General features: G+C 31.9%; 1 protein-coding gene across 5 annotated transcripts; it reads right to left on the bottom strand.

Moving 5' to 3' along the window:
• Positions 1-11,672: 11,672 nt before the first annotated feature.
• Positions 11,673-89,085, bottom strand: LOC120774195 (calcitonin gene-related peptide type 1 receptor). 5 transcript variants are annotated; one of them, XM_040103630.1, is made up of 12 exons: positions 60,920-61,085; positions 58,509-58,910; positions 20,534-20,744; positions 18,822-19,314; positions 17,270-17,360; positions 16,954-17,045; positions 16,615-16,741; positions 16,359-16,460; positions 13,310-13,428; positions 12,930-13,003; positions 12,750-12,856; positions 11,673-12,421 (listed from the first exon to the last, which is right to left on the bottom strand). In XM_040103630.1, the coding sequence occupies exons 3-12, from the start codon at positions 20,664-20,666 to the stop codon at positions 12,149-12,151; spliced, it is 1,611 nt and encodes a 536-aa protein (XP_039959564.1). In that variant the 5' UTR covers positions 20,667-20,744; positions 58,509-58,910; positions 60,920-61,085; the 3' UTR covers positions 11,673-12,148. The 5 variants fall into 5 exon arrangements, with proteins under 5 accessions (XP_039959564.1, XP_039959565.1, XP_039959566.1 ...); XM_040103631.1 differs by having other exon boundaries at positions 20,534-20,741; XM_040103632.1 differs by having other exon boundaries at positions 58,509-58,896.
• Between the last annotated feature and the right edge of the window lie 19,221 nt (positions 89,086-108,306).

Genomic DNA, 108,306 nt, shown 5'->3' with positions numbered 1-108,306 from the left:
ATAAGTTGTGCAAAATTAAATTTAGTTTTGTAGTATTTATTGAAATTCGAAAATTTGTTAGCAAAAAATGTAAGAGAAAAATACGAAAAACGGAGCAGAGAACGGCATATGGCAAAAGGGAGTAGGGAAAGCGTGAAATTGTTTGCACAACGCAATGCTTTCTAGCAATATTTTTTGTGTGTTCAAGCGAGCCGAAAGTAGTTGAGCGTGAGAGCGAGATAACAGCAGCAGTAAGTGCAAAAGCTTTGCCATGAATAGTAAACGGCCAAAAGGCTTAAAAGAGCGCAGAGAAATAAACCAGCGTGAGCGTTGAAAGAGCAAAGCGACGCTGCCAGATGTCACGCTGCTAATTGGTATGAAGCAAAAGCTTTGCATGGCAACACCCGATCAACACTGGCACAAATAGTTTAACACAAAAATCAACCCTGAAAATATTCAAAAGAAAAATGGAAATTCTCAAAACCTAAAGAAAGGGAAATAAAAATAATATGAAAATAAAAATAAAGCAACAAATAATTCTCAAACTCATCGTATAACTACTTATGCATATATATATATAAATATATATTTATTACTTATTATTAACTATTATAATTAAATAACTTAAAATTATTATGTGGAAAATATTTAAGCAAAATTTATTTAAACAAAATACTTAGTCACACTTGTAAACCCACTTTTTAAACTAATTACTTAATTGTACTTAATTAAATTGTATTTGTATTTGTATTTGTCTATCATATATATACATAAACACACACATATATATATATATATATATAAATTTATGAATTTTCGTAATTAATTAATTTATTAATTTCGTAGTTTCAAAACAAAAACAAAAAATGCCGAGAGAAAATACTTAAAAATCTAATTATTATAAATTCATATATTAATTATTGCATGAAACATAAATAATGAGAGGAAAAATAAAACAAAACAAAATAAACAGACATACACACACACAAAGTAAAGCAACCGATACGCATATTTTACAGCATAAAATATTTATAAAATAACAGTATCAAAACAAAAACAAAAACAAAAAACCAAACAAATAAAAATATACATACAATACATAAATAAAATAAAATACAAAAAAACAAGCTATTTGCTATTATTAAATTAATTATTATTATTATTATAAATTTATTAATTGATATTGCCATGAAATTAACTAAATAAATGTGTGAATTATTTGAAATTTTAAAACCGAGTGCAAATTACATCTAGATGGCAACCACGCGCCACGTGCGCAATACTGATTGGCTATAGCAATTGTGGAGTGTGAGCGATTAGCATAGCGGATAGAGGAGGGAAGCCAGTGTGTGGCGAGAGTGAGAGATAGAACGAAAGCGAGAGCAAGAGAAACAGAATGCTAGGAGGTAGAACGAAAAAGACAGAAAGAGAGAGAGAAGAAAAGAAGCAAAAGTTGAGTGAGAGTAAGAGATCGAGAGAATGAAAGAGAGCTCCAATATTGCAAAGGAGAGAAGGAGAAAGAAGTTGTACTGAGAGAAAAAGAGAGGAATATGAGAAGGTAGAGCGGAAATAAGGAGAAAGAGAAGCAGGTTGTTCGTTATAAAAAGCAGTGAGAGCAGAGCGTCGCGCAAATTAGTATAACAGCTGAACAATGTAGACCCCGAGAGTGCTAGCTCGGGAAGCTGGTGCAGTGGCTTGTAAATGCTAGTAATATTAAAGTCGTGATAGTGAACGCAATTGCACAAGAAGTGCACACAGCAATTTTTGTGGCTTGTATAAAATATTTTCGAGCGAGTGCGAGTGATTTGAGTGTGAAGTGTGTATTGAAACAGGTAAGAGCAAAACAATATTGGCGGGAGCCGGGAAGTAAAATCATGAAAGCCAGAGATATTTTGTGTAATGATTTAGTAAAGTTTCACACCCAGAAACTGAACAAAACTGTAGACACAACTTTACAAAAACGATCAAAAATTGCGGGCAGAAGTTTGCTGTTACTGAGAAAAGCTTTCGTGTTTTCTGCCATTTGTCGCTTTTTATTGAGATCTCTCTCGTTTTTTTGACTCTCTTTCGTTCTGCCTTTCAATGGCGCTTCTCTCGATTTCACTTTCTCTGTCTCTTTCCTTGAGTGAGGCTGCGTATTTTAGCTTAGAGATCATCCTTTGGGTTTAGTGCTGTTTGAGAGCATTCATAATTTACACACTTCACTTCTCTCACTCTACACTATGAATCACAACTATTTATAGTTAATCGAATGCGATTAATGTTTTAAAAAAATAACCAGCAAATTTTTATTAAAATAAAATATTAAATTAATATAAATAAATAGTCAAAGAAAAAGTAAAATATGTATGAATGTTTTCGTAAACTATAGATTCTTTTAGTTGTCACTTCACGCTTACTAATGAAAATTAAGTAGTAGAAATGTGTATGAAAAAGGTTAAAAAATGAGCATACAAAATTTTATATTAGAAATTATTATTAAACAAATCAATGTTATATCAAAATATGAGTGCGAAATGTGAAAGAACTTCTAAGAGCACCAAAGAAAAATTAAGAGCTAAAATTAATTTAAATTATTCGTTCCAATAAGTGAGTATAAATTATGAATTAGCATTATTAAGTGAAATAAGAAAATAAAAAAAAAATCATAACGGAGTATTAGGATGAAACCGTAAGGAAGTCAAAACTAAAACACCAACTTTGAATATTATAAAAAGTTTTTTTAAAAAGTACTTATATAGTGAAATTTAATAAAAAAAATATCAAGAAAATTCACAAAAAAATATGAGAAGAGCGCTGAAAGCTGTTATTGGAGTGAGAGTACGCTTATAAATGACGAGCAGAGAAAGAAAGAAAAATTTAAGAAGTAAAAGCGAGAAAGAAAAGTAGAAGTAAGAAGAGTACGCGGAGATCTTATAAAGAGCAAGCAAAGGAAAGTCGAAACTAGCGGTTAGTAAGAGTGACGAAGTAACAGCAAGGTTAAGAGAGTATACCGAATTGTAGGTAGCTAACCGCTGAGTATGGTGTGAAGCTGTGAAGCAAAGAACTGGATAGTTAAAACGTGCATTTCCAATCAAAAGAGGCGTGAAATGTGAAAGGCATTTAAAATAAAAACAGAAAATTGACAAAGGAGGTATTTAGAATATGACATTTTTTATAAACAAATAGCTAGAAGAGAGAATAGTAGGGAAAGAATGTTAGAGTATCGAGCGGGAAAGTGTGCGGAAGATAAGTAAGGAGAAGAAGCAGTACACTGAAAGTGAAGTGAGTTGTAAACATGCAGTTAAAAGCAGGCGGGCGATTGCAATAACAAAATATTAAGATAGCAAAAAATTAAAAACGAAAATCAACAACTAATGGCAATATTTTCGGAGGTTGAGGCATTAAGTAGCAAAAATCCATGCATAAGCAAAACGAAAAGTACTAGTACATGAAAACACAGTACATAATACGAGTGTTTAAATGCAAATGCATACAATAAGCCAAATTTTATAAGTGCAGGTGCGCTAATAGTGAAGCATGAGTGTGTAGCAGAAATGCCTGAAATGTTGCAACAGCACATTAAATAGTTTTAACAGAAAAATGACAACAGCGCATTACATAGTTTTAACTGAAAAGTGGCAGCAGCGCATTACATAGTTTTATCTGAAAAATGGCAATGGCGCGGCAACATACAAACCATCAAAAATGTGTTTAAAAGTAAAAAAAAAAACAAACGTTCAACAAAGGTGAGCTGGTATAGAGTGTGCTGCAGCTGTTGTGGGTGAGCAGGCAAAGCGCGCAAGTGAGAGGAGAAAATGTCAGGCAGGGTATTTTTATATTGAAGTTCAGAAAGTGGTTAGAAACTGTAGAGGGGAGTTCTTATATTGAAGAAAGAGAGCAAGTTGATATGAATAGGTGAGCGTATACCTAGAGAGAGTGCGAGTGACAGAGAGACATTTTATAAGAAAAAATATAGTGTGTTACCAGAGTAGCGATGAAAAGAAGCACGTCTTGGCCAGTCTGTTGCACAACTGCCTGTCGGCGCATTCCACTCAACCGTTCACCTCAATTCTGCCGAACAATCGATAGCCACAAATATATAATCAAGTACACGCATACTTTGCTCTATATCAAACTTGTGTAATGTGTAGGCAATGCGCTCATGTAGGTGCTAATCGAAAATGTGTTATTAAAAAGCTCACTAATCATACATTCATCTACATAGTATATTATATCGAAAATTATCACACATTTCAATGCATGTATTTTATGTAATCAATGTTGAGACAGTAACGAATCGAGCTCGATAATATCTTTGCGTGTAAATCAACAATAAAAACAACAGTACATACTATATATAACAATCGATATGATTGGAATTTAATTGTTTACAAATAAAAATAAGCGAAAGCGAGTAAAAATAATAACAAAAATCACCCTCATGCACATACGCAACTAAAAAATGTTAATCATAGCATCGGATTTGGATCGCATACCGATTAAAAATTATTCAAAACTTATTACACACATTCGTATAAATGTCATAAACATTTGATGTGCTCATTATTGCATATGTAGACTAGCCGAGAACCGCTATATGCCTGAGTGTATTGGGAGTCAGCTTATAGAAAATGTTTTTCCCATGTCAGATACATAAATATAACGTGTGTTTAACCAATTAGTAGCATCAAAAAATATAAATAACTGTTATGCATAACTGTAAACAAAGGCACACGCAAAAATAACCAATAAAATAAGGTGTGTGTCCAGGATAGCGAATAAATGGGAGCGGGTAGGTGTATTGGCTAAGAGAGTTGAGAGAGCGAGAGAGAGTAAGGTAGATAAAGAGGAAAGGACGGGTGTAAAGTGCAAAGGTAGGGAAAAAAGAAAAAAATAGCGTAGAAGGTGAAAGATTAGAGAAAGAAAAGATTAAGCGAAAAATCGGTTGTAAAATAGAAAAAAGTAAGGATATGTAAAGAGAAAAGTTAAAGGTTAGAGGGTTGACGAAAGGAGAAAAAGGAGATAGAGTTTTTGTAAGGTTGCAGAAATTTCAATTTAAAGGTGTTTGATATATGATCGTGAGGGTTGAAGAAATGGCAGAAATGAAACTGGCAGGACAGAGATTGTTGGCGAAACAAATGTATAAAAATAAAATGCAGAGAATGTTGACAAAATAATGGCATTAAGCTTTAGTTTCCTACAAATTTGTGGAGAAGGCAAAAACAGGAACGGAAACGGTAAGATGAAGTTTGTGAAATATAAACTAAAAAAGCTGAGCGTTGGAAAATTTGAAAGGGATGGTGGCGATTGAACATATAAAGATGGCATATACTATATGAAATTGATGAAAGAGTAAGAGCATGGCAAACAATAGTTAAAGTAGAGAGTAGAAAAGTGGTGAGATAGAATATAAGAACATGCATGTGAGTTTAAAGAGAAGAAAAGTGAAGAGAAGAGATAAGAAGAGAAGGGAAGAAAAGAAAACAGAAGAGAGGGGAGGGGAAGGGGAAAAAAGAAGATAAGGGTAGAGAATAGAGTTAGAAGAAAAGAGTTGCATAAAAGCGTAAGAACTTCTCAAGTGAAGTCAAGTGGTAAGTAGGGATACCGTGTAGAAATGGGAGGTAAAATAGTGTCAGTGCGAAGATTATAGAAAATAAATGCTTAAAATAGGTGGCATTCCCTTCCCTTACCAAATTGAAAAGTATTAGTCATCGCGAAAGGTTTCAGTGTGGTTTTCCAACTAGTAAAAAACGTTTGAGCTGCTTCAGAAAACAGTTGGCTAACTTAGTATATATAGTATAAAACAGCGCATTTACTTAAAAATAAATACAAGCAAACAACGAAATCAAAGGAGCTTCTGGCCAACTGCGTGAAAAGCACGAAAATTTAAACAAAAAAAAAAAAAAAAAAAACAGGGTATTAGCAGAAAAGCTGTGTAGAAGAGTAAAGTATAAACCGTAAAGGTGGAAGACATTGATAGTTGTGAATGAGTTGCGCGCGCACTCTCTCGCTCTCTCTCTTTTTTTTCTCATAAGTGGTTAGTCGAGTTGCAAACCCTTAGGAGAGCGCAAATGTGCTATTTTGCAATAGAGTTTCAATTGATATAATTTTTTGTGGACTTAACAAGCAGTAAGGTGATGTTTGCTGAAATCTGCTTGCTTTTGTATTGCATATTAAAATTTTCTAGCTTAGCCAAGGCACACACCACACATTCAGCGCAAGCGTCCTAGACACAAACCACCTTCTACTACACCCAATGTGCAACCACTAACATAGAAAACACAAGCGACAGGCGATCTGAAGCAGTTAGCGCAAATTTTTTAAAATCAGTATAGAAAAACTTTATTAAAAATAAAAGATTTTAAGTAAAAATTCATATTTTAACATGCAAAAACACGTAACAATAAGCAAAATGTAAAAGTTATTGATATTAAACTGGAAGCTAGCAGGCGGAAAGGGGCGCCAGGCCACGAAAATTGCATTTATACAAAACACAGTGGCGCCAATATTTACGTGTACACAGTGTGCGGCCAAAGCGTGTGCCAGTCAAGCGCCAGCAACCCAAGCACATACATGTTTGTATATGAAAACTAAGTACTAAAGCATTTCAAAATCCCGTAAAATATACCGTACCATATAAAATAACAGTACTGAAAACGACACCAAAAATCCCACTTAGCAAAAATTCACACTCGTACTGACACTGTCAAAGCAAAAAGCCGAAAAAATAGTTTAAAAATAAATGCGAAAAATGACATAAAATACTACTATAACTACTACTATTTTACGAACAGTACATAGCAACCCATAAAGCGTAGCAGAATTTCAGAATTTATATAGTGGAACAAAAAAGTAAAAAGTAAAGCGAAAAAGCAGCAAAGAAACTAGTGAAAATCGAAAAATTTTGAAATGTTGTAGAATGAATGAAAATACACGAAATTGTCGTCGTAAATCCAAAAATAAAATCAGCTTCCAAAATTTTTAAGATACTAGTCAAGTAAGTGTTTAATATTAGCAAAAGCAAAGTTTATAAGAAAAATCAGCAAATTGAAAAATTAAGCATATAGCATTATATAACAGTAAATGTGGTAGTGATGCGGTAAGAAAGCATTCAAAAACTATACCGTTAGCTTGGTTAGATACCAGCAATTTTTTGAAAAATTAAAAGAAATTAAAAAATATACATACATACATCTATATATATATATATAAACGTGTAAGCAACCATTTTCCGAATAAAAATCACTGATTTTTCATATATATAGTAAATTTTACGCATAAATATATATATACATATACATATATAACGTATTAAATGTAAAAAACACCACAGCAAAAATTTGAGATCATTAGAGATAAGAGCGAATCGAGTTTATGATTTGAGTTTATGTACGTGTAAGAGCTAAGCGCTGAGAGCGCAAAATTGGAAGAGCCGTAAAGTGTGCGCTGCGCTACAGTGGCGTGCATATTTATGAAACCAGCAATTTTGCGCGCAGAAATAAAATATATGAGAAAATTTACATTAAAAATAAGAGAGAAAATTACCGTAAAAGAAAACAAAAAAATATTTATAAAAACAATTTGAACAAATTTGTAGTAGAAAACTTATATTACAAAAGCAACGCATGCGATTTAACAAAACATTTACTATCAACTATGATTTACTCGCATAAACATACTTACAAACTAGTTTCATGTTTCTCTTAAATGTTCAAAACAAAACGCAAAACGCAAAACGTAATAAGCGAAAAACAAATACAAAAGCAAATTGCAAAAACAATAATTAAAATATAGCGTGTGTTAGACAAGCTGGCAACACTATGCATGATTATAACAATTACCTACGTGTCACATAAATACATAGACGCTTACAAACATATAGAGATAAACACACATATATATATATATATATATAAATACATATATACATGTTTAATGTATTTATAACGGTACTTGTACTAGTATTTGTGTTCCCCGCCCAAGCACACAAAGCAACAATGCAAAAAATGCGAAAAATGCAAGAAACGAAGAAATTGACAAACAAATGGGTGCTTAGAATGTATTTAATTACCTACATGATTACTTAGCGAAACTCTCTTAACTGACTGCTGAGAGCGTAGCGTGCGCAAAATGAGTGCGCAACACATGGATGTGCTGCTTAAGCTGCGTGGCTGTTACAAATACAAAAAGAAAAAACAACAAATCGCCAATAACGGCGCGACAGGCAAGGCAAACATTGTTTTTCACACGAGTGTACTGGCCAGCGCATAAAAATGTAAAGCGTAAAACGCTGTCAAGCCTCACCAACAGTCGTTTTTCGATACTTGTCAGCGGCTTGCCATTAAAAAAATGCAGGCGATTACTTTTCAATTACTTTATGATTACTTCACTTTCATTATACCCGACAACATATTGTCTCACTAAAGGTGGTTGTATGCGTGCGTAATACAAGCATACAACAATTACGCTAAATTATCAAGTAGTTGACTTTAATTACCACTTATTTCTTAAAAGTAATTACCTAAACAAAACTTATTTATACCAAGTAATTATATATCGAGTGCATGCATTAGTGTTTAATTATTTGTGTTTAGCTTTTATGTGCGTATATACATATATAATAACTGAAAATACATAAATAGTATTTATGAATTATAACTTGTCGCCATTGTAATGCATTACAAAACCAAATACATATACTTTAAATACTTGTATTGTAATTAATTGAAATTTTCTCTAACCGTATGCATATAATTGTTAGTACTAATAATTTAAGTAATATATTATTAACAAGCAGAAAATGTAGCATTACCAGCTGTCATTACATATGCATTACTTTGCATTACATTAGATAACCTTAGATTACATTTAATTTTGTAGCGCGTAAATCATGTGCGCATATACTGTGCATATTTTAAATGCAATTACGTGCATTATAGTAGTGGTAATGCTTTTTGCATTACACCTTACAATTACTTTGTAATGCTTTTATTTATTATAAACACACGAGCACATATTACTTTCGATGTATTCAAATATTTGTGTATTTATATGAATTGCATATTAATTAACGCATTAACGCATTACCCATTACAATTATAATTACAAACCGGCGTCAAAGCAAATGCCAGCAAAAAAATATATAAAATGCCATACGTAGCAATTAAATGCAACAGTGAGTCACAGATGTGATTAAAACCAAGCAAGCAATTAAACTAAAGTAATTCAAGTAATGGAAAGTAATTAGATGGGTATTTGTTAAAGGCATAATAAATGTAAACTCAAAGTAAACGCAAAATAGCAAATAAAAGCTCTAAAGAGGCGAATCATGGCAACTCCGAGGAAGCTAAAGTGAAGCGGAAGCAAAGTTGAAAAGAGAGCGAGAATTACAGCGAGTTGTGGTGCGGCGAGCGGAGAACATCCTTAGAGCAAAGAGCGGAAGAGCAAGGTGTGAGTAATGCAGCGAAAATCATGTAAGCAAAGCTAAGAAATAGCTAAGCAAAGGAAGTAAGCGTACTGTAAGCTCATGTGGGAGTATACTATATAGATAAACTCTTTCTCTTCTTCTGGATCACTCTCTCAAGCCAAACCTACGTGCTCTTCAAGTGACTAGTTAATAGCCGAAGATCACTTATCCGAACAAAAACAAAGTTGTGAGCAACATAAATCCATATATATATATACATACATACAGACAACACGCATACACACACATATATAAGCATACATTGAAAATATACAAATACATACACACATATAGTAGCACACTGCAACACTTACCTATATACAAATGCAGAAGAGTCAAGAAAACCGAAAAATAAATATTGAAATCAGCAAGCCACTTCACTCGAATGCCGAAGCAGAAACAGAAACAAAAACAGAAATATATATATATACATATATGCTTCAAAAATATATATGTATGTGTATATATGTTTACATATTAATTATTAACAATTTTACTATATATATATATATATGAATTATATGAATGTATAATTATTATGTATTTGTATTTTATGTATTAGTTTTGTTCTACAATCTTTTGCTCTTTCATAAATTATACAAAACAAAAAAAAAACAAAAACAAAAAATAATAAAAAAAATCAAAAAATATGTGTGCTTATTTGGAATATTTCGGCTCTTTCGCCACCAAGATTAAGGTAAAACCAGCAAGACAAAATACAAAGATACAAGGCGCTTCTTATACAGACATGTCCACCAGTCTATTTTTACTTACTGCGAACGAAAAAAGGGTGCAATTCACTGGTAAGTTGGCACTTAAAGCGCCTGCTAGAAACTTATAATTTATGGACAAAATGTGCGAAATTTAATTGTTTTGGACTCGCAATAAATAGAGAAATGCTCGGAGATCTCTCACACCTCATTTCAACACCCTCAATTAGCAGAAAAAATTATTTTTGATGATTTTCTCCTCAAAAACCAGCGATTTGGTACACATTTTTAATTCTCTAAATTGCTGGGTGAATCCAAATTGAAATTTTCTTTAATACAATTATGCGCCATGCGATTCTGCAAATTTCTGCATTTTTAGATTTTCTCTACGACCAATAGTTTAGAAGTTATAAGCATTTTTCTATTTTCATTTTTCGGCGGTTGCTTGCTGCATGCTCCTGGTCGCCTAGTAGAAATCCAGGATTTTGGCACCAAATTGAAATCAATTTTTCTGTGGCGTCGGCAGCGGCGGCGGCAGCGGCCCTAGAAAATTCGCAGGGTGCGTTGCATACGCAAAGGGGCCAAATTAAAAAGCGGATGCGGGACGGGTCGGAAACAGGAACAGGTCGCGGACCGGAAGCCGGAAAATGTCACCGACCGGAAACGGAAGTGGATATCACTTCCGCTTCCGGTTGGCGACTTCCGGTTCAGCCTCCAACCGGAAGTGAGTTCCACTTCCGCTTCCGGTGGGTGGCTTCCGGTTCAGCCTCCAACCGGAAGTATGATTTGTTATTTCCGTTTCCGGTCGGCCCCATTTTCCTGTTTCCGACCCGTCCCGCATCCGCTTTTTAATTTGGCCCCTTTGCGTATGCAACGCACCCTGCGAATTTTCTTGGGCCGCTGCCGCCGCCGCTGTCGACGCCACAGAAAAATTGCTTTCAATTTGGTGCCAAAATCCTGGATTTCTACTAGGCGACCAGGAGCATGCAGCAAGCAACCGCCGAAAAATGAAAATAGAAAAATGCTTATAACTTCTAAACTATTGGTCGTAGAGAAAATCTAAAAATGCAGAAATTTGCAGAATCGCATGGCGCATAATTGTATTAAAGAAAATTTCAATTTGGACTCACCCAGCAATTTAGAGAATTAAAAATGTGTACCAAATCGCTGGTTTTTGAAGAAATTATGCGAAAAATCCATAATTTTTCTTAAATTAGTTTCAACAAATGGTGTTAGTATTTGCTCCGACCAATGAAGCTTCAATTGGGTGCCAAAATTTTTTCATAAAACAATTTTTTTAATGAAATTTCAGTGTTTATTATTTGCGTGTTTCAGTTGAATATTCTCGTGTACCATCCATTGTTTGGAGTGGGTTTCGAGCACAGAGAGTTCCAGGAGGGCTTAGCAGGTACTGAGTATACGTTATTTTCGATAAACGGTAGTTTTGTAAAAGATTTGGAGCACTGCAAGGATAGAAGCGATCTGCTGCGTTTTAATAGAAAGAAGATTTTGGTTTTTTTGTTTCATATCTTTATTTGTATGTGCTTTCAAATAAATTACAGCGTGGCTTATTACTACTGTGTAAATATATTATATATGTATGTAGTACATACATATGTATATGCAATCTCAATTGATATTTTGTAATAATACATTTGTTCGGTTACATTGGCCTCTAAATACTTCTTTACTTTCCCTTCAGTATTAATTTTCAGTTTTTATATGTTTCTAGTGTTTACTTTTGTTGTTGTGGCTTGAATATGACTTTTTCCTGCACAATTTCGTACTCTTAGAGATTAAATTTTATGAATTTGAGGGATACAGTGCTTAAATCGAAATTTCACTTTAAAATAAATTATTTGTGTTCCTCCATCCATCCATCCATAGTTTGGTGGTCCTAACCCCTTTGTGGCTTCGCCCTGATGCACCTCCACTAGCTAAAGCTACGCTCTTTGCTACAAGTACGCTTCTCGTCATTCTCCGAGTTCCTTCCTTCCGCAGCTACCTGCGCTTACACGCCCAGCTCGCGACTTGGTGTTGTTGTTGCCATTTGTCCGGTGTGTGTGCCTGGCGGGGGTGGTGAGACCAAACCGGGCATGAGCCGATTCAAGAGCGTGCGTATGGCGAACGTGACATCGTGATTGGCAAAGCAAAAGAGGAAGGAGACCACAAAGCCCTGCAGACTCACCAATATCACCGAGAGTATTTGGTAGAAGCGTTCCAGTGGTGTGCCAGTGTCGGGGCGGTAGGGGAGCAGTGAGTGTTGCAAGCCAAATAGCGGTATCTGCGAATGAGAAGACAATCAGAAAAAGAAAAAAAGTTAGTTGAAAATAAGAAAAGCCTAAGCACAAAAGCTTCTTGTAAAGTATGGAACAAGCTGAAGAGTGCAAATCTTGTTCCATACTTTAAATTGGAAAGAGATAAGTGAGCGGGTAAATGGTGTTGAAAGCTCGCTATAATATCAAAAATATAAGATAATTAACTAATTTTTCCATTCTTCAGGTTCTGCGCTAATTCTAACATTTTCTTCTACTTCTACTTCCACTTGCACTTTTCCCTTCTCCTCTCTTTTCTGCACAACTTCTGTATGTTCTGTATGTAAGTACTCTTACCAATATGATTGTAGCGCGCACTGCTTTCCTTATGGCCAGCGGTGCCGGCTGCGCCGACTGCGGATGCAACTTGCGCACAATCACGCGCAAAACATTGATGAGAAAAACTGAAGAACAGATTTGGGAAAGATAAATACGATTTTGTTGTTGTATGAAATAGATAAGGAGGATGATATGTACCGAAACTAGCCAAGAGCGATGCACAAATGGGCACAGACAGGATCCAGAGCAGCAGACTGTCGTCCATCCAGCAGCTGGAAAAGAAGAGCGTTAGTGAAGCGGATGAAGAAAGTGAAAAATGACTGCAACCACACAAAGTACAGAAAGTACAGAATGATTGAAGCATAATAATATACATATAAGAAAAATTAAAAAAAAAATCGGAATTTCACTTCAAGTTTGAAGTTTGTTCTCAGTTTCGGATCTGTCTTATATAGACAAAAAATGGTTTGGTTTTCTCTTTACAGCCTGCTTTGAAGCGGCCTAATGTAGGAATGAAGGAAATACGTGCCTCTAAAGGCTCTAAAGGTAAGAGGAATCAATTAACGGTAATTGCTTACTGTGTATTATCGTCGGTGTGCAAAAATCTTGCCGCGCCATAAGCCATCAACACAAGTATGGGTGACATCCAGGCGAAGAGCTTGAACCAACGCATCACAATGGTGTCCTTAACAAAGACCTGAGAAAAGAAGACACAAGATAATTCATAAAATAATATAATATAAATATAAAATATGTATATATAACATAATAATAATAAAAAGAATTTCGAAATGAAAAATGAGATTTTTAAAATAAAAAATTATATTAATTGTTTGCAGTGCGCTAAAAAGAAAAATAATAATAATAATAAAGTAAAATTTTAGTAAGGTTTCCAATTAAATAATTTTAATTAAATAATTGAAATGAATTTCAAACCAAATATTCTAGGAAAGCGTTTTGTCAAGCGCTTAGTCAAATAAAAGGCGAGACTTTTCCGCTTTTTTAGCACAATTTAAAGTAGTTTCTTTTCTGTTTTCAATATTTTTTTTATATTTTTGCAAAAGTTTTATCGTCATAATTAGCGCATCTGCCGGGCAGGCTCATTAAAATGCACATTTACACAATTTCCATTTTTTTCTTTCGCTCCGCGCGCTAACTTTGCTTAGCAGTAATCGCATCTGCTTTTTTCACATTCATCTCGCAGCATTTTTGCATTTTTTATTGCTACATTTTTGTTGTTTTGATGCTGTTTGTGTTATTTTCATTCGCTTGGCAACTTTCCGGTGTTGGCAGGCACTCAGTGCTAATCAAACTTTTCCACTTTCAACGCTGCATACACACAGGCGCGTGCCAACTATGCAGCGAGTGGCACAGACCCATCATGTGTGTATGTGTGTGCGTGTGTGTTATTGTTTGTAAGCGCGCTTCCTGCTTAATAAACAAGCGTAAACTTTGCATTTTCCTGCGGAATAAAAATGTGTGCGAATAAGTGCGCGAACGGTGCATTACATTTATTGGTAATTTAGAATGCACGCCAGTGCTTTTCGGAGAGCATGAGCGAGCGAGTTCTGGCAAGTTTTATTAAACACAAACGTAGTTTAATGAATTGTGGAAGCTTTACTAAAAGTGCGGAAATTAAAAAAATTTCTTATCGATAAAATTGTATTACAGAAATCGAGAATATTTTTCGATACATTTTTAGAAAAATTTTTCGATAAAGTTATACATAAAACTCAGTTAATTTTACGATAAAGATTTTTAAAAGACTATCGATAAAAATCAGTTAATTTTGCGATAAAGATTTTTAAAAATTTATCAATAAAAATCGATAGTACGTATTACAAAAATCGATATTTTTCACCGATACAACGGAATGCGTTTCCATGAAAATTATTTTCGTAAAAATTTAAATTTATGTATATACATACATAAATATAATTTACATCGTTATGTACTTTATGCAGTTTTTTATCGATAAATTTCGATAAACTTAAAATTGTTAAATTGAATAGGTTAGCGCTTCCCTTCGTAGTATATGAACAAGCTAATAATAATTAATGTTAACTAATATAATTTAAAAAAAAGTTGCGATGAATATTTAAAAAAATTATCGATAAAAATCGATAGTTTGTATTATAAAATCGATATTTTTTTATCGATACAGCGGAATATATTTGCACGAATATTATTTTCGTAAAAATTTAAATCTTTTAAAATATAATCCATATCGATAATAAACTATATACAATTTTTTATCGATAATTTTCGATAAACTTAAAATGGAACTTCGCGTTGAATAGTTTAACGCTTCCCATATTAGTACATATACGAACAAACTAATAAAATTGTTGATTAATATTATCGATATGTTTAATTTATTTCATATCGATAAAAACGATTTTTGTACATATTCACGTATTTTTTTGAAAAAATTAGTGATTAGTTAAGTTGTGCTGCAGATAATAGAGAAAATTTAGTCTATGTATGTTATCTATATTTCGATTAATTATTTACGGATCAACTTTAACCGATTAAAGTTTAATAAGTAATAAATAAATAATAGATAAAAAAAAGACTTTTCATTTTACACGTAAAAAACGCAATTGGTTATCAAAAAATCGATATCATTTAGTATAAATTTATCGATTAATGCAATTTAAAATTCTACTAAATTTTTTTTTTGATTTTTTTTTTATGTAAAATCGCTCTTCTACTAAAACAAAGTTGGCAGCCTTATACAGCCACTATACATACATATATGTATCTACATATACATATATGTAAATTGATATATTTTGTTATCGATAGAATTTGAAAATAACTAATAGGGTTTTATACCAGATTTTTATAGCAACTGTGTTATCATAACATGAATTTGGGAAACTTGCGCCATTGTTCATTTATCGATATCATTATATTATCTTTAAACGATGGCTTCGATTTCTTATAAAAAATCAATAGTATTTTTTTCACACGAACAATACAAAACTAAAAGGTTTTTTAATTTTTCAGATCTAAATATAAAGCTTCAAGCGATCACAATTTTTAGATTTTAAATACAAAAAAAAATTACAATTTATCGATAAATTCTTGATAGCGCTAACAACTTTTAATAGGTCTGGTTATGAAATCATAATAATTTAAAACTGTTTTGTATTACATTTATCGATAAATTATGTTATCGATAACCAATGATTTGTTGAGTTTTAATGCATGACACATACTGAAATTATAATCATTTCTTATTATTCTGTATTAAGTTTATCGATAAATTATGTTATAGATAACCAATGATTTATTCAGTTTTAATGCGCGATGCATTTCAAATCATAAAAATTTCAAAATGTTCTGTTCTACATTTAACGAGAAATTGTGTTATCGATAACCAGTGATATTGTATATTCAGTTTCCATCCAACGCATACTGTATTAACATTTAACATTATTACCATTTAGTGTATTAATTTTAACATTTTCAATTTATTTCAGTACTAGTTTTATCGATAAATTTTTTTATCGATATATTGAGTTATCGATTTTTAATAGTTTAAGTTACGTTTATACATATTGTAAGCAAATACTTGGGGTAAATGCATATAAATATTAATTTCTCTTTATTTTTACTTACCACCACTAATACCAAATGCAAATGCAACCCTTCACAAAACATCCAAAAGTAATTGACCAGCATAAAATAGTGCACGACCAGGTGTAGAATTATGCACCAGGGCTACAAGCAAGATTAAATTGAAATAAATTTAAATGATTATTATAATAGTATTAAATTGATATATGCAAACGTACACACACACAATTACAAACCAGTTGAGATTATTATACATATAAGCAAATAAAGCGAAAACAAATGTTATTTATTTACTCACCGGATTATTGCCTATTAGATCCGGTTGCTCGACCACAAATTTATACCAGAGTATCCAGGCGATGCAAGTGAACGCCAGCGAGGCGAACAAGTGCACGTGTATGCGTATGCGTGTGCAGCGCAAGGATCTAACGGTTTGTGCATAATAAAAGAGTAGCAAATAAGAGGAAAAAAGTAGATGAGATAACTTAAAGTTATTAGAATTGTAAACGGCAGTGAGGTATGAATTGTCGTATGCTCTTAAAACATTCACACACACATACATAAAATTACGTATGTATATATGTGTGCTTGTAAGTGCTTGAGGCATATAAATATTTAATACCTGTTGCATACTTACTTGAAGCCGAGGAATATGACAAGAGAGAGCAGTAATGCGATTAAGGAAACGATGTAGCCTTTCACGTACAGCTCATTGACAAAACTGCGGAACTATTGACAGCCAGGATAGAAGAGCGCAAGCAAGGGGACAAAAATACAATAAAATTTATGTTTGGCATAAACTTGTGCAAACTTATTTTAGAAAGTGGTTGATATTTTTTTCTAAAATATTTATGATTTGGCACTTAAAATAATTGGAATTCCATAAACTGAGTTCAAATTAAAGTTTTTACAGCGCTACTCTTTATCGTGCTCTTTAATATGCACTCTCTTACCTGCAAGTCATCGTAATCAATGCAATTGGTGTAGTTGGACCATTCACGACCGCTCACAGGATGATGATACCAGGTGCCATTCTCCAGACAACTATAAAGTGAATAAAAAATAGTGATGTCACAAAGTTATCGATTTTTAGAACTGTTTATATGATAAAAATGATGATTGATTCTGAAGGAGGGCTGGAAAAAAAGCACTGCGCATTAACTCTTGGCAAATTTGGTAAAATGTAAAAATTTTAAGAAATTTACAAATATGTACACATACAAATTTTTAAAAAGTATTAAAAAATATATACATACATACATATGTATGTATATGTATATGTATGTACATAAAAAATAAAAAAAAAAATATATACAAAATTATATCAAAAATATTAAAAAAAAAGTTTACAAAAAACTGGAAAAAATCATATACACATAATATATAAAAAAAATAAAATCGGCACCAAAAGATCTTATATCGATTTTTTTCGAAATCGATAAATAGAAATTCGGACAAAAACCAGATATTTATATTAATTTTTACCAAGTTAATATTTTTATTAAAATTTTTATTGCTTGTTTTATGTAAATCAAAAATCGATAAATTTTTTTATCGATAATTTTTTTTAAACAAGTACATAAGCTAATATGTATAAATCTATATTGATATTTGCCCACTAATTTTGTTATCATATTTATTTGTTTTTATATGCATATCGAAAATCGATAAATTTCATTACGCATATTTTTCAAATAAATAAATATGAATTTCGGCCAAAAAGTAGATATTTATATTATTTTTTTTAAATTTTTATTAACATTTGTACTGTTTGTTTTATGTAAATCAAAAATTGATAAATTTTGTTATCGATAAATGTTTTTAAACAAGCCTATGTATGCATATACGTTTATTGATTTTTGCTCAGCTAATACTTTTATTGTCATATTTATTGTATATACATATCTGAAATCGATAAATTTCGTTATCGAAATATTTCTTTGAAACAAGCAGATATTTATATTAATTTTTGTGAGGTTAAAATTTGTATTATCATATTTACTTTTTATTGAACACGAATCGATAATCGAAAAATTTTGTTACCGATAAATTTGTTTGAAACAAGCAGACATTTATATTAATTTTTGCTAAGTTAAAATTTTTATTAATAAATGCGTATCTTGTTATATACATATCGATAATCGATAACTTCTGTTATCGATATATTTCTTTGAAACTACAAATGCGTAAGTTGCATTACTGCTGGCTTTATTTTCAAATGTTTCAAGATTTTTTCAAAACTTATTACCACTTTTAATATTTCATGGCGAATTTATTGTTTTTTAGGAAATGAAATTATATCAAAAAACCCAAATGCACTCGCCGCAAGTGCGCGGTGCATTTGCATGAACGAAAAGATTAACCAAATATTTGCTTGCAAATGCATCAACCATCGAGGGGAGCAAAGTGCCACAAAGCGCCACTTCCTGCCGAGCACGTGTGGCAATAGCCTCTGTTGATTTTCGTTTCTCAATTTTCAATTTTCAATTATTGCTTTGCACTCACGTTTTATGCGCCAGAAATTTGCGATTGAAGCCCTCCACAAAATCCGGACAATATTGACTGAGCACAGTGCCGGCGGGCGTGCGCGGCCAGCAGAGGTAGCCATCGAAGCGCAAAGGGCAAAAGCGCAGCGGAGGCGAGCTAGCAGCCGTGGGTGATGTGGCTGGCGAAGAAGTTGCTGAAGAAACCGACGAAGAAGTGCCATTTGCAGGAGTGTTGGCATTTGTTGCAGGCGTTGAAGTGACAATAATGTTGTTGATGTATGGGTATGTCGCATTTATGTTGCTCGCATTGTAGTTGCTCTGAAATGTACTGCTATTCTTGCTTGTGAGTGACGCTGCTGTTGTTGTTGTTGGCGGTGGCTTTAAGCTATGCTTGGAGATGTAGGCGAAAAGTTCATTTTGTTCCGCCTGCGCCTCGTCCACATTCGACAAGTCTATGCTGCCTTCGTTGAGCACGGCCTCTTCGAGGTAACGCGGCACACCAATGTAGTTTGCTGCATGAGTGTGTATGTGTGTTGGTGGTGAGAGAAAAATGTCGTTGGAAAAAAGTGGGAAGTGCGCTATAGAAGTGTGTTTTTTTTAGCAATATAGTGAAATTTAATGAAAATTTACCCTTCTAATAAATGTGCTTCCGAATCAACAATATGGGGCTTGCCCTTACTCTCATTGTTCATCATTTGGAAAATAGTAAATCGTAAAGTTAAGCTAACAAAAAGTTAACAAGATAAACCGAGATTCACACCAATTTAAGAAAAAAAATCATAAATGTGCCGTAAAGTAGGCAACGTCTGAAGTATATCCTGACAATGTTATCAAAAAGGCGAAAGTATGGACGGATTCCTATAGCGTTTAGAAAAAACTCATAATATTCAGCGTCTTCAAAGTCCTTTTCTCACTAAATCCGAAAACTAACTTAAAAATAGTCATAAACGCGTCAAAATGTAGGCAATGAGTTAGGAATATAGAGATTAATTTATACCGAATAAAAGGGCTGAAGGTAAGGACCGATGTCCTGCACGCTTTTGTATGAAATCATGAGAAACCAGTGCCTTTTTTGCAAAATAGGTTTAAATGCGCTGAAATGTAGGCAATGTTTTGGAAATATCGAGAATATCTGATGAAAGAGACTAAGATACGAACAAATTCTTAAAGATTTTAGTAGGAACTCATAATAAATAATATACTTCAGAGTTCATTTCGCCTAACTCAGGAAAAAACAAACAAAATAGTCATAAATGCGCGTAATGTAGGCAATGTTTCAGGAATTTAGAGAGAATAGGCGAAGGTATCGACCTATCTTCCTACATATTTTGGTTTGAACTCATAATAAACCGAATTTCACACGTTTATGAAGAAATAAAATAACAGAAAAGTATGTCGAAAATAGTTCGTAAGCTCACGAAGGTATCATAATTCTCAGAATTGCTGTATATAAAAACTTGTTGACTAATTTAAGCCGGATAATGTTGCCAAAAAAAATTTGTATACCAAATTTGTCGCATTTAAGGGTATATGGGTATTTTCGTGATGTTTGAGTTAAATTTTTAGAATCATATTTAAAATGGCTTAATATTGATTTTTCCTATATATAATCCTACGCACGTCGTACTTGTGGCTTAATTTGTGTTTTTGCATATTTTGATAAATAAAAATTAATCTTTGCCTTAAAAAGTTGTCAAGAGAAATTTAGCAAATTATTTAAAATTAACTTACCGTCATCGTCCGTATCATTGACCGCCGAGCCGGTCTCATTCTGATAGCGTATTATACAATTGAGATAGAGATGTGAAAGGAATTCGCGCAAATATTGGTCATCGGCCTGAAATGGTTCGAACAGAAAGGCCATTGTGTGGGCGTAGACGCTTTGACTACAGACAATTGATGTTGAGCCACACAAGCTCAAAAGAGCAAGACCGCTTTACTGCTGGAATGAAAGCAAGAGAGAGAAAGAGGGAGTAATAGATAGTGCGAATTAAAGAAAGAAAACCAATAAAAATAAAAAGTGTTAAATTTTCATTGACAAAGCGAAAATAATAAATTTTATAGCGTGCTTATAGGCGCATTACGTTTAAATCAATTATGTGTGCTGCATATGTGTGTGTAAATGAATATGTAAGCAAGTCGATTGCTTGCAAAGTAAAGCTGATTTGACCCAGCGCCTTGCCACCCTACGAACGGCTTCAATTGTTTTTCACTGAAGTGTAAAAGCGCTTTAAATGAACTGTCAGCAGCTGTTGCTACTTTTATCGCGCTTTACGCTTTGTAGTGGCAGCAAATTTTATGTGCAAAGTGAAAATTGATTGGAAAAGAAAGAAAATGTGTATGTGTGTGTAAGTGTATGAATGTGTGTAACAACGCCGGAAATATTTGTATGTCGGCAGGGCAGGCTGCTAAAACCGGATGTTCTTACTACGTATGTGTGTATGCGACCACATGCCGCTCGCACATATCGCTTTCAACGCTTGACCGGAAATGTGTTTTACTGCCAATTTGAGCCTTCATGTGGAGGAAATTGTTTCATGGATTATTTTTCGCTAAATGAGAATGACATCGCGGCAAAATGTCTACACCAACCTAACGTAGTGCGTTTTATTGAAGCGAAAAAATATTGGAATTTATAATAAGCGGTTTTGAGTTGTTTTATCATTATTTTAACTCGCGTTTGATTTCAGTTTTGTAAAATTATTTCCAATAAAGCCTGCCTGCAGGCGTTAAAACTATTTGTAATGACGTGAAAATGTTTATTTAATCACCTTATCATATTTAATCATATTATGGTTTTTAAGAATTATAAAAAACGAAGCATACTTTTCAGCGTTGTGTACAGTAAATGTAAGTTTTAATGGTTTTTGAGGCTGGCTTCTTACTGGCCTTGCAATTTAGCTTATATTAGCGTAGCACAAATTAGTTCAAAGTAATGTTGCCAAATACGAGTTGTGATCCTAAAAGTATACTTTAGGTTTGCATTTTCATAAAATAATTGCCGGAAATTCATAAACGCAAGCAACTTTAAGCCATGCGAATTAAAGTTAATCTACAAAATCTAACTACAAAGCTTATTTGTGGGAATTATACACAAACATGCGAATTTGAGTTAGTCAGCAGCCAAAAAGTATGCTACAGCCGAAATATATTTTTAATACAAAGCACTGCAGGCAATATTTTTAATTAAATGCAAACTGCTAAGCGCAATGCACATAACAAATACACAACAAGCCTTAAAGAAAATAAACAAAAATTAATTAGTTGCGACTGTTGGGAAATAATTTTTAGAAATTTTATATTTTCACATGTATAATATTATCGCATTCGATAGATTGCTACCTACGACACGCAGACGTTCTACAATAGCTAATAAAATAAAGAAATTAGTTCGAATTGGCAAAATATTATTCAGAATATTATTATTTCATGCGAGCGCCTGAAAATATGCAGAATTTTTGTAATTAAATGAAAGAAAAATGAAATGAAACTCGTTTGAAGACTCATTTGTGCCATGAAAATATTATTACTCATTTTTAAATTATTTTGGTAACATTAAAAAAAATTGCGGAAGCCTATAAATATGCTTTGCACAAGCGTGTTGCAAGACTATCGCGAATATTTACACAGTTTAGGTTCATTTATGATAAGCAGTTAATAAGTGAAGTCTTGGCAAAATAAAACAAATTGCCTATATTGCTCTGTGCACCGAAAAGTATGCTAATTTTTAGATAATTAAAGCATCAACAATCCACTAGTAGTCTATAAGTCCAGCTGAAGGCACAGACAATTCTATTTATTTGTTTTAACAAGGATCACTGTATAAAAGTATTACTTCAGAGTGAAATAATATCAATATTAGTAAAACACCTGTCTAAAAGTAAAATAAGTAAGTAAGTTGAATAAGCCACTCGTGTCTGCTAGATACAAAAATCAATTACATCAGAAGATAAAAAAACACAATCGCCAAGAAGTATGCTACAAAAAAGTAAAACGCTGAAAATCGTTACTTTGTAGTGATGAAGTGGCGCATAAATACCGATACTGTGTATTCTATGACGATATTACCTTGGTAGCTAAAGCGCCTATAAGTATGTTACATAGCAAAGCATGCCTGTATATTTACGTCAGCAGTAAGTACAGCGTCAAGCTTTAATTAAGCACTCAAGCAAAAAAAGAGCGCCACAAAAGCAGAAAAAAAATTGAAACAAAGCAGGAAAAATCAAATATCACATACACGTGGCTAATTAATGTGATAGTAAAAAATGTGAATATAAGAATACCGAGCAGCAGCAAAGAAGTGGCAAATAAATGAGCAACACAATTTCATTTACAATAATTGGATTGCATTTAATTGTATTATTGCTGGAAGGCAATCAAGTGGCGCACATCTAAGGGTGAGGCAAATAAAAGCTAATGCCATTTTTGTTGCAATTTAAGGCAAATAATATTACATATTATCAAAAGAAAAATTAAAAGGAATATAATAAAATAGCGCTTGCAATAAAGGCTAACGAAGTGAGCATAATGAAGTCAATAGCTAACTTGCAAAGAGTTGTCGAGAAATTATACAGGAATATACAGCAATTATACTTAAACAAAATAAAAATCCGAAGCTATACTAACCACCGCAAATAAAAAAGTTTCGACAAGTTCCTATAAAAGTTTTATTTTGATCGATCTGTTTGTACGGGGGCGATAAGCTATAGTAGTCTGATCTGAACAAATTAGTCGGAGATTGCAGCGCTGTTTTAGGAAAAAATACATACTGAAATTGGGTGAAAATATCTCGTCACATAAAAAAGTTTTCCATATCAGAGTTTGGGTTGGATCGATCAGTTTATATGACAGCTATATGATATAGTGATCCGATATCGGTGAGTCCGAGATATAAAATGCTGCTTAGAAAGATAAAGACATTTGCAAAATTTCAAAACGAAATCTCCAAAAATCGTTTATATACAGAAGGACGACGGACGTGGCTAAATCGACTCAACTCATCACCCTGATCGTGAATATATACATATATTATGTAGGGTCTCTGATGTTATATTCTGGGTTTAACTAACCTCGTGTCGTGCATTCAGCGGCGTAAATTCCATATAGCGATATAAAGGGTGGCATACTAACTTTAAAAGGTGTTAAAAAAATTGAGTTTAGATTGAACTCACAGAAAAACTTCTTAAAAAAATTCTAAACTTAGAGAAAAAAAATGATAAAAATATCCTAAAATTCTATGTACAAAACAAAGAATAAATTTAAATGTGACAGTATTCTCGGTATGCGCCTTTTTCTGCTTTTAAGTCACCATAACCATTCAACGCTAGCTTCTTCTTCTAAGAAGAGACAGCGCTTTAATTGTTGGCAGTTAGTCTACTCTAGAAGTCATTGCATAAGTCACACACACACACACACGTTGTTTGCAGACACCCAGAAGTCTATGTATATAGTGACGAGCACTTAGCCGGTGCACCCGGGCGTATACGTTATATGTCTACAGTTACACAATTGATTGTAATAAACTTAACAAGCGAAAGCAGCAGCGTAACAGCAAAAACAACAACAAGCAGCGGAAAAATGTTGGTCAGAATGTTAACATTAAAAACAAAAGATAGCAACATTGCAGCAGCTAAGCTTTAGCAGGACAAGTAGGCTTGTACGGGAATGAATGTTGCTCCTACGCTATGACACCCAGTGTCTGGCATTGTCGTAAAGCTATGAATGTCTGTGTGTGTGCTTGCTAATAGGTGGCAGTTTGTGGTGCCGTTGCTGAAAAAATGCATAATTAAATTTAATGTCACAATAGGGTGCCACCGTGAAGAAGAAGCACCAGCGGCAGTTAGATAATAGACCAGAGTGCGGACCATTTTTATTGTCTTCAAAATGAAAGCGGCGGTGCTGCGCTTTTTCATTAAATGTTCTTTCTCTGTTTTCACATATGAATATGTATTGTACATGCGTTAGCCGTACTCTTCCCTTTTTTATACAAAAATTTCAAAATATAGCGAATTTCTTCACTCATTTTTAAACAGCTGCAACTTTTTTCAACTTCCCCAAATTTTATATTTTTTTGGTTAAATGAAGCTTAAAATCTCACTGTTCCAACACTATAAGGTATGATACAATGTGATTGGTAGCATTGGAAATATACGTCTGCAACGACATCTGTTGACAAAATACGAAAAGACTTTTTCTGCTAACCTATATATCGGTTAATGATCGAAGGAATAAGATTCTTGATGATTATTTCGATTTGTAAAGCCGGTTTGAATTGAAGTTTTTTGACAAAATATGATTTTTTGTAAAGGAAGCCGACATCTTGTCAAACACTGACATTATATTGATCATTACTTGTATTTATCTGTGTTTTTGTTCATGGTTTTGAGATAATTTTAAACACAGGAACACCCTAGAGACGACCTATGGCATCATTCAAATTGTTTTTTAAATCAAAACAAATCACCGATTATTAAAAAGCTTTCATTAAATTCTGTAAATATGCATTATTTTTACTAAGTTATTAAATAAAATGCTTCTTCAATAAAAAAAAGTTACAAAAAAAGTAATTTTTCTGACTTGCAAGTCGATATAACTTCGGATTGTTATAATCAATATATGGAGAGCTAACTCTGAAAAATCGAAGTATATTTTTAGGCGTTCTTACATGTCGCCAGTATTAAAACACTGTATCTGAAAAAGAGAACACATTTCAAACCTTCAACAAAGCAGTTATTTTTGGCTAGCTTATGGAAGCTTTATTAGTGAACGTGATTATTTTGCATATTTTTAGACAAAAGTCGTGAACTTTCGCCACTTATTTATAGCATTTTTAGTTACAAGTAAGCAGAAGTATACAAATGTGGTAAAATACATATGTCGATATGCACAATCTAGGTGCCATACAATTTTATTAGACGAGTTTCGGTAATTTTTGATACCGAAGATTGAAGTTAGCTGACACGAAAGTATAATTTGAGGCGCGAGGAAGATTTGACACTCTATGCCTTTACATAAATATAAAAACTGCTTTATGTTTGTGAACATACTACAATATATACTCGAAATATAAATTAATAATTATTAAGTAGTTCTAATAGCATACAATCAGGCTTTATACTTTACGCAAGGCTATAATGAAGTTACCCCCCTAAAGGTTGTCATACGAAAATGTTTACCTACTCTAAATTTAAAATTTTAAATGGCTCTTTATTGCGTTTAACTTTATTTCGCACGCAAAATTAGCAAACTTTCTTGCCGGTAGGCGAGCGTGACTTTTTGCTTGTCATGCGTTGTTATCGTTAATCCCGTCTTAACACAATAAGCCATGCTAAAGTGTGATTTCCGTATTTTCATACACAATTAATTATGTTTATAAATGTGTTTTAACATGTTTCACGGTTCCAACAAAAATTTTGTAATATCATTGCCTACCTTTCGGCGCACAATTTAACCCCAGCACTGCACAGAAAGTTATAATCACATATGCTTTGGGAACATGATTTATATGCACACTTTAGGCTACAACCTCTGCTCGCACACAAAATTACCGGAAGTTTGCACACTTTTAGGCACATAAGCTAAACCATTTGTTTTATGTTTCGATTGAAACGAATTTTAAACACATTTTCGCCAACTTACGTGCTTGTAAACCTGTATTTCAGCTTGCGATCACAATCGTCAGCCACAACTCGTTTCGTGGTTGACCTTTTACCAACAAACAAATTTATGTAGCATAATTTTGTGCATGCGGCCGAAATCTAAATTTATACAGTCATACTATTTTACAAAATAACGCTTCCAGTGAAATTGTGGCTGCGTGAAATGCAGTCTTGTGTTTGTCGGTGATATTCACCAGTGGATTAAATAAATTTCACAGGCATTATTATACAAAGCTAATAAATTGTAGGTTTAATGGTGGATTATGTAGTATATTTTATGGCATCCCACAGAGTTGTAGCCACGCTGGCAACATGCAATTATTGAAATATTTCCTTTCATATTATTTATTTAATAAAATTTATTTTTAATGAAGTTTTTATTTGCCATGGAATTTTTAATTTCACACACTCGAATGGCAATCACACTTGCTAAAATCGGATTTATGTGCACGCATGAAAAAAACACTATGCGCTATTTCAAATGTTGAAAGTGTGTAGAGTTACAAAATATTGAGAAATTAGTAATTACAGTCGAACTTCCATAACTCGAATCACTATTATCCCAAAAAAAACTTCGACTTAGGGAGACTTCGAGTTATGGAAAAATTTTTTTTTTTAAAAAGAAACTCAATTGCTACTTTAGAGTATATTAAATGATGAATATGTATTTGTTGTTTAAAACACACATTACAGAAAACTGTAATAAGTTACAGTGAAGTGAAGTATTCAGAAATTAGTGACTGAAAATTTTCTTTTTTTTTGTATTTTCAGTAAAAAATGACTCTAATTTGTTTAAAGCCGTATAGTGCTCATCAGTTGTAGTGTCATTTGTTTGCAAATATAAACTCAATGTTCGGAAAGCATTTGGAGGCTGGTGAATAGTTTCTTCTACCGATCCCTCGCCTTCACTCTCCGTTCCGCTTAATATTGGATAATCTAATTCAGGGCAGTAATTCTCAACAATATCAGCATCTGTAGGAAAGCCAGTTGTGCAAAGGTCATTATCTACTGCAATATAATCCTGAAGAGTAGCACTGCAAGTTATTTTGTTTGCTTTTAACCATGCTTCGTAATCAGCTTCAATTACATTTCGATATTCATCAGTAGTACTTAAAAACTCAGAGGTATGTCATCTTCCTCTTCCCATTCAGAGTATTGACCAAATCCAGCTTTTTTGAAGCAATTCGCTATGGTTTGATTTTTGACGTCAATATCCCAAGCTTTTGTTACATGATTGATGCAATCCGTAAGTGTAATATCTTGTTTTTCGTTTGCCTCTATACGCTTTAGTGCTTCTTTTACTATTCTGGTACGATAAAAACTTTCAAGTTTTGAATTACTCCCAGATCCAGCGGCTGTAATTTAGAGGTCATATTCGGTGGAAAAAATGCCAGTTCAATGGCTTTCAGTTTGCTTTGTACGTCTTTAGAATGTGCTGGGCAATTTTCAATAAACAATAAAATTTTTCGGCCAGTACTTTGAAAGCGCTTATCTAAATTTAGAACCCATTCTTCAAAAATTTGGCCAGTCATCCAGGCCTTGGAGTTATAGGCCAGGATACTGCGAGTTGTAGAATGAGAGAAAAGCACATTACTTCGAGTTATTGAAGTCATAATTATGTATTTTCGTTCGAGTTATGGAGAACTTCGAGTTATGGAAGTTCGAGTTACGGAAGGAAATTTATATGTTAATTACTCTCTCAATGCTACTGCCAACCCATTTAGTTCGAGTTAGAGAAAATTCGAGTTAAAGAAGTTCGAGTTATGGAAGTTCGACTGTATTTCAATTTGGTTTGATAATAATTTACTTTAAACTCTAAAAGTACAAACTATTTAACTGCACATTTTATTAAAACCAATTGCGACAAACTAAATCCTTTATCGGTCATTCGTAATCACACGGGTATCAAGCATACTTTCAGGCAACACAAATGTCAAACCGAAAGGAATTATTTTAATTTGATTTAGGGTTCAAGTCGACATTAATTTTAAATACCGCATGCACAAGGGTCAATTGTGGTCAGTGCTTTTATCTTCAAGAGTTTTGTGAGTAAATAATTTGCAAATACTTATGTTTGCATAACTGTAGGCGCATAAATAACTACAAAATTTGTAAGCGACAACAAAGTAGTGCTTCGTAGCTGAATTGATTGTTTTCCTGTATATACTTGAATTTTTTACAGCACTCAGGTTCGTTGAAGTCTGAGCGCTGACACAATTTGCATATTTATTGAGTGCCTAAAATATGGCTACAACACGCCCACAAGCACGAGTGAGCAAATGCAGAACTCAAGAAAGGTGGGAGAAGTCAGCTTGTGCGCTCAAGTAGTGTTGACTGCCGACAACAAAACTTTGCGACAGAAGGTTTATAGGAAAAAAGGGCGAAAAAAGTCAAAAAAATATGCATTCAATGCAAAACATAAATACATGAAATTTGTGAGGAATAAAGATGGCGGGCTGCGAGATTAGTACTCTGTTGAGACGGCAGCGTGGTACTCACTGTAAATGTCTTCTTATAATTTTGACATTATTGAATATCCGTTTTAATTTCCGTTGCATAATTTTAAGCGCAGCATATACTGTCAACGAACTGTGACGTTTAATAATTTTTAACGAGTGAATAATTGTCCCGCAACTTTTTCTTTGTATTTATTTGGAATAGACAGCGTATCCTCCATCTAGCCTACTTTTCAGCGCCTTCGCAAGAATCCGAAGCATGATTAATGACTTTGGACACAGAACGCAAGGGATTGAGCGAATTAATTTTTATGTAAAATTGGACGCGGATGTTAAGATTGGTTACCATAGCAATCGTTTGTCTTGTTGCTAAAACATTGCATACTTTTTGGTGCAAGTTTGTTTAGTAAATAATTGATGATGTAAAGTGAAAAAGAAGTATGTATGATTATGCTAATCGGAGACGACGCTGATGTGAAACGCAATAAATGCGCTTGAGTTCAGAAGAAAAGTAGATAAAATAATGGTCGGATAAAGGTATTCTTTAATGATATGAGCGTCAGCGCTTTTAACGTATACTCTGTGACATTGTGTGCTGTTGGACGTAATAATTGAAGCGCGAAGTGAAAATTGAAATTGTTTCCGACCTCAAACAGAGAAACGAGGTACTCATACTGGCTGATAAAATGTAGATGTAGTGTAGAAATGTGGGAAACGACGAGAGGAATGTGTGAAGCGCTGAAAAGAAATTGAAGCAATTACTTAAGGGCAAACTGTTCTTGTTGTTGGGGTTCTTGCTGAAAATGAGTTTTTAAAATTGAATGAAAGGAGCGCAAAGTAGATAACAGAATAATAAGCACGCGGACGAACTCAATCCAAGTGAAGCTTTGGAGACTTCGAGCTTATTGTCTCGTCACGTTTAAATGTAAAATAAAACTTGAGAATAAAGTTTTAGAGGTTTAAGGGATCTTTTAATAAATAAGTGACAAATCGTGAATCTAAAATAGAGCCTATATGCATTTCTAAGAACTTCCACCGAAATACGAGTAAGCTCATTTCCAACTAAATTTGCACGGCCAAAATATGCAAACTCTGAAAAATTAACAAAAATTTTGAAAATCACAGCACTAACCACATTTTTATAAAAATAAAAAATATTACAGTCACGAAATAAAAAAAATGAATCCCGAAAAATCCGGGACTAAAGTTTTCGGATGTGAAATTAATATTAAATGCACTTGCAAACAAAATATAGTCCGAAAAACTTGAAGAAATTTGAAAACCACAGTCACTTCCGGAATCCCGAGTTTTATCACATAAAAAATAAAATTCAATTTAAACATAGTTTCTGCTTATTACATTACTATATGTAGATATAGATATTAAAAAATAATTTAATGCCGATATAAAAAAGAAATGAATTCCAAAAATTTAAAGACTTACATACATACATAAGTACCTATTAAATTAATTTGCAGACAAAAAATTCAAAAAACTTAAAGAAATTACAGTTATTTCCGGTATGACGAGGCAAAAAAATAAGCATTAAATTAAAATACAACTTTTAAACATTTCAGTAAATTTTAAAAAAATTTAGTCCCGAAATGAAAATGAGTCCCGAAAAAGTTCGGGACTAGAAATTCATTATGTGCAAATTAATATTAAACTTGTTTGAAAAAATAAACTGAACAACTTCAAAAAGAAAGACTGAAATTCAAAGTAATTTTCGGGATCCCGAATTCGTTTCACATACAAAAGAAACAAGTTTAACTTGAAACACAATTTCAAATGATTTGCACAAATATTAAAAAGTAGTCTAGTCCCGAAAAAATTAATTACTAAAATATTTTTTTTGTTGCAAAATATTAATAAACTCATACTATTCACAATTTAAATAAGGCACAAGTGCGATAAAGTCTTCGTAAAAATTACTAGTTCATTGAACCTGAAATCATAGCATGACATTCGCCATAACACAACAGAAATTATCTAAACTTTATATTTATTTTAGAAAAACTTTCAGCGAAGCACGCAACACCTGCTGATTTTCACGCAACATTTTGTTTGGCAGATTTTCTCTACCAACTTCCTAATTAAGTCGTAATCGTCGGCGGCTACTTCGTTGAGCTAAAGGCTCATTCTGTGTGTGTGTGCATACACATAAGCACAATGAAACTTGCCTCCTCACAGGCTTTCTTAATACTGTTGCCCAACTTAGAGCACTCGTGTGAGAGAGTCCAAGAATAACTAAGAAAACAGTTGTTGTTGTTTAAGAGCAATAGAGGAAGGAAGGAAGATGCAGGGCAAAATGAATTGATGAATGCGGCTGATGAGTACAATACATACATTTTTACATAAGTATATGTATAGAAATATGGGTGTATGTACAGAAATATAAAACAAATTATATAAAAAAAAAATAAATTCTAGTAACCGTGCTGATTCCCTCTTTGCCATTAAATCCATGCTGTTGCCTCCCTTGCGGCTTTACTCCGCAAGGCTTGGCTGGTCGCCGCCTTGTGCGCTATTAGAACTTTTGTGTTCAAAACTTTGTCTGGCTGCTTGAAATTGGATAAATTGTTGGGCTTGAGTTGAGCTGCGACACTTGTTGAATGTGTGAAGTAAAAAACGTGCTATATTGACGATTTGTAAGTTTGGCAGTTTAGACTAGTTTCTACAATGAAAATGCGTTGTGGGTCAGTCTCAACCAATGACTTTACTAACTGGGAATTTCGGTTGAATCTTGACTTGTTTTAAAAAGAAAGATTCCTTTTGTGGCCCATGAAAATCTATAAACATGTCTGTTGTCGGCTTTCATTTACTCATTTACTCATTTACTCATATGTCATATACCTGCGGCTCCAATTTCAGAAAGCTGGATTCCACTAAGCTTGATTTGACTCCAGTCTGACTGTCTTCAGGTCAGTGAAATTTTATATAGAAAGATTAAGATCCGACCGCCAAACACACCGAAGACTTATCCCTCATCAAAATTAGTTTTGACAGTTATATTTTCCTGGAAGTCTAGGATCTATATATAGTATAGTTCGAATACAAGAGTTCTTCCTTTCTATGGCATTAATTAATAATATTTCTACAGATATGGCTAGAGTTTCACATAGAATCTTAAAATTGTGACTTAGTCCTTTTCCCCGGACCTATACTGAGCTCGCCTGCACAATTGATTTAAATAACCACAGCCCAAGTCTTTTCGTCTGACTACCAAAGAAAGTGAAAAAGAGCCTACGGGGTTTTTTCGGGCAACCACAGTTCGAAAGAAAATACCTTACTTTTGGTTGCGTTGCTTATGCAAGGGAAAAAAATACAAACATTTTGGCTCATCAAGACAGGAATACACTTCGACGAAATCATAAAATATGTCACCATCTCCAGTGTACATACAGATAATTGCGTTATAATCGAATCCATCTATTTGACTAAAGATTTTATCATTGAAAATTAACTGCGCGCGTTTACCAAACTTCCATAATTTTTCACGACGCGCCATTAATCACCGAAAAAACAAGCAAACAGCCGCAAGCTATGTAAATAAATCCCACATACATTTAAACATACATTTAATGTGTGTCAACGTTGCGGCGCCTAAATGTATGCTTGACAATTTATCACTACTAATGCGCAGTTTTCAATTTTCGTAAGCAAATACTTATTCAAACGTGTTGAATGCGCATTTTTTGCCTCGAACATTTTGTGCTACAAGCGTGAAAAATATTTCGTATGAGCAAAATGACTAAGGACTATGACAAAAGCGATTAAAAAAAACAGTATAAATGCACTGAAAGTTAATAATTAATGAATATGAAATGGAAACAGATGATACTGCGCGATGTGTGTATAATTTTTATATAAAATATTACTTTTTTGTTGTGAAATGCAGTTATTTTGCGAGTGAGTGTAAAAAGAATTAAAAATTGTTAACTTCTTCTTTTAAATAGCGACTTATTTGTCTTATAAGTATCAACTGTTCACAAATAAATAATTGAAATAACACAGGTTGGTGTGAGACTTTGATAAGATAGTTTTTAATATGAGGATGTTGGGTGTGTGACTTGGAAAACATTATACTAAAAGTAGGCATTTAAAATAATATTTTGTTGGACATTTAAAGTACAAAAATTAAATTATAATAATTTTATAAAATTTTTTAATATTCATATGAAACAAACCGAAAAATATCCAAAAATCTTTATATACTTAAAAACCGCCGAAAAAAATAATTAAAAATTCAAAAATGTCTAAAAATGTTTATATAAACAATGACAAAAAAATGTAAAATATCTAAAAATTTTAAAGTATTTAAAAACCATTTAAAATAGTCACTAAAAATTCGAAAAATACCTACAAAATATTATATACTTAACGACCACTTGATACAAAAATAATAAAAAAATATAAAGTAATAATAATAAATAAAATACTAGGCTATCTTAGTATAATACATTTAGAAAAAAAATTTAATTAAAAAAATTTCATATTTTTTAAAACACACTGTATCCAACTTTAATTAAAATTACCTACGACACTTGCTGAGCTTTTGATTTCGCTGACAATCGTTGGTTGCTGACAGTTATCATGTGTCAATCTGTCCACATAGGGCAATGTCCATCAGCATTGTTGACGTCTCATTTTACAATTTAATGAAAATTCTCATGTCATTGCTGAAGTGCTTCCGGTTGGCAGTAAGGCGCTTACAAATGTACTTATAGCAGTCACACTTTTAAAGCTAATTTATATTGGAGCACAGTGCTCATATGTATGTACATATATAGGCACTTATATGTGTAAGTCCAATATATAGTGACATATTAAGCGCCGAGTTGACACAACAAGTGTCGAAATGAAATTTTTGTCCACGAGGCAATTAAGGTGGCAATTCAAAACGAACGAGAAAATGGCAACAAATGGCAATACACGAAGAATGAGAGAGGATTGAATTGAAAAAAATATATATACAGATTATTTTCTTATTAGTTTTGGGAATTGCGGAATTTGATTATTAATCTCAGTGCTGTAAGTATATATTTTTTTCTTTTTTAACATATGATCAGATTTAAAAATTAATGCTGCCTACAATTAGAATCAAAGGAGCTTATCAAAGTCGCACACCACACACTAAATATTTTTTGTTACAATTACTTTGAAAAATTTAATTTTCTTTACCAAAAGATTTTCTAAATATTTTTAAATAAAATTTTGTATATTTTTTTGAACCTTTAAGGATTAGCTGCTCTCTGTGCTTGTTTTTTATAGGTTAATCATTTTCTGATTATACATTTTTAAATCGTAAAAAATGCAAATCCGAAAGAAAAAACCAATAAATAAGTCGTTGCAATCATTAAATGAGGCTGAAATCTTTTTTCGATTCAATACAGTGCAAATAAAAACTCAAAAAATATAACAAAAAGAAATATATGGAGTAGTAAACAATAGGAATAAATATAAAAAAAACTGACCGCCCACTTAAACCCTCCATATGTGCAGAATATATTTGCGCTTTTATTTCGGCGGCAGACTCTTAGATACTGACAGCTTAGCAGCCATTCGGATTCGCCCCTTTTTGCTTGCAAGGCGATGAACTAATAAATTTTACGAAACGTTTCAATTGATTTGTTTGGCATTTGACAGCCCATTGACGGCGCTGGTGCTGTTGTTTACGGTGCTTTTGTTGCTGTTGTTTTGGGTTCTTAACTCATTTGTGGGCAATTTTCATTTGAGGCTGTATAAATAATAAGGAGCTGGGGTAATAACACTGTGCAACATAAATTTAGATATGGTTTTTTATGAAAAAAAAAAATTTTTTACCCTTTATTATATGGCTTATTACGTAAGAAATTTCGTAAATAGAAAATAAAAACTAATGTGTGTTTAAAACAGTAAAACTAAAAATAATATACAAAATTAATGATGGAAAAAAAAATAAAAATAAAACAAAAAGACTGAAAACTGAAAATATATAAAAATAAAGAATAGATAAATAAATATAATATAAAAATTTATACGAAAATAGAAAAAAAGTTTAAATAAAATAGTAATAAATTTAATAAAAATATAATAATTAAAAAAATTAATGAAAAAAAAAAATATTAACTAAAATATTAAATAAAGCAAAAACTAATTAATTTTCTGCAGAAATTTCGTAAAACTATTTGAAAAAAATTCAAAATAAAAAAATTTCACACAAAAATTAAATAAAAACAAATAAACAGTATGTAAAAAATAAAAAGTTTAAAAAGAGAAAGTATAGTCTGATAATGAAATTAGGAAATTAAAGAATTTGAGAAATTTATTATTGGATAAAACCATGTGTCAAATTTTTATAAAACATAAAAATAAAATAAATAAAACATAAAAAAATTTTTAAAAAGAGTAGTCAATAAAATAAAAAAAAATTAATGAATAAAAAAGGTTCTAAAGAAATTTAAAAAAGTAGCCAATAAAAAAATAAACAGAAAAAAAAATAAAATACCTAATATTATTATAATATTAAATTAACAAAAAAATATTAGATTCAATTTTATTAAATTAAATTTTGTAAAATTAAATTTTTATTAAACTAAAATTTTTTTAAAATAAATTTTATTAAATTAATATATTTTTAGCTGGTAGAATTATATAACTTTACAAATAAAATAATAAATTTTATTTAAATAATTATAATAATGATCTCAGTTCCTTTCATATGGCTTGAGGAAAACCGTTATCGCTTAAAGAGCAAGAAATAATTGAAGCTGGAAGGCATCAGCTTGGAATAACTAAAATATCAAAAAAAAAGTTGCAGAAGTCGAATTTTTTACGTAATAAGTCGGAATACTATGGTCAAAATAATAATAAAAATTAAGTGATTTCCGATGTTTACAAGAAAGAAATTTTGAGTAAAGCATCCAACTCTGAAGAATTCACTGATTCACTGCGGAGATCCGGGAAAATACTGGTGTTAAAGTACACTTGTCTACTGTTAAAAGGGTGCTAAAATGCTTTATGTTTGATAATATTAAAACTAAAGAAAAAGCCACCCCTTTAATATGCTTCAAGAGAAACACGATAACATTTTTCAACAGAGCAACAAGGCCTGAAAATCTGATTGGCACTGCGTTGCCTTTTCGGATTAAAAGGACAATAGGATCCAGATGAAAAGAAAAGATCTGATGAATACAATTATTATTTCCATAATCTTCGGAAAGAGGTACACCAGTTGGAACTATTACATAGTCGTGTGAGCGGTGTTGGAAGCCATCTTCTTCGTATGTGCGGACTTCAATTTTTGTATGGTAATATGAATGCAAATACGTAAAAAAATCGACTGGAAACTGCTTTTCTCCATTTCAAAAAAGGCCGCTTTATTCCCGGGTCATCAATGTGGTAGAAAATATATAGGGATGGTTGAATCACAAAGTTTTTGAGTCTGTTGAGGTATTTAAAACGTTTGGTTATCAAATTCCCTAAAATATATGGAAAAATTGCACAAATTGCTACCCAATAGGTTCTTTCAGTTCATCCCTAACAACGAGAAAATGACTCACTATGAAAATAATATAAAATTTGTTAAATTAGTTACAAAATAATTTTAAAAATATGTTTAGAAATTCTCTTTTCTCGGCTTAAAATATTTAAAAATAAAGAAAAAAATGTTACCTGCTAACCTGATGACCTAAATGAAGTTATTATTTTTCTGGTGATTTCGAGAGAAAATGGTTAAAGAATATAGAAAAACATGAAATTTATTAGTTAATAAGCGCTCATAGTTTTAGAATGATAGCTTCATTAGTTTTAATATAAATTAAATAAATTAAGTATACCTCCGGTGGGCCAACCTGATGACGTGCAGTGTATATAACAGCAAAAAAGTTTATAAAAATTTAATACAAAGCAAGCAGAACACATGCTTAGACATTTTAAAGCACTTGTACCTTCATTTTATTTTTATTAAATTTTCGCATCATTTCTTGCGTGCGCAGACAACAACAATTCCACTCGAACAGTCAATAAACGAAATTCTATTGTTTTTATTTGCTTTGTGTTTACCCACGATACATTTCATTTTGTTTTTATTTGGCTGCTTCAACAAGTTTATTGATACATTGCTGTCTGCGCTAGAGATTCCCGCAGTGAAATGCAGTTACTTGGCATACACAGAAATATACATACATTTTTATATAAGTGTCTGAGTGTATATATTCCATTGTTTTTCGCTATTTGCTGCCGACTTTCCAAGAAGATTTATTTGCGAGCTGCTCTCGACTGCTTAAGAATGGCCAATATCTGCTTAAATAAATATTTTAATTCGACAGCTTGTATTTGCGTACTGCACAAGTGTGTGTGAGTATGTGTGTGTGCTTGTGTGTACCAATGGATAAGTTGAAAATTGAAATTCGACAAACTATGCACTCAGTTAAACGAATTTGGTATTTGATATGTGATTTGTGGCAGCTTTGAAGATTTGCAGCGAAGATTTATGGGCACGTAAAGGAAAAACAATAAAAAGCGATACGAAGAGAAATACGTACTCTTATTTAAATATATCATCACATATGTGGTTCAATCACTAAGTAGACTCGCGAAAAGAGCAGTGTATCGAAAATATGTTTTATTTATTTTGTAAAATATTTTAAGCAAATATATAAGCAATTTTTAATGCAATGAAATTTATTGAGATATTGTAATGCCAAAAAGGATTTATAAATTAAAAATAAAAATTAAATCATATGAAATTTTTAATGTTGATATTCATAACACTAAAATATTAAAAAAACAAAAACTATAACAAAAAAGGTATAATTTTTTTAGTTTTTTAAATAAATTGAACATTTTAAATTCAATACTTAAAAAATGTATTGGGTAGTCGAAAAAGTCTTTTCATATTTTGTCAATAGATGGCGTTGCAGTTGTATATCTCCAGTGGTACCAATCACATTGCGTCATACCATAAAGTGTTGGAAAGGTAAGATTTTAAGTTTCATTTAACCAAAAAAAATTAAATTCGGAGAAGTTTTAAAAAAAGTTACAACTGTTTAAAAATGAGTGAAAATAATGAAGAAATTCACTATATTTTGAAATTTTTGAATAAAAAAGGGCTCTGGTCGACCTATCGTTGAAAAAGTCGATGAAATTATGGGAAAAATGGACTAGGCCATGACATCGCTAAGGAAGCTCGAGGTTTGGGCACCACATGAATTGTCTGTGAAAAATTTAATGCACCGAATTAACATCTGCGATCCTTTGTTGAAATGAAATGAAATCGAACCATTTCTGAAACAAATGGTAATAGAAGACGAAAAGTTCATCCACTACGACAATAATGTGCGAAAAAGATCATGATCCAAGCGTGGTGAAGTTCAGCAAATGGTCGCGAAGCCAGGATTGACGCCTCGTAAGGTTATGCTGATTGTTTGTTGGGATTTGAAAGGAATCAACCACTATGAGCTGCTCCAGCCTAGTCGAACAATTCTACATTTTACTATCAACAATCTCTTTAAGTTGTAACTTTAAGCTTGCTGGGTGTATCCACATATTTTTAAAATGTTGCAGGAAAACCACTTTGTAATTGCTTCGCATTTTCTCACACATTTTACAGCCTTTATTGTTTGGCTATTCACACTTAATAATACGCAAGCTTTTTTTGTGTTTGGTTATTTAATCGATTGCATGCGTGGCAAGCATACTTAGCAGCACTAGAAAAAAGTAAGAGTGAAGTAAACACAGACAAATATGCACATATAAATATATGTAGTATGTATATTCATATAAACATCAGCTGCGAGTAGGCAAGTGCCAGCCACCAGCACACACTTCCTCATAGCTTCCAGCAAATAAACAAACACAGATATTAAGACATACACACATATGCACATAAAAGCTTGCGCTACTCATTCACACCTTCCAGCAACTACCTGTTATATTTTCGCTTTATTTTCGTTTATTCGACTTGAAAATTACCAAATTATTCTTTCACCGCCTGCTGAGCATCTCTTGGGCCACTCAAAGCCGCATAATTGATATATTTTTGCCACTTGATTGGCACTTAAGTGATTTCCATCAATTATGCAACGAAAGAAATTTTTTAATTGAATTATCAAAGAAGTCAGAAAGTTGCAGGTTGAAGACAGTTCTTGACATACTAATTCAATTATAATATGTGTGTCGCGATGTGAGTGTGAGGACTAACATATCTTTTGGCTGGTCCAGAGTGTGGGGTGTTCGACTGAATCAATGAGTGCGAGTCTGCAGTGAAAGTCGCCAGATTACGCTGCTATGTTGATTGGAACATTTACTAATACAATTCGAAATATTTTGAGGAATGTGCGGCTGGTAGATATTTTGTGGCTGATATTATGCATTTAATTGGAAATAGCGGGATATTTTTTGGGGGGTTTTGATAACCTTAAGCGTTGAATACGCCTCTTCTCCTGTCTATAGAAGTTTAAGCCCTGAAGTCTATTCGAAAAGATACTCTTGTGCTAATTAACTGCAACAGTTTGCAGCTATGAGTTACCAAGCTGTGTAACAGATTACAGTACACAACAATGCAAATTAATAACAAAAGGCACTAATAACAACAATAAACTAAACGGTAACAATACAATTCGAACTGTATTCAGTAGAATTTCATAATTTCAATTTGTAATGGAAAATCGAACACTATTGAATATGTTCAATAGAACAATGGAGTTTGTTAGTGCCAGTGGGGCGTTCCCTAACCAATTAAACATAGTATAATGAATGAGTAGTAAGACAAAGTGTTCGCGTAGTAAGAAGATTAATGAAATTGATTGAAAGTTTGGTTGAAACTGCTTATTCTATAAAATAGGATTTAAAGAAAAATAAAATAATTAACATTTTTCATATTAAAATTTAAAAAAAAAACACTTTTACAAAAATAAAAAAAAAATTAAAAAAACAAAATAGAAAAAAAAAATAAAAAAATAGAAATAAAAAAATTTACAAAAATTTACAAAAATAAAAGTAAATTAAGAAAGATTGAAAAAACAAAAAAACCTAAATAAACTTATAAAACATAATTTTAAAATAAATAAAAAATCAGCTTAAGTACTTTAAAGTAGTCTTGTAAAATAAATAAATAAATTAAGAAAAATTAATATATAGATCGGAAGAGCACACGTTTAAAAAATTAAAAAATAAATAAATACTAATTGTTAAAAAAAAAGAAAATTAACTGAAGCTGTTCCATAAATAATAATAAATTCCATTAAAAATTAATTAATATTTGCAAGGAATTTGTAAAAAAAATTAAATCAAGAAAAATTAATATATGAAAAAAAAATTTTTTAAATTAAAAAAAAATATTAATAAATACTAATTATTAAAAAATTATTTAAAATTAACGTAAATTGTTCAAAAACTAAAAGATATTAACAAAATTAATTAATATTTGTAAGTAATTTGTAAAGAAAATTAAATTAAGAAAAATTAATTTATGAATAAAAAAGTTAAAAAAAATATTATAAAAAAACAATAAATACAGATTATTAAAAAAAATAAAATTTTTTAATCAATTTCATTAAGTTGTTCCTAAAATAATAATAAGTTCCAATAAAAATTAATTAATATTTGTAAGTTTTTAGAGCATATCCTTTAATAAGAATATAATTTTAAAACGGTGCTTGTAAATGAAAAACGGACAAAAAATTTAAAAGAATTAGAAAGTAAAAAAAAAATAAAATGTGTTTATCAAATACAAAACAAAAATTACAAAAAATATAAAATATAAAGTAAATAAAAAAAAGAAATGAAAAAATTAATAATTTCAATATATTTTTTAAATTTAAATACAAATTTGTAAAAAAATTATGTTGGAAATTAATTAATATTTGTAAGTATTTGCATACTTCAGCTTTAATAAGAATATAAATTTAAAATTGGTTATTTTTTAAAAGCTAAAGTAATACAATTTTTCCCAATTTTAGCAAATTTTTACAAATTTTAAATTTAGAAAGTATACATATATATTTTTTTTAATTAAAAAAACGTTGAAACACACAACATTAAAAAAAAAATTTAAAAAATATGCAAAAAAGTTATTTAATAAAAATTTATATATCTGGTTTTAATTTAAATACAAATTTGTTGAAAAAAAGTTAATTATTTTTTAAAAGCAAAAGTAATAACATTTTTCTGTTTCTAAACTTAGCAAAATTTTTAAAAATTTTAAATTTTTTGCTTTAATTTAAAATTTTTTTTTCTAATTTTACCAAATTTTTACAAATTTCAAATCAAGAAAACTTTTTTTTTTAATTTTTAAAAGCTAAAGTAATTACATTTTTTTCTAATTTTACCAAAAATTTGACAAATTTTATATTTGGAATATTTTTTTTATTTTTAAAAGCTGAAGTAATAACATTTTATCCTAATTTTACATAATTTTTTACAAATTTTTGAATTTAGAAATATTTTTTTATACTATTTGTTATTTTTTTAGTCAATTTTGCATTTTTTGTGTGATTTATTTAAAGTCAGTGGAGCATTTGAACCAGCTGGCTTAACCCAAAATACATACATACATATATGTACATACATATATGCTTGTAATAGAGGGGAATAAAAAATCGCACAGCAATGCCGCCAAACCTCAACACGCATCGAACAAACAAATCACTGATTGTAAAGCTGGCCGACTTGTGGTCGATATTTTGAATAGCAAATTGAACAAACGAACACAAAGCAATCAGTGCCCGTATACACAGTAGATACGCTACAATTCGCGTTTGCATGTACATATGTACTAGTCAAAAGGGAGGATGAGGTACCAAATATGCGAGAAAGGATAGGCAAGGCAAATTATTGAATAAAAAAGCCTTTCAACGAAATAAAAAAGAGCGCATGAAAGGACCTACGACAGTAGAAAAGGCAAAATGCCACGCACACTCAACTTTACTACGAAGTTCGTAGCATACCACAAAGGCGCATACCAGTGTACACCAGTCAGAGCTTGTTTCCGAATTTTATTGATATAAGCTATTTTTTATATACATATGTACATATATTTGCGTATAAGTGCTTAAAAGTAAAAACGGAAAATTACAAAAATTAAATTTGAATGAAAAAGTCACTTAAATTATAAACATTCAATAAGCAGAATATATTAAAACAATGCTCACTTCAATTAAACATTCATTGGGAGCCAGGCGCAGCCTGTTGCTTTATTGAAATTAAATTCTTGCCTTTTCTTCGTTTTTTCGCTTCTGTTTAATTTTTTTGCTACATTTTTTTCACTTTTCGTTTTCACTCCTGCAGGCACCTAATTGCGTGAGTGTGCGTTAAAAATTTAATGAATTGAATAATTGAACAAGTACTTTACGTGTTAAAAAGTCTTCCGTTTGCTGTGCGCTTCGTTGGACTATGAAAAATACTTTAGTTTTTTGGTCTCTGAGTTTGGGCTCGCTGTTAATTTGCTTTAATGGCGGCTGAGCAGGCTGCTAATGAATATCAGCAAGTATTTTTTATTGCTGAAAAGGTCAATGTTTGGAAATTGTGTGGAGAATTTTAAAGAGAAATATTTTGTAAGGACAAGTCACGAATAATTTTTTGGAATTTTAACAGATTAGCTAAGAGGTAAAAAAAGTAGGCAGAATGTAAGAATGTTTATTTATAAAAGTGTTTAGATGTATGGTTTTGAATCAAAATAAATAAATTTGGTTTTTAAGTAAATTTTTAGTACTATGTTCTTTAATTAAATTTTTAAACGGAATTTTAGTACTAAATTTTTTGAGTACATTTTTAGTACGAACTTTTTTCTACACATTTTAATACTATTTTAAAACAAAATTTTAGAATAATTTTTGATGTATGTTGATAAAAGAATAATCGTTTCGTTTGTCATATTATATTTAGTGCTAAATTTTAAGTTTTAATTTTTTCTACCAATTTATTATGCAAACGTGTTATGAAAATTATTTAGGTTTTCATACTTAGTAATTTTTAGTACTAATTTAAAAAAAAAAATCACAAAAAAAATTTTAGTACATATTTAGTACTAGCTTTTTTAATACAATTTCAAAACAATATTTTAGAATAATGTCGAATTAAGTTGATAGAAGAATAATCTTTTCGTTTGTCGTAATATTTTTAGCACTAAACTTTAGGTTTTAATTTTTTTGTACTAATTTTTAGTATGTGTTATGCAAATTGTTTAGGTTTTTATACTTAGTAATTTTTAGTACCAATATTTTCAAGAAATATGTTAAACGAAATTTTTAAACTCTTTTTTTTAGTACATTTTTAGTACTAATTTTTTTCTAAAAAATTTTAAAATAAAAGTTTAGAACATTTTTTACTGTACATACATCCGTTGATAAAAGAATAATCTTTTCGTTGTTACATTATTTTTAGTATTAAATTTTAGGTTTTAATGTTTTTGTACTAATTTTTAGTAATGATAACCAAAATATTATTTTTTTTAAGTTATTTGGTTTTAAATAAAAAAAAAATTTAAATTTTGTTCTAAAAAAGTATTGTGTACTAATTGCAAACATTAAAAATTGAATTTAGTAACAAAAACTTTAAAAAGCACTAAATAAGCATTAATTTCTTAATACTGGAAAAAAATTAGTACTAAATATTCAAAAAAAAAATGTGTATTAAAACCCAGGTTTCATGTATTATATTGGTTTTAGATTTTATATTTGTAGTAAAATATGTACTAAAAGCCTTTTCAAAACCTTGCATAAAATTTGTTCTAAAATCTTGTATTAAAAATTGTTTTGTACTAAAATTATTTTCGACATTTTTTCACAAATTTGTACCAAAATTTTGTTCTAAAATAGTACCACATGTTTGTTTAATTTTGCTCTAAAATTTTATAACATTTTTTTCTGAAATTTGTTCTAAAATTTTGTCCTAAATCCTTTTCTAAACTCTGTACTAAATTTTCTTTCTAAAAATTGTAGAAACTTTTATTCTAAAATTTAAATTTTTTATAATTTTGTTCTAAAATTTTAAATGTTTTTTCTGAAATTTGTTCTAAAATTTTGTCCTAATCTTTTTCTAAATTCTGTACTAAATTTTCTTTCCAAAAATTGTACAAACTTTTATTCTAAAATTTAAATTTTTTTCAAATATTCTAGAAATACATATATTTTAGAAATTAAATAGTTTTTACTAAAATTTAAAAAAGATACTGGATAAATTTAAGTTTAATGAAAATGAAAGAGTCATTTTGTACCGAATTTCAAAATTTAAATATATGTTCTTAGTTCTGTGCTAATTTTCTTTCTAAAAATTGTAGAAACTTTTGTTCTAAAATTTAAATTTTTTATAATTTTGTTCTAAACCAATTTTGACAAAAAAAGTTTGGTTATTCCACATACATTAAAAAATTAAAATTTTTTGAAAACGCATTCATTTTTCCACTAACTTTTTATATTTTTTCTTGTTGCAAGATTACAAAAACTATGTGCATATATATTTTCACACGCGTAATTAGAGCAAAATTCGACAGAGTTGCCAAAAATTACTGTTAAAATTTTAGAGAAATGCCTGCCAGCGGCGCAACACGCCACCACTTACAGTTAATTCGCGTTTAATTTGATTTTCGATGCAACGCCAGTGCAATTTGCAGCAATCAGCGCGTATATGTATATATACATATATACCTTTGCATATATGTATACGCATACACACATGTATGTGTGTGGCTGCGTGCATGCCAAATATGTGCGTGGCCTCAGCCGAAAAACTGCATTTGGCCGGAACGAACGTAATCGCATTTCGTTACACAAACTCTGAACGCTCTATTTCCGCTCACGCGCGCTGCACAAATTTCGCGCACACAGCAACAATAGCAGTGTTACCAATTTTGTTTTGTGAAGATATGCGCCTACGCCGCTTTCGATTGCAATTTTATAACAATTTACTGTTGCCACAGCAAAGAATTGCATTTTTTGGTCACTCATACGCCACGGCGCACCACGCAAAGCTGATGTTTATTTAAGGCATATGCATGTGTAAGTGTGTGCGGTTCTTTTGTGTGAGTTGTGTATGGTTATTTGCATGCCTTTCAAGCGAATCGAAGCGGATCAGAGTAGGCAATTGCTGATTTAAGCCAGATCTCGAAACACGTACTCTCCGAGTAACACACACCCACGCACTTTTATGCGCATATTCATAATAAATAACTACAAATAACTCAAATATTCATATGCTACCGCCATTTGCATGTTAATTGATGATATTTGTTTGCTGAAATCCCCACACAGTATTTGTTGTCCGTGTCACTTGAAATGTGTGGGTGTATGTGTGTGCGTGTGTGCCTTCGTTTATTAAAATGCATACTAATTTCGTATTTTTAATAACTTGGCTATGTTTTTGCGCTTTAATCAAATGCGAACTTAATTGCAGAGTTGTTTTTATGAAATAGGCGTCCATTAATAGATATTGTTTGTCTCATGTCATTTTTAAAAATATCAGACAGTAAATTTTAGCACTCATTTTTATACGTTACTCTAATAGTTTTTTCTGTCGAATGTTAAATTTTTCCGTATTTTATGACTAAATATTACGAAGTCTGATTCGGCTAAATTTATTAGTTTAAAAATTCAGTAATAAAAATACTGGGTAGTCGAAAAAGTCTCTTCGTTTTTGTCAATAGGTGTCGTTGCAGTCGTATGCTGCTATAATGATTTTAGATTTTAGATTTGTATTGTTCTAAATTTTGTTGTAAGACTTTGTATTAAAAATTGTTTTGTACTAAAATTTAGTACTACATTTTTTCTAAACTTTGTACTAAAATTCCGTTTTAAAATTTTACATTTCGTTTTTAATTTTGTTTTAAAATTTTGTCCTACAGCTTTTTCTAAATTCAGTACTAAATTTTCTTTCTAAAAATTTTAGAACAAAAGGGTTGTATTTAAAACCAGCTCTCATGTATTATTTAGTACATTAAAAAGACTTGTACTAAAATTCGCACAAAAATTGTATCAATACCCTGATATAAAAATTTAATATAAAAACTTGTACTCAAATTTTTTCTATATTTTGTATTGAAATTTCGCTCTCCATTTTGTACAAAAATTCTTACTTTTTATTTCCTAAAATTTTTTGTTTTTTAAATAAGTACTATTTTTTCCGATTTTAGTACTTTCTTTTAAATTTTCTAAATTTTGCTTAAATTGTAATTCTAAAAATTTTAGAAAAAAAATTGTTGTACCAAAAAGCAATCTCAAGTATTATATTGATTTTAGTACATTAAATAAGACTTGATTATAAATAACACCAAAACTTCAAAAGTGTACTAAAATGTACAAAAATCTGCTCGCAGCCTAAGAAGCCACAACAATAATAAAAAAATATACAATATTTTGTATAAGCATCATAGGCATATGCGCCCAGCATACATAAACAAACATAATTTTGTTGTAAGTGACTAACACTGTCCCTAAAAAGTCCATAAAATAAGCCAAGTTTATTATTTTGAACTGTAAATTGCATGAAAGCAAAATCTGTGTTTTATTATTATTAGAAATTAGGCTATTTGCCACACTCACACACACATACATATGTATGTGCATACCCACACGCTTTTAAGTCCGCTTAAATGACAGTTGGAAAGTATAAAATTTAATATGAGCATGTTAGTGCGCTCGTCGACAGCTCATAAATGTCCTTTCCGCGCTGCAACACAAACGCACATGCTTCAGAGTGAAGTGAGGTTGGCCATTTTTCAATGACCACAGTAGCTGCCATGGCCAGCGCCGCTACTACGACGAAGCGGGGCATAATGTAGCATACTTTTGTGCGCGCGTCAACGCTTAAACACGCAAGCGTTTGTGTGTGTGTGCGCGGAGGGCAACAATGAAGAAGTTGTAAACAAAATGGTATTCTTGCTGACAACAACAACAGCAAAAGTAATAATAACAATAAGATTAACAACAACAAAGACAACAACATTTATTAGCTTTCTTCACTGTGCAGTTTTTACATATATTTGCTGCCTTTTCCGCCATTATTTCGCCACATACATGGTTGCATGCGCATAAACACACACACAAGCGCGCAAAATCAAAGAAATGTATTTACGTGTTGTTGTTGCTGCTGTTAGCGGCATTACGTCGTGCTTTGGAAAACTCCCTTCTGCTGTCACATACAATTCTGAGTATGTGTGTGTGTGTGTGTGTGTGGGATAAGCTATTATATTTGTGTGTATGTGTCGGCGCGACTACTGCGCATCGGTATATGTATTGGCATTAAGTTTTATTAAATAAACGCCGCAGGGTTTCTATTTCGTATTCGTTTAAGTATTTTTATACAAACGCTTCAATGTATTTGTGTGTGCTTTCCACATTTAGAAACTTTTTCATACTGCAATTTCATTGCAATATTTTTTTTGCAACACTTTCGGCGTGAAAATGCCCTGCGGCATAGAAAATTATTGTGTTCCAAGCGTGTAATTTAAATAAATATTTGAATCTAAATAAGCGTCCTGACTGACTCGCGACAAATTGGATTAGTGTGCGCAAGCTTTTGTTATATGTGGGTCTCTCTTGCCTTAACCTGTGCTAGGCAGTACCGAAGGGGTGAATATTTTCGCTTCGAAATGCACCGAAAGCACGACAATAAATGATTTTGCTACCTTTATTTTGGACCATAACCTATGCCAAATTTCGTGAAAATATCTTTTCAAATAGAAAAGTTGATCGTTCAGTTTGTATATAAGCAATATCTTAAAGTGGTCCGATATGGTTCAGACACGTGGACATCAACTTGGGAAGAAAAGGACGTGCGCTGAACTTCGCGTACATACAGAAAGATTGGATGTAAATGGTTAAATCTGCGCTGCGCTGATCATTAATAAATATATTTAATAAGGGCTCCCACGTTTCGTTTGTGAAAAGCTTTGTTGAAAACTTAATACACCCCGTTTAGGGTATAAATATATAATTTTATGAACTATATTTCAAATTTCGCTGGTTTGAGCTGAGGAACGTAAATGGATGCAACAAATTACGATATAAACACCATAGCTGTGTGCTATTTACATATATTCGCTCTTGTAAAACAATTCAATTTAATACCGTGAGTTACCACTGCGAAGTTTAGGGATTTCGACTTTATAAAGAATATGTAATAAAATACATAAATTGAGGCGGAACCTTGGCCTTGGTGCTGTGAAGACACTCACATGCCATTTATATAGATGAATAACCCTCACATTATTATTTTTCTGCGCATAATTTGGTTTGCCATTCTTTACGTGCTTCCCCAGCTGGGCTTAGTTTTCCTGGAACTTCCGCAACTTCCGCAACTTTTTTTTATACATTACGTGAAGCGTAAAAAAGGCAAACAAATAAATAATTTACTTGCAATGAGATTTCTTTTAGCGCTGCTGCAGCCACTAACACGAGCGTAGTAAGGCAGGTTGGTGTGGTTGAGCCGCTATTATTTGCAAACAAACATAAACTTCTGGATAATAATGTATATATGTATGCATGCGAACACAGTTCTAGACATATATAACTTAATACTTTTATTTGCGCGTTTTTCTGCATATAGTTACCCTGTAGGAAAAGTTAAAAACAAATTACGAATTTAGTAGAAATTAAAAAAAAAATAAGTTGAAGTTTGCATAGAATAGATAGAAATACGAAAAGACTTTTTCGACTACCAATGTTTGGATTATAAGTTATGAAAAAACAAATTTTAGATTTGAAAATTATGAAAATATTAAAAAAAATATAAAAAATATAAAAAATGTAAAAAAGTTACAAAAATCAGAAAAATTATTTAATCGACTCTAAAAAATTAAAATATATGAATTAATAAAATAAAAAAAAATAATAATAATTAAGAAAGTATAAAATAAAATATTTTTTTATACGGTATAAGAAAACAATATATTTTTTCAATTTTAAAAATTTTTTAAAAGTTAAAATATTATAAAAATCATTTAATCGATTCTAAAAACTTAAATATATTAATAAACAAAATTTAAAAACTAAAAAAAATTAATAAATAAAGTATAAAATAAAACATTTTTTTATTTTTGTATCGCATGAAAAAACAATCTATTTTTTAATTTTAAAAAATTTTAAAAAGCTAAAAAATAAGAAACATTTATTAATCGATTCTAAAAAACTTAAATATGTTAATAAATAAAACTTAAACAAATGAAAACAAAACATAATAAATAAAATACAAAATTAAATATTTTTATTTTTACACCGCATGAAAAAAATACTATTTTTTAATTTTTTGTTTTATTATAAAGTAGCCAGAACCTTTTTTTATATCAAAAAATTAAAAAAAAATAAATAAACTTAATTTATGTAATAATTAATAACTTTTTATACAAAAAACAAAATTAAGAAAATTTAAGAGTATAACATTTTGTCCCCTTTTTTATTCAAATTTAGCTTCTTGCACTTACTAATTGATAAAACTTAATAATATTTAAAGCAAGAATAGCAACAAAGAATATTTAATAAAAAAAAATAAAACAAATGAAAAAGTTAAGGAAAAATATTAAAAAAAGATAAGAAAAAATATAAAAGGTTAAAAAAATCGAATAGAAAAATGAAATAATAGCCTTTCTGATATTTTTATTCTAATTTTACTTCATGCGCCCTCGAATTGAACAAAACTTTTTTATAAAACGCTATATTAACAAATTTATTGCAACACTGTCAAACTTAAAAAATTAAGAAGTAAATAAAAAATATAAGAAAATTTAAAAAATAAAAAGTAAACAAGTTAAAATAATATTAATAAAAGCAAAAATTGCTATAAGAAAAATTAAAATAAAACACAATAGAATTAAAAAAGAAATAAAGAAATATATAAAAACTAGAAACAAAAAAAATAATTAAAAAAATTAAAAATAATTTAAAAAAACTTTAAAGAAGTTCAACAATACTTTTTAGTAGAAAATCATTTTGCATTGCGTAATGCACTCACTACTTATAGCATAGAACTTATTTAATAATATTTTACGTTAAATTAGTCTAATAGTCTAGGTAGTCTAAAAAGTATTTTCGTATTTTGTCAATAGATATCGTTGCAGTCGCATATCTCCAGTGCTACCAATCGCATTGTGTTATACCATATAGTGTTGCAAAGGTGCGATATTAAGCTTCATTGTATCACAGAAAAAATTAAACTCGGGGAAGTTAAAAAAAGTGACAACTGTTCAAAAATGAGTGAAAATAATAAAGAAATTCGCTACATTTTGAAATTTTTGGTACAAATTTGTTTGTTTCTTTATTAGTGTAAATTTAAAAAATATTAGTTAAAAATTTATTAGAAATACGAAAAGACTTTTTCGACTACCCAATATTTGAAGCAAAATAGGGCAAAAAAGGAAGACTAAAAGAAAAGTTTATATATAATTACACATATAATTAATATTATTAAACTAATGACAGCTCTACGGTTTGACAGCTGTCCTTCTCATACCGAATTTTTTCCTGCAGGGTCGGGGCCTGTTTATGCATGAATATAGTACTATGAATATGTTTTCTTAGTGTACACAGAGTCAGACTTCTAAGTTTTCTTCTACTTAAAAAACAGTTCATACTCTTTGCTTAGGCTTATTTCGTTTTATCACTATTATTAAGTGAGTTTTGTTTGTCTTTTTTGTGCCCCTATATTTGCATTCGGCGCATAAGTTAACCAAAGTCTTGCTAAACTTCAAGCATTGAGAGTTGACTAATTCAAAGTGTTTGACTTCAAAGTAGTAGAAAAACTATTGTTTGATTACAGGGTGATCCATATAAATAAGAATAATAAACATAAATTTGAGAATATTTTCAAGTAACAGTACAACGATTTATTTGAAAATAAATAAATTAAATATCATTGGTGGTTTTTGGTGGAAATTTTTGAAAATATTATGCCTAACTGCGCTCACTAGGATTACTGAAAGCTCATAAGTTATCAACTAAACTTTTTATTGCGATATCATTTCGCAATTATTTATGTATTTTTATTATTTTCAAAGTACTTCCGGGGTGTTACTAAATTTTCTAACTTCCTCTTTTTATTTGTTCCCCTTCCACTTTAATGCAGCGAGATGTTTTTCGATTTTCCGCACATTTCTTTCATATGATACGCTTTTTTATATATGTATATAAAAGAAATACAACTCTGTTTGGATACGCCCTTAAATGCCATAAACCTTCGCTGGCAGGAAACTAACAATAATAGAGACAACATGCTGAACAACAACAACAGCAATTAAGTCGAAAGTTTCTTTGTGCAATAATATGAGGCAGCTTGTACTTTTTGTCTGAGTACAAGATTGTCGTCTGCGGCTTTGTTGATGTTGTTGTTGTAAAGGCAATTGAACAGCTGCTGGCGCGTGTGTAATATCCACAATTGCGGAAGCATAAGTCAGTCAATGTTTGTAAACAAAGCGGGAGAGCTGACTCTGCTCTTCTATTGGGGTCTAAGTGTGTTTTTCTTGTTCTTCCATGTATCAATAAATTATCGCAGTAGCTTGAAATGCACTAAAAATTTGTGTTTGCAATATTTCATATTCTAAGAAAATTTTCAGATTATGAACTTTTCTAATTAAATTTAAGAAAAATTGAAATTTGTGTGCTCTTTAGTTAAAAATTTGGATAAAAAAAATCTATTTAGTGCTAGCAAATTAATGCATCATTCTGAATAATTGCTTATTCAAAACGCACATGTTTTTTATTTATGTATATTTGCAAAAAAAACAACTGGTCTTTTTGTAACTAGTTTGCAACTAGCAGTAAAATTTTTGAAATTATACGCCTATATAGAGAATAATCACATATGAAATTATTTTGAAATATTATGCCTATATCGAGAATAACCATATATGAAGCCACAATTTCACAATTAAAACAAAAAATAAAAGTTGGTCCGAATATAACTAGTTTGTAACTAGTCGGTAAATATTTTAAATCTATGCAAATAGCACAAGGGTCATATATTTGGACGAAATTTAACGAAGTATAATAAATTAAAAAAATAAAATATGCATATTTGTAAAGAAATCAAATTAGCCGATTATAACTAGTTTGCAACTACTTAGTAGTAAAATTTTTGTAGATTTACCCCAATATCAAGAATAAACATATATGAAGGCAAAATTTCGAAATTAAATAGAACTAAAAAATTGGACCGAATGCAACTACCTTGTAACTAGACGGGAAATATTTTAAGTCTATGCAAATAATCAGAATAATTAAATATTTTGACGAAATTACGCTAAATAAAGTACATTTTCGCCAACCTTTAAAAATTGTTTATATAAGTTTAACTTCTTAACTATTTTGTGGAATTACATCGGCTTCAAAGCAAAAGTATCTGGTAAAAACAAAATTAAATCAACTCCTACCATCACCCACGTATAGATAAGATTGTAAAAAATGGCCAACTAATCGCACAAACGAATTCAGTGATGGACAACACTAGGATGCCAATGTGCTTCTTGAGCGAATTCTATTTTTGTGTGCGCCGCATTTGTACAGCTATTTATGTCCATCATGTGCGCAACACATTTATTACCAGGCCATAATGTCCAATGACTGTTGCAGCAAATCGACGTGACAAACCTTCCTAATAGGCTTTAAGTATGGGAAAATTAGTGAGGATAGTAAATAAAAGCGTCGATACTCGTAAATTTCAGGCGGGCTTGTCTATGCGTGCGTGTGTGAGTGCGATGCTTAAGAATGCAGAAATCAGAAATGTGCTGTTTATACTCGTATAGCTATCAAAATCATATAAAAGCGCCAGAAATTATTATAGCACGCAGAGTGAATTGCTGCCAAAATTTGCTACACGCATTAACTCCAGCCGTGAAGTGCTCTCTGCGAAGGGAGAGTTATGATAATTTAGCAGCCATTAGGCCAGGACAACCCGCCTCCAATGAGGGTCGTTGAAGATATATTCAAATAGTTTAAGAATTAACTGAATTTCGAAATATTTGAATGAATATAAATTTAGAGAAATATTTCGAAGTAATTGTGGAAAAAGAAAGGATAATAATGGAACAAGAAATTAAAACAGAAAGATATGTAGCAAGTAAGAAGAGAACTAGAGAAAATCTAAGGTAATAGTTTGAGGAACGATGTGGAATTGAAACATTAATTCGCACAATGATAGTTATAGGTATAAACAATTTTCTTTTCCCTTGTAATTTAATATATAAGTAATAAATAAATTTAAAAATATAAAAATTACAAATTTCATTAAATGGAACGATTTGGAAAGGAAATAAATTATTGTAATATATTATAGTAATTCAATTTAATTAAAATGGTAATATATATCCTATTTTGTAGCACGTGCTGTCTAAAAATATGACTTGTTTCTATGGATTTTAAGAGATTTGAAGTGAAATCGAAACGGAATAGATTGAAAATGAAACATTTATAACAAAAATTATTTGTTGACTGGAATTATCAAAACTGACGTATATAATTATAATAAAAAACATTTGTATTGAAGCAGAATGAAATGGAATTAGAACACTGAAGATTAATATTTTGCCAAAGTTGATTTTGGAAAATTATATAGAATAAAAAATATTTCTATTAAAGCGAAATAAAATGAAATAGAAGCGGAATGAAATGGAATTGGAACACTGAAAAAGCAAAAGTTGATTTTAGAAAATCATATGGATTAAAAACCATTTTTATTGCAGCGAAATGAAATGAAATAGAAGCGGAATGAAATGGTCTTGGAACATTGAAAAAGCGAAAGTTGATTTTGGAAAATTATATGGATTAAAAAACATTTCTATTAAAGCGAAATTAAATGAAATGGAATGAAATGAAATTGGGAAACTAAAAAATAATAATTTTGCGAAAGTTGAGTGTGGAAAATTTTAAAATTTATCAAACCATTTTAATAAGAGAGTATCATGTTAGGTAATCATTATAAAATGAGAAATATATATGTACATACATAAAAATGCACATACATACATACATACATATGTACATATGTACAATGTGTGCATGTCAGTATGTATGTCCGTAAACACAAAACTTCCAAATTTTGCACTAATATTTCATCTGCTTATCAGGCAAGCTACAGTTCACACACTTCACTTGTCAAATCTCTGCCTGTGTTGGGTGCTTCTAGTTTTTGCACAAAATAATGACATTAAATTATGATAAAATTTTCAGGCGGCTTGTCTAGTAATTGCAAATTTTAGCGGAACAAATTTAATAGCCACTCAAGTATGTAAATTATGTATACAAATACATACATACATATGTATATACATAAGTATGTATGTAAACGTAAATTTCTAGATATGAAGACTGGTGAAACTTGTAGAAGGAAGATTAAATATACATATGACTAAATGAATTTGGGCGTGGGTGTATGTAGATATGCATATATGTACATATGTATGACACACATACATATGTATGTACTCAAAAGCCAATACCAGCGTACTGAGATACCGCTATACGACAAACAATTGCTACGAAATTAACAAGTTTTTGCATAAACTTCACTTTCTTTCAGTACAGCCACTGCCACTGCTCCTCAAATATAGAAATGGACTGGTTCCATTTTAACTAGTTCGTTACTATTTGTGAAATTTTTTCCAAGATGCATATTTCTTTTTATTTCTTTACATTTCAGAGTAATATCGGCTTAATAAACAATTTTTTGTCGATATTAAAGACTTAACAAAGCTAAGAACTGAGCGCAGTAGTGTGTAGAAATAACCGAAACTAGTTATAAATTAAAATTTTAGCGTTATTTACATGCATGCAAGCATGCTTTTACTGCGTTCGTGGAAATATAAAAATTAAACTGGACGTAATTGAACTAGTTTGTAACTAGTTAGTAAAATTTATTTTTTAAGCGTAAACTCACATTTCTGGATAAGTTTCGCCTAACAAACTGGTTGTTAAAAAATTGAACTGGTCGTAATTTAACTAGTTTGTCACTAGTTAGTCACATTTTTTTTTTAGTAATAATTTACATTTCCGAATAAGCTTCGCCTAACAAACACATTTTTTTAATAATGAAGTAAGCTTTGAGCTCCTTAAAAACTACTCAATTAACAGGTAACTATTTGAACTGAACCAATTTTTCGTTGATATACACTTAGAGACATGCTTATATGCATGTACTAGTATTCTTAGCTAAATAAGTACATATATATATATATATACATGTCTGCTCATGGAACTTCATATGCCAAACTTTGCGTAAAAGTGTCATTTGCAGCGCTCACTTGAGCGGAAGATTGTTACAAGCGGAAAACTAGCACAAAGACGCACACACCCATAATGTGACATATTTTTGTAGATATATTTGCTTTATATACATATGTATATATGCAATATATGGTATATGCATGTGCTCCTGCAACGGATATTAGAATTGTGTAAATTTCTAACCACTTTCTATTTTCTTTTCTCTCTCATACTCCCTTTTATTTTTCGCTTTCTCGCGTCTTCTGCGCACCAGCTTTACAATCAGCTTGAGTGCGGCAATTTATTTCAAGTTGCAAACAACTATTAGCGGTGAAAATTGTTGTGGTGGTAATGGTTTACTACACATACGCTTTGTTATTGTTATTGTTGTTACCGTTGTTGCCACAGCGACACTCGCATTTCTGTTATCGTGCGCCATTCAGTTCCATTTATATATTGCACATGTTACGTGTACCACATTAGACGCTTGTAACCGCTTAATGCAATCAATTTTTCGCACCCACACACCCACACGAATCTATACAAACCAAAGCAGCGCATAGAAACACCCACACACACGCATTTAATTGGCGCTATTTATGCACGAGTCACAAAAAACTGCTTTGAAATCGTACAAAAAAAATAAAACACAGACACACACTAAACGAAGCACACACACATGCAAATAATATTTATATTTATATAACTACAGACAAGCTCGCTTCATGGAGGAGTTTTTCTCACATTTGCTCACTCTTCATCTTTTGTCCGTCCAGCTGCAGCTGCAATGGTTTTATAAAACTGTTTTTAATAACTGTAAATCCGCAAATGCCACTTTGACCCTCCCCTGACCCTGGACGGCTTACTCGTCCAGTTTCTTATCGTCGATTTTTCTTGAATTAAATAGTTCTTTGTTTGCTTTTAATTGGTTGATGCTGGCGGCGAATAGGTTACACACACTCACACCCATACACACACACATCTTTTCAGCTTAATGAGCACACATACAGCAGCAATAGAGTTGAATAGAAACTTTGAGTCATCACAAACCGAGTTAGAAAACTTTAAGCTTATAAATAAATTTATAACGAAAGTTAAATATTGTGAAAGCAAATAGAGATCTGTCATAGTGACAAAGAGCGCAGAGGGCGCCTGATGGAAGGCCTTATATGAGGTATTATTGTCTACATATGTCCTACATCTACCTACAGAGTTCAGCTGAATAAATCTTATAATTTCCTAGACGATAACCCAGACATAAACCCAACACTTCTTACTTAGAAGCAAAGGGCTTGGTTCCCTTAGAGAAATGGAAAACTGAGACGAACACTATGGCAAAGCCGAGTCCATTTTTGGAATAAGAGCCTTATTAGCGGGAACTTCTTTTCGCCATAACCATCGGATCTACCCCACTTGATGAAGCAGAAAAAATACGTACTAAGAGCTATAGTTTGATACGGTAGAAATAAGAGCTCTAAATATACCTTTATAGCTTGGCGCAGCGGGAAAGCTCCATGAAAGACTACTTAAACCCAGACTCAAAGGGACTATCAACGAAGCTGGAGAACAAACATGGCTTTAGACCCAGCAGATCAACTATAGGAGCTATAAAATGCGTCACTGAAAGTGTAGAAGTCGCACAACGTAGATGGCATAAGTACAAAAGAATAGTGTGCTGGCGAATCAAGATGTCCGAAACGCCTTCAACAGCGCTAGATGGGTAGATTTGATTGACGCTGTCGAAAAAAGCCTCTAGATTCCCGACGACTACCTCAGGGCTGTCGTGCCGAGCTACCTTAGCAACAGGAAACTGATGTAGGAGACTAAAGAGGGATCACGACAGCTAGCGGTCACGTCAGGAGCAACACAAGGATCCATTCCCGCATAGCCCAGACTTTTGGAACATTAGCTACGACGCTATATTAAAACTAGAAATGCCAGATGATACACGGAAGATATTTCAGCAGTAATCACAGCAAGGGATACAGAAGAAGCGCGAAGAAAGCTGAATCTGGTCATAGTACGGACGCAAGCTTGGCGCGACTCACACAACCTCCAGCTCGCTACGGAGAAATCAGAGCTACTACTGCTAACAAGCACATACCCTTCGAGATAAGCATGCACACGACTACGGTATTCTTAGGACACAAAAAACAGTAAACTACCTAGGCCTAAGACTGGATCCCATACTAACCTTCTGGGTACAAATCCAGCATGCAACAGGAAAGGCAGCGAAGATCACCTCTCAACTGAGCTGATTAATGGCCAACATAGGAGGCCCCAGCCAAGGAAAGAGAAAGCTCCTAGCTCTTATTATACGGAGCCAAGATATGAGCAGACGTATTTAAAAAGGAAAATCGGCGTAGGATAGTGGCCAGAGTGCACCGCACCAAAGGTTGTATCAGCCTACCGAAAGCAATACTAGTTATAAGCGGAAATGCCCCAATTGACCTTCTAGCATGCGAAAGAAAAATGCTGTGGGAGCTAAAGAAATCATCTGGTAATAACAAGAGAGCAATAGAACAAATAAAGAAAGATATAATAACAGCATGGGAACAAAGATGGGAGACTAAAAGTCGTGGCAGATGATATGTATTTATATATATACATTTTTATAAACAAGACTTGAATATTATACAGAATCGACAGAAATCCACAAACTTCGACATAAATATGAAAACTTGCAGTTTTGAGGATAATACAACTGTGATGATCCATCGAATATGTGTCTGTCCAGTAATTTCTGGGTTCTCTGGGTTTGATATGTGCAGGCCTTACATTTCAGTGGACTACGAAAAGCTGAGCTAAATCTGGGTACAAAATAATAATCAGAGAGGAATAATACTATATTCATTCAAGGCTTCCAATGCCGTTTGGAGCAATTAATATTGATTTACTGTTAGAAACTTCTAGAACTTCACAAGCTTTCCATATAAAAATGAGTTTAGACAGCGAAATCGAAGGAAGATAATGATACTCAATATTGGAATTAGACACAAAACTCATTTAGCTTAGTTCACAGTTTGAGAGGCTCACTGAAAATTTAAGAAAACTATTTTCTGATTTTATGTACACAAAAAAGGAATTTACAGCATTTCTTTTTGTTTTTTGTTAAAACCCTCAGCATTTTCTGGGCTAAAAAGGAGTTTAAGAGTACCACTTAATTTAAGATATATCTGAGTTGGCGATTTTTGATAAGCAGATGAGACTTTTTATTTTCTTGTGTAAAAAAACAACACAAATTATGGTGCGGTTAGCCAAAAGCACACTCAAGGCAGCTCATTCCACCCATTATCTACCGCCATATTAATAAAAAAAAAAACAGACAAAAGCATCTAGTCGCACTGAGCGCGTGTTTATTAGACTTTTCCTGCTCATATGTATGAGTTCATACATATATTTTCTTTTCTAAAAATTCATTTTTGTTTACCTCTTGAATTTATGCTTGCAACGTCTTTATTTACATTCACTTTGCGGCAAAGTGTGCGGACGTCAGCTGTTTAATGCAGAGCGGCGTACGCGTTGATTTCATTCACTGTGCTGTGTGTCTATGAGTGGACCGGGGTCGGCATATGTTGCTTTGTGTTTTTGATGTGTTCTTTAATCATAATTCGATAAGAGATTTTTAAATAGACGACGCTTGGTGCGCCACATAACAATACATTTTGATTTGGTTTCCTTGTTTCTTTGTTATTAAGTGTATGTGACTTGTATGGAGGTTTTAATTCAAGATTATGTCACTCTTTTACGGCATGTGCAGATTTGTTTCGAATTCTTTATTTGTTGTTTATTTATTTATTTTTCTTTTTGATTGCGAGCTGTTTGGGCAAAACTAAGTTGTATTTTTTAATTAATATTTATTTTCGGAATAAACAGATTTGCAAAAATAAATATAACTGTACTTTTATGAAGGTTATTCAGCAAAAATTAAGAAATGAATTTGACTTTTTATATATATGTTCTTAAAAGTTTTTTAAAAATTTGAAAATAATTGAAAATGTTTTACTCAAAACTTTTTGAATTTTTTTTAAATTAGTTTTCTTTAATAGTTTTAGCTTTTTTTTTGACTTTTATCAATTTCTGATTGGTTTTCACTATTTTTACATTAAATTTTTTAAAAATATTGTGTAATTTTAAAATAATTTTTAAAACATTTTTAGTTTGGAAGCAATTTGTTTTATGATTTTAATCAGCTTAGACCAGTAGTTATCGGTTTTAGTACTTTTTAATGTGAAATTTTTCTTCTTTTGACAAAAAGTAAAACAAAAAGTTTTTTTTTAAATTATATTTAAAGATTTGAAAGTTTTAGTATGAAAAAATGCCAACTTTTTACTTTTTTTTCAAAAATATGTTTTTTATAATAGCTTTGTTTTAATTTTTTGTATTTTTTTTTTTGTAAAAAAGAAATAATTAATATAAATATTAAAATTTTATTTTTATGGAAGTAAAATAATATTAATTTTTTAATATGAAAATATATAATTCCTTATATATTAAAAAATATAATTTTTACATTTTTAATTAAAAAATAATAATTTTAATTTTAAAAAAATTTAATTCAATTAAAAAAATTTTATTTTACTTAACTCATTCTAAATTTGATTTGAAAGTTAGTTTTAAAATTTTTTAAGAATATTAATAGAAAATAATTGCATTTAAATTTGTTTAAAATTGGAAAAAAATTAAATATAATTTCTTAGCATCAACTATTTGTTTTTAGTTTTTTAATTGTAATTTTGAAAACTTATTATTTTTTAAGATTACTTATCGAAAGAATGCTATATTTAAAATTAAAGGAAATAAAAATTGATAGAAGTAAATGTTTTTTTGTTCTTTTTTTTCTTTTTTATGTAAATGTTAAATTTTATTTTCCTAAGATTAACAAATTATTTTTTTTTTTTCAATACAAATTTTGAAAAACCATTACTTTTTAAAATTACTATTCGAAAGACTGTAATAATTAAAATTAAAAAATAAATAAAAAAATTGAAAAAAATATTTTTTAAATTAAAAATGAAAAAAATTTAAAATTAAATTTAATAATTTTTTTGAAATATATAAAGATTGAAAAAATATTTTTTAAATAAAAGATGAAAAAGATTTAAAATAAAATTTCAAAAAAATTATTAAATTTAATTTAAATTTTTTTAATTATATTAAACTTTCTTAATTATAATTAACTTTTGTTTAATTAAAATGGAAAAAACTTAAGATTAAAAGGCGAAGAGAATTTAGGTTAAAAATTTTCGTAACAAAAAAAGTGTAGATCGCTATCTTTGACATAAAAAATAATTATAAATAAAAAAACTTGGTTTTCAAAGGAAATATTTTGTAGTAAAAAAAGTGTTTCTTCTCAAATTTTATTATAATTTACTTTAAGAAAAAAATTTTGGAAACTGAATTATAATTTTACTAAGTTTTTGAGTTAAATTCTATTTTGGAAAACCAAAGTAAAGAAATATTTTTTGATCACGATTTTAGCTGTTTTCTACATAATTTTCTCTTTTAATCTTTGTAATCTTTTAAGATTACTAAATAAATAAAAATTGAAGAAATTAAATTTTTATTAAGAAAAGAAAATTTAATAAATTAAATTTTTTAAATTAAAGATGGGGAGAACTTAAAATTTTAATTAAAATTTTTTAGTTGCATTCCTTTTATAAAAAAATGACTTTAAAATTTATTTATTTTTATTTAAATTATTTTTATTTTATTTATTTAAATTTGGTTTTCATTCGATATAAATTTGATTAAACTTTTCGCTTTCGCTGCAATTTTTATTTATTTAAAATATGACTTTGTAAATTTTTAACTAAACTTTATAGATAATAATCAAATTACTTTAGTTTTAATTTTTTGAAGGAATTTGATATTTGGCACTCTTATTTCAATCATTTAGTACAACAATTTCCCGCCAAAATGTATTTCACTCTCTTTCCACTTATGGCACTTCTCATTCACTTGCACTGTATCCACATTGATATATTTGCCCGAGCCAACGTGTCCGTTCACGGCGTTGTCAAATGCATGAATGATTTACTGCCGAGAAATTTTTCATCTGCCGGCTGATGCTGTGTAAACACTGCATTTGTGTGAAAGCAGCGGCATGCTTTTCGTGTATTCAATGTGGTCAATGTGGAAAAAAAAACTGTGGAACGCGAAAAAGAATGCTAAAGAGCTTATTTATCATACCTGAGAGCTTCGGAAAAAGCTTTTGCAAATACTGCTTTTGTCTAAGTAGTCATAATAGTTGAAGAAAGCTTCAGAGTGTACGAAGTATAAAACAAAACCGTTTTTGAAAGCTTTTTAAAAAGCTTAATGGGCGTGTGGCTATCATTAGTTTTATAAAAGCTTACTTTTAGAGCTTTGGTGTCTGTTAGCAAATTGAGGCATTTTTAAGTTTATTTTAAATGTAAAATAGAAATGCTGAAAAGTTGGGTTCAGACTTTTTGTGCATTGAGTTGCAATTATTTTCCAATATATTCCTCCACAATTTAAAATGTTCAAATAAAATAGTTACAAAAAAATAAAACAATATGTAGGCTTTCACTTTGCAATATTTATACACTCATATATGTAACATATGCATTTGTGAGTAGGCTGAGCCGTGACCGAAATTCAGTTTCGCAAAGGTGCTTTATATGCTCGCTTGTATTTGCCAGTGTGTGTGAGCTTTGCATGGCTTAGTGTTACAATGCCACCGAAAGTGCGGTTGTGGCGGTTAGCGACAAGTGTTAAATTTTACACCAACACATCGGCATATACACGAACATAGTGGGCATACAACAAAATTCAATGGTGAGAGCGGAAAACTAACCCAAATGGGCAAAGGTCGCGTTGGAGCGGACACGAGCGGCATATAAAAGAGCTATAATTTAAAAGAAACACACAAATTTGCAAATGCTTGTGTAGCTGTAACTACAGATTGTCGAATTCGTTAAATATATTAAATTAAATTAAGGAAATTTTAATGAAATTAGTATTAAATTAACTTAATTTAATAAAATTACTTATTTAATTAAGTATAATTAATTATTTATATTTTTTGTCATTAGTGATACCTTTTTTTATTAAATAATTTGCTAAAATTTATAATATTTAAATTAAATTAAACTAAAACAATAGAATTGTTTCTCTTTTAAGAAAAATTATTGTAACTACATTTAATATATTGAATTAAATTATTTTAAATGAAAAAAATTTAATGGAAACTAATTAAATAATATTTTATAGTAAATAAAAAATATTTTTAATATTAAAATTTAATTTTTTTAATTAAATTAAAAAAATTAATTAACTTAATTAAAAAATTAGTGCAAATAGTTTAGTTAATTTTAATTACAATCGAATTATAGAACTAAGAAACAAAGTTAAATTTATGTAATACAAAAAACTAATTAAAAATGTATAAAAATTAAATTTTTAAAATAATTAAACATTTTGTTTAAACCAAACCAATATAACACTTAATTAAGTAAACTATGTAAAAAGTAAATAAATAACAATATATAAAATTTGAGATTTTAATAAAAAATAAATTCAAAGATATACAATTTATTCTAATTAAATTTATTTAAATTTGAAATTAACAAAAAAATTATGCCAAAATTAATAACATTTAAGCTTAACTGAAATAGATATATTGAAAAATTTTTACATCAAAATAAAAAAGTTTAAAATTCATGAAACTTAACAAAAAACAATTTAAAAAATTAATTTAAAAAAAATTTAAAAAATAAATAATTAAAAACTAAATTTTTGTAACAACAAAACTTTAACTAACGTAATTTTATCAAGTAAATTAAAAAATAATTAAGTTCTTAAATAAAAATTATGAAAATTAAAATACTTAAGGTTAAATTAACAAAATTAATATTTTAATCTTCAGTTTTGGAGTACGAAGACTTCTCATTGAACTTAAAAAATAATAATTTTTTAAGTAAAATAACTTTAACTAAAATAATTTAAACCAACGCAATTTTATAAATTAAATTAAATATTATTAAACCTTTGTAAATTAAAATAACGAAAATTAAAATAATTAAGACTAATTCAAAAAAATAATATTTTAATTAGAATTAAAAAATTAAATTCAATTAAAGAGTACAGAAATTTTCGAAGTAAGTCAGACATAAAATAATTAAAGATAATTATTTTAATTACACTTAATATTTAGAAAAATATACAAATTAAATTTTAGTAATCGAAATAAAATAATGCTCAAATCGATCATAACAGGGATCTCACTTGGACGGCTAAAAACGGTAAGCCGTAATTATTTATAAAACGTAAAAATATATTTTTTAATAATTTTATTTATTAAAAATTGGGAAATGATAAAGAACTTCGACAAATAACGACTTTCAAAAAATAAATAATAAAAAATATGATATTTTGAAAATTTTTTTAAATAAAATTAATATTTATTCAAAGAAATAATATTAAAAAAAATAAGTTAATTTTTCCAAAAAATATAAAAAAATAAATAGAAAAACTAAAATAACTAACGCAATTTAATTAAATTAATATAACAAATTAGTTAATTAATTTAGTATGTGAACACATTTGGCTCTCCCTTCCCACAAGCACGTACAACAAACGTTAATTGCCCTTCAGCTTTTACCCCCCACCCAACTCAGTTGCCACACACGGCCAGCAAATTGCCTACCGCTCACATTGGGGACTTTGTTGGTGTTGCTCTTTGAATTACGCGATAATTAGAGTAATTAATTACGCTGTGGCTGCAATGCAGAGTTGCACGGTTGTAACATAAACACATGCGCATACATACATACACACACATATATTTCCAGAGTAAATGTAAGGCGCTAACTACCTGTGGACAGTCAGGCTTTGTTGCGCTGAAGTAATTTTGGTATTGAATTTTTTTTTTGATCCGCTTTCAGCTACATGCGTATATGTGTGTGCGTGTGTGGTTGAAGGTGTGTTAATCTGTGCAGCTTTTCACAAATGTATTCATTTTCAGTCAGATAAGTGTGTTATGTTCGAGTGAATAATTTTTGCCTGCCCTTTGCTTGTTTGCAGTTCGCTTCGTCTATCAGCGATCGTGTAATTTCGTGTAATTTTGCTTATCTGTTTATTGTGTGAGTGTTTGTGCTACCTCGAGATACGATTTCAAAACCGCAAGCACCGCAAGCACCGCATCCATTCATTTGTCGCCGTGAAAAGTGAAAACTGCAAATTATTTCCAATCGCGTTTTTCGGTGAAAATTTAATGGAACAGAATCAAAAAGTTAAGTAAAGCAAAAAATGCTTAAAAATATGAATTGAAAAAAAATTATAATAAGAAAAAACAAAACAAAAAAAAAATACCAATAATGAAAAAAGTAATAAAAGTTAAAAGCTTAATACTTTAAATATTTTCTTAATTATTTCAAAAACATAGAAAATTGCAAAAAAAGGTATTTCAAAATACAAATTATGGAAGAACAATTTTATGCATAAAATCATAGTTTTTTTAAATTTTTTAACCAAAAAAAATGAGAAAATAAAATAAAAAATATTAAAAAAAACTATGTAAAAAACGGATGTCAAAGCCGAATAAAACCTTTGTATAAAACTCAAAAATTAAAAAAATTTATAAAATATAATTAAATCCATTTTTAAATTAATTAAAATTAAATAATATTTTTTTAAACGGTGTGTAAAAAACGGATGCAAAACTGAAAAAAAACCTTTGCATAAAAATCAAAAATTTACAAAATTTATAAAATATAATTAAAATAATTTTTAAATAAATTGAAATTAAATAATTTTTTTTTAAACTTAATACAATTTTTCACAAATTAAAAAAAATAATAATTCTCAAATTTTATGTTAAATTTTTAATAACAAATGCATTTCGTGATCTAAAAATCACACCAATATCACATCACATGAAATGTTCAGAGTCACCTGAGTACTGTCCAGGCATGCTGCATGTGTTTTTTCAAGAGCCAACTGCCAACCAGTTGTCGGTTAGGTCAGCTTTTACTTTTAAATCACATGACTTCTAGGCGTGAGGAGAGTCACCTGAGCACTGTCCAAGCATGGCGCCCTCTGGTTATATAGAGGCAACTGTTAGGTAACTGTCAGTCTGGGCAACTTGCGCTTTTTAAATCAAATCCACATGACTTAAGATCGAGGTGCGAAAGTCTCCAGAGCACTGGGAAAGCACGGTGTCAACTTTTATATAAAGCAAACTTCTAAGTAAACGACCAAAAGGTTACTTAATGATTTTGAACCGCGTAATTATTACATCAAGGATTGATAGTCACCTGAGCTGTGTCCAACCAGCGTCCTCTTTTTATATACATAGGTCAACTATCGGCTAACTGCCGGTCAAGCCACATCGTGAAATTTCTATCACTTCAACATCACATCGCATCTCACATGAAGGATTGATAGTCAGCCGAGCTTTGGGTGGGAATGCCAGCTAGTTGCCGGTCAGATCACTTCGCGACTTTTAAATCACGAAAACGCACATTACAAGTTCAATAATCACCTAGATAGTCTGCTCTTTTTATAAAAAGTCAGTTGGGAGCAAATCTCATCTTGTGAGATTTAAATCACATCGCATAAATCCTAAATAGTCAAATAAGCATTTGCTCAGAACTCCTCCGATATTTATGTCACTCCTTAGGGTATCTTTTTGCTTGTCAAAGAATTTCCACTGATGTATATTCTGCCTAAATGAGATTAGAACTGAAGATACCGCTTGTCACCTACACGCACTCTCTACGCTAATCACTTAATACCCTTACTTATCACATTTTCACCTACGCTTCAGCTTTGTTCACTTTATTTCCAACTCTTTATAAGCAGCCAATAACTTTAGCTAACAGACGCCTACACTGACGTGCGCTATATTTGCTTACGGAGCAGGCGTCTTGAGCATAATTTAAAAAGAAAATTTAATTGAAAGCAGAAGTAATGGAAGAGGTGTGCTGAACAAAAAACACTGAAAAGGCAGCATTCTTTACTACTATATATTAAAATATATCTAAATACATACATATACTATATCCGTGTATACTTCCACAAGCGCATTTTTATAATATTTCAGTGCTGACATTGACTTTGTGGTCGGTGTACTCAGTTGCCAGTGGGCTGAGGTCGGACTTGTTTACTACTTGCTGTGGTAACTGTTGCTGGCAGTGCGTGCGCTTGGATGTATTTTTTGCTTATTAATTGCCTGGCTTTGTAGCTTTTAAAATGCTTACATTTTTCACATGAAAAACACACACACACATATATACATACAACTGTATTTTTATTTATTTATCAAACACTAACTTTGCTATTTGCTCATGAGTTGTGGTCAACCGCCAGTGATATTTATTATGCTGGCTGGAGCTGCCCACAGAGATTAGAAACAATTATTTCAAATTCAAAGAAGAAAGCAAGAATTTTAGTAAACAACATTAAAAAAAAAAATGAAAATGATTAAATTTAATAAAAATGACAAGTCTTCGTGCCAGTCTGGGTATTAAGGACGGGTCAAGGGTAGAGCGTAAACTATGGTATATATTGAAGATATTATTCTGGTATAAAAAATATGTAGTTTACTTTCAGGCGAAAAGCTTTAGAGCTTCTCATAACTTTCCACAAGAGGCGGCTCTGCGTTATAGGAATTGACTCAGATTTTATCCGGTTGGATCTAATCCTGTTTGGATTGGTCAGCAAAAAAATCAGTTAATGAAAAAAACTTGAATTTCTTATCAATGTGGTATGTGGTTAGGATCATACTGGACTAGAGGCAAGGCCACTTATGGTATCCGAGAGGAAAAAAGAAGGATTGCGAGTTGACTCATAAAATAAACACAAATGTTTAAAAGTCTTTCACATCGAAAAATTAGTTTCACATGGCATAATGTAAAGAAAGGTTGTTGAGTTAGCTAAAGGTAAGTAAGGGTACAAAGAAAATAAAAAGATCACATACCTCGGAAAAATTTAAACAAATGGGTCAATGATCTCAGGAAAAAGTAGACAAAAAGGTTGTTGACCCCAAATGCAAACAAAAGTCTTGGCTAAATGTAAACAAAAGGGTCACTAACCTAAACGTAAACAAAGGTTGTTGTCTTGGCTAAATGTAAACAAAAGGGTCAGTAACCCAAATGTAAACAAAGGGTTCAATGACCTAGGGAAAATGTAAACAAAATATTCACTAACACAAATGGAAACAAAGGTTGTTGTCTTAGCCAAATGTAAACAAAGGTTGTGGAATTGGCTAAATGTAAACAAAAGTGTCATTGACCTTATAAAATGTAAACAATGGGGTCATTGCACCCAAGGGAGTCTGACCCGAAATGTAAACAAAGATTGTGGTCTTGGTTAAATGTGAACAAATGTTCTGGACTTGGCTAAATGTGAACAAAATAGTCATTAACTGCATAAAATGTAAACAAAGGGGTGTGTCATTCGAAAAGCATTTAGGTTAAAAGAGAAAGTTCATTTAATGGATCTTCCTTGGCCGAGGAACGAACTCTGCTTATATATTAATTGACTATATCCATTGAAGTTATATTAATATAGGTTTATTCGTGGTCTCTTATGGTATTCCAACATTAGACATACTATGACTTCTTCAAATTTTCGAACTATCTTTGGTAAAATAATCTCATCTTCGTTACATCCAGTATATTCGTTTATAAGAACCACGAATCCTTAAGTATCACCAGTCTTAGTAAGAACCAGTGCTATTTAATGTGCCTGTACCACGGCTTCGGACTGTTTCAGATAAGTTGTTGGAGCCGTACATTAAATATTTTAATATCGTCTCAGATATATCAAAGGAGCGCTTGTGGCTTCTATGAGCTAGAAGAGTTTTGGTTTGTTGGATATCAAGTATTGCTTCTAAGGTAGATTTAAGGACTATATGATTTGAAATGAATTATCTGTAAGTTAGTCGAGTTGAATAAGCCGTAAACAGCTGAGAAGACAAATATGTTATCACGCTTATATAACCATTCTGTGTTTATTGCTTGCCTCGAAAATCAGCGAAAATGTTGTTGTCATTCTTACTTTCACTCATACTTTTCAAACCTCAAATGTCTTGCTAAAAATTTTCGTGTACTGCGGTCACTTAGCAAACTGCCGTGCTCTCAGCTGTGCATTTGCCCTGCTACTCGCTGCTCTCTCAGTTAATATTCTTGTCTTTCCACTTTTTCAACTTTTAACCCTTTCGGCCAAGTTTATTGCCGTGCTAATTTTTCAATGTCCCTTTGTATTCCACCTTTTCCGTTACTTAATTACGCCATTACTCCCAAAATGTCCTTGTTCTAAAATAGTCCCAAAGTGTTTGAAAATTCTTATGCCCTGTCACTGACATTGTTTCCCCGTCCATGTACTGTTGTGGCGACTTACAAGACATTATATGGAAAAAGTATGACGTGCACGTCAAAGGCTGCACTTTTTTCTCACTTCGTTTACGGTCTTTGTTCTCTTTTTCGTTTCGGCTCTCGGTACGGTTCATTTCGTTTCAGCCTGTGCTTTGCGGTTTTATGCGTTCACTGGCTTAATTAAAAATTCATTTGGCCCGACTGTGCGGCAATTAATCGGCCTTTGAGGTAATTGTGTTGCATGCCATCGACACAGCTGGATGTAGCGACAGTCAGCCTGCTTATGCTCTTTGAACGTCTCGGCCAAGGCTCTGCTGGCTATCACAAACTGCGTTGTGACCAACTTAGCGCTGGAATTTAATGTCATTGTGTTTTGGGTGATGGGCCAGACTATGCCAGAAGCGCGGTTTGTGACACCTCCAGCATGTCCCACAGATAGCTTGTTTTCACGGGGGACTTCCGAGTTAGTACTGACAGTCAGCTCATAAGAAGTGTCTCTAGGATGCCATTTTCACTTTACTCTTTTTTAGGGTGGACCATTACGTAGAGTTTCAGCCGTCTGGATCCGAACAGGTTATCCCAAAGTTTCTATTCTGCCGTGCTGTTGTGTTGTAAGTTGTGTCTTTATATCTTGTGGAACCCGCCAACTTAAGTACGGATAGAATTTATGACCGGTAAGCGATTTGAAGCTTTCTTTTTTGGGTTGGTAAATTTTTTGTTGCCTTTTCAGACTTCCCATTTCATTTCCATGTTAGCTTCTGGTCAGGCAATTGCAACTCTATATATTTATTGGGTGGATTTATAAATTTAGAGTTCTTCTCATAATGAGAGACTGATTGGAAACTCTGAAGTCAGGCGAACTGTAGGTTTCCAAATGGTCCCTGGTCATAAGATATACTCTTTGTACTAATCACCTAAGTCAGACGAACTCTGGGTTTCCCATCTTATTTCAGGGTTTTCAACCGTCCCCTTGGGGTATGAGGGCTAAAGCGCATCGACTTACAGGCGCAAAAAACAACGGAAATTGCGTATACGGGAAATATTCTACCTATTATTCTATTCGTGGATAGGGGTCTAGTAAGACGATTTCTGTTTTCTGTAGAGCCTAATCTGCGGTTGAATGAGTTCAAAGGCTATCTAAGTTATCAAATCGGTCTTCTAAAAACGAGTTCATAAAGATTCCTTTCAGTTCCGTTATTGAAAGGTTGTCCAATAACCGCCAGAGTAGATCCCAGAAGGGCGCCTGGTAGCTTAGTTCCAGGTTCTACTAGTTTTGATTAGTAACAATATAACAGAAGTGAAGGAGGAACTTCTGTCTTGCTCTGAATGGAAAGCTTTTATCTGAACTGGTTACTGTTTAGCTCTTTAAGCTAGTTTTGAGATCCAAACAATCGCTCTGAAGGACTAATAAGCATTTGACCCTGAATTTATCTAGCCGTTGGCTGTTATTTCGAGGATCTAACCCTCTTGGATCGGGTACTTGCTGCAACAACAAGTACTAGTTGGGTCATCATTTAAAATCAAGGTTCAAAATTAGCGCTGAATCTCCAATACTCCGTCTATAGTCTGTACCTCCAACTGTCACCTTAGCCTCACTCTTTTAAATTTCATAAAGCGCTAGAAAACAGGACACCAACAGCATATCTTTGCTAAATTTAAAGCGAAATTGCCTTTGAAGCGCTAAAATGTGTTATTTTTACTGATTTAAGGACGCAACATTGATTTTCACCTTTCGCGTTAAAAAAACAAAATAAACGACTAAAAATAAAATCACTCTAACTGTTATTATTCTAAGCGAAAGCATAAATTGGCGCAACAAATAACACACCTTTAATAGCTATTTACGACGGTGGCAGCGGCAGCGAAGAAAAACAAGCGTTAAAGCGAGATTTATATTTGCTTGGCAACAGAGGTCGCGCATACGCCCAGGCGCACCGCCAACAAGGCTGAGCAAGCGCTTCTCTATCTAGCTGTGTTTATTTGTGTGCCTGTGTTAAATAAATATGATTGCAGCTTGTTTTATGACAGCAGCAACAGGCGAACGAATGAGCGAAAATAGACAATAAGCAACAGCAACAAAAACAATGCGTAAAAATAAAATTAAAAGAGATGAAAAAAAGGCGGGCAAAAGTAGCAAGCTAAATGAAAATAGCAATGCTGCTGCGTTGAAGGCCTGAAAAAGGCCTCAGACAAGTTGCGTAATGAAAAACAAGCAGCTCTGGCAGACACACCAACACCAAGCCAACAGCACAGTTTGCTTACATATGTGTGTGTGTGTTCGATTTTGCCGCCACGCCTACAGCAGATGCGTGAATGTCATAAAAAATGTAACGAATGCTCGTCGCTGTGCAGTTTGTTTGATGCCTCGTCTCGGTTTAGATGTTTTGGTTGTTATTTAGAGCCTAAATGTATGCCAGCGTATGCTTCGTTGGTATGCGGGCGAGACAACTGACAGCTGTTGCACGTCGCAAACAAACAAAAGTTGCCAAAAAAAATATTTTTTCGATGCCCTCAAGTCTGCTGCAATGCCGCACTGTTGAAGCTGTGTGTGTGTGTGTGTGAAATATTTTTGGCATAACTTTTTTAGTTCGAAAGTTGCTTGAAAACAAATTTACGCTAGACTTAAGTGCCAGCTAAATGCTTTGTAGGTTTAGCAAGTGGCGTTGGTGTGATGTGAAACGGCGTTGGCGGGCTTGAAATGTGTTTCACGGTTAATGGTAAATTTTTATTATAAATATTTTTTAGACATCTTTTGGAAGTTATGTCATATTTTGACATACTTTGTTGTTGTTAAGGTTATGCTGAGGTAGGAGTTTATTGATTTTCTTAAAGGATGCTTTAGGTTAAAATAGAATTTTAACTTATATGATGCAACATGGCGTATGAGTGACGTGAAATCTTTAAAAAAATGTAATTAAACATAAAATCTAAAAAGATAATAATAAAAAAAAATTTGTGAAAATTAGTTATGAAGTGGAAAACAAAAAAGAAAATTTAAAAAAAATAAAAAAATTAAAAAAAATAAAAAAATAAAATAAAAATAAAAAAATAAAATAAAAATAAAAAAAAAAAAAAATTAAAAAAAAATAAAAATATTAAAAAAAAAAAAAATATTTACAATTTTTAAAATTTTCAAAAAAAAATTATTTAATTTTTGTTCAGAATTTTTTTTAGAATTTAAAAATATTGAAAATCCGTCTGGAGGAAAGATTTAAATTGAAGGTGATTATTTTAAATTATTCAAATATTTTGATTAATATTAAAGACAGAAAAACAGATTTTGCGGCCTATCCTACAGTTTCTATGATTCACTTTCAACGAATTCGCTTCAACGCGCAATAAACTGCACACACATACTCAGTGTAAAGTAAAGCCTTGGTTATGTCCAATTTGCGCGCAATAACTCAAACAAAATATTGAAACAACAATGGAAGTTATTCAACTTTAATAGACTTACAAGGCAAATCAAGGAATTGTAAATTAATTTGTTTCTAAATGCATGTGAATTACTATCTTATCAGTGCTGCCAGCTGCGACACTTCTTTAAGCCGCTTAACTGTCTGGAATTTGGCAAATAAACCGTTGCTTTGTCTATTAGGCAGTGACACCCCATTATCCACCGCTGTCTTGGCGAGCTAGCTAATGAAAACACACACACACACACACACACATACAACTGCAGCTCCGGCTGGTTTCGGCCACTATGAGCTTACGCTCTCCCCCTGTCCATCTCCCTGACTCACACTTTCATCTTCAGTGCCTTCGAAAATCTTTCAATTGCCTTCGCTGCGCTTTATTGTTGTTGTATTGCAATAAATGTTGCCAGGCAACAAGTGAAAACAATGGGTCCATTCATTGAAATATGTCGTAAATGCATTAATCATTTGTTGTTGTTGTTATTGTACTCGGCATGTCATATTATTAGTAATAGTGCGCTATAAATGGCATTGTTGTGTGTGTGTGTGTGTGTGTGTGCCTGTGTATTTGGAAGCCTTTATTACGGCTGCTACGGGGAATTTGTAATAGCTATTCACAGCAGCGAGCGTTGTTGTGCAGCACAATAGCAACAACAAATGTGTGAAAACAATGCTTTTGGCAGTAATTGTATATCACTCATACGCCTCGGTCAACATGTCAGCCAATAATTAGTTTTAATGAAATGAAACCACACAATTTAAATTTTGGTTATGTGCGCTCGAATGCATTGATTATCAAAATGAAAAATAGAAACAACAAAAACAACGACAAAATGTATCTGCTTTGCAGTGTTTGAGATTATCGTAGGCTCATAGCTTGACTATAATGAAGCCCTGACTTTCGACATTTGAGTTGCCCGGTTATTCAGGAATATTTTTAAGCCAATATTTTTAATAAAATAAATTAATAATATAGAAGTATACTAAGAAATGGAATTTTCAGAAATTTTTGAAAATCTTTTTTAAATTTTCCTAACATTACTCATTTTAAAAATATATTCTTAAATAAATTTTAGTTTTCATCAAACAGGGAAATACTGAACGTATTGAAATACATAAATTTTGCAAATTAAAAAAAAAAAAAAATTTTTACAAAAAAATATCATTATTACAAAATTAAAAAAATTTAAATTTTTGCAAAATCACACATTAAAAATAAAGTTTTTTTTCAAAACGATTATTAAAAAATTTCGAAATTAAAAATTTTTGATTAAAAAATTAAAAACAACAAAAATTAAAGTTTTACAAAATTATCAATAAGTTTATTAAAAATTATCACATTCATTAAAAATTATCAATAATTTTGTAAAAAATAAATTTTCTTTTTTAATCGAAATTTTTTGTAACTTTTATAAAAAAAGATATTTGTAAGTGAAGTACACAACACAAATTAAAAATTTTTTGTAAAAATAATGAAAATTATGAAGAAAAACTTTATTAAAAGTGTAATTTAGTACAAATAGATTAACAAACAATTTTAAATTTTTTAAGTCTCAATTTCTTAAAAGTTTTAATTAATTTAATTTCAACATTTTTCTATAATTAAAACTTTAACTTGAAACTAAGAAAAACCCTTAAGGGTCGATTTCTCAATGCCGGGTTAACAGCCATCTGTCAGTTAAGTTCTGGTTAAAAAAAAATTATGCACGTTTTCTTTACAAGTTTCGAATATCACACACAATTTGAGGAATTTCTAAATCTATTTAAATTACCTTTTTTATAGCCTTTAAAAATTTTTTAAACTGTAAAAAAAGAATAAAAAAAAATTAAAAAAATTAAAAAAAAAAATAAAAAAAAATTATATAAACAAAATTAGTATTAATAGTAATCAATTAGAATGAAACTAAAAATGAACTTGTTTCGAAAATTTAAGAAAAAAAGGTATTAAAGAGATGTGAACTTTTTTTAGCCACCAGTGTGTGTTTCTTTAAATTTTTGGAAGTCGAGAAAAATCATTTTAGTTTTATATTTTTTCAACATAACATAAGAATATTCAATAAAGGAACACAAAGGAAATATTACTTACTTTTTTTAATTAGCCTCATATTAATTAATTGTTAAAATTTTTTTAATTATAACTAATTTTTAATTTTAATTAATTTTTTATCTCGAATTATTTTTTTTAATAATGAATAATTTTTTTGGTTTAGTCAATATTTTAATTTTAACCTTAATTTTAATTTTAATTTGAACACTGTGAACATTCTTTCAACTCTAAATGTGTTTTCTAGCAAAATTTTATTGGTCGTACGTATTTTTTTGTAGCAATTTTCTTCTAAATACGAATTTATGATACATAACATTAAATTAATTTCTAAAAAAAATATAAATAAAATGAAAGAATTCGTTCGAAATTAATTTTATTTTATGAAAAAATACTATAAAAATTATATGTAATCTCTTTTTTTGGAATTAAAAAGACTACAAAATCAGAAATCCAAATTATGAAAAATATATTTTTTTAATTACAAAAACTGAATTGAAATTAATTGCAGAAAAAAAGTCGAAATTCACAGTTGTGTAACATTTTTCGCCACCAGTGTGTGCTGAAATAAATTTTTGAGAGCGAGCAGCGAAGTAAGCAATGACAGTTTGAAATCTTAGTTGCCAACATTACCCCAAAATGCTGTATAAATTACCGCCCGGCCTCTCTACACTCCATTCGACCATCCCCACAACAGCCCGCTTAGCTGGTGAGCGCGCGACCGCCAAAGAAGTAGTGTGTGCAACACGGAGAAAGTGGCATAAAAACTTGACGTTTATTTTATTACTTCATTTAAACTTTTCAGATTGCTTAGCAGTGCAACAAAAACAACAAATAGTTGCAGTAACACCGGAAAAAACAGATTGGATTAATTTCTGCTGGCAGGCGAGTACACGGGTAGCTGGCAAATGAGCGTTAATGGCAAAGTGAGCAAGCGGTGGGGCAGCGGTGGGGCAGCGGGGGCACAGCTGGCATTAGTGAAAGTCGCGCAGTGGTGATTGGCGTGCGCTAGCTAAACATCAGCGGCAGCTTTTCATGCAACTTGAAGTGGTATTTTCTTGCAACTTTGTGTGTGTGGCATGCAACTTCAGCGCATTGTTGCTGTTTTTGTGATTTTTTGTGCGCATTTGCAGTTAAAAGAAGTTTGTTGTTGTGCGCTTTGCCGTTAAAACAAGTTTGTTGTTGTTGTTACTTGTTGTTGCTGTATCTTTTGCCTTTTAATTTCCACAAGTTTTGCAAATGTTTTCTCTTGATTTGTGCAACACTTGTTGCCTGTCAGGCGCTTACACGCACATATATACGTGCAACACACTCACGAACACACACACACACACAAATAAACATGCAGCCGCGCTTTTCTGTTTGCAACAAGTTTGGTTCAGTTTGCGCTGCTGTTGACTTTCTATTTAACGCCACCGTTGCGTTCTTAGCTCTGCCCTCACTCCTTGCCACTTGCCACATGCCACATGCGTCTAGCAGCTCACCGCCTGCTGCTTGCAATTACACTTCGCTAAAGCTTTGCGTGTTGTTTGCGCGCTAAGTGCTGTTTCCTGGCTTCAAATCATTGCAACTTGCTTGCCCCCGCTCACTGCCACGTTCTTTGCCCGCCTGTTCGCTCTAATTCTTCCACGCTTGCCGCTATCCGCTTTGTATGTCAACTTTGTTTATGTTGCTTGTGGTTTTTTCACATTTATTTTCATTAATATTGTTGTTGTTGCATGCTACTCTACATAGTTGCCACGCACTGCGGCAGGCATAATAAAGTGCAGCACTCACACAAAAGCGAAAAAAATATTTAGCGAATGTCAGTAAGTTCTTCCGGTTGTATGACTGTCTGCCACGGCTCAGCTCACCTCACCCCCTGTGCGATTACGCCCCGCCTTTCCCTTCCGCCATACACTACATTCAATGTGCTTGTGTGCACGCTGCACTTGTGCCTTGTGTTTGACTTTAAAGCTGTGCCCAACGCGTTTACTTTATTCAATATACGCACTTTGTTGCACACCCTCACGGCATTGAAATTGAAATATGTTACTCATACGCACCGGTGCGTGGGAATTAAATTTCGCTCAAATGGCTGCCAAAGGCAAGGCAAACGCAAATAAAAATGAAATTATAATATTAAGTGTAGAATGAAGCACAGAAAATAAAGCTTGAAGCGAGAAATACCGCTTAGGGTATGATTTGTCTCGAAGGACATATGTACATATATGGCAAGACGCATGTTTTGGCTGTGAAAGTGAATTCTATACAGCAGATGGAAAGCTTTGCAGACGAAAACAAGAAAAATTTTAACTTTATTTGCATCGAAGCTAAAAAGAAGCTATAATATCCTTCTCAAGTGCATTTATCATAGCATAAAGGGTATAAAAAAAGTATTATCTTGCTTTTGAAGGGTCAGTTTGTACGACAGCTATATGATATAGTGATACGATCTGCACAAAATATATGGAGTTTGAAGAGTTCTGTTTTGCAATAATTTGTGTTAAATTTCGTAAAGATATATTGTCGAATAAAAAAGTTTTCCATACAACAACTTGAATTTTATCGGCTAGTTTGTATGCCAGCTATATGCTATAGTAAGCCGATCCAAAAAATATACTTGCAGATTGTAGCATAGCCTTAGACAATAACTCATGTCAACTTTTGTGAAGATAACTTGTCAAATACAAAAGTTTTCCATACAAGAACTTGAATTTGATCGATCAGTTTATATGGCACCTATATGCTATAGTACTCCGATATGAAAAATATGTTTGGAGATTATAGCGCTGCCTCGGACAGTAATCTGTGTCAAATTTCGTAAAGATATCTTGTCAAACAAAAAAGTTTTCTATACAAGCACTAGATTTGGATCAGTCACTTTGTATGACAGCAATATGCTATAGTGACTCGATATCGGCGGTTTCAACAAACAAACAGATTCCGAGCATTACTTAGAAAAAGCAGTTTCTTCAGCGCAGTTTTAGAAAATATTGGACCGAATTCGTCAACTTTCCATATCATATGAGCCAGGATGTCTGACCCTTTGGTGCCCAATACATTGTCTTCCGCTTCTAAAATCTCTTTAGTAGATTAGTTACGTCTATATATCGCACAGAAGGGCTGCTGCCCGCTTGCCGCTATGTTTACTTCATCAGTACATCTTTCAAATACTGACTGTTGAAACTCAACAAGCGAACTCAACCCAGCATTTTGGAGAAATTGGAACTTAGTTTTATATACAGCGACTCAAGAATAGATCTACAAAAGGATTGCATGTGGTCTTGATTCAAAGAAATATTGTCTCACTGGCTTTTGGCTAAAAAGCTTAACCTTGAATGCAGTCTTTAGTTCCAATTTCAATGACTTCATAGGACTGGTCAAGCAGTCACTTTTCATCTTTTCGGCAATTCAAGAATATATCTTCAAAATGATCAATGTGCAATCATTTGAAGATCTAAATGATTTGGAACGACACAAAGAGAGAGAGAAACGTGGATTTTTGCCCATATATGCAGTTTCTCGGGAACCAATAACATCTTAGAACTTCAATAGTGTTCCATATGATTCCGACTCTAACAGAGCACATCTCGGTGGTTTCTGAAATAAAAAAAACTCATTTGTAAACGCAGTTCCTCGATGTCTAATGATTTGAAGAAGGCTGGTCAGGCAGTCCCTAATTTTCACTGATCGTCAAAAGCTGAAGAAAAGCGAATTTATGCGCTTTCGGCGACGGATCCCTGGTCATACGCGAGGTTTGCAACAAAAGCTTGAGAGAAATCTTGTTTATATCTCTATACTGTATTTGAGCAGGCGAGTTGGATATAGACTTGAAGACTAACTTAATGTCTTCTGGTTAAGTTTAAATACTTAACTAGATCCACGTTGAATCGATTTCAAGAATGAGCTGACTTTGATAAGATTTCCGCGATCTACTTTCATTCTCTCTCACTTGCTCCTTTCAGTGACCTCCGAACCATGATGCCACAGTTGACTTAGTGTGCCGCAGTTATTTCTTTTTTCGCTTCATTCATTACACGACCTTTTTGTCGAACATCTTCTCCTCCACACATCCTCATTTTGAGCTCCAGTGCATACTTTACACTATCTTCCTTCATTTTCACGGCGTTTATGCGCCCAACAAGTGGTTGAAAATGGCTTTCACGACGGCAATGCAAAGCCATTTCGCGTTGTTTACCTAAGCATTTTGTGTGAGTGGCGCGCGTGTTTGTTGGCAGCGGCAACATGACACCATGTGGCGTGTGTAGACACACCCCCGCCTACCACACTCGCACCAACAGGCGCTCTTAGAGCCACATCAACACACGTGCAACACGGAGGAAAGGCAGCAGTTCGCGCGCGCTTCGCCTTTTTCTTTGCGCGCTGCAGCGAAACGCGTAATGTGAGACGCTTTGGCGACGGCGCTCTCTGCCGCACTTGACTTGGCTTGATTCGCAGGCAGCTTGATTCGCTTGTGGCGCTTGCCATGTAGTTTCATGTCTTGAAACCTTTGTGTCCCATTGCTGCTTGTGCGTTTGTTTGGGAACAAAGTTGTGTATGCGTGTGTGTGTTAAGCAGTGTTTTTGTTATTTTTATGTTTACATGCAACTGTGTGTTGTTGTTGTACTTGTTTACCCTACTTATTTGAGACAGATGCGCCACAACACATCACAAACGATTTGCGGTTCGCGCTGCCCCTTTCCCCCTTTCGGCATTGAAAGTGTCGCTCAGTGCCTTACTGCCCGCCCTGCGGCCTAACTACCTCAAGCAACGTGACACAGACATTTAACCTCGCATATGCAATATACATATATATGGTGTGTTGCTTGCCCGAGTTGAGGTTATAAAATATTATGTGAGGCAATAAAAATATAATAAATTACAAGACGGTGTCACAGTGGAGAGGAGCGAGTGCAGTAATCGCAAGCGGGGAGTGTGAGTGGAAGAAGTAAGGGCTCGAAATGCTGCAGAGTATGTTTTAAAGAAGACAGACGAATCGATTGGTTTTTAGAGAAAAGTTAGGTGACCTGGATTCAAGTAGATTGAAGTTGAGGAGTTGGCTGTCTATGGATGGGTTTGGCATCAACGGAGTCAGTAAGCCTTTCAACTAAAATTTGTGAATTTTACAAAGACGATGCTGTATCAGTTCGTGTAGCACAACAATGGTTCTGGAAATTTCACTATAAAAGATGCACCTCGCTCTGGTCGACCTATCGTATCGTAAGAAGTCAATGAAATTACCGAGAAGATTGACCGGGACCGTCACATAAGTAGCCATGACACCATTAAGGAGCTTAACATTTATCATCAAACGGGTTTGAACCATTTAAAACATGCTGGCTACAAAAGGAAGCTTGATGTTTGGGTACCACATGAATTGTCTGTTAAAAATTTAATGGACCGAGTTAGCAATTGCGATTCTTTGTTGAAACGAAATGAAATCGAACCATTTCTGAAGCGAATGGTAACAGGAGACGAAAAGTGGATCAAATACGACAATAATGTGCGAAAAGGATTATGGCCCAAACGTGGTGAAGCTTAACAAATGGTCGCAAAGCCAGGATTGACGCCTCGAAAACTTAAAATGAGTGTTTGGGGGGTTGGAAAGGAGTCAGCCACTATGAGCTGCTCCAGCCTGGTCGAACGATTTATACTACACTTTACTGTCAAAAACCGATGAGATTGAAGCCAACAATCGAAAAAAAACGGTCAGAACTACTCAACAGAATGGGCTTCGTCTTTCATCAGGTTAACGCTAGAACACTCACATCTCGAGTCATCAAAAAATGGGAGAGCTTGGCTAGGAAGTCTACCATATAGCCCTGACCTTGCACCATCGGACTGCCATTTGTTTCGGTCAATGCAGAACTAGCTAGCTAGTTCGTTTCAAGAAAAGCCTGTGAAAATTACTTGTCACAGTTTTTCGCTGAGAAACTAGAAAAGTTTTACGTTGATGGAATAATGTCTGTGTAGAAATACGAAAATACTTTTTTGACTACCTAATATTTTGATATAAGCAGACCGCACAAAGTACGTATAAAACGACAAGACCTTACAAAGTGTAAGGTATTTCTTTTTTTTTTAACTTTCTTGAAACCCATATCCCTACATTAATTTAAGGCTTGTACCGATAACGGAAATGCCTGTTTCTACCTTGGCGCTGAAAAGTATGCAATGAGTTTGACGCTGGGAGTTGTCTTTGGTTTTATAGATGCGTGAGTTGCATGGAATTAAAAAGCGGTATTACTAGTCACTGTGCTAATGCTTATGATGAAATGATTAATGTTGCCTACATTTAGGCGCTTATATCAATTTTAAGAATATGTAGCACATTTTTAGGCGTGTTTGCTTAGGTTGCTTAGGCAAATAATTTACTAGTTAGAGTATATGAAACTAATTGCATTGTATATATGATAGATCATATACCGTTATTTATATTTTCGAGTTGAGTAATGTTTTTTGAAATAACTCGTTTAAATTTTTACATTTAGGCTAAGTTGTATTATTGTATTCAATTTTATTTAATGGCTGTACATATAAATTTAAATTTTAATTACTAACTGCAAATATTTAAATAAAATAGTGTATAAAAAAACTTGTTAGCCAACTTTTTATTAAAAGAAATTTAAGCAAACCTTATTTTGAATGCAAAAAACCAATAATTAAATAAATGAAGTATTTTTCATAAAGTAAAAATAAAAAATATATATGTATAATGTATACAGCCGTTGACAGCTAATTAGAAACAGTTCTTTAAAGAATTAAAATTCCTTAGGGTGTTCATTTTTATGAATAATATGATTGATTTCTGTTAAGGGTGCGTTTCAAAGTAGTGGTTTAAAATATATTAAAATGTATTACTCGAGTTTTTTAATGAGGAAAAGCTGCAGCTGTACACCTACCCTTCGCAGCTGCATTTTCGACCTTCGTGAGTCTGGAAAGACGTACAAAGAAATTTTGAATCAGGTCAAAAAAATCGTTTTCAATGCCCTTAAGCATATACAGAATTTTAAAACTATGTGGGAATTTTTTCCCTGGAATGTTGTAGGTCCGTTCCATGCGATTGATGTAATTTTAAAAAAGGAGAAATACGTCGACCATCTAAAAGATGTCATTCTGCCATGTACCAAGGAAGAATTTGCCTGTTATATGGAAATTTCAACAAATAAACAATTCAAAGTATACAGGAAAGTTGACACAAAAGTTTTTTGTTAAAAATTCCACGAATGTTTTGGAGTGGCCTGAAGAGAACACATCTCTGTTGATGTCAAAAAAGATGTAGGCACTAAAAATGTCACAAATATGGATGTCCTTTTTCATGAAATTAGGACGGCATGGCAAGCAACACTAGTGGTGTGCTGTCAGAGTCTTATAACGTCAATTCGCAGTGGATGTGAAGCAGTATTAAAGTAAAAGGGTTAAGAAACAAAATACTAACTGAAAGTAAGCAATTTTTTTTTAACAACAGCATTTTTTGCTTATAAAACATTTTCGTTTCTAATTAGCTGTCGCACTCAATTCTACACATTTTTGTTAAAATCTTCAAAAAAAAAAAAAGAATTTTTAATTAAAATTTTCACTATTAGAGTTGAAGTTTAACGCAAGTTTCAAGAAAATGAGTGAGAAAACGTAAAAATAAGTAATTTATTGGAAAATAATATCACTTACTGCAAACTATGTACCGTTTCTAATTAGCTGTCAACAGCTGCATATATTGTTACATAACAAGTGTTTTTATTTTAAGAAAATACAAAAACAAACAGTTGGCAACTTTTTTAGCATAAAAAACTTAAAAAAAACCTTCCGCAATCAAAATTAAGTAATATTTAATTTTTTTAATTAAATTTGTTCTAAATAATTTACTTATTACGAACTTTTATTGCAGTATTTTAACAGAAAAGCATTTTACCGGGCATTTAATTTTTAAAACTTTATCAATTTTTATGCAACACGTTTTTTCACAATATATTACAAAACAAAAACAAAAGTATAAATAGCTAATATTGAAGCCATCCAAACGCTGCTACCAATTAATGTTTTTATGTTTTAGTTTTTTATGCTTTTTTTATTAAAATGTATATAAAACATATGAATATAAAATATTCCCAAAAACATGTTAATTTCCATTACACAAACATAACAGTCATCAAGTGTCAGACTTTTTAAATAAACTCCGCTTTTAGCTTAATAAATAATACGCCACTGAATCACTCATACGCCGTGGCGCACACAAAACCTATCGCACTCAGCTGAAATCGGCTTTAATGAAAGCATTTAGCTGCATAAAATAACAACAAAGGGAAGCAGAAAAATGTACAAATGCATGCAAACTGCAACAGAAAAAATAGTAGGGTGAAAAATACTACAAAACAAAAAAAATAGTAGTAAAAAATACTTGTAGTAGCAGAAAAATAGAACAAAAAATAGTAAGAGCAAAACAACTAACAGAAAAAATATTAGGAGAAAAAATACTAGAGAAATATAGTATTAAAAAAGTCGTAGTAAAAAATAGTAGTAAAAAAATAGTATCAGAAAAATAAATATTAAAAAAATAGAACAAAAAAATAGTAACAGCAAAAATACTAACAGCAAAAAAGTGGCATACACTTCAAATTAACGACAAAGTGGGTGGAAGTGCGTCAAGTGCCGTAAAAGGCAAATTTAAAATTGTCGCACAAATGAACATGCAAACATACAAGTACTATATAAGTATAATAAACTAACAAAACAATAATATTAGCAATAAGTGTTGTTTCAAGCGTAATATATATCATAAAAAATATTTACGGCTTACAAAAAGCCATTACAGGCGGGTGCGATCAGGAAAGCGATGCGGTAAAAGCAATAAAATTGGTTTGGTTTGAGGCGAAAAATCTATTTGAAAGCCGATTCGTGATATTTATTAGTGTCATAGGGATTAATTATTTGCGTACCAGCAGGGTTTCGCTAATCAAATATTTCATCTGCGATATATTTAATCGCAAGTTTGAAATATTATAGTATATCTTTCAGTTGCTTTGTTCTTGAAATTCTCAAACGGTTAATGATTTTTTTCCATTAAATAGTTGGATATTCTGCCTGATTATTCTTCTTCCCTAAGCTTAGGCAAACATTGCAGGTCTAGACATGAAAAGTTGAAGTGAAAGCGATAATGCATGTGCTGTAAGTTCTTTTAAATAAGAAAACATGTTAATTTCGGTTGCACCTCCTTCACAGCCTCAGTTCTTATGACAGGAAGGGAAATGAAAAGATTGATTCCGATCATCCAGTTTATATGGCAGCCAGATGCTATAGTACTTCGATCTAAACAATATGTTCGTAGGTTGTAGCATTATTTTTAGTAATAGTCTGGGCCAAATTTTGTGAAGATAGTTTCTCAGTTTTACATGTAAGTCCTTGCTTTGGATAGGTAGATATAGTTTGGAAACAGCTACAGGCTATAGTGTTACGATCGGAGCAATTTGTTCAGGGGATCGTAGTGTTGTTATAAGCATTAATCCTTGCCATATTTCGTGAAGATATATAGTCAAATGTTTTTCAAAGAGCCCTTTATTCCAATTATTCAGTTTGTATGGCAGCTATATGCTATAGTGGTCAGATATCGGTGACTCCGACAAATACACAGCTTTTTGGGGAAAAAAGACCACAAGAAAACTCTCAGCCCGATGACTCAAAAGCGGGCGGACTAGTTGGCGTATATACATACATGCAGACATGGCTAAATAGACTCAGAAGTCAATCTCTGTTTCCGACGTTTCTCCCTAGGTGTTCTTGTAGGGGAAACTTAATATAACCTGTTCAGGGTATATATATATATAAATGATCACTAAATTAAAACAACTTAAACCGGAAATGGAAACCGAAGTGGTTGTGTAGTTTCTAAACAAAAATCTTCAGAAGACTAGGAACAAACCTAATATACGAAAGTTAATAGCAAAAAAGATACGGACCAGGTCGAAGCTCTGTTCTCTTCATATGATCCTCTACTGGACGGCTGTGCTTCGTGGGAACGTGGCCAGATATTGTGCACCTAGTTGAAGTGGTTCTAAGGGTTATTGCTATATCGGTTTTACGAGGTAAGAGGAAGACTTAGGAACTTATGATTTCTCTTTTGAGTGTCAATCCTTAGCGATATCAAGATTTAAACACCTGGGAGCGCTTACAAGTTCTTCTAGCAATTAATAAAATATTAGTTGTTGAAGGTGTCTTCAGATTTCGGATTTTCTGCTAACCATTTTAGTGTTACATGAGCTTCGGCAGTTAATTTAGAAAGTCTTTACCTCGAAGATAGAAGCAAGCTCATTTATTTCTGCATAGGCAGTACCAATATAAACAGAAGTCTAAATGCATACTTTCCTTGTGAAAAATTTTAATATTTATACTACTTTGGACTTCTCATGTGATAACCATCATGTGTAGAGTGCAATGGCGAGGACGAAGTGAGCTCTTGTTGGGTTTAAGTGAAAAAAGTACAAGTCTACTCTCTCACGAAACGCTACATTTAGTATGTTTTGGTTATGCAGACCAGGCCTAAGGCGCAGTCCATCTGAGGCTTTTACATCCACCTTCATTTAATAACAAGAACGAATTGTATACACGAGCTTCTGTGTTTCGAAATGACCATACAAAAGTAAGGATTTGAATATTCATACATCCGAATATCTCTGCTTATCTTGGCATCACCCTTCAGAAAAAGCAGACACTGATGGACGAAGTCAAGTGGCTTTTAGAAAAAACTGACATTTTGCTCCTGTTTTTCTATCCCATAATCGAATTTCAATTCGGTCTTTTCGTCTCTGTTTTTAGAAAGACCTGCGAGTTAGTTGACTATCATCGATTTTCTGAGTGTCATTAGAGCATAAGAGTAAACTTTGTAGAGCCCGCGGTAGTTTAGATTTTAAAGCGGTGTTTATCTGATTACAGGAACTTAGCTTGAAAAAAATGTCTTGATGTGGAAAATGATAATAAACTGTCTTTGTTTGCTGTATCTAGAAAAATTCAGCCTGCGTTTGGTTTCGAGGCTAACCAATTACTTTGAAAAAGACCGAGGTAACACATACTTTGATGGAATTTAATACTAGAGCAGTGAGTAAGCATTTGCCGAGCTATAGCTTCGGAAAATCACAGTTTCTCGGCAACTTTCTACTAATTATTCTACTCAAGAGGAGAATACATTTCAAAACGCAAGCTCACAGTGGTCCTAGCCCCCCAGGGAGGTATGTAGCTGTAGCATGTGGACTCATATAAGGGATAAACTAAAATTGCTGTGAAAATTCCCAAACTCCAGGTAAAATAAGAGAAAAAATATTAGCGGCAAATGCATGTGCAAGTTCAACAGCTAAGCGATACAGCGATCAAGGTGTCAGGGTGGAGCGTGGCAAGCTAGCAGCTCAGCTGCAGAGCAACTTGCAGCTGTAAATGCTTGTTTTCCAGGGCAATCAGCCAAGTACAGTCCAAATGTAATATTTCAGTGGTTTTTTGCTGGCGGACAGCGGCATCCTCATCAATGCCGCTGCCGATGTCGACGTCGACTTCGCTGCAATTATGCTTGCATCTGCATTTGTTTTAGTTATTAGTGCGATTGGCGCATTGTTGTTGTTCTACTTGTTGTTATTTATCTACAGAATTTACATGTCGGCCTCAACGTCGCCTTTGCCCCCTTGCCACCCGCTGCACTGTACTGACCTTCGGTGGGCAAAATAGATCGTAGCGTGCCCAGCGAATCCGGGCTCAGTTGGCTTTAGTCGTCTTCTTGTCACTTGATTGGTTGGTTCGTAGGCTTCAAGGCTGTTGTTGTTGTGCATGTATTTATTATTATTGTAGTTATTGGTGTGTTGTAAAGTTGCTGCAGCAGGTGAGCGCTGATGGTGGTGGTGGTTGGTGTGGGTGGTGGAGGTGATGGAGGTTGCTATGGCGGCAGCCGGGGTTCAATAGGTTGTCAACAGCATGTCAAATATGTAGTTGACGCCTGTCAGGTGGGTGCAGAGATTGGTGTGGCAACGCAGCTTTAATAAAATGGTTAATTCAAAGAGGAGCGTAGAATGTTGAGTGGGTAGTTCAATATGACCGTTACAAGCGTTGAGGTATAAGTGAGTGGGGACAGCTTGCTTGAATTGGTGAATGAAGGAATGCTTATTGTTTCGAATTCGAAAATTCAAAGTTCAGTTTTCTCTCTCTCACTGTCTCTCTTTGCCATGACTTCAAATGCTCTCAGTAGCTTTGCGCTTGTAAATGCCAAATAACGTTTGCTCTCTCTGCCGCTCTTTCTCACTAAATCACTCTCTCGCTTTCGGGTTATGTGGGAAAAACAGCCTAAACCGATTCTTCTTTAAAATGAATTACTTTTTTGTTTACTTTTGTGCGTTTGTTAGTGTATTTTGAGGCGCATCAGGTGGAAATTTTAGAAAGTGTTTAACTATTGATTTGAATGGCTAGTTATTTAGGTGAAAATCGATGGTGATGAGTCTCGAAGAGAAAAATCTTTATCAAATATTTTGAATTTCCTATCAGAAAATTTTAATTTTTTAGAATTTATGTTTTTTAAAAATTTTAAATATTTTGGAAAATGTTGTAAATTTAGATTTTTAAGACATAAATAGCTTTGAACTATTTTTAAAAAAACTTTTAAAATGTAAAACATTTTTCGAAATTAATTATGTTTTAACAATTTTGAATTTTTAACAAAATTTTTAGATTACTGGAACACCTTTATAAAACAACGAGGTGTATTTTTTGACCTAAATTTGAAAATTTATGTAATATTTTTTTAAATACTCCTGTTGTCAAAAGAGCATAATTTAAGTTAAAAAAACTGTTCTTTCGAATACATATGAATCTATGTACTTATGTACATACATATGTATGTATGTATTTTCAAAAACTTAAATGTTTACGAAAATGGTTTTTTCCAAAATTTTGAACTTTGTATCGAAGATGTTGAAAAATTTTCAACATCTTTTTTCGAAGTTTAAGCAATTGAAAACTTCTATTGAAAAGTACAAAATTTTAATTTTTTTCGAAATTGATTTTATGAAATATATCAAAATTAGAATTATTTTTCGAAATTTGGTTTTTGAAATATTTGTAATTTTTACCAAAAATGTTGAAAATATTGAATTTTTTCGAAAATCGAAATTACGAAAATTTTAAATTTGTTTTCTTTTTAACTTTTATTCTAAAGTGTTTAAAATTTAGAATTTTTTCGATATCTCCGATTAAAAAATTTTCAATTTTTATTTCAAAATGTTGAAAATTGGATTTTTTTTCAATATTCCTTTTATCAATAATTTTATCAAAAATATAAATTTATTTTCGAAATCCCTTTTTTAATGACAATTTTTTCACTCAAAAAAAAAATTAAGCTCGACACTGTATATTATTGTTTTTTTTCTAAAAATCTATTTTCTGTTTTAAAAATATTGAAATCTTTCGAATAAACATATTTTTTTCAAAAAAATGTATTCGCTTTATAGTTTTTTATCGTTTTAGGTTTTTATCGAATTTTTCTAACATTTTTTCCGCCAAATCTTTTATTTTAAAATATTTTTGAACTGATTTTTCAAAATTTTAAATATCCACCAACTCTTTCATTCTTATGAAAACTCTATGATTAAATACTATTGAATAAAAAAAATGTGTCAGCGGAAAATAAAACCCTCATTCTCCATCCCGTGTGTGTGTGTGTGCGCCTATTTAGTGAATAGATTTGACAGAATATCATCCATCTTTTCAATGACGTATCGCATTTGTTTAAGGGAGTAAGTAATAAGGCAAATAAGCACACAATCACACGCCCGTAGGCAATCCTAAACAAAACTGTAAGCTTTTGAGGCACAAGCAACGCAAATATAAAATAACAGCAAGCCATAGCGCCGCGGAGTATGCAACAGTTTGCAAATAATTTATATTTAAGTGTATACAGCGCAAGGAGGCGACTTAAGCGTGGTGGATTTCCTTGCTTTGGTGTTGCTTGTCACACAAGCATAATATAATATCAGCTTGGTAGGCTTTAAGGCGCTTGACATTTGTTTTTCATTTTTATTACACATACGCGTATATGTATATTATGTTTGGCGGTTGTACTTTGCATGCAGCTTACATGCTGGGGGTTGCCAAATTGCTAATGGCGTTTTATTACCAACAAAACGCATAGCATAATTTATGGCTTCAGTCTTTTTTATCCGCGCGCTTAGGTTTTTTCACGAACAACAGACATGGGAAACAGCGGAAAACTTCCATGTTTTACTGAATTGTTATAATGTTATTTCAGTTTTTGCAGTTGCCACACTGCAATGAATTCATTTTCTAACTTTCCCTTTTTGTTATAATTTTATATTCTTAACTTTGTAATAAAAAGCATACTTTTAGGAATATACAGCGTTTAACTTTGCGTATAAGGGAACTATTTCAACGACTTTAATGTCAAAACTGCTGTCGAGCAGACATTATGGAGAAAAACGGGTGACTTTGCGTGCAACACAATGAACTCTTGATTTTTTTCTTTTTTTAAGTTTAAAATTGAAAAAAATATGTTTCCGCCTCAACTCAAGCTCCCGCAAATCAATAAGGTTTTTTCATGCATTTTGACTTCAATGATTAATTTTGCTATAAAACTTCTTTTTCTTTTAAATTTTTTAGCGTTTGCTTTCAAATGAGTAAAAAAATGCGAACAATTATAAGCTTTAAGTACAAACATTAGCACAGCTGAACTTGTGAAACAGCACTGAATATTTCACTAAAATAATGCTTGGTATAATTTGTAGGAAAGTAAAAACTTCAGACACATCAAAATAAGTAAAAAAAGAAATGAAAAATGGGAAACAACTTCATGGCTTTGGATAAATATATTAGCACAGCTGAACTCATGGAACAGTACTGAAATTTTCAAAAAAAATAGCTGTTAAGTACTACTTTCCTTGCGAAAATATGTAGGAAAACATTCATTACTTAATTGCACGAAGATCTGACTTCTCTGGCAAATGAAAAATTAGTTATAAGCTTGATTTTCGTGAATATAAATATGCTAGAGTCACATGTTTATAACTGAATTGATAGCTGGAAGCAGCGATTGTGATTATTTCTGGGGTAAGATCAAACTTTGTACATCTCAATGCACAAGCCAACCAAGCAGATACCACAATTTTTAAAATAAGTTTAATAATAATAAGCTAAGAAGTTCAGACTCACCAATTTGAATCATTCAACGGTTTTGACGTTGCTGGAGTGCTGAAAGGAGAAAAAGAAATTAGTTGTTATATATAAATAAAATAAATTGACGTAAGCAACAAAATACTTTAGACGCATAAAAGCCTTTAAAATATATTATATATTTATAATTTATTGATTCATATAAACTGTTAAATATAAAACAAAAATTAAAAATAAAAAAAATAATTATAGATATTTGTTGAAGTATTTTGGTGTTCCAAAATTTCAGTTATATGAAAATACTGTAAGCAAAACAAAAACTTATTGGTGTTTCATTATTTTGCCTTCTTAAAGTTCGTAGTTAATAATTTTTAAATCCAGAAACAAGGAATTATATCTTACAAAAATATACATTATTACAAAAAATACAAACTGGAGTGGTGTTCCACAAGTTCAGCTAAATGTATTGTTTCTAAAAAAAAGACAAAAGTCACTAGGCACTTCATTTAAAGCATTCCTAAGCGATTCTGTCGCACATACTTACTCGAAATAATCACATATTTACAAACACCTAATAATGTTGGGGTTTCAAAAGTACAATTATATGAAATTTATCTGCTAAAGTAAAGGAAAATGTGGTTTAAGATGTTTTTAGTGGTTCAACTTGCATTCGATATAAGATTGAAAGATATATTGCTTCTAAAAATTTCCCAAAAGCTATCACATTCTTTAATTCAAGCTTTTCTAGGCGATATAAAGCGCTAATTATGGTAATTGATCAAAATTTGTATGCAATTTTTTTGCTAAGATCAAAAGCTTCTAGTTTTGGACATATTTAGACAAAGCAACTTGCACTCAAGAGGAACTTAACTATAAAAAAATATATAGATATTTATACGCAACATTTTCAAGCGTGTCACAAGTTCAGTTGAACAAATAGCGCTTAGATGGCTACTGTTGAAATTGTGAAACGCCAAAAAAGTAAGCCGTAATCCTATTCCATTTTGCTTTTCTAACATTTTTCCTAATAACGTTTTTGTATATACAATAATCTATATGCATTTTAAACTCTTTATAGCACAGTTATTAAAACTCGAGCATTATTGCCAGATAAAAATACGAGCCATACTAATTAAGACCATATTTCTCCGAACAATAATGGCGCAGCGCAGAAATTGAAAGTTGCACGCCAACTTCATTGCAATGAGTTAATGAAATAAAATCACCAGCAACTGGAGGTATGCAACCAAAACAGAAAAGTGAAAACAACATAATAAGGCAAAAACGCCTGCAAGCATGCAAGCCATGAAATTAAACCAACAGCTACTAATAATGTTGATGTGCTTTTATTATGAATTTTTATGAACACAACAACACTCACACACTGTCAGGAAAAATCATGTCTGAGAGTTGCTTAAAGTATGCTGCATGTATGGAAATGTGTTATAAGCTAAAGTTTCTATTTTAAAGCATACTTTGCGGCGCTAATTAGCGGTGGCACTACTTTGGCTTGGTAATGAGACTGCAAATGTGTGAGTGCGCTATGTACGCTAGCTGCTAATGGTCAAAGTTAAACATTGCTGGCAAAATATAATCGTACACTTTTTTTTGCATACTTTTTGGCGTACCTGCGCAAAATGCGCTCACAACAACGGCATGTTAACGGCAAACCTGTTGAATTGCACGCTACAGACACTACAAGCGTGTATGCTTTTGTGTGGCAATGCCAAGGTAAAGTCTAATTTTAGGCGCATTATGTAAAAACGTGTGCTATTTAATTAAAATTGAAAACTTTATAAATTTTTGGATAATTTTAATGAATGCAACTAATTAAAATCACTTTTGAGTAAATATAATATTTACGCAGAAAAGTATGCATCAAATATTTCAATAAAAATGCAGCATATAAACTACACGTTGGTTGAGCTTAACACACTCATTAATTGTGTATGTAGGAAAGTTATCCCAACAAATATTGGTATATAAAATTTACAAAATATTTGAAATAACAAAAACGCCATAAAACCAAAAGCGTTAAATAATTTTCCTGAAATAAACTATCGCACTTTCAAATAACCGACTAACTGAGCGAACACTCCGCTGCTCATCCTCACACTTAGCTGCCTGTCATAACCCCATCAGTCAACGCAACAAATTGTGTCATTATTGTTAGCACGCATTTCAGCACCCATTTGCTGCTAGAGACACACGCTTCGGTTCGTGCGTACAGTACGGCGCAAAATGCATTTGCTGATTAATCAGTTGTTGTGGGCCGTTTGTAAATTGATTACAACTCTGCATGCAAATTACGGTAATAATTGTGGCATTGGAAATGTGTGCGTAAATGAAGCTGAGATTGGTAGTTACACATACAAGTGCGTAAGGCAGCTAAATGCAGGCTGTGCAAAATAAATGCAGAATTCTTTCGTTGCAAAATAACAGTCCCAGATTTAGAAGATGAACTAAGGAGGTAGTTTCGATTTTTAAGCTAATGCTACAAATTTTATTGTTTTACTAAAATAATGAAATAAAAATAATTGAAAATAGTTTTTTAAAACTATAATAAAGAAATTTTTATATCTTGGGGATCTCCTGCAGATAATAAGCGAGCTTTAGCTTTACTTACTTATTTAAAAAAATCAGAACTTCATTTTTTTATAATATAGGTTTAATACGCAAAGTAATGTACTGTTCCACAAGTTGAACTAAATGCCTTTTTGTATAGAAAGAAATTTTCTAAACAAAAACCCCCTATTTTTAGCTTTACTTACTCAAAAGAAATACATCCCAAAATCAGAAATTCAACACCCAAAATAAGGTACTGTACCAAGTTCAACTAAATGAAGTTTATCATAAAAAACAGAACCGAAACTTTGTCGTATGAAGAAATAACCTTTTTATGTTAAGATAACTTTTTTCAAAGCGCTTTTTGCTAATTCAGTTTAAAGATAAAGTTTTAAAAATAGTTTCTATAATAAATATACTTTGCAGCTGCTCTGAGAGTATTAGAAAATAAATTTGTTACGAAAATTTATATAACTTTTCTTGAAATTGAACCTCAAATTTACTTCAATTTCCAAAAAAAAATATTTTAAAAATTTCTACTAAAATTTATACTAATTTTTTCTTAAATAATAAGCTAATGCACACAAAAAATTTCTACCAGAAATAGAATTCAAGTTTGAACTGGGGCGTTGGATCTTTCGTACTTAAATAAAAATATTACTGCATATAAAAATTATGCAAAATCAGATATTTGTACTAAAAATATTTGACTGCTGATTTTAAAAGAACTAAAGTGCTAACGAACTACATTTCAGTAGCAACAAATATTATATAATGTTATGCAATTTCTTAAAAATATTTTTTTTTATAAAAGTTTGTACTAAAATTATGTATTAAAAATGTGTATTAAAATTTTTAAGAAAAATTGTACTGAAAATATTTGTTCAAAAATGTAATTTATTTTTTATTTTTTTTCTAAAAGTGTGTACTAAAATTAAGTACTAAAAATGTAGCAAAAATATCTATCAAAAAATTTAAAAAAGTGTCTACTAGAAAGCAGTAAACATAGTTGTTTAAAACACATGCATTTTTTAAAAAAAAATTTTTGGAAGTGTTCTAAAATTATGTACTAAAAATGTGTACACAATTTTTTAGCAAAATTGTACAGAAAATTTATGTCTAAAAATGCGATGGTTACTAATAATTTTTTTCGAAAAGTGCGTACTAAAATTAATTACAAAAAAAGTACTAAAAATATCTATCAGAAAATTTGCTAGTTTTTACCAAAATTTGTTACGAAAAGTGCCTTTTTCTAAAAGTGTATGCTGAAATTAAATGTACCAAAAATATCTATGAAAAATTTTACTTGCCTTTACAAAAATTTGTTTCTTAAAGTGTGTACTAAAATGTAGTAAACATAGTTGTTTAAGATTAATTTTTCGAAATATACCAAAATTATGTACTAAAAAAATCTGTGCAAGTACTAGGCATTATGAAAACAAATATGAGCCAATTCTTTAACAAAAATTTTGGAACAAAAATAATTTTAGTACTAAAATTTTGTACTTAATTTTTTTCTAAATTTATTACAATTTTTTTAAGCTAATTTTATTTTTTAAAATTATTTTGATTTCTGAGCTCAATGCATAATTATTATATCGCGTAAATATTACTTTATGTGAATTTCAATTTTTGTGAAATTTTTACTTAAACATAATATTATTAAAAATGTGTACTGATTTCTTGTACTAAAGTTTTTTCATTATTTACTCAATATCTTTGTACTAAAATATTTTCACAAATTTTATTTATCTTTTAGTTGAATGCATTTATATTTTATCACTCAAAACATAAATAATGTGAACTTCAAACCATCATTAGAAATTTATGCTCAAAATATGATTAAAAATGTGTACTAAATTTTGTACTAAAAATAACTTCATTTATTTTTTCCATTTATAAGTCCATGGTGTCATTTCAGTTACAATTTTGACACTTACACTGAATAGCTCCAAAGGCTTGAAATTTCGATTTATTCTCTCTGATTTTGACAGAAAACACAAAACTGTTGATTGAAGCTCTAGAGAAAACTAGCAACTGGACGAAAATCAGCAAGCAGTTTCGGAAAAGCAATAATTAGCCAGCACCAACAATAATGACAGCAACAGCAACACGTAGCAGACGTAGATTTAGAACAAATAAGAACAACAACTTGCCACATGTTGCATGCGAAGGAATATGTGCAAAGAAGAAGAAGGAGATGTAAAAACGCAATTCACATGCAATTTGTGTGATTGAGGCATGGGAAAGCCACAAGCCAAAACTGCAAAAACTGGCTATGAACCGCAAACGTGCAACAAACACAACAAACAACAGCAAAAGAAAGTGTGCAGAACAACAATAGCAACAAACGAGCGGTGCCAGAGTGAGCGCCTGCCGTACAAACTACTCAAGTCAATTTCGCACAAGAGGTTTTCAATTTCGACCCAAAACGTCGAAGGAAATGAAGCAAAGGAACGTGGCGAAAGTCGGCGCACTGCTGAGCTACTACGCCATTGACTGCGTACCATAATGCAGCGCACAAATTGACTGCAGCCAGTACGGACCACAATAGCAACAACGCCAGCGACTACAGAGTAGACAAAGACAATGCGAACGGGCAAACAACAGCAAAAAGGACACTCCAAAAGGACACAAAGCGCGCGCGCGTTACTATAGCAGTTTACATAAGGATAACGGTGCACGCACACACACACGCACATGCGCCTCGACTCCTTAGCGACTTACAGAGCGTAGATTGTTTGCCTAGCTGTCTGCTTGTTTGGATTTGGCCAGCAAAAAGGATAACAATGGCTCACCAGGCAGGCGCCAGTGTCTTCGCCTACGTCCACGCCGTAGCCATCTTTGCTGTGTGCGCTAACAACAATAAGATAATGGCAATCCAATTTGTTAAATGGATTTCGCGTTGCGTGGGCGCGTGCGCGTGCGGCAGCCACAGCCAGCAGCAGCAACGGCAGCGTGAGAGTGCGGCAGTGCAGGGTACCCGCGGCCATGCCGCGCCACTGCAATTTCACTGATTTTTCTTTGCACTATCACGCATTCCCGCTTATTTGTCAGCTTGCTACCAATCGCTTTGTTGCTATTGTATGCTTTCGTGCCGCATATTACGCGCCTTCGTCGCTGTCAGCCATTGGCGCGTCATGTTTACTAATTTTGCGAAAGCCATTGCATGCTGAGCGCAAGGAATTTGTGAGGTGTTCTAATCCCTTTGTTAGCCAGCAGTCATTCTTGCAGCTGTTTAGCTTCTGGTTGGCGCGGCGTGTGCAATTGATGGCGGCTTATTGTTTGTGCAGTCGGCTCCTCCTGCCGCTGGCTCCAATTCATATGTGCTGCATTTATTTGCTACGCACTGCCCGTAATGAGCTGTTAATTAGCTAATGAAATGCCTGCTTATCTCTTCATCACTACGCCACACACGCCCTCTTTCGGCCACCACGCTCTGACACCTACTGACTGCTAGCTGCTGGCACTAGTCTGCATCTGCTATTCTCTATGTTAAACAAAATTCTGTGCCGTTTATCCCACACATATATGCTTATGTGTGTAGGTGTGGTGTTGAAGGACTTGATATATGCAGGGTTGCTTTGATACTTTGGTAGTAAGCCGTTAATGGCGCGCTCTGCTAACTATTTGCTGTGTGCTTAGTGTCAGCTTAGAGCGTCGAGTCTAGGAGGTGCTAAGAAATGTTTATAAATTTCCATTCTCAATTTAACGTATTTTGGTACAGTGTTATTTGTACTAAAAAGCTTTTCGAAAACAGTTTAGTACTAAAATGCAATCTTTAGTGTTAATTATTGGTCATAAAAATTTATTTTAAATTTAGTTTTGCTAAAAAATGGACAAGAAAATTTTAGTACTAAAATATTAAATACAATTTTATTACTAAATTTTAGTGCTAAAAAGTTTTCTCGTTCGTTTTTACTACTAAAACTTAAAGTCGAACTTATGTACTAAATTAGTACTAAAATGTAAAGTAAAATACGTGTACTAAATTTAGTACTAAAATTTAAACCGTAAATTTTTTCTAAAAAAATGTAGTACTAAAATTATAATAAAATTGTAATAAATAAAGAAAATTTATCATAAATTTTAAGCGTTAGTCTCTTAGTAAATAAATAAAAAAAAAATCCTAAATTTTAAACACTAGCCATTTAATACTAAAAAGGTTTCTCATACCGTTTTAGTACTAAAACTTAAAGTCGAAATTATATACTAAATTAGTACTAAAATGTAAAGTAATATACGTGTACTAAATTTAGTACTAAAATGTAATCCGTAAATTCTTGTTCATAAATATTTTCTTAAAAAATTTTAGTACTAAAATTATAATAAATTTTTAACGCTTAAAATTAATAATAGTTTCTGATACGATTTTAGTACTAAAACTTAAAGCAAATATGTTTTACTAAACTAGTACTAAATACTAAAATGTAAAGTAAATTATTTCTAATAAAAAAATGTGTACAAATTTGTGAGCTGTAATGTAAATTGTTGGTCATTAAAAGTTTTTAGTACTAAAATATTAAATAAAAATTTTATACTAAATTTCAGTTTTTTAAAAATGCTTATTTTTCATAATTAACGCTGGATATACCAGGGAAACGTTACTACCACTAAAATTCATTGAAATAAAGGTACTAAAGGTCTTTATACAATTAAAAAAAACTTTAGTGCTGTAAACGTACTAAAAATACCGTACATTTACGGGTCAAATTAAATTTCACTAAAAGTAAAAATAAGCACTACTTTTTTCGTACAAAGTAAGCAAGTTTTCTTAAGATATTTACTAAAACACTCAATAAAATAGTAAATACGAAAAATTTGGCAATTAAAAGAATTCGGAAAATAATATCTGACATGCTTTGCCTAAAAGTATGCAAAATTTATTAAAATAAATTTTTTGTTGTATAAATAAGAAAACAGACTAAGTTAAAAATAATGGCTTAAAGTACATTTTACCGGTTCACAGCGCCCAAAATTATGCTAAATTATAAAAAGTTGTAACGTTCAAGCGCCTAAAGGTATACATCGTTTAAAAATATCTGCTATATTTTAAATTTTTCAAATTTTATATGTTTTTGTTTTAAAGAAAAAGTGTGTTACCTATGATTTTTCAAAGTACTTTTCAAGGTAGTCATCATATTAGAACTACCCTAAGCGCATAAAAGTATGCAAACATTTTCAAATTTGGTTTGTTGTTTTTTTATAAGCAAAAATATGTACCATTTTGAAATATTTGCCATTTTTCAAAGTAGCCAGCTTTCAAAATTGAAAGAAAAAGTTTGTAACCCTTGCTTTTTCAAAGTAGCCATCATATTAGAATTGCTCTGAGCGCATAACAGTATGCAAACATTTTCCAAATTTCTTTGTTGATTTTTACAGAAAACGTCTGATTTTCATACATTTTACACCTAGAGCGCCTAAAAATATGCAGAATTTCCTAATATTTGCCATTTTTCAAAGTTTTGATGGCCATGCTTTCAAACTTTAAATTTTTTTGAAAGTAGCCACCATATTAGAACTGCCTAAAGTGCATAAAAATATGCAAACATATTCAAACTGTATTTGCTGTTGTTGTTTTTTAAGAGAAGTCTTTTTTTTTAAAGTAGCCTGAAACATTTTCAAACTTGATATGTTGTTGTTGTGTGTTTTTACAGAAAAATTCGGATGTACGTACATTCTATTCCCTTGAGCGTCTAAAAGTATGCTTAATTTCAAAGTATTTGCTATTTTTCGAGGTAGTCATTACACTGAATCTCTGAAAGCTAAGCGATAAATCGACAACCACTTTGCAGAATCCACAACTGCTTTGCAAAGAATATATATATGTATATACATATGTATATAGCTCGATTCATCGGTATGTGTGGGCGGGCTTTGCGTGTGCTGGTTTAACCTGCTTGCTATGCGCGGAACTATGTAAGTCTTGGTATTACGATTTTCTTGCTATTTGTATTTTTACATGAAGAAAACAGCATAAATCTGTTAACGGAAATGCTGCACACACACGGACACGGCGTTACACACACACACGAAGTGCTTTGCTATTGAAATGCATTGATAAATATTATTGTTATAATTTTTTTCGTTTGTTTTTTAGTCTCCGCTTTGCTTTTGTTGTTGCGCAGTCAGCTTTCATTATACGCTGCGCAGCTACTTCGCTTTCCGTTTAAAACGGAATTTTTTCGGAAATATACATTTTTGCTATGCGACTGCTTCTGTCGCTACTTCATCAGCAGCTGCCGTTGTTTTCATCCCGTTAGGTATGTACATATGTATATGCTGTATATATATGTGTCTGTGTGTGTTTGTTGTCATGGTTGCATGTTATTAAATTCCAGCGCATTGCTGTACAATGGCAAGCATTCAATGGCGTGCACCGCCCCCAGCGCGGCTATTGTTTGCATATGCTGCGCGCGCTGTGTGGTTGTTGGCGCTCCTTTTAATATTGATATTACTATTGTTGTTGTTATTGTTGTTATTGTTCTTGCTGCTTCTTTTTGCTATGCTGGCACAGTGAGCGTGCTGGCGCAGGTCACCCCGGCAGCGCGGCCAACAGAACTCGCTTATTTATATACATATTTGTATTGATGTGTATTTGTGGTCGTGTGTGTGTGTGTGTGCGGCAGCAACGCGCTGACCCTCATTTAATTGTTGGCATTCATTTGTTAGCGCTGCTGCATGATTTTTTACCTCACTGCACGGGCGGCGGCGTGTATTTTATCCACATATTTTCACAAAAATGTCCACTTTTTATCCAAAGGCGCACACACACATGCACTAACACGCATGCATACATACATGCGCACTGCAGATAATAGTAGTTCAATGATTTTTGTTTTTTTATTTTTATTTTTGGTATATTTCCCCAACATGTTTCGAACTTTTTGCTTAATTAGCAGCCATTTGATCCACACGGATGCCATTGTAATAATTCCAGCTATAGATCTATAAGCATTTATATACACACATACACACACACATGCACGCATACATGTATGCATAATCCACGTAAGCGCTGAGAATTTAATGCAGCTGCATGGCATCGGATTTCATAATTGTGCAAGTGTATGCATTAATTGGGCGCTTGTGTTGGTCGAAACATGCTCTTACATGGTCGTTAGCTGTTGAGCGCTTGTAGTTTTAATGAGCTACTCATTAATTGCCAGACACAAGTACACACAGACACATACATTTGCAGACGTATGTATATATTTAAAATTGTATACATTATGTGAAGGCAGGCAAGCGTACTTGCATGTTAACTACTTGTGGCAATAAGTGTACAGAAAAAATAATACAAAAATAAAAACTAAAAAAATAAAAAAAATATCAAAAAATCACATAAGCAGCAAAAATAGTTGCAAACTTCAAAACTCAAAATATTTCTTTGAAAAAAGTGACCTTTGACTGCACTGAAGCCATAATATTTCTCACAAGCTCATTTTCTATAACATAAAAGGGCATAAAAAGATCTTTAACTTGATTTTAATCACCCAATTTGTATGGCAGCTATATGCGATAGTGAACCGATCCGAACAATATATTCGGAGATTGTAGCGCTAGCTTGAACAATATCCTATGCCGAATTTCGTGAGCCTATGTTATCAAACAAAAAAGTTTTTCATACAAGCACATGATTTTGATAGGCCAGTTTGTATGGCAGCTATATGCTATAGTCGACCGATCTAGAAAATTTCTACGGTGATTGTGCCATTGTCTTACACAATAATCTGTGTAAGGTTTGGGAAATATATTGCATCAAACAAAAAAGTTTTTCATAGAAGCACTTGATTTTGATAAGCCAGTTTGTATGGCAGCTATATGCTATAGTGGTCCGATATCGACAGTTCCAACAAATGAACAGCTTCTTTTTAATAAAATGACAAGTGCAAAATTCTAGAGCGATATCTGAAACACTGAGTGACAATTTCAGTAACAAAAAAATCAAAATTATAAACTAAAAACTTTCGTGCGCCTAAAAGTTCACAAGCATATGATATAATTTTTCATAATTAAACTAAAACGCCATTACAAGCCATTAAACATATGTTATGCAGCAAAAATGGGAATAAAAAAAATAATAATAGCGCCTAAAAGTATGCAACAAAACTATAAAAAACAGCATTATTAGTTAACAAAACGACAATGAAACCATTTTTGTAACTCTGCAATCCAACTAAACTAAAGCAAATAAGAAACAAGTTTGTAAACAAATAATTAAATAAAACGCCTAAAAGTATACATTTTTGATTTCGTAATTTTTGCTCATTAATTATATTTTACATAAAAATGCATAAAAAAGTATTGAAATACCAACAGAAACAGCAAAACATGAAAAAAAATAAGTGATTTAAATATCTAAGCGTCTAAAAGTAGACATTTTAATTGTATGCTAATTTTAAAGCAACGTGAGCATGTAATTAAAAAAATTAATATCATTATCTTATATATAATAACTTCCATATTACATTATTTTAATTTAATACAGTATGGAAAGCCTACACAAATTAACATATGTTCAAATTTCACGTATTTTTTTTATGAAATGCCTAAAGGTATGCATACTATTTTTATGATATACTATTAATTAAGTTTGTGTATAAAAAGTGTTGAATAACACACTATTCATTAAAGGAATATAAATTGTTTACATTATTAAAAACGTATAAAAGTATTATATAATATCATTAATCAATACGCCCAAGTGTATGCATTGATGAGGAATATTTGCGGCTTCTCAACCAAGAGCATAAAAAATGGGTTTTGAAAGTAATCGTGCAAAGCATGCGCCAAACAATAAAATTTTCAAGTTTGCGCCTAAAAGTATGCTGGTAAAAATATGATTTATGCAAATTTAATTATACATTCATATCAAGAGGGCATATTTTAGGTTATCCTTCAATATATGCGACAAATCGTAGTATTTTTAAGAAATGATGACACATTTTCCATTTAGCGCCCAAAAGTAGACAGGTTAAAAAATAATTCCTCAAATTAAAATTATTAAACTTGAATGTAAGAAATTACTTTTAATTGAAATCTGATGAAGTGTTACTGCTTTTTCAAAAAATTAGAGGCCTTAAGCGCCTCGAACAGCTTAGAGTTGTCAGTGCAGAACGATTTGCTTCCGTTTTTTGAAAATTTGTTTTTCCCGTAGATAAAAATCAATATTATGTATTGGGTGAAATTTAAAAATAGTTTGGAAAAATAAGGAAGTTTTAGCCAAAAACTTAATTATAACGACTGCGCCTAAAAGTATGACAAGATAAAAGCAACAATATTATTTTGAAACTATAAGAAATCTATATCTAATGGCCACATAATCAATCATCAATCAATTGTATCGCACTTTTAGGTGAGTATCACATAATCAATCATCAATTGTATCGCACTTTTAGGTGAGTGCCTATAAGTATGCAGGTAATTTTCTCTTTAAATTTATAGTTAAAATATGTACATAAAAGGCTAGGAAATAGCTTAACTATGAACTTAAATCTGATATGTTCTTACTGTTGTTTTTTTTTCACAACCGAAGACACCTAAATGTGCGCTAAAATAGTGGATAACTAAGTCATTAACTAATTATTTGTATCGGGTTAACAGGCACAGCTGTTTTTCATAGACTACCTGTAATTTGTGTTGAATGAAGCTATTATTAGCAATTTTCGGCTGTTAAAATGAGCAAGTTTCAGCTAAAATCCTAGTTATAATAACTGCGCCTAAAAGTATATTAAGATATATTATGTATGCAGCTGTCACATTGATTGATAAAGGTTGTACCACTATTTTTAAGCTATAGTCAATCTATATCTAATGATCACCTCACAGAATCATCACACAAATCAGCAACAGAGCACGCTTTTAGGCGCTACATATGCACCGATTTCGTTCACGTAACGATTAGCTAATGAACTTCCCGCCGCTTATCGGCAACTGGCGCGCACATGCACAGGTGTTAAGGATTTGCGATTTTCAACCCTTTAAAATCCAATTAGACTGTCAATTGTAAACAGCAACAGCTACCAAGACGCTACACTCGCCAGACTTGCCACATATGCTGCTTCGCAATCACATTATTTATGCAGCACAACAACAATGCGCGCTACAACAATGCAATCAACGTTATAATAATGCTTAAATCATACACGCACAAACACATACACACACATACGCAACCTGGCGTGTAGGTGTTGCTGTTAGCGACTGCGGGCGGCAGTGAATATAAGCGCTGCCAACTGCCTTGTAGTCGTGCCTGCGCGCTGCAGGCCTTTTAATGTTCTGCTTATGCCCCTTTCGCTGGCGATAATATCAACGCAGATATTCGTAGTGTGTTTCCAGGCGTTGCATTGCCCAACTGGTGTTCACTTCTTGCGTTACGGCATGCTTCAGCATACTTGAATCTGATCAAGCGCTCAGGCACTTCATTGTGTCAATCTGTCAGCGCCGTTGTCTGTTGTATGCTAGCCCCTATAGGTATGCTTGCTTGGTCCGATTGGTATGCTCGACATTTATGCTTTCACGCTTGTTCACCTTTTATTAGCAGCTCATGTGTTGCGCATGTGACAGCGTTCATTGTGTGGCTGGACTGTGCTATTCTTTTCTTATCACTTTACTTTTTTATTGATGCTTAGTTTCTGTCACCCTTCCATTTCGCTTACCACTTTCCAAATTGTTGACAATAATTTCAATGATAATAGCTTAACCTAACAACTGCGCCACTTAGCTACGTGAAATCAATATAAATAATTTTTTTTATAAATAATTGCATACATATGGGCGCTATAGCATTGAAGCCTACAATTCGTAACTCCTTTTTATCTTATTAAAAATGTTTTTAAATTTTTTATGTGCAATTTTTTAAGCATTTAAATTGCCTAGCGACCACTTAAAAGATGCCACGCCTAAAGGTATACTTCTATGTTTTCTCACATCTTGCAAACAGTCTTAAAATCAATGGAAAATCTATAAATCTATAATCATTACTCGAAGTACATATGTAGTTAGTCTTTTGAACTGAAATGAGTTGAGTGGGTTTTTAGTTCCATTTTATGAAACGACTCTCTTTCAACGAATAACCGTGGAAGCTTCTAACTCTTCAGCTTAACTAAAGCTAGGCAAAAGTTGAGTGAGTTGAACAGGCTTCTAGGCCGTTTTAAGAATATGAAACGGGCAGGTCTCACCAAAAGGTACTGGAATTATAAGCATCTCTAAACTATTTTAAGCTAGAAAAAGTGGAGACTTAATACCAGAGATACCGGAAGTCAAGGAAATAGTCCAGTCAAGGCTAGTGTCCAGAAACTAGATAAGATCTGAAATCGGAGATCAGAATTTAGACATCAGGAACCAGACACATCAAATATTAGATAACAGATATAAAAGATCTGAAGCTAAAAATCAGAGATCACAGATGAGTTACTAAAGTCTAGAGCACAAAGGATAGAAGCCAGTGACTATTTCAGAGAGTCACTCATCAGAGACAGAAGAAGAAAATGTAATACGAGAAAACTGACACCAAAAACCAAATTTATAAAGTGGAAATCATACGTATATCAGATAACAAACAAATCAAATATCAGAGGGTAAACCTAATAAATCATAGAAACGAAAAATTAAAGAACAGGGAACCGAAAACCGCCCGAAAAGATATAATATGAGAAAGATTGGTAGACACGTATATAAATGAGAGTTATCAAAGCTCAGAGCTTAGAGGATGGTGTCGAGAAACATTGTCATACGTAACAGACTGACAAAGAACGACAAGAAGAAAATACAAAAAAAGAAGGATGCCAAGATAAAAATTAGAGACCAGAGTTGAGTTATCAAAGGCCCGAGTGCAGAGAATAGAAGCCTGACACTGAGTCATAAATAAAAGACCCCTGATGATTAGGAAAATAGGATAAGAAGCAGAAATCATTGGTTTAGAGGTGAGTTATCAAAGCTTAGAGCTAAGAGGATAGAAGTCAAATACTGAGTCATGGATAACAGAGGCCTGATGATTTGAATAATAATAGAAACCAAAAATCAATGACTAGCGATCGAAGACCAAAAACTAAGCTCTAGACATGAACAATTTAAGACTAAAAACCTGAATTCTAAAGCCAGATATAAGAGATCAGGAATAAACAGAAATAATCATAAAATTTGATAAAAATCAAATAGTTGAGACCAGGGATCAGAAAACAAAAAACAGAAATTTGAGACTAGAGTACAAACTGGAAATATTAGAAAAACGTAGCAGTTAGATATAAGTTAAAAATCAAGGCCAAGGCCATGAAGCACAGGCGGCAGATATCAGCTGAGAAAGAGCGAAAACCAAAGCACGAAGATCGGAGATTGTTAACCTCGAAAGATTGCAAATATTTTGCCTGTTATATATCGGTTCGCGAAGGTAAGTATTCAGCGTTCACTTCCACCATGTCCAACGGCTGTCCTTGTGCCTCATTTCATTTGCTCGTATTAAATTGTTTACTTATTGGACCGTTTTTCATGGCCACAATGCATGCATTTTAATTAAAATCAATTTTAATTGATTTCGGAGCAAAAGTTAAACAAGTCGGTGGTGTGTGCAAACGCACGAAAATGAGTGGCCTTATGAGCGGACAGAAAAAAAACACAACGAGTATGGCAACACAGTATAAGTAAACATAATGACAGCACGCAAAGCGCGTTGTAGAAAAAGGGTAAGAGGAGCGAAAAAAATATAAACAAGTCAAAACACGCGCGAAGCCCGAGAAGCACGAGACACCGAGTGTAACTGTGGAACAAAGGACTGATGAGCACGCGGCGCGTGAGTCGCAAGCAAGTCGAGGAGCCATGCAGCAGGCGTTGTGTCGGGTCGAACGCGAAAATTGCGCTGTGTCCGCTGTTTGTTGCTTTCACTTCAAACTCGCGTTGTTGTTTTTGTTTTGTTACCTTGCCCATATGGCTGCCACAAATTGACAAATAAATCAGACAGCAAGCGAGTTTTGTGTTCCTTCTGTAGCTAGTGGAGTATAGTGTTGCTCTTAAATTTTTATAAACTGAGTAGTTGTTGTTTTTTCTTTTTCTTTTTTTTTCTGTCAGTGATCTTTCGATCTGTTTGTTAGCCACTTAGATGGTAGATTGTGCATTTGTTTTACTTCCTGTCAGATAGTATGGCAAAATATGCTCAGAGCGCCCTCAAGTATGCAATGGTAATGCAGGATAGTGTATTATAGACCAAAAATATTGAATTTACACGATTTATACATGAAAGTGCAGTATTTTAAAATAAATAGTTTGAAATTTTAATTTTTTTTCGAAAAATGTATAAAATTTTAAAAATGTTATAAAAATTTTACTTAATATTTTTATTTTATGAGTGGGGAAAACTTGATTTAAAAATAAGGTAAATATGTTATTAAAAATATTTTGGTATTCCACAGAATATTTTTTAAGAAAAATTAAATTTGAGTAATTTTTGAAAATTTCAATAGAAAATAGTAAAAATGTAATATTTTTGAAATAAAAAATGTTTTTAATATGTAAATTTTGCTCAAATTGCTTTAAAATGTAAAATAAATTTAATCTCGAAAACTTTTTGAAATTGTACCCAATATTTTTTGAAGATATTCGAATTAAACTTTCGAAAAATAAAATAAAAAAATATTGCATTTATTGTTATTGTACTTTTTCTTTATAATTTATAGTTTTGAAATTTCAATCAATATTTTTTTTTTTGATTTTCCAAACCAATTTTTGATAAATTAAACAGAAAAGAAAACAAATTTATTATTTTTGGAATTGAATTTTTTTAATATGTAAATTGCACTCAATGCTTTTTTGTTTTTGGTGACAAATTGAAATAAAAAATTTCATAATTTTATTATCGAAAATATTTAATTTTGTACTAAAATGTTTTTTTTTAGTTATTCGAATAAAAATTTTGGAAAATGAAATGAAAATATAAAGAATTTATTATATTTGGAATACAATTTTTTTTTAATATTGAATTTTGACTCCATATATTTTCGAGATATTGAATTAAATTTTTGGAAAAAATAAATAATGCCATTTGCATACATTTTTTTGTTTTTGCAATAAAAATATTTTTTAAAAAATATTGAAATTTATTAAATTAAAAAACGGAAAAAATTTATTATTGAAAGTTTTTTGAAAATTTACCCAATATTCCTTTCTTGAGATATTCGAAATAAAGGAATTTTTTGAAAGATTTAATTATTATATAGGGAATTTATTATTTTTGAAATAAAAAAAAATTAAATTAAAATTTTTTTCCAATATTGTTTTGAAAACATTCGAATTAAATTTTTGAAAAATTAAATAAATATTAAAATCAATTCATTATTTTTTTTATAAAAAAAACTATTTTTTATAAAATATTAATTTGATTTTTGCTTTTTAGAATTTACTTGAAAATTGTGTATTAAAAAAGAATATTTTCAGGCCTTGAAAAAGTAAAATTGAGAAAAAAATATATTTTTTTAACATAAACTACTCTTTTCTTTTGAATATACTATACTATCCAAAGCAACATAATATAATTTCAATTGCTTATTTCCAAAATTTGTTTCAGTTTTATTTATAAAGTTACTCCGATATTTTTTCTTCTAAAACATTTCAATTTTCTTTAGATCCACTTGATTCTTGGTAAAGTACCACTTACATAGCAATTGAAATAGATTGAAAGTTCTTAAGAGTACTTTTCTACGAAATCAGCCACACTACTCCATCTTTAATGCAAACTTTCTACGAACTATTTGCAACAGTTACAGTCTAATAAGCCGCTGTTATCACTGTGAAGCGAGCCATGTGTATCATGCAATTTTGCTAATGAGTTATTAGTAATAGAAATTATCAAGAAAAACATACAAACTTTGAGTAGATCAACTTGGCAGCTTTTACTTGACCTTCAGTCGTCTCGCTTGTAATCCGTTGAGTTGAGTTAACTTGTTTTTAAGTTAAGTTAAGAGGTGTGTGAAAGAATAATATGGATAATGCATGCACTTAAGCTGAGCAAAATGAGCGTGCTTGGCCTTCATACAGAGTCTTCAAAGTTAAATAGTGATTATGAAAACTTTGTCGCAAACAATTAGGCGCTTTAGCACTTTAAGTGTGTAATTTCTTGTAACAAGCTAAGTCAAATTTGTTCCTATATTGGCAGGTTATGATTGAGTGAAAGTTCTCTGATTCTTATGTCGAACAGTACTGAAAGTTTCTTAATATAAAAAATTATAAAGATGACCAAAATAATAAAAAAAATAGAAAATTAAAAAGTCTTTGACTAAAAAAATTTGGAATTATAATGAGAACTAAAACGAGCAAGCGTTTTTTTCAATACTCAAAACTGCTTTCAAAGTAAATTTCCGGAATAGCCTTCAATGCGCCTAGCACTTCATGTTTAATGCCTCCAATTGACTCAAAAGAGTTTCCCCGGAACGGACGTTTGAGTTTGTTCAATAGCCAGAAGTCACACGGAGCTAAGTCAGATGAATTTTTTTCAACTTTTTTCGAAATTGTTTTTTGAAATTTTTTTCCAATTTTTTTTAATGTTAGTTGTTTTTAAAGATACAAATTTTTATTTATTTTTTTTTATTTCATTTTTGAATTATTTCTTAAAAAAACGCTCGAATGTGAATCTACCAATCCTAAGTAACCTCTGTTTAACATCATCATTTGCTAATTCCACTTAAATTACCTATACTGCTTAAGAGAAAGTTACCTGCAGATAAAATCGGTTTATCATATACATATGTATACTCATACACTCGAAGGCCGCATATTTGATCCACCTACATTTATATACATTTCTAAATGCCTCAAAGGCAGCTATGCGCAAAGAAAATAATACAAAATATCAAAAAATACAACAACAGCAATAACAAATAAACCAACTCACTCACATACACAACCACACACATGCGCACAGCTTATCAAACCACCCTCAGTGCACATGTAAAGAAACCGAACCCAAATGTTCACACACACACACACAGGCACAAGGATAGGCAACACGTCACTGCGTGTTGCGCTTATTACATTTCGCAATGCATACTTATAGGCCTCAAAGCAGTCACACATATTTACACACTTGTGTGCGTAGTACAAACAGACATACACACACACTAAAGCAGCGCATATTGGTGCCAAGCAGTCTGTTGGTTTAACGATGAGGTAGCGGCTGAAGCGCAAGAGTACGCGTGAGCGTGAGAGGGAGAGAGAAGCGGGTGTATGTCTGTGGGTTGTCGTGGAGTGTGAGAGATGAAGTTGGCAATTTCGAAAGTAACAACAAAAACGAGCACACCTCAGCCTCACAGCGCTATATTCAAGGTTAAGGCGCTGAATCGCGGTGCGAAGAGTGAGCGCATGTGGGCAGCCTATGTAGTGAGCAGAGAGGGAGTTAACAAGTGCTCACACAAATTCCGAATAAAATACATTTGTTGTTGTGCCAAGCTTACTAACACTCTCTCATTCTCCTATTTTACAAATCAACCTGCGAGAACACCTCTACTACCACTTCATATAACTTTCTCTTTCCTCATTCAGCTTTTATCAGCATTTGCCTTAGAGAATATTATGCCTCTGACTCTCAGTTATGTTCTCTCACTTTACCCAACTCTTTCTTTCACTTACAATAATCATTGTAGCTCTCATTTAGTTACTGTTTAGTCTCTAAATATTTATATGGTTGCTCATTGCTGTCGGCATTGCCTTGTCCTTTATGCTGACACGGACGTCCAACAGGTAGAACCT

The sequence above is a fragment of the Bactrocera tryoni genome, chromosome 4 (assembly GCF_016617805.1).
Source record: "Bactrocera tryoni isolate S06 chromosome 4, CSIRO_BtryS06_freeze2, whole genome shotgun sequence".
Lineage (NCBI taxonomy): Eukaryota > Metazoa > Arthropoda > Insecta > Diptera > Tephritidae > Bactrocera > Bactrocera tryoni.
Note: the sequence above shows the minus strand (reverse complement) of the source record. Positions and strands in the feature narration are given on the sequence as shown.

Excerpts from the sequence above, each read along its gene's own strand:
- LOC120774195 (XM_040103633.1), bottom strand. The coding sequence starts at position 20,666 with ATGGCCTTTCTGTTCGAACCATTTCAGGCCGATGACCAATATTTGCGC. Across the intron at positions 17,046-17,269 it reads TTGATTACGATGACTTGCAG|TTCCGCAGTTTTGTCAATGA; the intron begins GTAAGAGAGTGC and ends GGCTGTCAATAG. Across the intron at positions 13,429-16,358 it reads TGCATTTGGTATTAGTGGTG|GTCTTTGTTAAGGACACCAT; the intron begins GTAAGTAAAAAT and ends TTCTTTTCTCAG.